The sequence below is a fragment of the Eulemur rufifrons genome, chromosome 8, assembly GCF_041146395.1.
Source record: "Eulemur rufifrons isolate Redbay chromosome 8, OSU_ERuf_1, whole genome shotgun sequence".
Taxonomy (NCBI): domain Eukaryota; kingdom Metazoa; phylum Chordata; class Mammalia; order Primates; family Lemuridae; genus Eulemur; species Eulemur rufifrons.
The window spans coordinates 62,760,276-62,904,454 of record NC_090990.1 but is presented as its reverse complement, the minus strand read 5'-3'; positions in this window follow the sequence as shown (position 1 = coordinate 62,904,454).

The following is a 144,179-nucleotide window of genomic DNA, read 5'->3' as shown; positions in this document are numbered from 1 at the left end:
GGTCATTAAGTTTGCTCATCCATCTAACTCCCAGATACCTATCTGACTCCTTTACCTATTTTGTGCTCTAGAAATATGGTTCTTTGAATATTTCGTTAATTCTCTGCACCTTGCCTCGTCTACAACATATTTTTGCTCTTCCCTTGTCTGTAAAAGCTTCCAGTTCCCTAAAAGCTTCAGTTCTTGGTGTTGGGTCCCCTCTCTGAAATTTAAATGTAGCAGTAAATTTCTTATCACAGTTTTTCTCTTTCTAAAAAGAGGATAAAGTTATTTTTGGCCTCTTAGGATTCTTATGAGATTGTGACATTTAAATGGGCCTTCTGTATTTGTAGATTATTATTTTCAATATCATCATTATTGTCAAAAATAGGTCTTGGTGTCTATTTTATCAATATATTAAAAAATAAAATATAAACAATATTAAAAAGAGTTTTACCTAGGGTGAAGTAACCATGTATTTGTGTTTACCTTGATTTGAAATCATTTTTGGTTAGCTCACCTTTCCTTCCTTTCAAAAAGAAATCTAATGAAAGAATATTAGGGACTCTTACAGAATTGACAGCCACCTGGGAGACGAGTCTTGGGGGAAGAGCAGGAATCAAAGAGGCTCTGATGGGAAGAAGACTCAGACAGCAGGAAGCTCAGCAAATATCCTGAAGTTAATTGGGCCTCTCCCACAACTGCTGTTGCTGCTGCTGTGCTATAATGAATACTTCAAAGGGTACTTGCTTGTCCTATTTTGGTTGGTTCAACTTCAAAAATTCTGGAAGAGAGAACTGTTTGGCTGAGCTCCTCTGGCGTAGAGAACAGGGATATCTGGCTCTGCTGGTCACCTTCAAAAATATAAGTAAAGAACATGTAATTGCTACCAGGAAAGAGTTGTTAAAGATGGGCAATGGGTGCTGGACTAGTAAAAACTTAACAAATGCTACTGTAGACTTTTGGAAGTAAGTACCTTCTTCTCAGTTAAAATTATCAGTCTTTTTCCAAGGTACATATATTTGTGTGTGTATACATATACATATATATCATATATATGTTTAAAAATATATAACATACGTGTGTGTGTGTGTGTATACACACACACACACACACATACTATATATGAGTCGTGGACTTTGAGATTTGAGAGATACGGGTTTAAGTCTTAGTTCTGGCGCTTACTACTACTAAACATTACTCATTGTTGCAATATTTTAATGAATTGCTTCAGGAAAATACTAATACAATATTTGGACAGTATCCAGTAAACATAATGACTATCAATATTATTACTATTTTAATAATATAAATGACACTGGCTGTTTATATCATCCATACTAGCAAAGTTCAGTATACACAATTTATTTTAGATCATAATATTTTAATCCCCAAATTTTATAAAAGAATTCATAACTATTATGAACCCAATATCCTTTCAATGTATATTTGTTTAAATATATAGAATTAATTTTTCATAAATACATTTAAGGTTTTAAGACCCAAATATCTGAAATATTATTCAAAACATTGGTTCAAAGTACAATAGTTCATTTCACCATAGTAACTCCTCTTCCTAATATTGTATTTTTATTTTAATACAGTGTCAGTACTATGAAGTGCTGTTTTCACAATTTCCCCAGCTAAGCAATGTACAGAAAGAGGCACACATTCTTATTAATCAACAAAAGTTTTTGTCAATCTCAGCCCACAAATGTTAAATTGTAGTCTCCTTAACAAGCCACAAAGCCCTTTTTGATATTAAAATATCTTTAATTTCATCATGGACATGTTGCGCAGTCCATTCCTTTAAGCTATTAATCTCATTATGTAACCTCCCTGACCAAGTCACTCACTTTAAAAGGACTTCCCTTTTGCCATCATTGTAAAGACCAAAGGAAAAGAAGATAGCTCTTTCCAAACCTCAAAAGGAAAGAAAGTGATCTGTTCTTTATTACACTTTATTATGTCCTTTAAAAATCTTATCATGTATTAGCAGTAATATTCATGACACTGGAGTACACTTACAATAGTCAGCTCTCATGGTTATCAAAAAGCTTCACTTTAGCATTTAATCAACTCTAAAAGCCATTCATTGCTTTGGATATTCCCAGTGCAATGAACATTATCCATAAGCTTTTTTTTTTTTTTTTTTTTGCATAGAGAAGCAAGATGGCATAGGGGATGGAAAATAGCTCTAGTAGGGACTTAACCGATTTTTAAAAGGGCATTTTAATTTCCATAATAGCTTCTGCAAAGACCCTATTGAGTGTTCATTTAATCTATTGAGTTTAGAAAAAATTTAAAAGCATTGTCTGGCTTTCTGTATTTAGGATTCCTTTTAGGAAATGAGTGAGTATCTTGGTATAGCCTCAAGCAAAGCATCACCCTAAAGCCTGCATTATGTAGTTGTAGCAGATACTTCTTCCTCCTATGGTGGGTATTGAGGCACAGAAAGTTCTGTCAAATCCAACTGTCTTTTCTTTTAATGGTGATAATACCTGCTGTTTTCTCTAATGGAATATTTTCTTAGAATCATATTCATCAAATCTAGGCTACGAGATTGATTTTCTGAAAGAGAGCGAAGCCCTTGAACCTCTACTTTTCACTTATCTCTCAAAATATTATCTCTGAGGTGCTTGAGGGACAGTTAAGCTATTACTATTATCTCATTACTATTACTATATTATTACTACCCTGACATAAGTAGGGACTCAGTCGGTGTTTCTGTAAAAATATAATCTGTTTATCAGCCTGGTGCTAACAATATTGAAGGGAAAGAAATCTCTGCTCTCTAAGAAATTCAATCCAAAATCCATAGTTGTTTTGTCTTTCTATATATTTATCATACATGACCTCTATGATGCATTTGATACTTGATTAAACTGTATTCTTATATCTTTTATTGTCTGTGTTGCCCTCCTAGATTTGTGACCATTCGTTACCTACTTTGCCAATTCAATTTGTTTTTCTGAAATTTGTTTTGTGAATGTTCACCAAGATCACAGTCTCAAAAACAATAAGAAAAGCTTTTCTTTTCTTTCTCTAGACACTTCAATTATTGCTTCTATGTCTGAGCTCTAATCTGACATTTTATTACTATTTTTAACTTTATGCTTGGTATTCCTACAAAAATATCCCGTTAGCACTTCACACAAAATTAAAAATGCACACAATAATTTTTCAGTGTATGTATGATTGTTTCTTTGTTTATATTATAAAATCCTTGAGAGAAGGGGCATTGTCTCTTACTCTGTTTATCCCATTATAATTTCTCATTATTTTTACATTACAGGTGCTGTATAAAAACTCATGATGAATTAAATCACTCATTATAAAGTAAAATTTTGTAGTGTGCTTTGTGTTTTTCTATTATTTGGTTTTACAGTGATCTATGTCAGCATCTTCTGAGAAGAACTAATGCTGATAATGTTAAGAAAAACCAGAGCTGGATAGTAGTTAAAGTGGTAAAAAAGTAAATTTTATTCAGGAATTATTTCAATGAAGGAGAAGAGACCTCAGTATAGAACTGGGCTCTAATTCCAAATACAACAAGGGAAAGTGAGGATTTATAAATAGGAAGCAGGTTGGGGGGGGGTCGTAGTGGATGGCAAATTACCAAGAAGAGTAAGAGGACCATAAGGAAACCATACTTGTTGAAGACTGGTCTGGGTGACCAGATACGGAAGGTGGGGGATATGGAATTTGATGAGATATCGAGGAAATCAGATATAAAAGGTTGGAGATTTTCTCTAAATTGACAGCAGGATTCTAACTAAAACCTGGCAATGCAGACCAGACAAGGAAGGACACTGAAGTCCAAGATCAAAGTGTAGTTGAGAAGAGACCTTAGAGAAGCCTAACTAAAGATTGCTCAAAAGGAAAGAGTCTTTGTCAATAAAAATTAATATATATGTAGCTATCAAATAACTAAAATTCATTACAATGTGCTTGACTGCTTGCTAAGTCATTTGTACATATTATTTTATTCAATGTCACAAGAACTCAGTCAGCTTGGTAATTTTTTTTTTATTATCTATATTAGGGCTGCAGAAATTGAAGCCTAGAGCAATTAAGCCACTTACGCAAGGTCTCACCACTAATAGGGAGCAGAGTGAAGGGTCAAACCCAGGTCTGGCTGACTCCAGAATCTTGCATCCTAGCAACTTGTCAGGGAGACGGAAAGACTTAAGGAAGAAGAGCCCCAGTAGTATGGCGTGACATATACATTGCTGTCAGACCTGAAGAGAATGTGTCAACTGGGATAATAATATTCATGAAACATGGACAAGGTGGGGAACTGAGGATAGATGAAGAGAGGGTTTTCCCCAAGATATTGGCATTGGATATGGTTCAAGTGCTTTGCTTCCACTGGGGGATGGACACCTTAAAAATGGCCATGGCTGCATTCTCTCTAGCACTGTGGGGGGTGGTGGTCACAGTCAAAATTAGTATTATTTAGAAAAATAAGAAAATATGCATAATTTTTACCCATAGGTTTAGGTTTGGAAAGATGAACTCTATATTTTCCCCTTTATGTATTATAGCTTTATATTGTTAAAATTTTGTGTGTCTACAGTCTTTAAATTTACAGAAAACTATTAAAAAATTAATTTGTCATGTGTGTTAATTTTTGCAAATTCAAAGTTTCAATTTTAATGGAATCAATGATAACAAGTTATTTTCTCTTTGACTTATGATTTTGTTACTCTAGATAACTGACAGCAAAAATATCAGGAGTTGGTTCCTACAAAAATGGTAGACTTGCAAATATAAGCCTCATTTAAATTTCTAAATGATTTGGTAGTTGAATTTCCTAAAGTTGTACCTAAAATTGATGAATTTCAGTGTCATCAACAGATGTCCCTGGAACCATTTGCAGCCAAAGGATTGTTTAAAGGACTTTAATAGCTCATTTGTCTAGTTGAAACCCCATCAACTCAACCTTTGAAACTGTATTTTCTTGTCATTATAAAATTTAGTCCATTGTCCTTTAATTTTTAAATGACATATATTTCAAATCAATTAAGGCAGAAAGACCAATTATCTAGTGAATTTGTGACAATCAAAGTGTTTTGAATAGCTAATAACAAAAGATAGCTACAGTACATAGCCAACTGTGTACTGACAAATCAGGTAGAGAAGCCAAAAAGTAGATGTATACGATCTTAATGTAAGTATGTTAGTTCCTAAAGGGCTATTAAGTAAAATGTGTGTGTCTTCTTTCAACAACAGTTCCCAGTGGTTTTTAATAATGAAAGCTTACATTTAAAGGCTTCATCTTTTCTATACCTCTTTGAGGAGTCTGGAAACATTTATAGCTTAAAAATTCTCAGTTACATCTTATTGTTAAACATTTTTATCATTTTTTCTAATCTTCCAACAACTATGATTATGATCCACAATTTATTCTATAATTAAAATTTAAGACTTTTATTTATAAAGCTCACCCTTGGAAAAAAAAAATGGGAGACTTTTTCTCTTCATGTTTCTGTATTATCTATAATGATACATCAGATCCAAATTATAGTCAAGTAAATGCACATAGCTATGCAAAATTTCAGTATGTTCATTGCAATTTTTCAAAAGGCTACAGTCGTAGGATTTTAATACACTTTTAGTTGTCATAGTGTCACTGAAAAGGTGGTTATATTTAGTAAGTTAAGAATAATGGCTTTGCTATCATTCCTGCAAAACAGTTACATGAATGCAAATATGTGGTGAGGAAGAATATTTGTATGTATAAAATACTCCAATTACATCATATAATTTTTAAGTTTTTACTCTATAACAGCATTCTCTTATTTTTATTCATACTAACTTCATTTAACATATTTTATTTAAAAAAAACTTTTTACTTAGAAATTAATTGCCTCATTTAGCATAGAAATAACTAAAGAGTATTCTAGATTTGATTTAACACCACCAAATTGTTTTAATTGAGCTATTTTTCTGAAGAGTAATTTAGATGGAAGTATGTAATGAAATGCCTTGTTGAATAAAAGGCTTTATTCTCCATTTTTAAATATTAAAGTATAATTCAGACATAGGAAAATAAACTTTTTGGCGTACAATTGTGCAAGTTCAATGCATATGGTTGTGTCACCACCACCAAGATAAAGTTTTAGAATATTTTTGTCACACCAAAAAATTTTCCCTGAGTCACTTTGGAGTTAACTTCTATTCTCATCCTCAGCCCCTGACAACATTGATCTGCTATCTGTCCCTAGAGTCTATCCTTTTCCAGATAGTATCATAAATGGAATTATTTAGTATTTAGCATTTGGAATCTGACTTCTTTTATGTTGCCTAATGCACTTTAGAGCCATTCCTGTTGTTGGGTTCTTCTATATTGCTGAGTAGAATTCCATTTTATGGATGTGCTATTGTTTGTGCATCCATTTCTCATTTGAGGGACATTTGGCTTATTTCAAGCTGGATGATTATGAAGAAAGCTGGTCTAAATATTCACATAAAGGTTTCTGTGGGAACATCGGTTTTCCTTTTACTATGGTAAATGCCTAGGAATAGGATTGTTGAGTTATATGGTAACTGTACATTGAATTTTATAACATACTGTCAAACTGTTTCTGAAGTGGCTGAAATTTGTCATTTCATATAAGCAATGTATAAGGAATTCAAAATGCTCTACTTCATTGCCAGCTCTTGGTATCATCAAATAGGTCTGTTGTGGTATCCAGATGTAATTTTAATCTTCATTTCCCTATTGGTAAATGATATTGGGCATCTTTTCATATGCTGATTTGCCATTCTTTTGTAGGTATGTTCAAATGTTTACTTATTTATTTATTCATTTTTTTTCTTGGTAGTTTTCTTATTGAATTTTGGAAAAGTTTTAATATATTCTGGATATATGCTTTATTTTATATGTGCTTTGAACATATTTTATCCAAGTCTGTCACTTTTAATTCTGACAGTGTCTTCCAAAGAACAAATGTCCTTAATTTTGATAAAGTCCAATTTATCCATTTTTTTTCCTTTTCTAATTCATTCCTTTGATGATGTGTTTAAGAAGATCTCAACTAAACTAGGCTTGTAAAGATTTTCTCCTGCATTTTCCTCTAGATGTTTTATAGTTTTATGTATTACATTTAGGTCAATGATCGATTTTGAGATAATTTTGCATATGGTATGAGGCAGGAATAACAATCACTGTTTTGCAAATGGATGTTCATTTTCATCATCGTTTATTGGAAAGACTATCCTTTCTCCATTGACTTGCCATTGTACCTTTGTCAAAGTTAATTGACCATATATGTGTAGCTTTATTTCTAAAATCTCCATTCCATTCCATTGATCTATATATGTTTATCCTTTCTCCAATAACATAGTATCTTTATTTCTTCCACTTTATAATAAGTCCTAATTTCTGGTACTGTGAGTTCTCTAACTCTTCTCTTAGTTTTTGATTATTCTAGCTCCTTTGCATTTTTATATACAATTAAGAATAGTATGTCAATTTCTACAAATAAAACCTGTTCAAATTTTTATTGGAATTGTGTCAAATCTATAAAACAGTCTAAGAATTAACATCTTAAAATATTGAGTCTTCCAATCCATAAATATAATAAATCTCACCATTATTTTAGGTCTTTTTGATTTCTTTAATCAGTATTTTGTAGTTTGCAGAGGATAGATCTTAGACATATTTTCTTAGATTTATTCATAAGTATTTTCTATATTTTCTTCCTGTTGTAAATGGTACTTCTAAATTTGAATTACCAATTGATCATTTCTTTTTTATTGAAGTATAATTTATTTTGTATATTGACTGTATGCTGTAACCTTGCAAAACTCACTATTAACTTTAATATATTTTTTTATTTTGTTTTTGTAAATTATTTTGGAATTTTCTACATAATTTTCTACATAGGAAATCATTCTTTCTAATGTATTTTAATTTCCAATACATTTTGTTTCTTTTTCTTTCTTTCTTGAATTCATATGACGACTGACAGAAGGTTGAATAAGAATGGCAAAGCAAATATCCTTGCTTTGTTTTTGATCTTAGCTCATTCAGCATTAAGTATGATGTCAGTTATAGGTATTTTAGAGATTACCTTTATCGATTTAGAAATCTTTGCTTTTCTTCCTCGTTTACTGAGACATTTTTATCATGAATGGATGCTGAAATTTGTCTAGTGCTTCTTTTTTATTGCCTATATTAAAATGATTATATGATTGTTTTCATCTTTTATCTATTAATATGGTGAATTATCCTGATTGCTTTACTGTGTTAAATGAGTCTTGTGTTCCTGGAGTAAACTATATTCAGTCATAAAGCCTTATTCTTTTTATGTATTATTGGATTCAATTTGCTAGTATTTTGTTAAGAATTTTCCCCTCTACATTCGTGATGGATGTGGGACTTCATCTCCTTTTAATGTCTTTGTCTTTGATATTTTTGTCTTTAATTTCTTTGGTTTAGGTATCAGAGTAATACTGGCCCCATAAAATGAGTGGACAAGTATTAACTCTTCTTTTATATTCTAGAAGAAGTTATGTGGAATTAGGATTATTTTATCTTTAAATGTTTGGTAGAATTTACCTATGAATCTACAAATACATGGCACATGGTACAATATTTGTTTTAGGCGGTCATTTATTAGAACATTACAGTAATTTACAAGAAGAGCCATTTACATTAGAGTCATTTACAAGAAGAAAAAATTATATATTTATCTTTATTATCCCATTTTTTAATATTGTTAATTGATTCATGTAGATACTAGTTTTTGCCTGCTATTATATTTTTTAATGTCTGAAGAACTTCCTTTAAAATTTCTTGTATTTAGATTTGCAGGGAAAGAACTCTGCTTTTCCCTGTATGGAAAAAAAAGTTTTCATTTCTCCATCATTTTTGAAAGATATTTTCACTGGGTATAGAATTCTAACTTGACAATTTTTTTTAGCATTATCAAGATGTTACTACCCTGCATTTTTACTTGCATATTTATGACAAAAAAATACAAATGTTACCTTTGTTCCTCTGTATATAATGTATTATGCTCTCTTGCTATCTTCTTTCTCTTTAGCTTACATTTTCATCTGTTTGTTTTTATATCTTGTTTTTATTTGTTTATTTGCTTGTTTTATTTGTCTTGCTTGGTGTCCTACAAGATTCTTGAAACTATATTCTTATTTTTCATTACTTTTAGAAACTTCTTGTACATTATCATCTTTAAATATTTCTTCTGCTCCATTCTTTCACTCTCCACCTTTTATGGATCCATTTACGTGCATGTTAGACTCATCTTGTCCCGTAGTCCTTGGCCTCTCTACTCTGTTCTGGTTTTTTGTTTGCTTGTTTGTTTGTTTGTTCATTTTTGGTTTTTGTTTTTAAATCTAATTTTTCTTCTGCTCTTTGTGTTTCAGTTTGGGTAATTTCTACTGATGTGTCTTCAGTCCACTGTTTCTTTCCTTGTCTGTGTCATCTGCTGATAAGGCTATCAGAGACATTCTTCACCTCTGTTACTGTGTTTTATCTCTAGCATTTTTGTTATATTCTTTATTATAGTTTACCATCTAAAAATGCATGTTGTTTCCCATTTCCTTTACAGCCTTCGATGTATTAATTATGTTCATTTCAAATTCCATGTCTGATAATTCCAGAAGCTGTGTCATATCTGAATTGGGTTCTGTTGATTGCTCTCTGAAGCATGTATTGTTTTTCTTACTTCTTTATATGTCTCCTAATTTTTGGATGAAATACAGACATTTTATGTAGATTGGTAGAGATAGAAGCAAATAATATTTATGCCCAGAAATGCATACATCCTCTTTTTTCTAAGTCTTTAGTGTCAGAGGTTTAGTAAGGATAGTCAGGAATTGAGATAGGTTTGAACTGTTGTTGCTATGGCTGCCCTCAGTGCACCACAGGCTACAAATGTCTCTTGAATTATCTTGTGTTTAAGTCCAGAACTGATACTCCAGAGGGTTTTCCCATTGTTTGTTCCACCTTTAGCTTTAGGTCTTTCCACTGCACCTATATGTCAGAGAAGATCTCTTCTCACTTTACATTTTTTCAGTATTAGGCTGCTATTACTTGTTACATGACACCGGCTAGGCTGATAGCAGTGAGTGGTGGGGAAAATCTCTGTTGTTCTGGTTCTGGTTCAGCCTCAGTATTAGGCAGACTCTATGTCTCTGATTCTCAGGGATGGAGATCTCTTAGTGATTCTACTCCTCATCCAGCAGTAGGAGAACTGTTATGATGATCTAGGCTTAGAAAGTGTCTTGCCCTTACTTCATACTAGGGGCCAATTTTTCTTTTTCTTTTTCTTTTTTTTTTGGTCTTCTTTCCTTAGCTATAATGATTTTTTTTTATCTATGACCCAAGGAGGACAGTTTTTGGGTTTGTTGTTGTTGTTGTTGTTGCCCTTTCTCTAGAAGCTTTAGGCTTTTGTGCCATGGAAAATGTAAGGCAGAAGGATCCTGGTGGTGATTTATGTCTTTTCCACAGTGTCTCTTTTCTCTTTCTCCAGACATTCATCACAAATGAGGTTTTCTCCAGACACTTGACCTGCAACCAGACTTTTTAAAGAACACAGTAAAGTCTGTGGAAAAGAGCCTTCAAGAAGGTATGAATTCCTCTTGTATCTGAAGCATCCCAAGCTTCTGTACTCACATGTGAACTATCACACGCAGCCTTTAGCCATTTATTTAAAAATTCAACTGAATTCTTCTTACTAGCTTATATGGCATTTGACACTTGTTCTAGCCAACAATTGCTCCCATCCAGTTTCTCCTTAGAGGTACCTGTCTTTCAAGTTTTGGGTTATTTGATTGTCTGAGCTATTTGATGGATTCAGTGAAAGATGTGACCTTAGGCCGGGCGCGGTGGCTCACGCCTGTAATCCTAGCACTCTGGGAGGCCGAGGTGGGCGGATCGTTTGAGCTCAGGAGTTCGAGACCAGCCTGAGCAAGAGCGAGACCCCATCTCTACTAAAAATAGAAAGAAATTATATGGACAGCTAAAAATATATATAGAAAAAATTAGCCGGGCATGGTGGTGCATGCCTGTAGTCCCAGCTACTCGGGAGGCTGAGACAGGAGGATCGCCTGAGCTCAGGAGTTTGAGGTTGCTGTGAGCTAGGCTGACGCCACGGCACTCACTCTAGCCTGGGCAACAGAGTGAGACTCTGTCTCAAAAAAAAAAAAAAAAAAAAAAAGAAAGATGTGACCTTAAAATTAACCAGCATTTTTTTGTTAATATTGTACTGGAAGAAATCTCTTTTTCAGCTTTATACAACCAAGCCAAAGACAGTAGTGGCAATTTAATGAGTTTTATAACATGAGTACTACCTAAGTTACAAACATGCATAAAATAAGGCAAATGTTTCAAGACAATCAGAAGGATTGTATTATTTTAGTTGGTGTGTGTTTCTCTGTGTACATGTGAAGGAGCATATGAGTGTCTGTGTGTAAAATCTAGAGTAAAACATAGAAAATATTTGATGGACTTATGAAGTCAGAAAATAACAATGTGCTTTTATTACAAGACAGGCAGCCCAATGATTTCCTCTCTGACCTAACCAAACTCCTAGTTTACGTACTAGAACAATAATTTCTTATAAACAAAAAAAAAAAAAAAATTGGGGTTTTAGTATAGCAAGCATTGAACACGTATTGTCTATGGGAACAAGAGCTGCTTAGAATTTTAAATAAAAATCACTATTAAAATCCTAATCTCAATATTCATAATATAGCATATACAGATGCTCATCGACTTATGGTAGGGTTACATCTTGAAAATCCCATTATAAATTGAAAGTAGTGGAAGTGTAAAATGTATTTAATACACATAACCTACTGATCATAGCTTAGCCTAGGCTACCTTAAACATGCTCACAATGCTTACATTAGCCTATAGGTGGGCAAGATTATCTAAGATAAAGCCTATTTTATAATAAATTATTGAATAGCTCATGTACTGCATATCATTAGTGTGGGAAAAGATCACAATTCAAAATTTGAAGTTCCTAATGATGGTTTCACATGATCCTAAGGCTGAAAAAATCATTAAGTTGAACCATTTTAAGCTGGGAACCATCTGTACTGATAGGTTTAGAGGGCCTCTGGGTTTTGAATACTATGGCTTTTCCCCTTTTCTTTTTTCAAAAGAAGAACCACTTGGATGTTATGAGAAATGGAATGTAAAATTTCCATTAGAGAAATATTTCTATCAGAGAAATATTTTCCAAGATGGAGCTTTGCTTTAAACACTTAAGAATATTTTTAAAGGCTGCAAAATTAGACAAATTAGTGCATTTTTATCCTAAACATAAAAGATTATATGTTCTGATTATGCTGAAAAAACTGGCAACAGGATTAATTTGGGGCACACATGTTGGACATGCTTTCTTACCATGGGTGGTTCTAATAAAAAATATTTAAATCTGAACCTTCTGTTTTTTTTTTTATTCCAGAAATGGAAATATCAGAAATTAAATAGCTGTGCTCCCTCCCTCATGTTATATAATACAAGATGTGTATAATGGGGTACAGCTTGGATTGGAATTTTGTTTATTAATAAAAACAAAACCTCATTATTTAAAAGAAAAAAATGTATAATAGCATAAAAGAAAGATATGGTACACAATAAAAATTATGGACACTGTGATTAAAAAAAATAAAACCTCTCCTTTTAAAATCTTAAAAAAAAACTTTTTATTGAAGTTTAATAAACACGTAGAAAGCATCATATATCATGAGCATACAGCTTAATGAATTTTCACAGCTAAATACCCTAATTTAGTGTATTTAGCTCTGAGATAAATCAAAAAATAAACCAAAACAAATGGCCCAGATCATTTAATGCCATAGAAACCCCATTCTTTTTACTTCCAGTTACTACCTCTGTGAGAGTAAACTTTTACCCTGACTTCTAACAGCACAGATTTGTTTCACATGCTTTTGTACTGTATATTTATGGAATCTTGTGTCTTCTTTTCTTTCTGACTTCTTTTGTTCAACATTAGATTCATTAGATTTATCTATGTTTTTCTATGTTGTTGAAAATCATCCATTCTCATTGTTGTAGAATGGTATTCCATTGTGTAACTATATTATACTTTATTCACTTATAAGCATTAGCGTAATTGCCATTTGTTGGAGACTATGTATGATAAATGCTGCTATGAGCATTCTGATACATATATTTGGCAGACAACTGCACATTGGTATACCTCTAGGTTATCAACAATATGAGTCTGTCATGGAGACTTATAAAATGGTTTTACCAATTTTTGCTGCCACTAGTAGTTTATAAGAGTCGCAAGAACTTCATGTCCTTGCTAACATATTGCATTTTCCATCATTTTTACTTTAAACATTCTTGTGTATATTTTATGATATCACATTGTGATTTTAATTTGCATTTTCCTGATACATAATTAAGATGATCATCTTTATATGTATTCATTGGTAATTTGGATATCCTCTTTTCTGAAATGCTTGTCCAAATCTTATGCCCGTTTAGATTGGATAAATTATGCTTTTTTTTTTTTTTGACTTATTGAAGAACTTGATATATTCTAGAAATTTGTCCTTAGTCAGTTATATTTACTGAATATCTTCTCTTAGTCTATGAACTTCTTTTCACACTATTAAAGATGACTTCAAAAAAGGAGATGACCAGATAAACATAATTTCTTAATTTAAAATCATCCAATGTATTATTTTTTCTTTTATAATTAACACTTTTAGTGTCCCATTTGAGAAATCTTTTCCTATTTACTTATAAAATTTTCTTCTATTTGTCTCCTTAAAATCTTTATTGATTTACCTTTCACATTTTGATCTGCTATCAATCTTTAATTGATTTTCGTAAGGTATGAAGCAGGAATCCATATACATTTTTTCCCAAATAATGGACCCAGCACCATTTATTGAAAACATCATTTATTCCTCCAAGCACCAGTGTCACCTTTGTCATAAATCAGGTGAACATTTATGTGTGAGTCTATTTCTTGACTCCCTATTCTATTCCAATGGTAAAGTAGTCTATTGTTGCATCAATATTGCATTGTTCAAATCACTACAACTTTATAATAGATATTGATATGTGAAGTTTTCCAGCTATGTTTATTTTCTTCAGGATTGCTTGGCTATTTTTGTCACTTTTCATTTTCATATAGGTGTTAGAATCTGTCCATTTACATACATACACACACACACCCACACACACACAGACACACACCCACTATTTTAATTGAAACTTCACTAAATCTATAAATTAATTTAGGCAGAATTGACATTCTTATAATTTTGAGTTTCCAATACATTGATGTTCTTTATTTAAATCTCTTCTTTAATTTATCTTGTGTTCTTTTCTACTTTTTAATCTATATTATACATCTTCTGTTAGATTTATTTACATATTTGATATATTTTGTTGCTATTTAATTTATATATTTTTAATTTCAATTTCACCTGTACTGGTAATATAAATATAATTTACTTGTGTTTTCACTCTATACACAGCCTCCTGGCTAAAGTTATTAATTCTAAAAATTTATCTTTATACTCTTCTGCATTTTCAATGTAAATAACCATGTTGTCTTCAGATAATGCAAGTTTCATTTCTTTTTCTAAACCTATGCTGTCTCTCTCCTTTTCTCCCATTGACATATTCTACTGGTTAATTATAGAATGAATAAAATGTTGAGTAGAAGAGATGATAATATAAAACCTTGTCTCATTCCCAATCCCAGGAAGAAAAGGCCACAATAATTGAGTGTGATGATTGAATGTATATTTTCTGTAATCTCTCTTTTGCTTAATATTTTTGTTGAATCAGGGCATATTTATTCAGTAGATCCATTAGATCAAAGTTGGAAAGAGGGAAGGAAAAGTAATTCAGGAGAAAATGGACAAAGGAATTATAATAGTTTCTTTCACTAGTCTTTACTCTGCCTTTCTAGAGAATAAAAATATTTAAAGGAAACAAGAAAGCAGAAAAAAAATTCAAATATGAGAGTTCTGGATAGTCATAGATGTCCTCTCAGTACAGTAGTGTTAGGCTGTGTAAAAGAAGATGACAAAAAAGACTTGATTTTATGACTGCCTGATCTCTAAAACATTTTTGAAATGGCATCTATAATGATTGCTAAAAATTACAGTAAAGAAGTTTGATGCACTGTAAAGAGATGCCATATTTTAAATAATCTGTCATAAGGTGAGATCATTCTCTAAATCCCTAATTTTATTTACTATCTCACTTCATTGAGATTGTTACTGAAACTTTAAGGCATGTATTAATATCTTGCGATTTCTATTTATCTTTCCAAGGCTTAAAATAACTATACAGCAACTTAGATACTGTATATTTATTTTAGAAATACAATATTTTTGGCTGTTGTGATAAAATTCATGGATTATATTATGGTATAATCCAAAGATGTATATAAATACTTTCATTAATTCAAAAATATTTATTGAAATATATGTCCAAAATACTGTGATAACCTATGGGAATGCGAAGGTAAAGAAAACATACCAGGTTCCTATTCACATGGACATTACTCTGTATCACAGACATTATAATGTAATCTCAAGATTTTAGCAAAACATCATCACAAAGAATTCATGCAATGGTGTGTGTAAGTATTAATATTTAAATTAGGGAGACAAAACTCCTGGTATATAGCATTTGCCATTTCCCATAGTGTAAGTACTCTCCCAGTAGCCCCTTTCTTGCTACCAATGGCTTAACCACTTGCTCACAAAATTCCTGAAAATTTAAAAATGGTCTCTCTCAAGTCAATATAAGCTGGCCCCAGCACATCACTAGATTTAGCAAGTAACAAAAAGCCACAGTTGAAAACCACTCACTAATTTAGTATGAGGCCTAAGAATAGTGCACAGGATTTTGTCCCTGAACAGTGTTGCAAATTGTATTTTAGAAATGTCAACTAATGGAGCAGGAGGTGGTATGGCAGAACTCACATAAAAAGCTACATTAGATTTTAAGTGATTAATACACCTTTACCCAAATAAAATCTTTCTTCAGAGACTAGATAATATTGAAGATATTTGGGATATATAGTTTCACACCAATTTTCTCATTGATATCATGTCAATTTATTTCATTTATTAGTAAAGCTCCTTTGGCAGAATTTGAATTATGACTCAGCCTTCTGAATTGTAAAACTCTGAAATAGAGCCATGCAGGCCAAAAATATTCTGAAACCAGTTTTATAGTAAGAAATATTTTCTGGCACAACAGGGAAGTATTGAAACAAACAAACACAACTTTTACTTAAAAATTACCTTCTCTCGGTATACTATGTGCCAAGCAATATGACAGGCTCTACCAATAACATAGTGAGGAAGTCAGATATGCCTCCTTTCCACATGTTGTTCTTAGTTTATATTTATATGCAATTGTCTCATAGTGCAATGTCAGTAGAAAACTAGAGTGATAATGGAGATCATAACATGGGTGCCTGACACAATGAAAAAGTGGGGTATGTAACTCAGTTATGTACTTGAAAACTTTTATTCATTTTTTCTTCTAATATATATTGTGGACCTAGTATTTGCTAGGCACAAGGAATATACTGATGAGAAAAATAAATATGGTTCTTGTGGTCATTTATCTAAAGTTTGACTATGCCTTCAAGGCCACTTTGTAGAGACATCTTCTATCACTATTCCCACCCCTTTTTTGTCCCTTGGACTTACTTTTTCTCTCTCTAGAAGTCTGTGGCTGGGTAAAATAAAAATTAAGGCTGAACACTGAATCACAACATCTTAGAGAGTCAAAATGAGAGTCTTAAGAGGGCTATGAATTTATAGAACTTTCCTTGGCCATTTTAGGTACTTATTTCAATCAGATGCAATCTCCTAGATAGTATATATTATTGGATGAGGGAGGAAGGAAAGACCCCATGTCTAGTGCTGATATCTACTGCTACTAACACTCAAGTATTGTTTGAACTCTTGGGCTCTGGATCTCAGAAAGTAGTTGTTTATTCATTTGTTCAATATTTATTGAGTGCCTACTATGTGCTAGTTGCTTGGGATACATCAGTGAACAAGTCAGACAAATATCTCAGTCCTCATTAAACTTATATTCCAGGAAAGGAAGACTGATAATAAACATCATAAGAACATGTACACATACTAAAGAATGATAAATAGCATACATTATGTAATATGGTAGATGATGATAATGGCTATGGAATAAAAAGGAAAAGAACAGAGTAAGGTGGGTAAAGAATGTTAGGAAAGAGGAAGGGATAGAGTGTTAAATAGAGTGGTTAGGGTAAATCTTTTTGAAAAAGAAATTTGAGCCAGGATTTAATTGAGATAAGGAAGTAAACAAAAACGATATCCAGAGAAAGAGTATTCCAGAAAGGGGACAACTAAAGCAATACCCTAAGGCAGAGGTACGTTTGGTATATTCTGGGAATAAGAAGAGAGTAGTGCAGCTGCAGAGGAGTGACTGAGAAGTGGAGTAGAATGAGACGCAGGTGAGTGGCCATGAGGATCCTTGGTGTAGGGCTTGAGGCAACTGTAGAGACTGTGGCTTTACTCTCTGTGAAAGTGGGGGCCACTAGATTTGTTGAGAAAAGCCTTTAGGAAATGAAATGTAAAGTCAAGGAGAAGTCTGCAGTAACCCAAGTAAGAGATGATGGTAGCCCAGACCGGATGATTACAGTAATTGATGAAGGAATTGGATTCTGGATATATTTTGAAAGGAGAGCTAATAGTACTTGTGTTACAGACGTCAGACAAAGAGAGAAGTCAAGGACAACTCTATTTTTTTTTTGTTTTTTACATAAACAACTGTAAAGTTGCCATTAACTCAGAAAAGGAAGACTATAAGTGAAGCAGACTTTGAAAAAAGATTGTTAATAGATGAAACATCAAAGTAGAGGTGTCATGAGTGCAGTTGGATATATAAGTTTGAAAGTTAGAAGATAGATCTGAATTGGTGACACTTTGGGAGTCATTAATATATATTTTTATATGTCATTTAAATCCATTATACTATATAAGATCACTAAGGTAGTGAGTATGGGCAGCAAAGATAAAATACTAAGCTTGGGGAAATTCTGTATTAAGAGATCAGAGAAAAGGTGAAAAAGCAACAAAGAATGCTGAGAGTAATGACCACAGAAAAATTTAAGAAACCAGCATATGAAGTCTCTCGGTACCCACGTTAAAATACTTAAGGATTGTGTAGCCAATATGCCAATTGTTGCTGATAAGACAAAGTGACTGAAATTAAACATTGTATTTAACAAGATGGGTCATTAGTGACCTTTACAGGAATAGCTTCAGACTGAAAGCCAGACTTAAGTGGGCTTAAAGGATAATAGTAGCAGAGTTTCTGGAAATAATATTAAAATCATATGGAGTTTTCCTATAAAAATAAGAAAAGAAATGTAATAGTAATTGGAAGGGGGAGGAAGATGAATAAAGAACTTTTTATGATGGGAAAAATAACAGTATGTCAATCAATTGGAAATAACACAATAAAAAATAAACATTTATGATGTGGAAGAAATGGAGGAGAATAGCTGGAGAGATATTCTTGAGAAGGTGAAAGGCACCTAGTACAGGAGTTCTGGATTATAGAGGAACGTGAAAATTAATCCACCAGTAACAGAATTGGAGGGATATGATGCAGGTACAGATGCTGCTAAATATGCCAATGTGGTGTTGGGAATCTGTGCACATTCTCTTTTGAAAGCTTTAGTTTTCTCAGTGAAATCAAAGTTCATCAGCTGGAAGAGGAAAATGGGGAGAATGTGTGTGGAGTATGAAGATAGAGAAAGGGTTATAAAATAGTACTCATCAAGAATAGTAAAAAAGGTTATGGACTATGTTCTTATAATATGGTTGGTTATAGCCAATGGAAGGCACCAGCAGAAGATGAGGAGAGGATAGAGAGGTCAGAACTTTTAGTCACAAACTGGCTTCTGCCAAGCTGCAGGTGGCACGGATTGTGTTTGTAGCAGGTAGTCCTTTCCTACAGCAACAACACTTTCCAAAATCTAGTAAGTGTTCCTTTCTCTTGCAACTTTAAGCCTAAAGATGGTAACAACTTACCACCCTCTGGTAGCTCTGGAGTGCTTCATGATCCCTTGTTGGTTCACTAAACCAAAAATGGTGTCTACATTAAGCTTTTCTGAATTACCCCATTAGGGTTCATCATCTGTTTTCTGACAAAAGAGTAACTGGTACTAGGGGTAGCCCCAAGAAAGAGACCTTAAAATTAAGATCCTGGGATTCAGTTGTTTACATATTTTGGAAGAACATGTATAACCTTATTGCCAGGGTGAGGATGATAATGGACAAGTGCTGGCATCTCATTTACAAAAAAAGGATAAAGAGCAAAGAAACATGAGAAAGTGCTGACTACCAGAAAGCAAGGCTTTGTGATCAAGTCTCTACAGCATTTAGTAGCTATGATAACAATATGAAGCTACAAGGTTTGAAACTTGAGATAGATCCTCTCAGAGTCCTAAAGAACAGACAAAAAGAAAAAAAGTTCTGATTATTTTGGATGCCAATTGGAGAGTTCAGATGAAAATTTTTTTAAAAAGGCATTTTAAAGGAGTTTCTTATGTCCTATAGACACAGCATCAAGACCAGAGCATGATTATAACCATAGTAGAATCATAGAACTAATTAAATATATAATTTTGCCAGATCTTTATGCTAAGAAAAAGTCCTAGTTGGGAAAGAGTAGAGGATTAAGGCATGAGATGAGCACATTAGAGAAGAAACAAAGTTTAGGAATTTGAATGCCCAAATACACTTAAAACTCTGTTAATGAATACAGCTCCTTTATACGTAAACTGGAATTCCAATTATTCTCAGGACTCACTCTCACCACTCTTTATGTCCTGCAGATCTATAGGAGGAGCTAGATGACAGCATAGTTCTAATGGAGAAATAAAAATACTAATCTGGAAGGAAACAGCCTAACTGCTGAAAGAGTTGTAGGATCTTGCCAATTTGTGTCAGTAAGAGTCTGGAGAGCATGAATGAGAGGGATTCTAAGATTGTTAGATCCAGGAGCATGAAATATAAGACTAGTATGGGTTTAATTTATTTAAATAAATGCAGTCACTCAGCATTCAGGACTTGTGTTCGTTTAAGCACTGGAAGTGAACAGTAATAGTATTCTTGGATGGTGAATTGAAGGCAGACCTATAGTCAGTGAAATTGAGATGCTGGAATTTGCAGGGCATACTCAACAGGAAAGGTGCCTGAAGACTCAGAGAAGGTTGGAATGAATGTATTATGTGCAACCTGCTTAATCAGTCTCTTACTTCAACTCTAGGGAAACCTGAGGGATACACATTTCTCTCAGCCCTCTTAGAAACTGGGGTGATTGTCCTTTTGTAAGTTGAAGAAGAATGTTGTCATGGACTTAAGCACTCCAATTTCCATGGGAGCAGGGAATTCTGAGATCCTAGATTAATAGAGGTGCTTACCTGTTAGCACAAAGATAGGCACGATTACCACAATGCACGTTAGAGAGAGGTCACACTCAGAGTACTCTCCCAAGCAGAAAGACATGGCTAATTGTTCACAGGATCTCTAGGAATAAAATAGGTTAGGGGGCTATTAAGTGCTGTTTGAAATACATAAGTGGGACAATTCTAGGTCTGGTGAGCAGAAAATCTGATTCAAGTTGCTATAGGGGATTTATGGTCTCTTAGTCAAGCTCTAGATATAATCCATTTCACAGAATTCAAAATATTTGTTTATGGGGAAACCCAGGTCTCTTTGAAGAAACACTTTTCATTGCAGCTACAGGTGAATCTTCCTTTATATTTTCTCTCAGAGAGACCAGCAACAATTCACAGGAGTGACAGTGTACAGGAAAATGAAGAAAACTCTGCCCTTGGGTTTTGCAGACACTGGTTTAGACTGATACTAATGCTTAGAGACTTCAGACACACTGGAGATTGGAGTGTGTAGAGGTCAGAAAACAAATGGAATCTTGGCCTAAGTCAAATTTGTGATGATTATTTTCCTAGTATCTCAATAAACAGTGAGGATAAGTCTATTTAATGACTAACAAAATATGTATTATTTCCTTATCTGGTGGAATGTGCACTATTATGGTAGAAATGATCGAGCTGAAGCTATTGGAATATCCCATCACCCTCTAACATACTAAAGGCAATCCTGTATTCCTAGGGAAATTTCAGAGATTACCTTTACCATCAAAGAGTTAAAAAAAAAAAAAAAAGCGGGAATAATGAGTCCCATCACATCCCCATTTAACTCTACTGTTTGGCCAGCGAAACAGCCAGGTAGATGCATCTTGAAACAGGACTGGATATTTGCAAGTTTAAAGAGTAATGGCAAAAATAACTGTAGTTCATTTATGTATCTGACTGAAACAAAGCAGTGTGGCCACGGGCAATAGCATATAGCTTTTGAGGGAGCTTTTTTTTTCTCCTTTAATTTAAATCCCTAAACATAATCAGAAGCCTTTTGCCTTTACATAGCAAGGGGAATAGTACACTTGACAATCTTACCTGAGGATTTTTTTTTCTGACTTCCTGCTTTATATTATAATAGGCCAACGGGATCTTTATTTTTTATTTTTTTGCTATCATACAAAACATCACATTTGGCTATAATATTGATGATATTATACTAACTGAACATATCAGGCAGAAGTAGAAAAAAATATAATTGACTTAGTCATATGACTGGTATAGGATCAGAGATAAATTCCAAACACCACCTGCCAAATCAGTGTTATTTCTGGGTACTCAATGCTCTAGGCCATGTTGAAAGGGCCCCTGAAAAATAAGAGATAAGTTGTGGAGCCATTTGGAGCCCACAAAAAAAGTGACACAGGCTCGATAAAACTCCGGATGTTGAAAATAATATACCTCACATGTAGTTATGCAGATTCAACTCTTTTGTTGTTTAATGTAAAAATCAGTTTTAAATTGAATACAAAGAAATAAAGGTTCTATACCACCTCAAGACTGTAGCACAAGCAGTTCTGCATTTGAACCTCAAACTCAGCAAATCTAATAGTATAAAAAATATCTGTAGCAGATGAAAATACTTGAGTGGATCTTCTGGCAAACTCCAATTGGTGATTTTAGTATAACAGCAACCATTCTTCATATGAAAAGCAGACTTTAGATATCTATTAGGCCATGATAGAGTCTCAAACTTGAACATGGAGCACTGTATTACTGTGTGATGTGAACTTCCCATCAAAATGAATGATATTTAATTCAAAGAATCCAAAAAGTATATGTGCACTACAGCATTTCATGCTGTTTCAAGCAATTATGAAAAGTATCATTGCATAACCAGCTGGCTCAGATTTCTGTGGAATATGTTGTCTTGTCCTGCTGCCTTACTTAAAGGTGACCCTAAAAGGCAATGGTGAAGGAAGAATTTTTCTTATGTTGAAAACCTAATTATCACTCTGATGGTATTAGGAGCTCTTGCTTTGGAGAGGTGCTATGGTTTTAATGTGTACCCTCTAAAATTAAGGTGTTGCCAATATGATAGTATTAAGAGGTGGGGACTTTAAAAGGGGATTAGGCTATATTAATTAATGTGGGTTCCTCCCTCATCAATGAGATTAAGGCCCTTATAAAAGTGGCTTCATGCAGTGTTTGCCTAGCTTACTTGCCTTCGTTTCTGCCTTCCACCATGTGAGAACACAACAAGAAGGCCCTTACCATACACCAGATACTGACATCTAGATCTTCAACTTTCTAGCCTCCAGAACTGTGAGAAATAAATTACTGTTCTTTAAAAATTACCCAGTCTCAGGTATTCTGTTTTAGCAGCACAAAATGAACTAAGACAGATGATGGAGACATGAAGGCTGATGACATTAGTGCCATTATAAAAGAATTCTCAGAAAACTACTGTGTTCCTTTCACCATATGAAGATGCAGAAGACACATCTGTGAGAACCATGTTCTCACCTGACGATGAATCTGCTAGTGTCTTGATCTTGGACTTTCCAGCCTATGGGCAGTAAGAAATAAATCTCTTTTGTTTAAAAGCTACCGAGTCTATAGCATTTTATTATAGTAGATTGAATGAACTAAGACAGTTTGGCTAGACAGCCAGGACTAGAAGAATGGTGACAAAGAGGTTGAAGTAATGGTTATATGAATGAACTTTTCTGAATGGGTAGGATGTGAAGAAATTCCCATGGAAATATTTTCACCAAATGTCTACTACAGGAGAACTTTCAAGAATCCATTTAATATCATCACCCTTCCTCAGAATACCAGTCAGCTTTCTCCTCCTACCCCCTAACCCTGTGCTTGCTCAGGAGGCCCATATACAATGTGGTAAAGATGGTGGCTCTGCATGAGTTCAACAATATAGACGTCTCCTTGCAATGGCTGATCTGATTATCACCACTGCTATTGCCCAATCTGCCAACAGCACAGGTAAATATTGAGCCTATGATATAGAACTGTTTTCTTGGCAGACCAGCCAGCCACCTGGTGGATGTGTGAAGATTTTCCATTAGGAAGGAGACAGAAATTTGTCCTCTTAAGACTGGATATATTTTCATATATAATATACTTCACTTCCAGTAGTATTTAATTATATAGAACATTGCAATGGCCAGGTGAAGGTCAAGTTAAGATAAAAGTTAAAACACAGTGTCCTGTATGTAATGTTAGGGGGCTTTCCTACAGGATGTAGCATATGCATAAAATCAGGGGCCAAGATATGGTGTCTTCTTTCTTCTAGCTAGAATTCACTAGCCTAGGAGTCAATGGGTAGAAGTAGAAATGGGATCTATCTTGCTATTATACCCAATAACTATATTAAGAGGCACTATAATGAATTATGGGAGGCCAAAATTTATATATTGAAGCCCTGCCCCCCAATGTGACTGTATTTCTATATTTGGAGATAGGACTTTTAGGAGGTAAGGTTAGGTGAGTTCATAAGGGTGTGGTCCTAATCTGATAGGATTGGTAGCTTTATAAGAAGAGAAGGAGATCTCTCTTCCTTTTTTTCCACATGCACACACCAAGGAAAGGCCATGTGAGCCCACAGCAAGAAGGCAGCTGTTTGAAAGCCAGGAAGAGAGCCCTCATCAGAACACAATTATGCTGCCACCCTGATCTTGGACTTCCAGTCTCCATAGCTGTGAGAAAATAAATTTCTGTTGTTTAAGCCACTCAGTCTTACAGTATTTAATTATGGCACCTCAAACAAACAAAGACAAGGGGTTTTTGCTTCCTTCCCATAATCTCCTGCTATGTGCACTTAGAAGTCTTAGTGTTCATTGTAGAACACAGTACTTGTTTGATTAAATTGGAAGGTGAGACTGCCCCCTTATCATTTTGGTGCTACAGGCTGCTGAACAATAGGTAGAGAAAGGGTTTATTCTATTGTTAGTGTGGTAGAGCTCAATTATGTGGTGAAAATGGTGTTGTGTCTACACAATATAAGTAAGTAAAACATGGAATTGAAGGGGCTCACTGGGGTGTTTCTTGGTACTTCATTAGTAATAATCAAGTCAATGGAAAAAAGCAAACAATAACAGCAGGACCAGAGAACATTTAGATTATGTGAGAATTAAAAATTTGGTCATCTCATCATAAAAAACCCTGTCCATTTGGGATGCTGGTAGAGAGTAAAAGGAACATAGAATTGGACGAGTAGAAAGACAGGTATGACACCTACTGAGGCTTGCCTTATGGCCAGCTATAGAAACAAAGGCTAGAACAATTAAATACATGTTCTTTATTTTTCTCCCCATTTTTCTTGCTATCTTAGAAAAAGAATAGAAACATTAACTAATGCTTTAAGTTTCAAGTGTGAGTGTTACTGAATTAACGACATATCAACCCGATAGAATAGGTGACAGAACTCTGTGCATTCTTTGTTTGGAGGACGTGAGGAAGAAAGACAGGAGTAGGAGCTGAAGGACAAAGAGGTTGATTCTGTCATTTATCTCCCATTTTCACCTCCAGATCCATTATGCACCCATCCTCCCTTACTGTTGATCCTGAGAGCCTCACCTGTGTTGACTGGGCTCCCATAACCTTTGGATAATGATTTGGGATTGACCAAGGGGAAGCCTTGGCAGGATATCACGGTAGGGGGCAGAGTAAGGTCAGGAGCTTCATCTTGAGTTCCACCACCTCCTATTTCCACTTTTGTAAGTGCCCAGTATCCCACACACTATGCTGTATAAACTCTGTGCCTGTTTATGTAACATCCTCTGTCTGAAATTCCCTTCTTTCTTTTTCGTTGGAAAAGCCTTATTCAGAATAGGTTCAGGTCTAGCCTTTCTAAGAAACATTCCCTGACTCTTCAAGTCACTCTTGCTACTCATATTGGGTACTTTAATTTTATTTTTGTGTATATCAAGGTCATTGTCCTACATATATTATGTTGTAACCACCAGTTTATGAAGCTCTCTCTTCCCCAAGACTGGTGACTGTATTTTATTCATATTTGTGTTCTAAGCTATGAACACAGTACCTGACATTTAGTAGGGCCTCAAAAATACTTGTTAAATCAAATGAGTGATCTGGAGAGGGGGCAGTATGACATCCGGAGATATTGAAAGGCAGATGATTGAAAGTCCTGGTATATAAAAAGAGGTCTCAGGGTGTTGAAATGGTGCTGGTAGGTGCAAGGACAGCTGCATAGTAAAAGATGTTGAAAGCAAATTTCGTGAAGTCTATGTTTTGTCTATAGATAGTTTTAAGTTTCTAATGCAAAAGTTTTGACGCCATGGTGCCTCCAATATATTCATCAGTCAAAGGTAAACTGAACAGAGAAAATGAGACTATGTCTGTAAGAAACAATATCCTAGAAATGCCAATATAGATTCAACACACGTCTCTCAGCTGTGCCTATTCCTAGGTACTTCTGAGCCTGAAGCAAAAATGTTTTTCAAGGCCTACTTCCAGCTCTAAATGCCCTAGCTAAATGCTGAAGGCAGTTTAAAATTGAGCAATTAAGAGCTCAAGAGAAATCCTCATAAACATTTTAAAGACACTTACTGGCTGAGCTGTCCCTGTTTCCGTAAAACTCCTGATCTGACCTGTTCCCACTCTATGCTATCAGTGTGACTCTAGGAATCTACCACATGCATTTTGGGAAGCAAATACAATGAGTTATCTTGATTGATAATTATGTTATGAGTGAAATTTTCATCTATAAATTTGTCTTCTAAAAAATTAAGAGAAAGACATCATTTGTAGGGAAGTTTTTTTCCCCTCAAAAATGGTTTGACTATGATAATCTAATTTAAAAAACTTATGAAAGGGTAGAATTTAGAATAAAATGAAAGAGGACATGTTTCTAAGCAATGTATAACTTAAAACCCAGCATATAGAAGGCATTTAATAAGTATTTGTTGAGTGCATAAATCCTAGATTAAATTTACTGGAATTGAAAATTAATGGGATTATCACTATTAACAGAAACCAGAGGTTTTCCTCTTACACTGTTTTCTCCAAATGATCAGAGAGTCACTGAACATAATTAACTATGAAATTATAGGTCATATGTATGTGCTTCAAGTATTTTTAAGTACTTCCTGAGTAGTACATGCAGGCCTGATGTCTCCTTCAACTAACGTGCTAAATTGGCTTTGATCTTACATTGTTATGTTCTGAAGATTTTTTTCTACATTCTGCTTAGAAGTAAAGGTACTGTTGTGATAAATATGATGAGACATGTTTCTTGGAAAACTTATTAATTTTCCACTTATCTTATTTCAATGGATAATGAGTTATTCATTTTCTTCCATTTTGACAACGACCTACAACCATGTGAGAAAAATATACATGAACACACTTCTGTAGGCACGTGTAACATTTTGTAAAGACAAAACAAAACAAAAAATAACAGCATAAAACTTCAACAAATAAGCATATTCTTCTACTTAAAAAGTTAATGAGCTGCTGTCAACATCATATTGGGCATACTCCAGCCTTACAGATATTGGTAATGTACAATTATATGCAGATGATTGAAATACTGGTTTGTCTGCTTTCTTTTGGGTTTGGATGTTGGTTGTTATTTAAACCTCCAGGTTCCCCTTCCCTCCCCTCTTCTCCCCTCCCCTCCCTCTCCTTTTCTTCCTTTTTTTTCTTTTTCCTTCCTGAGAATTTACGTTGCTACTTTACTTTGCAAAACTAAGAAATAAAATAGCAGATTTTTTTTGAAATATAATAAAAACACTTTGATTTTTATGTTACACAAAGCAATTTGAGATGTGTATTTTATATATTGGTCACCACAAAATGATGTGCATTTTATTTCTCTTTGCAATATCTATACATTTTCACTGAATTCCTGAAAATTATGATATAGGAAAAATATGTTTTTCTTCTGTGTAAAGAAATTAGTTGTTACTCCTTTCTCACATTTTCTCTGTCAAAACCAGAATTTTAAAATTGTCATGCCACAGCAGGTCTGATGATGAAATGGAATAAATGAACTGACAAGTGACGTAGAAGTTTAAATGTGTCCTACATTTGTCTCATTAACCTTTTCCTCTCTATAGTCTAGTTAATTCCTACAGACAGGGTACAAATTTTAAAATAACTTTGTAGTTCAATTTCAGCTTCAAAAGCATTTGTATATTGCCTTGTCAATCGTTACCTGAATTGTTTATTTACTCCTTATTAGGGAGGAAAAGGAATGCAGAAGAAGTAAAGCAAAATAATACATTTTCTAACTCTGTATGGGATGTTTAATTTTTGAATAAGTAAACAACACTTTTCAAAATTTGTGTAAATCAGGACCAGTGTAGACCATCCCTTAAATGTTCTTCTTTTAAAAAAGCATTGCCAATTATGACATAACACTTTCTTATAATTTATATTTTCTTATTTTGAAAATGCTCTTTTAAACTTATGTAGACATAGATACACAGACTTTTATCATGTGCATGCAGATAAAAATAAGCAAAATAAATTGGTTAGGATATTCCTAGAGTGATGCCAGCAGGAGGGCAGACTAGAGGCACCTGGTGCTCACCCCTCCCCACCATGAAAGGACCAAGGCAGTGAATAAAAACATAAAAGTTGACTGGAGTATCAAAGAGAGAGTGTGAGAGTGGAGATGCACCTGTGGTGACTGGAAGCCTAGGAGGGCAGAATGGAGGCACCCAGGCTCTGTAGCCTTGTCTTCCCTGCCTAGATTGGATCTGCCAAGAGTCAGAAGGTACTTCCTGTTGCACGGTAAAGATAAGCAGAAGAACCCACCAGCCCCCATTGCCACCACTTATACTCCTGACTACAGGAGAATTTCACAGTCCTTGCAAGCCTTGAGCCCAGTTTGGAAAACTCCTGGAAATTCACATAGTTGCCTGCCTGCATTGCCCCAGATTAGAGGCACAGAGTGTGCACTCATCACCCCCTACCTGCCCCCTGTGAGCCAAGCTGCTGCAGCATAGTTATGTCTTGAGACCAGAGACACCCCTGGAGTGTACCCTTCTTTGGAAGCCAGTAGCCACTGTATCTCGCCAGCACTGGAGGCATTAAGCCTATACCGGTGGCTGAACACCAAGACTTCAGCAGTGTGGAGTCTGGGCCCAGGATTGGGGGTGACTCTGGTCCTGCACAGTAGGGAAACCAACTCCTGCTGCTCTCACTTACAGCCAGAGGAACAGTCTCACCCAGGGCAAACCCGCCCTTGAGCTGGCCAAACTGTTGCCTGTATTCAGAGCCTGAGAAAGAGTTCCATGAGCCACCCCTGGTGGACACACCATCAGGCTAGCCAAGCAATCATGTGCATGTGCTCCTGGCCAAAGTAACAGCCCTGTAGCTCCAACTCCAGCCACAAACTGGCCAACTCTTTGCACACATGCATCCCTGATCCAAGAAATATCCCAGTGAGCCATCCCCCAGCATAGCTGTGCCACCACTTCTACAAACTTTCTCAGCCTAGGCTACTGAGACATTCATAAAGATCATTATTGTAACTGAAAAAACTGTATCCATCTATTAATAGAACCCAAATCATTGCACCCCACCAAACTGACACCCCAAAACCCATTCATATGAATAAGTTCTTCTGTATGAAATCTACTCCATAAAAGTGGAAGAGGTGACTATTACACTAGATTTGTGGAAATCAATGTAGAGACACACAAACAGGAAAAAGCAATAAAACATGCTATCTCCAAAAGTGCAATAATTAGTAACAGATTATAATCATAAGGAAATACATGGAATGCCAAAAAAGAATTCAAAATAATAACCTTAAGAAAACTCAGTGAAATACAAGAGAATAGAGATAGACAATTCAATGAAATCAGAAAAAATACTTCCTGATTTGAATGTGCAATTCAACAAAGAGAGTATCATAAGAAAGAACCAAACAAAAGTCTTACAGATGAACAATTCAATGAAGGAAATAAAAAATACATTTGAGAGCTTCAAAAACGGACTAGACCAAGCAGAAGAAAGAATTTTTAAACATGAAGGTAGGTCATTTGAAATAACTCAGGAAGACAAAAAGGAAAGAAAGAAAAAGAACAAAGAATAAAAATGAATGAAGAAAGCCTACAAAATTTATGGGATACCATTAAGTGAATAAATATTTGCATTATGGACATTCCATAAGGAAAAGAGCAGGGAAGATGTAGAAAACATATTTAATAATACAATAGCTTGAAACTCCTTCTCAAGTCTTGGGAAATAGATGGACATTCAGGTTCAGAAAGCTCAAAGAACTCCAAATAGATTCAACCCAAACAGGTCCACTCTGAAGCACAAGGAAAGAATTCTAAAAGCAGTGAAAGTGTCAATTCATATATAAGAAAACCCCTATCTGATTAACAGTGGATTTCTCAGCAGAAAGCTCACATGCCAGGAGAGAGAATGGGATGATATATTCAAAGTACTTAAATAAAAAAGACTGTCAGCCAAGATAATTATACTGGACAAAATACATTCTGCAGAAATGAAGGAGAAATAAAATCTTTCACAGAAAAGCAAAAAGTAAGGAAATTCACCACAACTAGACTGGCCTTGCTTACAAGAAATACTCAAGGGAATCTCACATCTGGAAGTGAAAAGACGACAACAAATATCCTGAAAGCATGTGCAACTATAAAACCCACTGGTAGAGCCAATACACAAAGGAGAAATACAAAGAAGTCAAAACTTATACTGCAGAAAATCACTGAACCACAACAGTAAACAATAAAAGAGGAAGTAAGGAAAAAGGATACACAACCAGAAAATAATCAATAAAATGACAGAAGGCAGCTCTAACCTGTCAATAATAACCCTAAATATAAACAAATCAAATTCCCCATTTAAAAGATAAAGACTGGCTGAATAGATTAAAAAAAAAAAAAAAAGAAAAGACCTAACTATATGCTGCCTACAAGAAACTTAGCTCACCTGTAAAGACACATATAGGCTGAAAGTGAAAGGATGAAAAAAGATATTCCATGCAAATGGAAAGCAAAAGCAAGCAGGAGTAGCAAGTATCAGACAAAACAGACTCCAAGTCAAAAGCTGCAAAGAGAGACAAAGAAGGAAATTGTATGATAATAAAATTATTAATTCAATAAGAGAATATAACCATTGTAAATATGTATACAACTGACACCACAGCACACAGATACATAGAACAAATATTATTAGATTTAAAGGAAAAGATAAACCCAAAACAATAATAGTTGATGAGTTCAACATTCCACTCTCAGCATTGGACATATCTTCTAGACAGAAAATCAACAAAGAAACATCAGATTTAAACTGCACCATAGAACAAATGGACCTAATAGACATTTTACCCAACAGCTGCAGAATATGCATTCTTTTCATCAGTGCGTGAAACACTCTTGAGGATTGACCACATGTTGGGACACAAAACACATCTCAAATTTTTTTAAAAATTGAAACCATACCAAATGTCTGACCACAATGAAATAAAACTCAAAATTAATAAGAAGAGGAGCTTCAAAACTGTAAACATACATGGCAATTAAAAAGCCAGCCCAAGAATAACTAATGGGCAAAGGAAGAAGTTAAAATTTAAAAATTTCTTGAAACAAATGAAAATAAAACCACAACATGCCAAAACCAATGGTACACAGCAAAAAGCAGTACTAAGAAGCAAATTTATAGCAATAAATGACTATATAAAAAAACTAGATTTCAAATAAATAACCTCGCCATACATCTCAAGGTACTATGAAAGCAAGAATAAGCCAGACCCAAAATTAGTAGAAGAAAAGAAATAATAAAAATCAGAGCAGGCTGGGCATGGTGGCTCATGCCTGTAATCCTAGCACTCTGGGAGGCCGAGGAGGGTGAATCGTTTGAGCTCAGGAGTTCGAGACCAGCCTGAGCAAGAGTGAGACCCCCATCTCTACTAAAAAATAGAAAGAAATTATCTGGACAACTAAAAATACATAGAAAAAATTAGCCAGGCATGGTGGCACATACTTGTAGTCCTAGCTACTTGGGAGGCTGAAGCAGGAGGATTGCTTGAGCCCAAGAGTTTGAGGTTGCTGTGAGCTAGGCTGATGCCATGGCACTCTAGCCTGGGCAACAAAGTGATAGGATGTCTCAAAAAAAAAAAAAAAAAAAAAAAATCAGAGCAAAAACAAATTGACGTAAGACTAAAAAAAACCTCACAAATCAATAAAACAAAAATTTGGTTTTTTGAAAAGGTAAACAATTTGCAAATCATTATCTAGATTAAATAAGAAAAAAGAGTTAAGGTCCAAATAAATAAAATCAGAAATAAAAAAGACATCACAACAGAAACTATAGAAATGCAAAGGATCATTAGAGACTACCATAAGGCCTAGGCAAAGAATTTATGAGGAAGACCCCAAAGGCAATCACAGCAACAAAAAAAATAAATAAATGGGACCTAATCAACTTAAAAAGCTTCTGCACAGCCAAGGAAACTATCACGAGGATAGACAACCTACAGAATGGGAGAAAATAGTCACATGCTACAGGATCAATAAAGGGCTGATAACTAGAATCTATATAGAACTCAGAAAAATCAGCAAGAAAAAATCAAACAACCCCATCAAAAATTGGGCAAAGGACACGCACCACTTCTTGCAAGAAATAATGTTCAATTTCCCACAAGCTATGAAAAATGCCTTTGACAATTTCATTGCCACTTTCTCTCCAGGCTTCTTTGCTGCTGGCATAAACAAGCTACCATTAAGATGGCAAAACTCTTTCAATAGTTTAGGCGCATGCTTTAATTGTACTGCTTATTTGAGATCTAATAAACTACACTTTTGATTCAAAATCAGACATTTCATATTTAATGATCTAATAAAAAGTTTCTGCACAGCAAAGGAAACAATCAACAGAGCAAACTCCACCCCACAGAATGGGACAAAATATCTGCAAACTATTCATCTGACAGGAGATTAATATCCAGGATATATGAAGAACTCAAACATCTCAACAGTCAAAAGACAATTCAATTAAAAGATAGGCAAATGATCTGAACAGACATTTCTCAAAAGAAGACATAAAAATGGACAGCAAATATATGAAAAAATGCTCAGTATCACTAATAATCAGGTCACTGCAAATCAAAACCACAATGACTTATCATCTCACCCCATCTGGGATGGCTATTATCAAAAAGACGAAAAACAATAAATGTTAGTGAGGATTTAGAGAAAAGGGGAAAATTCAATAGCCACATGTAGAAGACTTCCACACTTTTTCTGGGAATGTGACCTGGTATAGGCACTATGGAGAACAGTCAGGAGGTCCCCCCCAAAATGACAAATAGATCTACCATGTGATTCATCAATCCCATTACTGAGTATTTACCTAAAGGAAAAGAAATCAATGTATTGAAGAGACATCTGCACTCCCTTGTTTATCGCAGCACTTATTCACAACAGCCAAAATATGAACTCAATCAGGGTGCCTAACAACAGATAAATGAAGAAAGAAAATGTGGCATACACAATGAACTAATATTCAGCTACAAAAAAAGAATGAAATCCTCTTATTTGTGGAAACATAGGTGATACTGGAGGACTTTAGGTCAAGTGAAATAAGCCAGTTAAGTGAAATAAGCCAGGAATAGAAAATTAAGCACTTCATGTTCTCCCTCATATATGGAAGCTAGAAGATCTCATGGAAGTAAAAAGTAGAACAGAGGATACTAGAAGCTGGAAAAGGTGGGGGAAGGGATAGAATAGGGAGAGATTTGTGAAAGGATGCAAAATTATTGCTGGATAGGAGGAACAAGTTCCAGTGTTCTATATCACTGTAGGATGACTATAGTTAACAATAATACATAGTTTCAAATAGCTAGAAGGAGGTTATTAAATATTCTCAACACAAATGATAAAAGTTTGAGGTGATGGATATGCTAATTACCCTTATCTGATCACTATACTTATATGTAATGCAACATCACTCTGTAACCCATAAACATATAATTATTATGTCAATTAAAAAAAGAAAATTAAAAACTTTTTTAAAAAAGCCAAGTTACTTTAAGATTCCATGAATTGTAGTTATTTCTAAGGAGAAGCTATATACCAAATATGGGCACAAGATTAAAGAAAAGGTATTCTTAAAATTTCTTTGTTTTCAAAATCTGACACTCATGCATCGCTTACCAACTTTTGTTTTGCCACCTACTATCATTCTTTGTGTGTCTCTTAAAGAGTGCTCTAGTACTATTGCCAGGATTTTCTTCCAAGCTGCTGATCCCCTTTCTGTATGTTTTGATGCATATGCACAAAAAATGACAGCTACCTCATAGTATTCACCTGTTTTACAGTGCTTGCAAGATACATTCTAATCTAAGACATTGAAATATGAAAAAAAAATGTGACTTAGAATCAACGAGATTATAATAATAACACAAGAGTATTTGATCTTTGTTCTGTCCTAAAAAATAAAATAGCCACTGTAGCAAGGTGAGCTCCATTATTCCAACCATCCTGCAATTATTATACGGTATATCCTGAAAAATTTAGAGTTTTAAAAGCTATTCAAAGTCCAAGACAAAAAAGCATGTGACTGAAGTAACTAATATCTGATAGTGGAAGGTTGGGAAAATAAATTGAAATACTCAGATCTTTTTTTTTTAAAGATTTTTTTTGGGGGCTTTTCAAAATCCCACAGGTTATTCTATAATTCTGTGCTACTAGATTTGTAATTCTATAATGTCACTCCAAAATGTCCTACTTGTCTTTACTTTATCAAAATACTAAATTGATCATGCCATAGCTAATTTATCACAATTGCTTAAATAAATGACAATTTATAAATAACATTGTTTAAAACAATAATAAATTATATCCAATTATCATTGAAAACTATAATAATCTCACATATTGTTAAGAATTTTTTAACTTTCATTTTTTAATTCTAAAACATTATTTCTAATAATCCAAAGAAAATTCAGTTGAATTTGGTTTGTCTAACATCAAGTATATCATATACTGTCATAAATATAAAACGTGGCACAATCATTTATCTTAATAAGCAGTTTGTAAGGATCTGGAAAAAACCTCTCCAAAAAAAATTGCCTGAGATCATCATGTTTAATGTTAGATACTTCTACCTAAATTATAAGCAAGTATTCATTTTGTCAAATTTTTTAAATCAAATTTAATTGCATTAGAGGACATCCATGATACTGTGAGACATTATATCGTATCTTCATTTGTGCTATTTCCAAAATGTTTTTTAAAACACACTGTATATCATTAGTAATTAAATTGTTACAATCATAACATCATTTTTCATTTTGCAGAGAAATGAAAATATAAAACATTATTTTATAGTCCAGATTACATAAAATATGATCATACTTCAGACTTTATTCAGGAATAGCTCTCAAATTCTGAAAACCAAAGAAGCAACAAGAAATTGTATGAGGAAAAGAGAAAGACAGAGATAGTGTTCACATTCATGCAAACAGAAAAGGTAAGGATGTGTAGCCTCTGATTCATATTTGAGAAACACTGAAAAATCCCAAGCTTAAAAATTTGTTTTTAAAATGTCAAGTGTCTACCAACAATATGTGACAACTAAAGATCTTTGCTAAGCATTTTCTTGATGAGGTATGGCATTTCAGACTTAAACTTAACTATGAAATGAGGTTAGCTACTCTGTCCAAATTCTTAGCTTTTCTTGAGAAAAGAAGCTTGAAGGCTCCAAGATAAAATGAAAATCATGAAAGCATTTTAAAATTCCTTTATTGGACTGTATTTCCTTTTGAGAGTAGATTAAATGAAAGGGCAATATTTCCATATACAAAATCTAATATGTAATTGTCTTTGTTTTCTTTATGAATAAAAACTGAGCTTCTAGGAAATAAAAACTACATAATCTGCAATATTATGAACAAAATTTTATCTGAGAGCTGATTAACATCACAATATAATTTTAAGGTTGTAAATGATGCTGAATTATATTTAGACAATACACTAAACAGAGGGTTTAAAATTTACATTTCCAAAGAGGTAAAATATTGCTTTGTCAGCTGTTTAAAGTTATTTAGAAAAAGAACCTTTACTCTATCAGCAATTCATTCAAATTAAAAATCTCATAGGAAGCCCCAACATTGGTTTATGCTGTGGCTTAGCTATTTTTCAGGGTTTTTAGTAAAAACAGAAAATATTTGGTCACCCTTCTCAGTATAAATGAGGAGGAGTGGAATTCTCATTTTACAGAGCAGCTACTATAGACTCAATGTTTTTGCTAATAGACTCTCATTTTAATTTTTATCAAGTGGTACATGTCATATACACACAAACCCATACATAACACACACACACACACACACACACACACACGCACACACACACACATATACATGCGTACAGGTATGAAGAATTAAGGTTAGAGAAAGACTTAAGATTACTTCTAAATTGACCTTATTTTAGGAAGATTACTCTGGATTACCCAGTTGGGTCCAATAATCTTATTTCATGGGTCTTTAAAAGTAAAGAGAAAAGCAAAGAGATGAGAGAAAAGGAGGAGGAACAATTTTAAGCGTGAGAGGGACCCACCTCACTATTGCTGGCTTGGATGAAGAAACAGGCCAAAGATTACAGGTGCTCTTTAGAAGCCAATAAAGTCCCTCAGCTGACAGCCAGCAACAAAATGGTGATCTCAGTCCTTTTATGACAAGAAACTGAATTCTGCTAACAACTGGAAGGAGTAAGGAGACGGAACCTACCCTAAAGCCTCCAGAAAGAAACTCAGTCCTGTCCACACCTTGAATTAATATTAGCATATTATTATTTAATATATTAATAGATATGTTATACATAAGCATATTTAATGCATCCTCATAGATATGCATTTTAGAAGTTAAAAATGAATTAAGTAAATTTTAAAGAAACTTTCCCATATTATCATGGAGCCATTAATATAAGTAGTTTTTTTTTTTTTTTTTTTTTTTTACCTCTGTTTGCCTTGTCTATTAAATGAAAATGAATTTAATTTTAACCTAGTAGAGAAGTGGTTGTGTACATTTTTTCCTCCATAATTGTCAACTGTTTCTGAATATAGAATATATACCGTGTTAAATTCAGGAAATTCCAAAGTTTATTTCTTTCCTTTTATAGTGGACTCTTCTCTCTCGCATTATTATGTAAGTTCAGGATGTTTTTACTTTGGCTGCTCTCTATAGCCATGGTTTGATGGACATAGAGAAGACAGTATAAGAGACAAGTTCCTAAACTGCAAGAAACATTATCCCTTCATTTCTGCAATATTTTCTTGTATTCTCTAAGACCACTATATTCATTGTTGTGTTTAAGTATTTCTATAATACATATAATAATGCTCTTTATCATCATCCTTATAGCTACCATAGACCCAAGTTTTACTCAAATATTGAAGTTGTAGTACCATAGTTCTGTCTGAATTGCTTTATCCTTCTATAATAAGTGTTAATTTGGTGGGCTTACCCAATTAGAAAGATATTTCGAATCTATCTGGGCAGAGTAGTTAAATATTTCATTTCATTACTTCTCCAGTAATCTGCCTTTACAGCAAAAGCACTAAAACTCAATTTCAACAAGATATCAACACAACCTTAACATTTCCATTTCATAAATTTTCTATTCAACATCATTTGTGAATTCTCATCTCCTCATCCATTGCCTTGGGCTTGGGACTTGCAACAAAATTGTATGTCTGAAATGTCAAAACAACAACAAAAAAGAAAATCCCTCAAAGAAATGTGGCCACAGCCTTTTTGTTAGATCCTGTTATTTTAAGTTACAGCTTATTCCTATAAACCTAAGTTAAAGATATCTGTCATCTTTCTTACTGCTGTCTTAGCCAGCCACTCAAGGGCACTGTCCATCAAAAGAACACCCTTTGAAAGCTTGCATGGGGTCTGTATTAGCTCCCCAAAGGAGAACAATAGTAATCCATAGTCTAACTGCTCCAGTGAATTTATAATATCTTTTACTGCAGTCCCCCTTTTATATTACATCACTTCAGAGAGTTTTTTTCGCATACTAAGACAGTTACATGATCAGAGCCAAGGACTTTGGAGATAGGGTGGGTGCTACAGTTAGTATGAAGAACAAATAATCCTCTTGTTGATGGAAGCTTTACTTTCCATGTTGCTTAGTTAACATGTAAAGTTAAGTTAGTTTTTTTAGATGTTTAAAAAATCTTAGGTGGTTTTTCTTTTGAAGTAAATGAAATTTCACATTTATAAAGAATAATTTGAATACTCATGTAAAGGACATTTTTCTAGATCATGAACTTTTCTTTAATCAGAGAGTAGCAAAAATAAGAAGCAATGGTGATGTAGCACCTCTTGTATTTTCCTGGATACAGCTGAAACCCATTCTACTAAGTGAAGTATCCCAAGAATGGAAAAATAAGCACCACATGTACTCACCATCAAATTAGTTTCACTGATCATCACCTAAGAGCACATTTAGGAATAACAATAATCGGGTATCAGGCAGATGGGGGGGTGGGTGTATACATAGATAATGAGTGCGATGCGCACCGTGTAGGGGATGGACATGCTTGAAGCTCTGATGGGGGGGAGGGACAAGGGCAATATACATAACCTAAACTTTTGTACCCCCATAATATGCTGAAATAAAAAAAAAATTAAAAAAAGAAAAATAATACCATTTGGAAACTTGGATCTACAGAAAGGAATGAAAAAAATAAAGAACCAATAAATATGTAGATAAATAAGAAAAAAAAGTAGCAAAGGGTAAGTAAATAATATGTTATGAAGTAACTAAACAAACAAACACCAACATATATCATAGGTCCAGAGAAGTTTCAGAATATATAACTATTCTACACCCATCCAGATCTGGGGCTGCTTTGGATAAATGGAGATGTTGCTGATGTGGCTTTAGTCAAACCATATTTAGAAGATTTCCTTAACTGGAAGTATCATGTTTTAAGTTGGTGTTACTATAATGGTATATTACTCTGTATCGTAAAAGAGTTTTGTGAATCTAAGTGCAATGAGTATCAGGTTACATACATTAAATTACTCATTTACTTAACAAATATGTAGTGATTACCAGTAGGACTATGTTGGTGCTAAGTCATGTGATAAGTAAACCATAGGTTCTATCATCAAGGAGCTTTGGGCATAGTTGGAAAAACTGGAAATTGTTAGCCTACAAAGATAAGATTTAGAAAGGGCAAAATACTGAATTCAACATTTAAACTGTTTTCACAGTAAAGCAGTGGTGGTGGTTGGGTATATTGATCTTACAGATAGCAAATGGGGATGAAGTATAATCAATATATAAAAGAAACCTGGAAAAATTACCATTAATTTTAAAAATATTAAGCTAAGCATTGTTTAAGAGTATTTAAATGCTTGAAATTTAGTGTGCCATTTTTTTGGTTTTCTGAAAGCTATAATAGAAGTGACTGATCCAAGAAAAGCATATCTATAATAAAATGGATATAAATCTAGACGTTAGTTTATAGGACAAACAGAAAAAATGAAATTTGTTAAACTAAAGCAAAATATGTATGTAGCAATTAGGGTTTTACAATCAAATTTTTAAATTTAAAAACTTTATTGCCATATACTTGACATTCAATAAACAGCAGATCTGTAAGAGTACAATTTGATGTACTGACATATGTATATACCCATGAAACCATTAACACAATCAAGGTAAGAACCCAATATTTCCTTGTACCTATGTAATCCTTTCATCTAACTCCTTTCACCCTATCCCATCTCTAGGCAACCACTGATCTTCTCCGTACCAATATAGATTTGTCTGCATTTTCTAGGTTTTTATAAAATTGAAATCTGACAGTACGTACTCATTTTTGACAGCTTCTTTAACTCAACATAATTGTTTTGAGAGTCATCCATGTCCTAGTATACATCATCTTCTCATATCTTTTTATTACTGAGAAATATTTCATTGCATAGAAATACCATTTGTATAGGAATATCTCTTTTTGATGGAAATTTGGATTGTTTCTAATTTTGGACTATTACAAATAAAGCTATGAACATTCATTTTTGTATAGAAATACACTTTTATTTCCCTTGGATAATTGCCTAGATGTGAAATGGCTGGATCATCTGATGGATGTAAGTTTACCTATTAAAGAAACTGTGAAACTATTTTCCAAAGCCATTGTGCTATTTTACATTTGCACCAGCTTTATGAGAGTTATAGTTGCTTCACATTCTCATCAACATTTGGTATTACTAGCCTTTAATTTTAGCTATACTAACAATTGTGTAGTACTTTCTAATTGGGCTTTTAATTTGCATTTCCCTAATAATTAATGATGTTGAGTGTCTTCTTATGGACTTGCCATCTGTATATATTTGGTGAAGGGTATATTCAAATATTTTGACCATTTATACTGGGTTGTTTGTTTTCTTATTGTTGAGCATTGAAAGTTCTTTATATATTCTAGAAGTGAGTCTTATATGAGATACATGATTTGAAAGTGTTTTCTCCTAATCAGTGGCTGATCTTTTTATTGTCTCTAATAGTTGCTTTTGAAGTAGTGATGCTTTTAATTTTGATGAACTCTCATTTATTGTGTATTTTTCTGAAATGTACTTTTGATAGCACATCTAAAGAATATTTGCATAACTCAAGGTCAAAGATTCTTCTAAAAGTTTTATGGTTTCAGGCTTTACAATTAGGTCTATGATCCATTTTGATTCAAGTTTTGCATATGATCCAGAGTATTAATCAAAGTTCTTTTTTTTCTTTTTTAACATATGGACATTCAATTCATACAGCAATATTTTTTAAAAGACTATCCTTTCTCCACTGAATTGCTTTTGCACCTGTATACAAAATCAATTTTCTATATATATGTATGTCTGTTTCTAGACATTTTATTACATACCATTGCTCTATTTGCCTGCCTTAGGCCAGTAGTACTTTTAGCTTTATAATGAGACTTAACACCAGGTTGTGGTGGTTCCCCCACTTTGTTTCTCTTTTCACAGTTTGGATTTTTCTAGCTCATTTGAATTTCCAGATGAACATTAGCATCAGCTTGTCAAATTTGACAAAAAAAACCCAAAAACAAACAAATACAAAGCTACTGGAATTTTTCTTGGCATTGCATGCAATTATATTGGGGCAAATTGACATCTTAACAAGATACAGTTATTTGACTCATAAAAACAATATATTCCATTGGTTTAGGCCTTCCTTAATTTCTTTCACTAAAATTTTGAAACTTTCAGTGTTCAGGTCTTGCCATATTTTGTCAGCTTTATAAGTATTTTATAAGTTTTAATACTAATGCAAATGACATTAACATTTTTTGATTATTTCTAGGGTATAGAAAGACAATTGATTTTTATAATGATTTTTTACACTGCAGCCTTCCTAAACTCATTTATTAGTTCTGGTAGCTTTTCTTGCAGAATCTGTTAAATTTTTTGTACGCATAATCATGTCATCTTCAAATAACAAAACTTTTACTTCTTTTCCAGTTTGGATGCATTTTATTTCTTTTTTTTCTCACCATAATGAACAGTGTAAAACCTTCTAAACAATGCTGAATAGATGTGGTAAGACTAGAAGTCCCTATGTTGTTCCCGATCTTAGGGAGGAAGAAATCAGTCTTTTACTGCTAAGTATGATGTAACTGTAGGTTTTTCATTGATGCCTGTTGTCAGGTTTAGAAAGTTCCCCTATATTCCTAATTTTTTGAGAGTTTTTGTCAGGAATATATATTTGATTTTGTCAGATACTTTCTCTCTATTTTTTGAGATGATCATATGGTGCAAAACTTCTGCTTCTGAATATGGTGATTTTTGAATGTTAAATGACTCCTTTATTCCTGGGATAAATCCCACTTGGTTATGATGAATTATTCCTGCAATATATTGCATGTTCTTTGCTAATATTTTGTTGAGAACTTTTCCGTCTTTGTTTATGCAATGCATTGTTTTCTTTTCTTGTAATATACCTATCAGGTTTTGCTATTGGGGTAATGCTGGCCTCATAGAGTAAACTAAAAAGTATTCTATCCCTTCAGTTTTCTGGAATTGATATAATTTGTTAATTTTTTATTTTGTAGAATTTACCAATGAAATCACTGGACCCTAAAGATTTCTTTGTGGGAAGATTGTAACCACATATTCAGTTTCTATGTTAGGTATGTGATTATATTTAGACTGCCTATTTTTCTAAGAGTGTGCTTTGTAAGTAAATTGTATCTTTCAAGAAATCTAAGTTGTCAAATTTACTGACATAAAGTTTTCAAATAATATTCCCTTACTTGCCTTTTAATATCTGTGGAAGCTGTACTAACATCACTTCTTTCAATCCAGACATTAGTATTTTGTGTCTTCTGTCTCTTTTTCTTGGTCAGTCTAGCTGGAGATTTGTCAACTTTTTGATCTTCTCGAAGAACCAGCTTGGTTTCATTGATTTTCTCTATTGTTTTCTGTTGTATTTCTTTGATTTTTCTCTTTGATTTTTTTGTTGTATTTCTTTGATATTTTCCCCTTTCTTCTGCTTACTTTGATTTTAATTTGCTCTTCTTTTTGTAGTTTTTTTTTTTTTTAAGGTAGAATAAGGTTTGAAACATTTATTCTTTCCAATATAGGAATTGAAGGCCATTAATTCATCTCCCCAACCAGGTATTGCTTTATCAGCACCTTTCAAATTTTTGTATATAATATTTTTATTTCTATTCTATTCAAAATATTTTATTCTTCTCTTTGATTTCATTTTTTTTTATTTCACCTTATTATTATGGGGGATACAGAATTTCAGGTTACATACATTGCCCATGTACCGCCTGTCCCCCCAAGTCAAAGCTCCAGGCGTGTCCGTTCCCCAGACAGTGCGCGTTGCACCCATCATGTAGGTATATATCCCTCCCCTCCCCACCCCCCTCCTTTTCCGAGTCAGCGTCTTCAAGCGTGACCATTCCCCAAACGGTGCACAATGCACTCATTATGTAGGCATACACCCATCCCCTCCCCCCACCCCCCACCCCCCACCTCAGTCTGATATCCGATTGGTATCGTTCCCAGATGTGTATTTAGGTGATGATCAGGGAAATCAATTTTCTGGTGAGTACATGTGATTCTTGTTTTTCCACTTAATATAATGGGCTCCAACTCTCTCCAGGAGAACCATAGAGATTGATTTCATTTTTGAACAATGTGTTACATTCCTTTGTATAGATACACTTTTTATCTGACACAATTTTTCTTCTCACTGAAGGACTTACTTCACTTTTCTTGTAGTTTTAGTCTTCTGGTGATGAATTCTTTCACATTTTATATGTTAAAAGTCTTTAGTTTGTCTTATTTTTAAGAGTTTTTTTCCTTGGTATAAAATTCTACACTGATATATTCTTCTTTCCATGTTTTAAAAATATTTCTCTATTTTCTTACTTGAATTATCTTAACAAGAAAATAAATCTTCTGTCATACTTATTTTGGTTCTTGTGTGGGTAATATATCCCTTTTACTTCTCTTTTAAGGTTTTCTCCTCACTGTTTTGACCAATTATATTATAATTTACCTTAGTATAGTTCTCTTCATGTTGTGTGTGTGTGTGTGTGTGTGTGCGTGCACACATATGTGTGCATATGTACTTAAGTTTCCGTGGACTTCTTGGATTTGTGGGCTTTCCAATTTTTCAATCAAATTTGGAATAATTTAGGCCATCATTTCTTTGACCCGATTCTTTCAGAGTTTCGAATTACACATAAGCGGGCTATCTGAAATTGTCCCATAGCTCACTGGCCCTTGTTTCATTGTTTTAATTTTTTTTTTCTCTCTCTGTCCTTCAGTTTGGATAGGTTCTATTGTTACATATTTAAGTATATTCTTTTTCTGGGCAATATTTAATCTGTCATTGTCTTAATGCATTTTGTGTTGCTATAACAGAACACTAGAGACTGGGTAATTTACAAAGGACATTTTTTTTCTCATGGTTCTGGAGGCTGGGAAGTCCAATATCAAGGTGCCAGCATCTGGTGATGGCCTTCTTGATGCATCATTTTATGGTAGAAGGTGGAAGGACAAGAGAGTGTGCACAAGAGGTAGAGGTAAGGAAGTTGAGCTCACTCTTCTTATCAGAAACCCACACCTGTAATAATGGCATTAATCCATCCATTAAGAAGTGACCTAACTACCTTTTGAAGGTCCCACCCCATAGCACCGTTGCATTGGAAATTAAATTTCCAACACATAAGTAGGTAATTCAAACCATAGTAGTCATTACTCTCACTTGGTTTATTTTTCCTTTCAGACATTTTAATTTTTATCTGTAGCAGTTTGATGTAGGTATTTTAAAATACTTTTTATTCTCTACTTAAATTATTTAATATATGAAATACAGTATAATGACTCTTTTAATTTTCTTGTCTGCTAATTCCAACAACTGTGTCTATTCTGGGTCAGATTTGATTGATTGATTTTCTCTTCATCATGGAGTGACATGTTTTTCTGCTTTGCATGTCTGGTAATATTTCACTTAACTCTAGTCATAGTAAATTGTACATTTTTTGGTGCTGAATATTGTTGAATTCATATAAATATTCCTGAATTTTATCTTAGGATAAAATTAAATTGGAAAGTGTTCAGTCCTCTTGTGTCTCACTTTTAAAATTTATTAGATTGAACCAGAGCTCTGTCCCACCTAATGCCTAGGACTAATTATGTCCACTACTAGGTATTCTATGTACACGTTTCTGAGTATTCTACATGATGCCCTGTGAATTACGAGGTTTTCGAGTTTGCCTGTTGGAAACAGGCACTATTTTCAATGCCCTATGTGAGCACTGGACACTGTTACATTTAATTATTTTGGATTTTTTTCCTCCAACCTTGGGTAATTTCTTCACACATGACATAATCAGTATTCTGCTGAGTATAGAAGGGAGATCTTCTGCAATTCTTTGACATTCTCTCTCTCTCTCTGAAGCCGTCTCCTCTTCAGTACTCTCTGCTGTGATCTCTAGCTACCTGTTCTTTCCAGACTCTCAGTTGCATCTGTAGAACCCAGAGAGCCTGCCAGACTTTGCTTGAGTATTTTCTCCCTGTGTCATGACCTGGACATTCTCTTAAGGTAATAAGCTGGGGTATCATAGGCTCACCTGATTTTTTCCCCTTATTTCTCTGGAATTACTATCTTGTATTACCAAACCATAGTTTGATATATTTTTCTTGATTTTTATTTGTTTCAGGCAGGAGAGTCCTTATTACTCTATCTTGGATAGAAGAACAGGTCTGCATTAATTTTATAAACCTCACTATGGATGATTTAATTCTCTTTCATCATAGAATTCACCTGTGTGCTGAATTGTGTTTTCAATTTTCAATTCAAGGGAGAAAATTTTCAAAGCTTTTACCTTTGTTTATGTATAAGTCATTATTATTGAAGATGCTAATGAAGATTGTCATTCTTTAAGATTCTTTAGGAATCCATGAATTGCTCTTCTGTTTTTGTCCCTAGAATCTAGCAGAATGCCTGGAATATATTAATAGTAGATTGATGAATAAGAGAATGTTAAGGAGAAAATGTAGAGTTTGGTGTTGAATTCATATCTGTTATGAAGTGAATGGTTGACTTCCCCCCAAATTTATATGTTGAAGCTCTAACCCCCAGTGTGGCTGTATTTGTAGACTAGGCCTCTAAGGAAGTAAATAAGGTCAAATGGGGTCATAAAGGTGGATCTCTAATCCAATAGAGTTAGTGTCCTTATGGGAAGAGACACTGGAGAGCTTGCTCTTTCTCTCTTTCCACGTGTGCACAAAGAAGAAATCAAGTGAGCACACGAAGAGAAGGCAACTGTTTACCAGGTAGGAAGAGATTCCGCACCAGAAACTAACCATGTTGACACACCGATTTTGAACTTTCAGCCTCCAGAACATTAAGAAAATAAATTTCTGTTGTTTATGTCATCCAACCCACAGTATTTTGTTACAGCAGCTGGAGCAGACTGATATACCATCTAAACTGCACAGATACATTATTTTAGAAAAAAAATACCAATGAGACTCACTTGTTATTAATATTTATAGTCTTTATAAGTCTTTAAAGACTACAACTTATAAAAATGCAATTCTCCAAAACAGAAAGTTTTTATGTGTCCCCTCTAATTGTCATTTCTTATTTCAGTTAAATTACCTTGGAGATAAATATATTGTATTTTTTATTCAAAAGGAATTTTTCATAGAATGACATAAGCTATACCAGAATGGTAGCTTTTTACATAGAGCTCACTTCTAGTTGGTATTCCCAAATTTCTGGAACCCTGTATCAGAAATGATAGGAAAGAGCACAATCATGGATGATAACCAACTGATAGAAGTTTTTATGGCTTTGACTTCAGATGAAGACAGTTTGTTACACACCTCAATTCTATTCAGATTGAGATACTTTAAATTTTTAATCTAACATTAAAAAGGCACATGGGAATGGACACGCTTGAAGTTATGACTGGGGGGGATGGGGATGCGGGGAGGTGATGGGTGTATACCTACATGATGAGTGCAATGTGCACTGTCTGGGGAATGGACAGGCTTGAAGCTCAGGCATGGGCAATATATATATAACCTGAGCTTTTGTACCCCCATTATAAGCTGAAATTAAAAAAAGACACATAGTTTAAGAAAATAAATGTCAGTTATTAAATTGGTGATGTGTGAGCCTGCCTATTTCTTTTGCTTATTTTAAGAAAATCTAAGATGTGTTTTATTTTAAAGAGACCATATGAAATATGTGAACCTTCTGCTGGAGTCTTATTAGAATCCTGGGATTAAAACAAACTTTAAAAAGTACTCCGGCACTTTCTACTATTATTATGGTTAAAATTCATTACTTGAGGAAAGATAACCATTTCTTCTAAACCGATGCCTTTGTGTACAGTTCTTTTGAGTTTACAAAGCACTGAGATTTCACAAAGCCCCATCAAATCAACCTTCACGTCAACTGCCAGATATACATGGCAAGTAACAGCCCATTTTACAAATGAGAGAACTGAAACTGGCAGAGGATAAATGACCCCTCTATGGCAACTCCATTAAGAAGTAGTGAGGTCAGGTTATAACTGAGATCATGCTCAGGTCTTAGGAGTAGGCTATGAATTTCTTAGTAGGTGCTTATGTTCTGGTCAGAATGCTCAACTGATAGTTTGTATAGCTAGGAATCCAGGTTTAAGGTTTAATGTGAAAGAAGCTTATTACTCTCCATCTGACATTAAGAACGTTACCCAAAGTAGATTCAATAATATTTAGAATATTGTATTAAAATCAGAAAGGCAGAATTCTCTTCTCAGAATATTAGAATTATGATCTCACATAGATAGAGGTTTTCCAGAAATAAGATTTTGGCCCTTTATGACAGATGTGATAAAGTTTCAAAAAAGTTTAAGATAGCTTTGAAAATAATAAAAATTGCAGTATTTTGGAGCAACTCTATTTCAGAAAATATTTGGAAAGAAATCCCATTAGCAATGAACAAGTATAACAAATGGTTAGTGATCCAAATAGGAGAAGGTGGAAGGAATAATGAGATATCTCAGAGGAGTCTTCTTTTACTTATTAGATCAAGAAGGATACAGATATAAAATTGGGTTCTTGGCAGGGGAGAAAAAGAGATAAATTCTCTTTAATTCCCATGATGCTATTGTGACACTGGATACTGTTTCTCTATTACAACAAAAAGCAATATATCAAAGCTACATGGTATGTGGTTTGAAGTAGATAGAATTATCTAATGTAGAAAAAAATCTTTAAAAATTCTTATCACTTCTTTTCCCTACTCCCCCTGCCCCATTATATATCTTCATATAATGACAAGTGCTGAGTTACTTAATCGTTTAAATTTCATCTAAGGTAAGAATATAATTCTGGAGCACTAGTTACAAACAAGGGCCATGTTTTAGATGGCATGAAGCAAACACAATGTGGCACTTTATCAATATCAGCCCAAATGGAAGTTTCTCATTTTTCCGTTGATCACTACCATGTTGGAACACTGTCCCGCACATCGTTAACACTAAACAAATGGTAGCGATTATTTTTATTATCTCCTTTTCCTAAATGAGATTTTTGTCAGTTGGACACTTCACACAATTTCTGTAGCTAATCTGCAGTTCCTCAATTTTGTGAAAACTCCAATTTCATGTTCTCTGAAAAATATTCCTTTCAGAACTGGTCCAAGACACTTGGTCACTAGAAAAATGTTGTCATTCTTCTAGGAGCCAAGTGAAAAGATTTGTGACATACTCTAACCATAAAGTTTAGGGACAAATGACAAAAGACTTGCTAGCCTAGAAAGTTTAACTAGCCAAATCTTAAAATCTCTAGCATTATTTCTCTAAATACTTTAGAGCTTTCATTATTCAAATGTATTTACTATTTAGCACAGGCCTTCGTATCACAATGGTAGAAAATACTTGAGATTACATATTTTCTGAAAATAACATCATGTCATTTAAAATAATTCCTCTGAAAAGGAGCTCTCTCTAAGTCATGTAGCATGCACGCAGGAAATGAGGCATCTAGGTTCTCAGTGCACTGCCTGATGGCCTGTTAAGCATTTCCCACATTGATATGGTAGAATATAAAAAAGTGTTCTATGTTCAAATTAATTTGAGATTGGTGTGTTAAACAAAGTAAAACAAGTTTCTATACTCCAGTTTCTTAGAGCCTTGGCTATGCAAACATGTTATAGATCTCCTAATGGGAGCTATAGAATATGCAGTATTTGCCAAACATATTTGCTTGTGGAATCTATTTCTCGGGCACATCAGTAGAATCTCCTCAAAACACAAGTTAAGGATTTACTGTGCTAGCAGTCTAATTTTAGTGAATTTTTGTAAATGAATCATAGCTCAAATATAGGAATATTTTAAACAGCGAATCAATGCCAATAGGGATATAATCAGAGAAAATGCATTTTATTATTTCTTAATTATTAGATTACATTACTAGATCTAAATTGATCTAATAAGTACATATAAATGGTTATATTAATTTTAATTTTTCTTAGAAAGGACATGAAGTTGAAGGTGAGTATTTTACATTATCTAATTATTTGATTACAAAATATAAATTATATTTTGTTACAAGTTTTAAATGGGGTTTTATATATATAAAATATATTTTAGTTGGGAAAGAAAATCTGAGATGCAGAATAAAGAAATAAAAATGACAAATTATAATAGTACAGTAAACATTCACTATGTTTCTTGCTTACTTGTAAAAGTCGTCTAAATGACCAATAGGAATTAAATAAGTATGCTATTCTCCTAAAGAAATGAAAAATTGAATAAAGTATCATAAAATAAAAAAAGGGGTCTTGTAACCTTAGAGTGAACATGTATCAATATGAGGTGGGTTTATTTCATGCAGGATGAAATACAATCCTCATGATAAATTTTCCACTGGAAAAATTAGAATTAAAGGACTGATTTAGTTAGATGTGTGAAAGTTAAAAAGAATTAGAAACATTGGTACTGAAGAATTCATAACGTTATAGTTTGAAAATAAGAACTAATAACAAAAGATTAAGAAATCAGTACTAATTTTAGGAAAAGGAGAATTAAGGTAGACTACCTGCAGATGATTTTAACAACAATGGTAAGAAGCTATGAATATAACCATCACCAACAGTGGAAGAGGAATAAAAATACAGGTTGGGAACATTTTTGTTTTTTTGATAGAAAAGAACACCATGAACTGTTGCTTAATATAAAGCTTATGATATAGGTGGTAATTATTTATTACATTGAAATTATATACTGTCTTTGTTTTTACAAATATGAAGTAATTTATATATATATATATACACACACACACACACACACACACACATATGCAAAAGGAAATTAGGATTTTCCTAAGTGAAGTGCTACTTTAAAATTGTTTAGGGGTCTACACAAGTGAGGATATTTGATAATCTAACTTATGTGCGACTCAACTAATCCAAGTATTTGATGATCTATTTAATAGTAAAAAATTAGATGAACCAGAGAGGAATGTTGTAATAAAGAATAACAACAGTAGCAGTGAACAATTTTAATGTGTTTTGAAGTATTGGGCAATGTAAGTGTAGGTTCAGTATCAGACAAATTTGATTTCTAATCCTACTTTATAACTTATGAGTGGTCAGTAAAAGATAATATAACATTTTTTCTTCAAATATATGCAAACGGTGGACGGTAATACATTTTGGTAGGCTTATTAAATATACTGTAGGTAAAGTATTTGGCCAATAATAATGGTCAGCACTACTTTTTGATAATCTTCTATTTAATTATTTTTACAGATAAGATAACTTGAGACTCAGAAAAAAGATATATACGTACACACATACACACACACACACACACACACACACACAGTGAGAGAAAATGCCTGAGATCTGAATCTAGCTCTCCTGATTTATAATTCAGTTCCCCATCTATTCTACAACAGCTTTTCTCCATTTTCTGTAGTTCATTATAATTTCACATTTCCTTTGTTGAGGATTTATATTTTTATGTATTATATTTATTCATAAATCATGTTTCTAAGCTCATCCATATTTATATGCCTCATTTTATTACAAATATACTTTAAATATCATAGATGTTCCAAAATGTTTATTGAATGAATAAATTAATGGATTAGAAAGGAATGGCTGCAATAATTAAATTTCCTTACAAAGCATCCAAGAATTCACCTAATTCTAGATTTTTCTTTGCTGAATATTACATTTATGTGAGTACAGTATTTAAAACTCATTATGAATACCCCAACTTTACTTTCTGGTAAAACATTACTTAGATATGTCATCATAATGCTAATTTGAACTTTACATTTAATGCTTCTCAATAATTTTATTGCCATTATACTAGTACTAGTTTCCTACAGTACTTGAATGTTAAAACTATTGTGATTATAGAAAAAAAATTAATAAAAAAATCAATTTTACCTTTTTAGCAGAATCTTATGCAATTAGTTAATAAAATTTTGAAAAGTATGCTAAATGACATTTGAAACAAAAATCAAAATAGTTCCTTTATGGACACATAGTGTACATTTGGAAGCTTAATTAGAATAAAGTGTATCATTAAATTGTAATATGCAGATAAGAAAGTCATCTCTGGTTAATAAATTGATTAATATTTTTTACAGGAGTTTGATATCATAATCGGCTCTTATTCTAGAAAAGATAAATTACAAGTTTCAAATGACACTGTTTAAAATACACACAATTAGAATTTTGGAGAACCATTTTAAAGATGAGATAGAAAACAAGAAGTTTGCTTCTGATTTTGTCAAAGTTGCAAAAGCCAAAGAATGGAATCAGGCTAAATAATCTCTCTAACCTACAATCTAAGGCTTGATGAGAAACAGCTGAGTGATGATTACTGTGAAGAAATGACACCAAATGAAATGGAGACATCTGAAAATACTCAAGCTTATACCACAAAATGGTGGCATATGTAAATTCTGTTGAGTCTTTGAAGGCTTATTTATGATTAAGTGCTCAAACAGTACAGTAGCAAATGTTTTCCTCTTCTATAGTCCATGTTGAAATCTTCATGCTAATTAGTATTACGGGCAAATGTCACATATGGATTTAAGTGGAAATTTCTGAAGGATATAAAACACAGAATCTGTATTTGATTGAACATAGTTGAAGAGAAGCACAAGGAAAGAAATCACTCTGTATGGAGATTATTAAGACAAAGTCAATAGCCCTTTGGGGGACCTTATTAAGTTTATTTTTTCCAGGCTCATCTATAGCACCTGGCATTTTTGTGAAACTGCAGTCCTAACAGTATAGAGCCAATCAGCACATATGGGTAAAATATCAAATTTGGGAAACCAGGGAATGTTAAGAGAAATGATTATAACCAAACTTTGACTATGGGAGTCAAGCAATATACACATAATAAGTATTTCCTTTAGCAGCTTTAATTATCCTTTTATATTCCTACTTTTGTGGTTCTTCAATTACAGAAAGTATTTAGCACTTGTTTTGTTTTTAACTACTGCTTTTTATTTTTTGGAAGAAATATTAACTCATGGGAGCTCAGGAAAGGTATTGGAAAAAACTTGGAATCATCAGAATAAATGAGATACTTAATCCATATACAAGGTTATGGTATATTCCATATAAAACTCTATATTAGGAATTATGTGAGTTTGAAAGAAATATAATACAAAGTTTGCAACCATAAAGTGCTTACAATTTGTTGAGTATATAAGATCAAATGAGTCCTTCATCTAACAGCTCTATCCAACAATCTTATGTATTCATTTTGCTTATCCATTCTACTGGCAAGTTCGCTTGGTGTAACATCCAAAGCCATTTCAAATCTTTCCATATCTTTACCAACACTCTAAGTTTCCATCATTCTCTCCAGGACTAATGCAACAACCTTCTAACGCATCTTTGTATCAACTGTCTCCCTTCTCCTTGCTCCCCTTTCCTACCCAATACATCCTCTAAAAACAGCAAGAGAAATTTTCAAGACAAATTCCTCTCCTCCTGAAAATTCATCAATGGCTTTTCACCAAAGTTGGGATAAATCAAGATTTATGGCCGTAGCCTTTATAGCTTTGAACAAATTGGCCTCTCCCTAACTATTCAACTTCACTTCATACTACTTCTACTTTCTCTCATTGTGTATGAACCATATAGGCCTTTTTTCTGATTCTGAATGCAATGTGTTGTTAAGTACTCAAGTATATTTACATTAGCTATAAGTTCTATCTAGAAAGCTATTTTCTTGACTTGTACTTGCATGCCTCCTTCTTACAATATATATGTCAGTTTAAACATATTCTCAGGTATGTTGCATTATTTATATACTGTCATGTAACAAATCATTCATAACTTAGTGACTTAAAACAACATTTATTATATTACAATTTCTGTGGGTCAAGAATGGCTTAATCAGAATAGCTTATTTGAGTATCTCTGGCTGCTCAGGGTTACCCACAATGTTACACTTAAGGTATCAGCCCATGCTACAGTGATCCCAAGTCTTGACTGGGGAAGATCCACTTCCAAGTTCACTTATATGGCTATTGGCAGACTTCAGGTACTTACTGATATTTGCCAGAGACAGTACTTTTTTTTTTTTGGTCACATTGGTCTCTTCATAGGGCTGCTTAAAACATGGCAGCTGGTTTCCTTCAGTGTGAGACAGCAAGAGAGGGAGAAAGTGTGCCTGAAATAAAAACCAACTTGTAACCTAATCTCAGAAGTGAAATCTCATCACTTCTGATGTATTCCATTCATTAGAAACTAGCTAATAAGTCTCATACACACTCAAGTAGATCAACCATCTTAAATCCTGCCAACATCAAGCTGTTGTAAGATCTCCAAAGATTCATGTCCCTGCCACATGCAAAATACATCCAATCCCAAGGTTTCCAAAAGGCTAATTCTACAACAGCAGCCAAAACTGCAGAATTTCATCATTTAAATCAGTTCTAAATGTAAACAAGGCTCCTTAAGAATATCTCCTTAAGTGTAGCTAATTGAATATGGTTCTCCTTGATCTGTAGAACTAAGAAACTAAGGAGACAATATATGCTCCCATTGCCTGCATACATTTAAAATACCATGTTTGACAGGCACAGGATAATCACTAAAAATCATCTTTAAAAATGTGACACAAAGAAGTTACTGTCCCATAGTATTTCTGAAATCCAGTCAGGTAGAAATGTTGGAAGTACCTTGATTAATTTCAAGGCGTGAAAATAATTCTCCAGGTTCTTACCTGTACCCTCTGAGTTCCTGGTTTCACCCTCTGAATACTGTTTCTTTGTCATGAAAGGTAGAATGTGTTTTCAGATGAGTAGCTTCTTTGCCTTACTTCTTGCCTGTAGAATTGTAGGAAGCCAAATGCTTTTTGTGCTAGTACTCTTTCACTCCATGTTAATAGGTTTTCCGTTGATGTAATTCTTTGAAAACTTTATGGGACTTGTGTATATCATGGAGTTTACTCAAAAGCCATACCTGCAGACCTCTTTTAGATAAGTCCTTTTCTACTTATGGGCTCCTTGTATGATGACTGAGGGACAATGCCCTTAAGCTTCCTAGTGACTCTATTTGCTTAACTGAAAGAATCTGTGAGGCACATATATATTCTAAGGGCCTTTTGTGTGACTTAATAGAATTCTGAGACAAAACCTTTGATCTTTCTGAGGTCTTAACAAAAGTTTCATAGTCACACCAGTTAGCTTCATCTTTAGACCACAATTTTCTGGTAGTATCCTGGATTTGATGTTTGCTCAGAAGCCATGTTTTTATTTTCACATCATTTGCTGTGTGGAGAGGCTGAGAATATTCAAAACCATCAAGTCCTGGCTCATATTGGTTTATTAGTTCTCCTCCCTCCCTCTCTCTCTCTCTCTCCCCACCTCCCTCCGCCCCGCTTCTCATCTGCATTTTACTCTAAGTAGCAAGAAGAAACCAGGTGGCATCTTGAGAATTTTGTTTCAAAATCCCCTTAACTATATCACCCAGTTCTTTTGGCATGTTTTCTATATTCCATATAACTTCCCACAGCAGTATTGCTAATATTCTGCCAATACATAACAAGTACCCTCCTTCTCTGAGTTTTCAATAAGATTTTCTTCACTTTTGTGTAAGTCCTCGCCTGCAGCATACTCAAAGTCTAAAATCCTATGAATAGTGTGTTCAAGACATTTTAAACTTCCAGTAAATTCTCTTCAAAGTCCACTGCCCAGTCCAAAGCTACTCTCACATTTTTTATTGTTGTTATGATAAAATTTCAATTCCAGATAGCCAAATATGAATTAGTTATCTACTGTTATATAACACACTTAAAAACACAGCAGCTTAAAACAGCGAACACTTACTATCTGTAGTTTCTGTGTATCGGGAATCCAGGCACAGCTAACTGATGCCTCTGGCTCAGTGCTTCTCGAGACTGCAACTAAGCTATCAGCCAAGACAACAGCCCTCTCAGTACTTGACTAGAGAAGGATCCTCTTATAAGCTCATTCATGTGGCTGTTTGACTTCAGGTCCTCGCTAGTTGTTGGGCAGAGCCTTTAGTTCCTTGCCATGTGTGTGTCTCCATAGTTGGCTCCCTTAAGAGTGAGCATGGCAAAAGAACAAGAGAGGGAGCCCAAGACAGAGCCACAATCTTTTCCTGACTTATCTCACTTCTGTATTCTGTTTAGAAGAAGTGAGTCAATAAGTCCATTTCACATTTGAGGAGGGGAATTATATGAAGGGTGAATATGAGGAACTGGGTATCGGTGAGGGACATCTTAAAGGCTACTCTCTGCAGAGTCAGCTATGGCCACACTCACTGCTGACATCATTCTGTATTCTATGCATAGTACTTTTTATCTGATATTTTTGATTTTTTACTTATGTCTGCACACATTGTCACAAATTAGATTAGAAACACAAGAAAAGTCTTCAAAAATAGACAAGAGCAAGTTAATGGAAAACTTATAAACTATGTCAAGGGGAATGACATGATCAGATGTGCATTTTGAACTTAGAAAAGGAGGGCTAAGATAAAAGCCAAAGTAGCTTGGAGCTACAGGTTACTCATCAAAGATCAGGAAGGTTTGGCATAAAACATGAGAATTAGACCATACTTCATGAATGTGGATATCTATTAATAGATTTTGGAAGGCATAGAGGTTGGAGAAAATTTTAGGTGGAGTAAATAACAGAGATTTGGAGAAAAGAATGTCTAGGAATTGTAAAGAGTTTGACAGAAGCAGGAAGAGTATTGAAAAAGAAGATGTTTAAATATAAAATTGATACATTAATTCTTAATTTAATAAGAAACTGGTATGAATATTTGGAAAAGAGCTGATTAGCCTAGCTGTTATCTTTAAAGCCACGCTGCCAGATTGTCTCTAAATATGGATTGAAACTTTATCTTGGGTTGGAATCCTTTTTAATATTCTCAAGGGCAAAGTTCCAAGGGAGATCCAAGAAACAAAGCACCCTGTAGGGTTTATTCAGTGTGTCTACTTTTAATAAGTGTATCATAGAGAGTTTTGAGAGACTGGGAAAAAAAACCTCTAAAACAAAAAGAGAAGAAAGTAGGTGATTCTGAGTGACTTTAGAGCTGGAAATTCAGCACCTTACAAATATTGGAAAATATGGTCAGATAGTCACTTTGGAAACCACAGAAAAGGAGTAGACCTTTTTGTTTTCTGGCCCACCTAAGTGGAATCCAAGCTATCCACAACATGTTCTCAATAGCTCAACAATTCCCTTAATTTGTTCATATTAAAATCTCAGCACACATTTATTAAGTAGAATTAAGTTGTGCCTCTAGTTTTGTAATGGACATCAATGTGACAGAAACAGTTTGCTGGGTAGTTATGATTTAGTGTGAGATGTAATGTGACATGCAGGATTGATGTTAGTATTTGCGCTGGGTTGCAAAGCCATTTCTCTGTGCCCAATGTATGGAGAAAAGCAGGCCATCTCATATTGTCCCACAGGCTGATATTTAGTCTAGACCACTAGAATAAATAATAGTACTTCACCTTTTCTTCTAGTGGACAACAATTTAACATTATAACAATTCTGCATGGGCAATTGAGGATATTATAAAATGTATGCTTTTATGATAATATCTTACATTGATTCAGACTCAACTGATAATCTTTTGTCTAATCTATAGAGTAAAAAATATTCAAAACAGATTGCTTTGGCAATACTTGTCACCCCATTTTTGTCACTGCATATCAGTTATAACATGATAAAATTCATTCAATTATATAAATTGAATAATATGTGTAATAAGTGAATGAAACATACATCTATTTTTAGTGTGATATTTTTGGACAGAAAATAAAACATTTCATTCAGATCTTAAATATGTTAGTATTTTAAATACTCATTAAAATTTATATGTATACATTTATAACAAGTGTTCCATTGAGGAAAAACATCCTACCTCCCTTTAAGTTTTAGGGACTTAAAAACATTTTCATATCTGCTGCATTTTAAAAATGTTATTTAAGCAGGCTAAAATATTCTAACAAATTATTCACGACTAAGACTCTATGGAAAGTATGGTGCCTAAGATATTAAAAAAAAAATACCCTAAGATATGTGTGTTAAAAATTTGAAGAACAAATAAAAATTTATTATAAAAATGTACTCTTTTTAGACATAGGTGTTTTATAATGATAAGAGGGTTTCTTTTAGTAAAATTATAGAAAATGGTTTTTCCAATATCTTTTTTTTCCAAATACTATTAAAAATGTCTAAAGATTTTTTTCAATGTGACAATTGTCTATACATTAGTTCAGATAGTTTTCCCTAAGCATGACAGCAGGCAAATACGTACTTCAGTAAAGTTCAATCTTACATATATGGCTGTAATTATATCCACATTGGTAGATGCTATGCAACTTGAGAGTTGTCAATATGATCTTTATTATTCTATCTTTGCTAAAATTCAAAGTAATTTTTAAAAAAATTACAGCATATTTGGTCAAGGATATGTCATATGGAATCATAGGTTTGCTTACACTATGTTCTGAATTGTGTAACCATCGTATTGCTCACAGACAATTTTGTTATTGTGTATAGGTTTGTAAACTCAGTTATAATGAATCCAAAAAAATGTCAACCAAAACCACTTTGTGCTGCTTTTCTGTGTAATTCATCTTTTGAATTTCAAATAAAATTCTCTAACATTGTAAAAAATATCACTCAGAGATTTGGACAAAGACCCCAATGGGTCCCATTCCCTCATAGTTAAAGGAATCATCAGTGATCTTTGCTGACACTTCACTCCTCTAGCCTTCTTCCCTCCTAACCACCTGAAAATCCCACTTCATCTGAAATCACCCCTTCACCCCTCTAAATCTTTAGCTGAGGCTCTATCTATTTCTATAACGAAGGATGTGTTGACATGATCTTAACAAAAACTCTGTTGTAGCAAGGGAGAAACTCAGAAGGAAAAAAAATGAATGTCTTTGTTCCAAACAGAACAAACCAGATGGTTTTACAAACTACAGTAGCTAAATAGTATATCATTGATTTCAACGTGAATAATAAAGGTGTTCAGAGACTGTTCTCATAGATGAGGTTTTAGTTTCTGATATCTAGCAATCTGGATGCCACAGTAATAATTACTTCATGTGGGTCACAAACCACTTCAAAGCAAAGAAACAGTATAATGGAAAATACTTTGAAGAACAGTTTATGAAACTGAATAAATGGAACATAAATTCATATTTTATAACATCAAAGATCATGTTTGTTTTTAAAATTACAGTTGCAGTGGACTGAGCACTTCTGTTTTAAATGTGTCCTATCAAATTTATAGTGAGTAGTCCTATTTTGCATTAGCTTCCACCATAATCACTTGTTGGGCTGTCACTCGAGGAAAGTGGAAGGATTTGAAATTACCCACGGAACACATTTTGATAGTTTATATAAAGATGAATCATATTGTTTATTATAAAAATCTTAAGCTAAAAGCTTTAAAGCATTAATTTAATATTGTTTTTCTTCTGGAAACCATTTTTCACACTAGAGTCTGTCCTTATTTGAAATGCTCCTGAAAAAACAACTCTATCATTTTCTTCAAAGAATTTTTTTCAGTGCTTATATTGTCAAGAAAATTAAAGTCTTTCTTGTATTTAACCTGAATTTCATTAGCTTAATCATGCCTCTCACACTCAATGACGGCATGGCCATAGAGATTATTTAAATGAGCAAAGCAGACTAGACATGTTGGGGAATACAGAAATCTAAAAAACACATGTCCCACATAAAGGAAATTCAACTGATTATTAAGAAAAAAACAAACAAACAGGAAATAACCTGAGTTGACTAAACAGAAGTAGTCTGGGAGTTGAGTTCTGGCCCTGGAGATGGGGGATGGGGGAGTGTCACCAGACTTTAACCCCTTATTTATGTGGCAACTATTTATCCTGGATTTTAAAGCAAAGGAAACTATAACTAGCTATTTCTCATTCTTTATACACTTGAAGAAATGTTATATGGCCCATTCTAATGTTTTAATTTAAATATAAGCTGTTGTTTCATCAATTCACTTTTGCTCAGCTCTCTTTTTTTCTCAACTCTCTACCTGGAATTTATCGTATTTATGACCACAGAGAAAAAGTTGCAAGGATTACCTCTATTCTATCCATGTTTTTATTACACGTTGGGTAAAACCGAGGCCTAAAGAGGTTAAAAATGCTTTACTCAATATCCCATAGCCAGGTAGACAAGATTCAGTGTCTTGTAATTCAAGCATAGTTCATGAGTATACATGAAGGATATGGCATTATGTTTCTGGCACATGGCATTATGCTCATTTATCACATTAATTAATATAAATTTCTCTGTCAGTACAGTGCCTTACTTATCGTTTTAATCCTACATTCTACATGAAGCCTGGCTGGTATTTATCAGGTAAACTACAAATAAATTTTGATTGAATTTGAATTTTGTTTTAATAAATGACACTTACAAAAAATTCAGAAAAGCTTTTGGCAAAAATGAATTCTTTGAGATTGAAATTATGCTATTAGGCATAAATTGTGATTTCTACAATGTAGCTCAAACTGAAGTTAGCTCAATTTTTCTTCCTTTTTTACAGCAGCTTTTGTTTAAACATGCAGGAGATAAAAGATGCTCTCAAAACATCTGTGAATGCTTGTATTTTCATTGGGAAAGTAGGATGGTCTGAGTTGATATTATCTCTTGGTGTTCAGAATAGCAGAAAGGTCTTAAAGAGAAAATGAACACATTTATCCTAGGTTACATGGGCCCATTCACCCCAACAGATGCTTCAGAGACCTTTATAATGACCTAGGGAAGCTTGTAAGTGGAGGTAAATATAAGTCAATGTTTACAGAAGTAGGGTTTAAACAGTGAAATCAAATCATTATTTAATCGCAAGAGCACAAAACAATATTTAAACAAGTGTTCAAGTTCTGATTCTGTCTTGTGCCTCAGTTTCCTTACTTATCTGAAAAAAACAGCAATAATAACAGAACCTATCAATGTTAGGCAGAATTCTAAGAATGATCCCTGATGACCCTTATCCTTGTATAATCTTTCCTTTTGGAGTCTAAGACTGTGATGGGACATCACTCCTATGCTTATGTTAAAAGGAAGATTATTTGGAGAGGCTTAATCTATTCACATAAATGCAGAGAGTTTTCTCCAGCTGGTGGCAGAAGAGGAAGTCAGAGATTCCAAGCATGAGGGGAATTTGATGCACCATTGCTGGTTGGAAGATGGAGGAAGACACATGTCAAGGAATGTAATAGGTGAGAGAATCCCCCAGCTGACAGCCTGCAAGCAAAGGGATATCTCAATCCTATGAGCACAAAGAACTGAATTAGGCCAAACCCGAATGTTCCTGGAAGTGGATTCTTCCCCTGAGTCTTTAGATAACAGCCTAGTTTCACTGATAATTGTTTTGGCCTTGTGATGCCCTAAGCAGAGAATCCAGTTGAACCAGCCCAGACTTCTGATCTTCAGAACTGTAAGTTGGTAAATTGGTATTATTTTAAGCCACTAAATTTGTTATGCAGCAATAGGAAATTAATATACTTTCTCATAGGGTTGATATGTGGATAGAATAGAATATCTATAAAGTTCTTGATATCTTTAACTTCTTGTCAAGTTGTAAGCACTTAGCAAATGATAGCTAGTTTGTTGTTGTTAGATATGTGATGCTGAGCAAAACCATAGACTCTGGAAACCTCAGACTTCTATCTTTAAGAAGATAATAGGCCTAGTCCACACAATTCTTGACTATTAAGTGATAATGCATAAATATTTAGATGCCTACACAGATTCATGTGCTTGTATAGTCCTCAAAGGATGTGATTTTCCTAATTTTACAGTAGTGAAAGTTTACAATAGTATAAACAGTGAAAATTTAGGCCGGGCGTGGTGGCTCACGCCTGTAATCCTAGCACTCTGGGAGGCCGAGGCGGGTGGATCGCTCAAGGTCAGGAGTTCGAGACCAGCCTGAGCAAGAGCGAGACCCCGTCTCTACTAAAAATAGAAAGAAATTATATGGACAACTAAAATATATATATGGAAAAAATTAGCCGGGTATGGTGGCGCATGCCTGTAGTCCCAGCTACTCGGGAGGCTGAGGCAGTAGGATTGCTTGAGTTCAGGAGTTTGAGGTTGCTGTGAGCTAGGCTGACGCCACGGCACTCACTCTAGCCAGGGCAACAAAGCGACACTCTGTCTCAAAAAAAAAAAAAAAAAAAAAACAGTGAAAATTTAACTTAAGAACCAAGACCTGGACCTGAAAAATGGGTTGGCTTTATGTAAGAGGGAAAAATAAGGAAAAAGACTTGAGATGTGGGGGACCAGTTAAATCATAGGCCCAAAAGTAAAATGGGCATCTTTTTAAATCCCACTGCCAGGGAAGAGAATGGCTGGATTAGACCAAAGGTTTCCTTTACTATCATTATTGTTTACCACAGGCCTTCTAGGAGATTGTAATATACTGATAAGTATGGTTAATCTTCGATTATGAAAATGGAGGTATTTGTGAACCCTATTTGATTATGAGTCTCTCTCTCTCTCTCTTAAAATCATCTCATTAGTTTTGTTCATTCATTTGGCAATTTTTTTTTTTTTTTTAAATCTGTGATATTCTAGGTACTAGGCCAGGGCTGGAGATACAAATTCATGCAAGATCCATATAATTCTAGCCCTATTTTTAGCACTGAGGAGAAATAAACCAGGTGGTCTCTCTAGTTCTTTTGAGCTCTTCAAGTCTAAATTAGTGTTCTTCTTGTTTTAAGACTGCATGTTCAGCTTGCTCTCTATCTAAAGCTTTTAGCAGAATTAAAATGTTTAATTAAGGTGATACTTCTTCCAAATACCTATGCCACTTAGTGGCAGTAATGGAGATAAAGACTACTTTTTCTGGCTTCAGAAAGCTTTCCTCAGTGATCATATCCATGTAGAATACCTCAGTATTCTGAATTGAATATAAATAATGAATTTTCCACTCAACATTGTCTGTGGATTTCCTAGTAACACAACTGCAAGTGGGTATCTTTTCGTCTCTGTGGCTGAAAAAAACACAAATCTCTGCTATCAGTTTCAGTTTCTAGAAGTAATGCCAATCAAAAAGAAACAGATATTTCTCTCCTGTTCGGTTTTAAATTTATCATTTCTGAGCTTTATCATTAAAGAGTTCATTGGAGAAAAATGATTTTCCTTGAAAGGTGAGCATACATTCTGAACTAATAATTGTTCCTAAGCGCTCCTAGAAAAAAAAAATTAGCTCTTTATTTTGACTTTTTAATCAAAGTCCTTTTACATTTCCCATTTATATATATTTGTGCCATAATATACTATAAAACTTAAAGTCTTACTTCCAGAAAGGTACTAAATAGAGGAAGTAATTTTTGGACAAAAGAATAATTAAAATAACTTCTAACTTGGTTTCTATTTCTATGTGACTATTCATAATCTCTTACAGACATAAAGTTGTGTGGATGGTAGGATATCTAAATTGTGTATTATGGCTTCTTCATTTCAGAGATATTTCACCATAATAATAACATTTGTGGTACTTTGAATTGCAATTGGATAATAGCTTTTCTTTGAAAAATTTGAAAGGATATTGTTAAACATGTTACTATTAGGATACTTCTAGGATTAAACAAGTTAAACGAATAAATATCTCAACTCTAGAAAATTCCTCATTGACACTCATTTATTTAATAATTTTGATTGGAAAAAATATTTTTTGAATTGTTTGTTAAAGCAAATTTTATTAAAAACAAATTTATAGTGAAAGAAAGTTCTCTTGTTTCCCTTCTCATAAGAACATTAATCCTATCTTATTGGGGCCCAATTCTTGGGACCTCATTTAACCTTAAGTACCTTCTTATAGGCCCTATCTACAAATATAATTTTTGAGTGACAAACTTTGCAAATAAAACTAAAGATTTTTATTACAGTCTGTGATTTACATCTATACTTATCAACCACTGATCACAAGGAGGACACTTGGTGACATTCAATGAGGAATACAGAAACAAGATTCTGACTATCTGATTAGAAAACGAAAGCTTCTAAGCTTCTAAACATTAAGATACTAACTAAGACTAAAGGTGATAGGTGCTTAGTTACACCAACAGGAAGGTAAAGTGAGGGGAAATATTTAGAAAAACATGGTCACATTTTTGAGATGAGTCTTAAAGGGGTCAGAATATTAATCATAAAATGTGTTGTTAAGGTAATATATTATTTGATACACTTGATAGAAATCAAATACATATCAATTCGTAGGCTCTTTTCCTTGGTTTTTCTTTTTTTTTTTTTTTTTGTTGTTGTTGTTGTTGAGACAGTGTCTCACTCTGTCACCCTGGGTAGAGTGCTGCGGCATCATTGTAGCTCACTGCAACCTCCAACTCCTGGGCTCTAAGCGATCCTTCTGCCTCAGCTTTCCAGGTAGCTGTGACTACAGGCATATGCCACATTGCTGGGCCAGTTTTCTTTCTTTCTTTTTGGTAGAGACAGGGTCTCAGTCTTGTTCAGCTTAGTCTCGGACTCCTGAGCTCAAGCAATCCTCTCTCCTCAGCCTCCCAGAGTGCTAGGATTACAGGCATGAGCCACTGCACCTGGCCTATAGGCTCTTTTAAAGCTGAAATTTTCATTAAAATTGTTGTAGACCATGTTATATTCCATGACTTGGAATGTATCTTCAGACTCGATTGATTCTTGTCTGTGGTATGTCTTTGGATTCTATTCATTGATGTCCATTCCCTTTGCCAACTGTCTATATCAGACTCAGCCCACCTGGAATATGAAAGTTTTCTGTTGAGTTTCCTTAACCTTGCATGTCAAGTCAATAAAAACTATATAATAACAGTGCTTAAATTGTGACTTTTGCATTATAAAAGCTTGACTTTATTCCCTGAATATATCATTAGTTCGTTCTGTGATATTGGGCAAATTACTTAGTATTTCTGCAAATTGAGGGTTAAAGATATTATTACTACTTCATGTGATTATGAATATCAAGTGCCATAATGCAAGTTGAATGCTTTGTGCCTGGCATGTAATAACCATGATTTATTCAGTATTATTACTGTATCATACATAAATGAGAACATATGAAACACATTTGAGTATAAGAGTAGAACAGTCAGTGCTGTGCTTTGGAATATCTGATCACAGTATCCTAAATAGATTGGTATAAAGAGGCCTAGTTGTGATCCCAATAATCAAGTTCCAGGCAAAAGGTAATTTTCTCAGCTAGGGCTGCCACACGGAACACCATAGAATAGGTGGCTTAAACAGCAGACATTTAGTTTCTCCTAGTTCTGGAAGCTAAAGTCTGAGATCAAAATACCAACCTGGTTGGTTTCTGGTGAAGCCTCTCTTCCTGGCTTGTGGGTGGCCACCACCATCTCCCTGTGTGTTCACATGATCTCTTCTGTGTGCACACACAGGGGTGGTGTCTCTTTTTTGTTATATAAGAACGTTAATCCTACTGTCTCAGGATGCTACTCCTATGACCTCGTTTAACCTTAATTACCTCCTATAGGCCCTATGTCCACATGTAATCTCATTGGCAGTTAGGTTTTCAACATTACAAATGCTGGGGGGATACAATTCAGTCAGTAGCATTAATGAAGACCTGAAATAGAGTAATGGCTCTAGGAATGAGATGAGAAGATAAATGGAATATGTGACTCAATTCTGTTAAAGATGGGCAGAATTTGACACCTATTTGGCAAAGATGACTTCAAGCTTCTAACACAGGTGCATGGAAGAGAATGATACACTAACAGAAATTAAAAAGGAAACAGAACAAATTAGAAAGGAAAAGATGTAGAAAGTGATGATCCTAGTTCTAAATTTCTAGAAGTCAGTTGAAAATTCAGTCACTGTTTCTTGTATGCACTGATCCCTAACCATGAGCATTCTAATGGGGCCTTAAAAATAGGCTTGTCCTCACGGAAGTCCTAGTGTAGCAAAGTGTTAGACTAGATCCCAATGGAAAGGCTAGGGCTGGAGTCTGGGGACTCACACACGTTAAGGTGTTAGTAGAAATTATAAGTTTGTCAAAGAACAAAGAATTAGGGTGAACTATGGGATAATGATCTGTTTGTTTCAAATATTATAATCCACAGTAATTTTTGCTACATAAAATGTGTGTGTATGTATATGTGAAACTTTTTAAAATATATATTTTTGTCTAAGAAAAAATTGAAAGCAACTGTATTTGGAAGTCAATATTGACATTTCATCCCCAGTAAAATGAAACAAAAATCAATACTCATAATTAACATTCATTTATAAAGGGTGATGACTATCACACACTTCGCATATGTTGCACGTTTTGTGACTTGATTATCTGGTTAAGCAATAATCTGGTAAATATTCTGCCACCTCCTTCTTTACAGATACTGTACATGTTCTTTGTCTTTTATCCATTAAGTTAAAATTCACTAAACTTTTGCTATCAATTTGAAACAAAATAAAGTTCTCCGGTAGGATCCCAGAAAGTCTTTATTAGTACTTTGTGCTAAGTGGTATTCAAAGCAGTTCACGAACACTTTTGGTTTTACTTAGCTTTCCAATAAAAATTTTTTGTGACCCTGGGTTAAAATGGGAGGTAAGTTGGGATTTTACAGCAAAGGGCACAGAGAGCTCAGGGAGAACAGGTCATAAATTTTGTTTAAATTAAACTTGTCAATGGGAAGAGGATGGGAGCCAGTTTATACAGCTGCAATAGACACTGTGAGAAAGTCTCTAGCAACTTAATAAACACACTGTCCTCATACACAGTTTAATGGAAATTGGAATATAGTTAAAAAGCATTCCTTCCCTCATTCTCTTCTTAAAGTGAATGGATCAATGGAAGAAAATAAGAACACATCACCATTCATGTGTCTGTGAGAATTTTCTTTTTTTGTCACAAAGAAAAAACAATCTTCCTTGCCATCCTCGTAATGCACACAATAAAAAGATATTAAGCATATGTTGTTTTGCTCAATGCTCTATAACTGAGGAGTTTTGACAGTTTAATGATTTTATTAATGACTTTATTTTGTACTAACTTAAAAATTTATGATTTTCATTTTAATAGGTTTTTCTGGATACAAAGAATATTGTTAACAGGAAATTCAAGCAAAACCTTTGGGAAAATTAAAATTTTTCCAGATATCTTGCCCATAAATTGGCACAACCATTTAAAAAGTGTCTCAATACTATTTTTTGTGTTTGTATATTTCAAATAAATGAGAGGATTTACTGATAATTTAAAAATACATACATTCCACACTGAAAGATACAAGATCCTATTACTCTGAATACTGTAGATCTGTGCTGTTCAATACAGTAATTGCTAGTAATATATGGCTATTGAAGTATAAAACATAAAGTATAAAATATAAAATAACCTTTTTAAAAATTAAAAATTGAGGTCCTCATTTGTACTAGCTACATTTCATGTTCACACAAGTCACATATTTCTAGTGGCTACCACATGGGACCACATAGAATTTATAAAACATTTTCATCATCACTTTCTTCATCACAGAGAGTTATATTGAACAGTTCTATGATTATGTTAACGTTATTTTCAATACCTACTCTCCATAAGTCGACTGCCTAATGGGGGGAGCTGGTATTGACTAATTAAAATATTTATGAAAATTTCCTTTAAGATAGACTAGATGCTAGAAATATAGCAGCAGATGAGAAAGGTAATCTGCTATCACTGAGCTCACAGCTCTCAAAATTAACATTTTTCTAAACATTAGACTATTCTAGGAATTATTTCTTCATTAGAATTCTTTATGGCACTTTAGTTCTAATTTTATTAAAATGGGTTTGTGGCTAGGACTCTCTATGTAGCCACATTAGTCTGTTAAGGGTGTTCCTCTAAACATAACAAAAAAGCAAGTACCCAGATGATTATCAAGCTACAATTCTGTTTCCAAAGAGTTTTATAAAATTTTTCTATAAGCCGTTATATGAAACCAAGAAGGAAGATGAAATGATTCACACGTTGTGGCCAGCTGGGCACTCTGTACTCTGCATCCTGTTTATTATGCCACTGAGTATTGGATGACTGCAGAATTCCAAATAATTGAGGACAGAGGAGTTGCTGTGAAGTAAACTCCAACTGAGTAGACAGAAGAAATGTTAACATGCTGCAACACAACTATGCACAGTCCCAAATTTGACAGCAGTAGACGGATTCACCTGGCAGGTAACAAGACAACATCAGGTGGCTCTGTTTGAGGTAAGGCTCCATGCAGTCAGAGAGATGAAGAGACTAAGCCACAGAATGTGACGAGTCTTAAATACGAGTGTCTGGCTAAGCTTCTATTTGTTGGCACAAGGATTACCTGTCACACCTGGGGATTTTAGTTCCACCTTTACATATGCATTATGATACTGTCAATGACATTTAGAGACAACTTATGAACACTTGAAAGAGAGTGCACTTAATTAACGGTTTGATAGAATCATTTTCCTTGTCCTTTAATAAAAGTTATTTTACAGATTGTGGAAATAATGTGAAACCTTATAAAGGGTCACAATCAAGTTTTGATTCTACTCATTTGCTTCTTTTTATTTCATTAGGGTCCATGCGTGAATTAAATTTGCACAATTATCTGAATCTTCTAATGATTCCAGAAATGCTCTACCCACAGAGAACTATGAACCATCCGTGAATGCCCTGTGCTGTTTACATTTCCATGCACCTACCTGCAGTCCAATTCTGGAATGTTATTTACCCAGTTGATATTTTTTATTTATCCTTCATGAGCAAACTCAAGTACCAATTTGTCTTTCATTCCAAAAATGTTTATTGGCTATTCATTATGTTCCAAGAACATTTCTAGGCTCAGGCAAACAGCAGTGAAAGCATTAATAAGAATCAAGTCCTCTCCTAATGTAGCTCGATGTCTTAGGAAGAGGCAGTAAAAGTACAAAATAAGTATATAATATTAAAGGCAAGGCTGTGTTACATGAGGAAAACTAATGCAGGATAGAGAATGTGAAAAGGTTATCTTAGGTGGTCAGGGATGCATCTCTGAGGAGGGGACACTTCAGAAAATGCCTGAATGGAATAAGGAGGTGAGCCATATGGCATCTGTGAGCAGAGGATGCCTGACAAAGGGAACAGCAGAAGTCAAGCCTCCAAGTGAGCACAAAAAGCCAAGAGCAGTAAAAGGTGGAAGTGGTGAGGAGGACGGCCATGAGGGATGGATGTGGGCATTGAGGCAGACGCCAGGTGATGCAGGGCATTGTAGGGCCACGGTGCTGAGTTTCACTTTGTGTAACTGAAAGCCATTGGAAACTTTGAGAAGGGAAGTCACAAGATCTGTTCTAAGGTTTTGAAACATCACTTGGTTACCAAGTAAGGGACAGATGAAAGGGTTAGTAATAGAAGCAGGGAGAACAGCTGGCAGGTTATTGAAATAGGTAGGTGAAGAATGATGGAGGATTAAACTAAAATGAGAGCAGTAGGCATTGTGAAAAGGAATCAAGTTCAAGATAAATTTGAAAGTCAGAGGCTACAGTATTGGTTGAATGTGACATGTGAGAAAAAGAAAATATCAAAGAAAAACTTTTGAATTTCGGGCCTGAGAAACCAGGCAAATGTGGCCAACTAAGGAAGAAACAGGTTATGTGTGTATGTGTTTGAGGGGAGGTGTCATATATTAAAAGTTATGTTTTAACCATGAAAAGCTTGAGATACAGACTAGGCATACTGGTAGAAATGTCAAGTTGATAGTTGGATACACACATTTGGAGGTTGAGAGTTACCAATGTACTGATGACCCTGAAAAACCAAGGGATGGACTGAGATTACCTTGGGAGAGAGCACAGAGAAAAGGGGAGTTTCAAAGATTATATCCTTGGACCTCATATCATATAGAAATTGGCAAGAAAAGGAGCTGACACACAAGTACAGAAGTAATTACTTCCTCCTTTGAACTACAAAGGAAAAATAGGTTTATTATAGTGGTCAGCCACATTGCACTGTGGTTATTTTACTTTTATTATTCATATTTCCCTATCAGGTTTCTTAATTATTTATTTTTATGTAAGAAATGTCCCTCCCTTGAGCTTATCACGAAGTAAACACTCATAAATATGTGTGCAATAAATATACACCTGGGTAAATTTTTTGTGACTTGGCCCAAAATATTGAAATTTTATTATGAGAAAAAAATAGTACAAAGCAACACTTAAACCTACTAATATTATTGGAAGGTAATGATAATGTATTCCTCTGTAAATCAAATATTTTATTTCTCTTCTCTAAATTTCCTGTACTTGATAGAGACACTTCAACTATCTTTCAATTTGTTTTTGCCTCATTGATTCCATGTTTATAATTCCTTCATATGCTGTTACTTATTATTTTCCTTAGAGACCAAGCTCCTTTTCCATCATCAAGGTGATTTCTATCACTGACCCTGATAGAAATGCACCCATTCCAAATGCAGAACAGTTTCCATGAGGACTCACAGTCACAGTCTATTGGTTCAATGAGTCATCATCCCTGAAGTTATGCACAACGTATATGACTAAATGCTGTACATACGGAGTCTACAGGCTCTCTGGTAGCACACCTATGCCTGCAGGCAGGTATCTGCAGATGATTGGCTTCAGGTGTTTGCCTGCAGGAGCTCATTGCAAGTCAATGCAAATGAGGCCATTTTCCCCAGTAGAAGACATTAACCCGCAGGAACCTTGTAGGCACAGGTGTATTTTGGGACCATAACAGTGTACTTCTTAAACATATGTATAACATTATGCATTAATCATAAATACTAGGTCAACAGAGTGAGGAGTACTCAATAAAGTAGGTGAAAGAGGAGATGTGGCAATAAGTGAGATGGGACAGTTGGAGAACTGTTTTTGTATACCTCCCTGCATCATATGCTTCATGTCTGCTACCATTCTTTCTCTCATTCTGCCATGGTTGCAAGAGACAGTAATTTAAACAAAATCTAAAGGCATGTTGACAGAAAATATGAGAGAACCAAATGAAACGTATTTGGAATTCTATTGTGTTTTAAATACATGAAATTTATTAAATTTAAGTTAAGCCACATAGGGTTCAAAAGCATTTTTCTATTTCTGAATTATATGAAGTATTTAATGCTAAAGTTTAATAATTCTACAAGGTCACATTGAGCTACATAGATGGGTAGTAATTGAAAGGATGATCTTTATTTTCTGCTTTTTATGGTTGTTAGCACTTTTAGGCATTTTATCGGTGAACGCATGAAATAAATTCACATTCTTCTTTAATTAACCACCTCATGGTGATCTTTCCTTAACCAGGAATCTCTTCAATGTTTTCGTAGTTTGCACTTCTCCATTACAAACGTGCTGAAATGTTGCCTTAGGAACCAACCATTTCACTTACATAAGTGCTTTTTCTCCCTCTTCACTTACATTATGACTTTCCTCAAACTAAGAAATGTATTCTCTATTTTTCACACATCTTCTCATCCCTGCCTCCACAATGTGCATTTTTACTGAATCAAATTATATAGCAATTTTTTTGAATAAGCTTTTTTTTAATGTATAATGGAGTTGAATGTATATGGTATTATTGGGATTCAAGACAGTATTTAGGCGGATAGAAAGGAAGTTTCAATGCTTTATGCATATCACGCAGCATTCAAATTAAAACATATATTTGACATTTGCAGGGGATTTAGTTCTGCTATCATCTCATATGCAGGTGGATGCTTAATAAATAATTTTTGGTTATGAGCCAAGAATGTGCTGTATATAGGGTTTAAGCATATGCTTCATAATATTAGTCATAAAACATATGTTTAAAAACATTTTCGTCCAAGCCTGGGACATATTGCCTCTATCCTTTACTGAACATCTCCTCCATAAAGGCCTCCTCATCTTGAAATAAAAACATTTTAAAATCTGGGAACATTCCCCTGCTCCAGCTCTTCTTCCTGCTTGCCAAGAGTGCGACCTTCAAAACTCTAAATCTCATAGTGCACGCCTTGCTTAAAAACTTTTAAAGTCTGTAACATGGCACCCAAGACCCTTCACACATTTACAGTCTGATCCTAATATGCTTTTCCTGTCTTGTTTTTCACTAGGTTCCTACCCACCCTATTACACAGCTATATTGTTCACTGTTCTCTGAATACATCATGAAGTTCATAGCTCCATGCTCTTTTTAGTACAATTTAATCAGCCTGGAATGTATTTTCCAACCTTCTCTGCATGGTAGGCTCAACTCAAACTCTAACTCCCTTTTAAAAAGTTTACTTATCTGAGGGTTCCTCCTAGATTTCCTGACTCTCCTCTTCCTTGTCTCATTTTGTCTCTCAGCTCACTGTTCCAAGTTGGTGACTCTCTTATTTGTGCACTCACACTCTCCATGGCTTATATTTATTGAGTGTGGGATACAGCACAGGCAACGGGAGTGACCATGGTTAAGTGACATTCTTTAGGAGATTGGTCACATCTATTTACCTCATTCTGGATACTCCATTTTATTTATTATCTTTTTGGTAAATAGCTCTTAAATTTCAGAAACAATGCGTTTTTGTAGAAAGAATTTTACCATTCATGTTGTACATGATAAAAATATGTAGAGAAAGTAGAAAATTCTTCAGTTTCCTTAGTTTACTTCCTAGTTCAGAAGTAAACATTTTAAACAGTTTAATGTACATTCTGTCAGAGCTCTTTTTGCTACACATACTTTCAGATCTAGAAAGCCAGCTAGAATTATTTAGAAAAATTGTGTATTTTTAATATGCAGCTTGATCTTATCTAATTGTGATCCTCTTTGTATAATACATCAGAACAGCCAGATCTACCTTATGCCTTTATAGCTTATCTCATACTTTATACCCTAAACCTTTAATATCTATATAAGTGTGCTATAAACTACTTATTTATTGTTTTTTATTGATACTTAGGCTGTTTTCAGTTTTTATTATAGCCAAAAATGCTTCAGTGTATTTCCTTGGATCTGTGTTTTTCCCCATTTGGGACACCGAAAATTAGAGTCCACCTTGTTTAGCTCTCTATCCATACAATAATGAAGGTCATTAATAAGTGTAAAAAACAGATTGATTAATCACATACTATGAAATATAAATTGTACATATGACCTATTATTTGAAGCATGATTATACACAGCAAATTATAAATATTGAGTAGCATAGTTCTCATTCTATTTTCCAAATTCCCTTCACTTTAACCTTTGAAACTCTTAGCCTATGTGACTAAATAAACTGTCTTTAATCTGATCTGATCAGGAGTAATAACTTTTCCTTAACAATCAACAGTCTACAATCATCCCCTTTTCAAAAAATTCCATGAGGTACTTGTCTCACACCTATCTAAACTGGAATAATCTGTTTATTTTCTTTAAGATTTTGGTTCTTATTACTAATTAAAGATTATCCCCAGTTCCTGCATTACTACTGTCAGGGGTTGACTGCAGAGTTGCCAGTCACTGTATATAACAAGAGTTACCTTCCTTTAATATATTGAAAAATGCTTGCTGTTAACCATTTTCAGGGCTCTGAGGTGTTCTGCTTTGTTTTTTAGCTGTCTCTGAACAGTTGTATCTTTGGGTAGACAGCTACTTTTAATTTCTTTTTTGCTGCTATTTACTACTTTTCAGGCAGAGAAATTAGTGCTCTTTTTCAGAGGAAAGAACTCCCAGAATGGGGATACTCCCATTAAGCAGGTCCTTGTGAAGAAGTGCTTTTCTACACCTCTCTGGCCACAGCAGCCTCTACTTTAACTATTTAACCATTTCTTACCACCATATTGTAGGTTTTAATATGACATGTCAGATTATATTTTGTGTATGTGTACACGTCTTTCTCCCCAGTAGGAATATGAGCTACTTGTAGAAAGGGCAAATTTGTGGTTGTTACCGTGTCCTGGGCAGAATACGTGACTCAAATTAGTTGTACAATCACTCTTTGATGAAACAATTAATGTATTCATGAATGAATAAAGTTAGTTTTTATTAAAGATGGAATTTAGACACAGTACATTTTCATTTCATTCAAAGACATTTATCAGATTGATTCAGTTGAAATTGTATTTGGAAAGAGAGAAGTAACCGTAGCTCAGAATTTGTATTCTCAAATACAATGTTTAAAATTCTTCATAAGAGTGTGAACAACCTCTTCTTTGGGTGTAGCTTTTTAAAAATAATAGGGAGAGGAGAAAGCTCTGGAAAAGCTCTTCCTATGAAGTAATGAAAATCTAAGGGCCATTTTTGAACCTCTTTTACCCAAGCAAAATCTTTCTGGAATTAAAAAAAGATGTGCATGAAAAAATTAGTTACAGGCAAATTAATATTGGGGAGAAATAATGCTTATTTGGAAAAAGACTTTTTATGCTTATACTTTGACTTGAGAAACAATTTTCCTTCATCATAATTAGAGCTTATTCTTTATAGTTATATTCTTCATTTTTACCTTAGAAGATAAATTAGAAGGCAGCTAGAAGGGGCAATCTACAATTTCGTCAAAACCAACTGTTCATAAATGTTCTCTATGAATAGGTTGACCATCTGATGATAGAATGAATATATAATGGAGGCAGAAAACCATGAGGGCTGTTCAAACCCTTCATTTTCATTTATGTTGGTTGCCTCGGCCATACTTCTGCAAATAATTGTATTTTTCAGTAGGAACAATTTGACTGTCATTGCTTCTAACAACTTTCTTTAAATGCACTCTTTGAAAAATATGGCTGAAAATGATTTCTAAAACCTCATATACAGTGCCTTACCCTCAGAGCCTGAATGTACCGTTGCCTCTCTTGAATGGGAGTAGGAACTAGCAAATGAAGTTTCTCCTGAATTCAGCCTCCTTTGTAAACTTAGGAGTAATGTTGTGCTTTCTAGAATTTACTGCTGATCACCAGTAGTAGTTTGTACTGCATATAAATTCTGTACATAGCCACTGACATTTGTAAAATATTCTCTGATCACTTTGTGCATTTTAACATTTTCTATTAAATATATGTGACTATTTCTCTGGTTTTGTACAGTCATTAATTAACTTACTCACACAATCCTCTCTTGGAGTATACTTTCTCAATCTCATTTTTTAGGCAAGTAAACTGTAGAAATGGAAACAACAACCTCCAAATCACTTAGGTAGCAAATAATAGATGTAAGTTTCTATTAATATTTATGATTTATTTATCCAAATAACTAATAATATTTTTAATTTTGCATTATTTCCCCACCATGCTAATTGTGAGTAAAATGCAGTCAGAATCTTCCATGTCTGCTTAAAGATATGTAGCCTACTAAAGTTCATAATACTACATAGTATACACTTGGCATTTTATATTGATGTGTATATTTACAGTGTTTCCCTTCCCCACCTACTTCCATACTGGAAAATGAGCAAATGCAGGAATATAAGTACTACAGAGTATTATGTATAAAAATATCTAAATAACACATTGGGATAATACCAAATATTTTTCATCTTTAACATAGCATTTTATCAGTGTGCAGGAATCTTCAAAATAGAAGGCAGCTATATATCTTTACTGAAGCATTTTTTTTCCTGACTAAAAGAATTCACCTGGAAGTCCTGAAACCCCATGGAATTATATCATACTGGCACTAGACGTCCAGTTGTCAATTTTAGTTGACATATTAATCCATCTCTCCCTTGGCTATGCTTTGGTAAGTCAACTGCATTGTATTAGTAAGAAGGTTAGTGGATGGAATTGGATAACAACTTTAAAAAAGGAAGAGTGTGGGGAAAATGCATAAATTCATATCTGTCTTAGCATTGAAGTAGAAATGTCTAAATAAATCCATGAGTTAGCTGTCAGTCCATATGGACTAAAATCAGAAAGCTGCAATTTCCAAAGACACTAGCTAAATGAATTAAGTAAATATAATATTCAAAAAATCTGGAAATTCAGGAGGAACTTGTTTCTCATGAGCAGACATTTCATATCTATGCACAGTCTTAAGCATGACATCAAAACAATGATAAGAATCCTTTGCATCTTAAATCATTAGGGTGGCCAATCTGAAACTGTTCAGTAGTTCTAAGCTAACCCCAAACTCCACTTGTTGTTTACAATTAAATATCATTTGAAAATCTAATTCCTAGTAAATTATTTTGTGCTGGTTGATGATGTATTTCCAGAGGGCTAACACTTTTCAGATCATTATTAATTCAACACATATTTATTAATTCTAATCAAGAATTTAATAGTGCTTTCACTACTACTGCCTTTCTAACTCCCTGAAGAGATGCATTGTGTGGATTTATCAAATTAGTGCATTTTTATGACTTGTTCAATCTGAGGTGATAGAATACTGAAATTATAATTTTAATGTAAGAAAATTATTAAAATGATAAATATTTTTTCTACATTTCCAGTCTTCTGATATTTTGGGAAAAAAAAATTAAAGGAAGCTTTCTTCTTCTTCTTCTTCCCTCCAGGAAACCTTAAAATATTTGGCCAAGTTAAAATGATAATTAAAGTTTCACAAAATTTTTTATCTTGTGGTCAGAAATGAATCTGGGACAAACATGAAAAGATGTAAGAACAGGAGAACTTGGCACACTAGTATGGTTGGAACTTACAAATATAATTGCTCCCCATAAAGGTACTTTAAAATTATCTTTTATACTTGGGATCTGAGTTTCATATGAGTATTTTATATTCAGATGATAGAAAACAACTTATGATAATTATACCTAATTAGAAGACATTTAGCCATTTTAATTTATGAGTGGATTTTCCTGGATGATATGTATAGAATTTCTTTATATGTCTGTAAATATATTTTTTAAAAATAAATAAAAAAACAGAAGTAGTCAGATTTCAATTATAAGCTATATTTATCACCATGTAATAATATCCCTTCTCATTTGTTTCAATCTCAAATGTCATTTCCAATCTCTAAAGTTTTTTATAAAGTTGTTAGTAACATAACATCTGGAATTTAGGCATAGAAAGAAGAGGAAATATTGAGAGTAAATGGAATGGAATGTCTCTCCAAACCATGTCCACTAAAAACGCACATTATATTGCTCGAATTCTAAGAATTCTGCCTTGAATTAAATGTTATGGTCCAATAAAATCATTGATAAGTTCTGGGATAAAGTTTTAAAAATAGCAGGCTTATTCTTGTAGTATCTGAAAATTCTATGTTTGCAGATATAGAGTTTGTGGATTTTGATGTGACAGGAAAAGCTTTTCAGCAACACAGTAATGGTGGATGGAAATAGACTAGTTCATAAATAGGCAGTTCTTCAAGTCTGGGGAGAGGGTGGTTAGAGCCAACCTGGGACAATCGAGTATCTCTTAAAGACATAGCTGCAAAATTAATGTGGTCTTAGAAGTGGTTGCCATAGCCTGTATTACTATCAACCCATATCTTTGAGGACAATATTATTTTATAGTGAGCAAATAATTCACAATTTAGTTAGATTAAAAAGGGAAATGCATAATTTCTTGCACTCGAAGGAGAATTTTTAAAAGCCGTGTTGGTAAATTCTTTGTGTCTATGTGCAGGAATATAATAGTCCCTTGCTTGAGATAAAGCATTAACATCAATCCAAATTAGTATGGAAAGTCTAATTTTCAACAGGAATTGTGGATAGTTTTAGATCATCATAAAGATTAGCCCATATTGAACACTGTGCCTGAGGCATCTACTGGGATTACCTTGGATGCTTATAATAGCTGTGTCCTAACTTCTCAATAAAGAGTGTTTTGCACTACATTAATTTTTAAAATATGTCTAATCCAAAATAAAATTCTACTCAGCTTTTTTGTTCCTTTCAGCATATAACTTTAAATCATTTCTTAGAGATGATTAGCAGCTTGATTTCCAATTTCAAATATTCACAGAAATCAAATTCCTTCTTGTTGAACTATGAATTTTGCATAAGCATATGCATTTAATTTGTTAGAACTTTTTCCTGCTGCTAGAACATATTTAGTAGAATTTTGGTTTTGTTCACTAGGTTAATGTTAATGTTGGTTTGATTTTTTTGTTTGTCTCAACTACTGGTACCTCATGATGGGACTATTAACACCAGTATCAAGATATATTAATATAATGTTTGCTATAGCCACAGACAATGCTTTTCTTAAAGGTAAAATTAGTAAAAGAATTCCAGTTTGGAGAGGGGTGGCCATCCAAAAATGACACAAAAGTAAAATAAAGTGAGTTCTATTGAACACTTATTGCACATAATATACAAAATTTTAAATATTTTGTTTTTCTATATCCATACTTTATTCCTTGGGTATGAAATGAAAGTAGGTCCCATGCAGTTAGGAAGGCAAGTCAAGTGATTATAAAAGTGAATCAGTTTTAAAATTTTTAGGATACCCAGTGCTGGTCATACTTGTGGAATCCCAATCCACCAAGACAAAACGACTATGCACCAATGGTCATTGCTTCCTATGCTACTTATTTCAGAATACTTCACTGTTTTATTTGGGTTTGCTTTGCATATTTTACCCTTTCTACTCTCAGTATGTAGGTTATCTGAGCTCTGTTCAGTTACAGACCTAATTTATAAATCAACTCCATAAAGACAAAATCATTGCTAAGTAATGATTTTAATAATTACCTGTGAGCTTAATACAAACTAGGTAACTCTTGGTTTATAAAACCTGAGTTTAAATTAAATTCATATTGGGGTCTCAGACAAAATGGCTGACCAGAGACTCCAGCTGCCAGATTGTCTCAGAAAGAAAATGTTTTAGATGAAAAAGGAAAGACAAACAAATTTTCAAAAGCATATTAATATATCGGGTGTAATTCCAAGGGAATAGTTCCAGAACCTACCAGAGATTCCATGGGAAGAAGTTGCAGAGCAGAACAAGAAGGAGCAAGATATCAGCAGAGATCTACCCTTGAGAGGCTTGGATTTCAAGAAAAAGGGTAGGAGGAGTAGTTTGTTTCTCCCCATGCCTCATATCTCTGGCAGTCAGCAGGCCCCCGAGCTATTGGAGAGCCTTTCTATCCTCACAAGCCCAAAAGCTGCTGCCACCAGTGAACTGGGAGCTTCTTGAGGACAAAGCACCAGGCTGTCAGACCCCTTGGGGTTGCAGACTCCAGCTGAGACAGTAGGACAATATTGTTTCTCTACCCACCATGTGCCTTTATCCTCCCCAGGGGGCTTCAGCCCCTCAGTTTTCATCTCACTGGTTTCCACACAAACATTTCCCAACTCCCCAACTCCAGCCTAAGCTGTGGGAGCCACAGGGGCCAATGGGCCCTGGGGGGATCTGCATGACCCAGGAGCCTGTTCATTCCAGGGAGGCTACATTCTGGAGAGAGGGACGGAGACAAACAGAGATGACTGGCTTTCTTCCATTCAGACTCTTTTCTTCCCCTTCCCCTCACCCACCCATGGCTGTTGAGGGAGATAATTGAGCCCAGACTGGCAGGAACTGCTCTTCCCCTCTGTTGGTGCATCCACCACACTAGGACTTCCACAGAGAGTGGGGTTCAAACCTTTATTCTTAAAAACGTGCAGAGGATTAACGGGTGCTTGGACTGTAAGCTCCCTGAATCACATTACCAGACTTCAAACTATACTGCAAGACTATAGTAACTCAAACAGCATGGTATTGGCACAATAATAGAGACCCAGACCAATGAAAAAGAACAGAGAACTCAGATATGAAACCAACCACATACAGCCAACTGATATTTGACAAAGCAGACAACAATATACACTGGGGATAAGAAGCCCAATTTAATAAATGGTGCTGGGAAAATTGAATAGCCACATGCAGAAGAATGAAACAGGATCCATATATATTGCCACTCACAAAAATTAATTCAAGATGGATAAAAGACTTAAATGTAAGGCATGAAACCATATAATTCTAGAAGAAAATGTTGAAAAAACTCTTCTAGATATCAGCCTAGGCAAACAATTTATGAAGAAGACCCAAATGGCAATCACAGCAACAACAAAAATAAATTAATGGCATTTGGTTAAATTAAAAAACTTCTGCACAGCTAAGGAAATAATCAACAGAACAAATAATCTACAGAATGGGAGAAAATATTCACAAGCTATACATCTGATAAAGGGCTAATAATCAGAATCTGCAAAGAACTCAAACAAATTTGCAAGAATAAACAACTCCATTAAAATGTGGGCACAAGACATGAACAGAAACTTTACAAAAGAAGATAGAGAAATATGCAATAAACATATGAAAAAATACTCAACATCACTAATAAGGAAAATGCGAATTAAAACTGCAATGAGATACCACCTTACCCCAGTTAGAATGGCAATCCTACTACTGAGTTTTTCTCCAAAGGAAAAGAAGTCTTTTTATCAAAAAGACACCTGAACTCGAATCTTTATTGCAGCAGTATTCACAATTGCAAAGATATGGAATCAACCTAAGTGCCCATCAACTCATGAGTGGATTAACAAAATGTGGTATGTGTATACCATGGAGTACTCAGCCATAAAAAAGGATGAATATATGCCTTTTGCAACAATTTGGATGGAACTAGAGACCCTTATCCTACGTATCTAAAGATTGGGAAAAACAAGAACCACATGTACCCGCTATTTAATTGTAACTAACCAATGAGCACACATGTGCACAGAGGGAGCTAAAACTCAGTAGAAATGAAGTAGAAGAGAGTGTGTAGGAAGAGATGGGTGAAAACCTACCTAACGGGTACAGTGAACACTATCTGGGTGATGGTCACACTTATTGCCCTGAATCAAGCTTACAAAAGTGATCCATGTTACCCAAAACATTTGTACCTCATAATAGTTTGAAATAAAAAAATGCAAAAATAAATTCATATTGGTTCACAAAGGATGTTCTATGAGGTTTTTGTCTTTGAGCAACTTCAGCATAGCAATTAAATTAGCACAAAAATTAAAAGGAAGAAACATTTTCATAAAGCCATCAATCAAACTAAAAACTAGCTTTCATTATGTTTTTAAAATCAAATTGTATGCTAGCTAATTTTCTTTATTCTTATTTATTCAATGACTATATAATCAAATCCAGCCCTGTTTATTATGCCATTAATTATTTATAAATGAATACTGTTATGGTAACCTTTTTGCAACATCCAACTAAAATGTCTAAGAAGAGATGTATTCAGGGACTAAATTGACAGAGATTGTAAAGGTATTGCTGAATCAGCTAAACATGCCATACTGGTTAAAGTAAGCAGTTAGTTTTCATACACACAAAAATCTAGTTTTTTTTTCCCAACTTACTGTCAGTTTTTTAAAATGGCATGTTAAACTGCTGCTTCTGCTCTTTCATAAAATGTTTCTATGATAATGATTGGGTACTGTCAATTAAAATCATGCAGAAAAGGGTTTACCTATGAAGGAAAGCTATGTAGTTATACTGATTAGTACTTCACATTTTAAAGACTTACATTATCATATATGTTTAAAGATTTGCCTCTGACCCATTATGATTGTAATGAATGCATCCGGGACTATATAGAAAGATAGCTTCCTGGCTATTTTGGCCTCTTTGACTTAGATGAGCAGGCTAAGCTAAACTTTGTTTATCAAACTGGGTTTCAGTGTACCTTCAAAGTACATACTATTTCTTACTAATTCCCACTGACTTCCTTGCCAACTTTTCTTCCAAGTTCTTTCTCTTTCAGTTCCAGTTCTTAGGCAAATTCTAAATATCCTCCTTTGTCTGGTTATTTCCATCTCCATGATTTTCATCTCTTCTTTATCCCCCCAAATTTTCAAAGTTATATTTTACACATTAAGTCATTCAGCAAATCAGGTACACATGCAATGAAATCTACCCTGCTCTTCATTGTTCCTGCCTATGAAGGAAATGTCAAATTTAGTAATAGACATGAAACTTGCCAAGTTTTCTATCAGGACTTTTATTGCTATGCTTAACATTTAATACTGCATCTAAAGTTTCTGACATTTTTGTTCCATTTATTTCAAAAAGTCTATATTAATTTTGTTTCCTTGTAGCAAATTTGACTGCTCTATCACATCTTTAACCAATATAAAAATTATAATATCTTTAAAGTTAGAGAAACCATGACTGTTTGAGGCATGTCAAAACTGTAGTACACAGTAATAGGTGTCCAATTAAGATTTAGTTACATCAGATGTATATTTTATTATAATTTTATGGTTTAAATGTCCTTTCTAAAATACTAAAAATTATGTACATCAGAGTTTATTAAAAACTGGAAAAAGTGGAAAACATACATGGAAACAGAAAAATAATCACTCATAATAAACTACTAATAGTACCAATTTATGAAATTCTTTTCAGTCTTTCCTTTATGGGGTTGTTTTTTGTTTTTTGTTTTTTTTTTTTGAGACAGAGTCTCACTCTGTTGCCCAGGCTAGAATGAGTGCCGTGGCGTCAGCCTAGCTCACAGCAACCTCAAACTCCTGAGCTCAAGCGATCCTCCTGTCTCAGCCTCCCGAGTAGCTGGGACTACAGGCATGCACCACCATGCCCGGCTAATTTTTTCTATATATATATTTTTAGCTGTCCATATCATTTCTTTCTATTTTGTTTTTTTTTTTTAGTAGAGATGGGGTCTCGCTTTTGCTCAGGCGGGTCTCAAACTCCTGAGCTCAAACGATCCGCCCACCTCGGCCTCCCAGAGTGCTAGGATTACAGGCGTGAGCCACCGCGCCCGGCCTGTTTTTTTTTTTTTTTTTTTTTATATCATTTGGTATTCCTGAATATGAAAGTTAGTATCCTGCCTTTAATTTTTTTCTATTAAATATAGTTTCATATCACAAACACCTCACATTCTGTACACACATTTTGTGTAGTAGTTAGAACTTAGACTCTGGGGCCTATTTGACTAGACTTTACTCCTGGTTTTGCTCCTCTTAGCTGTATAACATTGTGCAAGTATACATAAGCTCTGTGAACCTCTGTTCTCTCATCAACACCATGAAGATAATTATAGGGCTGTGATGGTTAATTTCATGTGTCAACTTGAAAGATGTTTTTGGATGAGACTAGCATTTAAATCCCTGAACTTTGAGTAAGCAAGCAGATTGCCCTTCATAATGTGGGTAGGCCTTATCTAATTAGTTGAAGACCTAAATAGAAAGATAGGCTACCCCAGGCAAGAGGAAATCAGCAGAATATCTTTGATGCAACTGCAATATCAGTTCTCCAGCATCTTCACCCTGCTCCCCATTACTGCAGATTTTGGACTTGTCAGCCTTCATAATCGTGTAAGTCAACTTTTCATAGTAAATCTGTCTGTGTTTGTATGTTTGTGTGTATGTGTGTATCCTAATGGTTCTGTTTCTCTGGAGAAGTCTGACAAATTCAAGTGCCTACTTGAGTTGTAGAAATTAAATTAATAATAAATATAAGGTACTACATTTCTGTCATATAATTAGTGCTATATAAACTACTATCCCTTATAAATATTTTATAACCATTTAATATTCCATCATAAGTTATAAATGAAAAGTTATTAATGCTTTTAATAATGTTTAACAAAGTATATTTATTTTTTAAACTATAAATAATGCTGCAATGAACATCTTTTGAAAGCATCTTTTTTTCTCCCTCTAAATTTCTTGTTATTTTCTTTAGGAAAGATTTATAGATGTGGAGTTAATGGAACAATAGGAGCAATTATTTAAATTCTCCTGCTAAAATTTGGCAAATTAATTTTCATAAATGTCACCACATTATTCTCCAGTAATCTGTGAAGGAGCCACGCTCACTGCATTCATGTCACAGGCTGTCTTTTTAAAGTAATGTTCTTTTGTGTCTCTGTATTGACATAAATGTGCTACTTAGATTTGGAGAGGGTTTTCAAGAGATGACTATGCATTAACGTGTCATACGCAGTGTACATTGTGCTAGTCCTGCATCTGGAAGTTCTGTGGTAAACCTGTGTTACTTTTCAGTCTATAAAAATACTTTTGATATCTTGTTTGCCCTTACATGTTTATTCATATGAATAAAGAAGGCACATTTCTACATCAGAGCTACTTCAACATATGTTTGGCAGCAGTTTTGCCCGAACACCCATTATACAACTACGCAGGTAATGGTTAATGATGCTGCATACGTGGCAAACTTCTACTTTTCCCTGAAGATTCATGTGCTACATAAACTATTAGTTGACTTTCCTAAACACTTTGCTCACGATTCTCTTATTGTATTGTATGTGTGTGTGTGTATTTTAATGTTTTATGGTAGGTCAGGTTCCTGTGATCTAACCTCCAGCTTCTGCCAGAAAGTGAATTCCTCAAAGGCAGATATGAGATCATGTGTATTTTACATTAAAATATGATAATGAAAATTAAAAATATTCAGGTGTTTGTAAGTATATATGGACTAACATTATCAATTTTCTTTTTTACCCTTAGCATGCACTGAAACATGCTGATGGGTGAATTCATTGTTTCAAGGATTATCTGATGGATTGGCAGGCATTTGAAATGAAGGAAAGATTAAGGCCTCTAAACGAATGCCCTGACCTCAGGAAAGAATGGCTAAATAGATTTTTTTGCTTACTTTACTCTTCTGATTTTTATCTTCCAGGGTTTTAGAGACTATCATTTCTCAGAGCATTAGAACAAAGTAAGAGAAAAAAAAAAATCTAACAAGAAGTATAGACAAATAGATAAATTGGAGATTTCTAAAAATTAACTTGGGGCTAATTTCTTTAGTTTTAGCATGTAAAGTATCTTTCTAGAGGTAAGTTGCAGCTAATGGATTACCATATTCCCCGAAGTTTTTTTTTTGCTCTCTGTAAACCTTCATACACAAACCCATGTTTTAATGTGGCCTTATAGCCCTAAGCCAGAGGATACTGGGTTTAGAAATTTTTAATATTTAGCAGATTTTTTTTCACAGACAATGAGGCAAAACGTTCCAAAGTTGAATTCACTCTTTTAAACAAAAACAAATTTAACAACTTAAACAACAACAAAAACTGTGGAGAAGGCTGCTATGTAGGGAAGCTGCTGGATAATAATTGCTGTACCATAAAGCCAAGGCAGGAGGACAAAATGTAGCAAGATACAGTTACATACATGGAAGAAAGGGAGTTGGCTGTGAATATCTTGGAAATTAATTTACCTTAGTGAATATTATATTCACTGGTCTGGCTCCCATAATGCCAAGAACAGTATCAGGCTTTCCGATTTCTCAGTAAATTTGAATTTAATCACAGTAATATTAAACAAATTTGATTAAGTAAAGATTCTATGTAGTTTTTTCTACTATATTGTTCATAACATATATCATTGTTTTCATTAGGAAACATGTCATTGTGAATAATAATATAATAGCTAACATTATTTTAGTGTTTTCTAAGGATAAGCCACAATATTAAGTATTTTATGTAGATTATTTTTGTAATTGTGCCTTCCAATAACCCTATGAGGTAGATTGTTACAATAGAGATAAGAAAATTGTGGTTAACCCAAGTAGTCAACCTGGGGTATAAAAAATATGCAGTAGAAGCTAGCAAAAGTTATTTAAAATGATCCTGTGAAAATACAAAAATATATGTTTAGGATAAAAGTCAACCTTCAGTGTTGAGAAGTATTACTTCTTTCTGCATTTTTTCTCATAGAACACTGTCTCAAGTTCAAATTTTCTTCCACTTTACTTGTACGTGTTGACTTGATCTGCCCAAATTAGAAAAGAATGATATTTATATGGTCCCTGGAGTTGCTAGGTTGATGGTCCCCTTGGTGCATGAATAACTATTTCATGGCACCGCCCAGGCCAAAATAGATACCTGTTTCATTTATTAAGTAATTAAGTACAAATAACTTAAACATTTGGGGAAAAAGAGAAATTAAATGAAAAAGTATTACTTTATTTTATCTTAAATAACTACAATTACACACACATGGGATGCCTATGCCTACTGAATACTGCACACTCAAACAGTATAATCTGATTGGATACCACCATCTTAATTTCCTGTTACACATATTTTTTTGCAGACAACTTGCTTTTTATCATAGAAATTGCCAAAATTCCAGCGTTGCAAAGATATGACATCACTGAAAATAATGTAACACAATCTAATGTTGAAATTTTGAACTACCTCAAGCTAGTAGTTTGCATGGTATTTGACGGATATTGAGTAGAGGAATATTTCAAAATTTAAAAATACCTCACAGTGGTTCTATGAGTTTCTCATAGTGCCCCAGGCCACTTTAGCACGAAGTTTGGAAACCATGTGGCTATATTTATGTGTGAGCCTTCCTCTCCCATATTGGCAAAGAATGTTCAAGAATTGACATTTTTATGTAGATACTTTCAACTATGGCTGAGAGAAAAAAAGTCATTAACTTTTGACTCTATCACAAATTTCTAACTCTCAGTTTTCTTATTTGAAATTAAAAGAGAAATGGAGGAAGTAATACTGACCTGTATGGGTTATTATAAGTTCTCAATTAAGTAGTAGATCCATTCTTATCCCTTCCATCTGACGCTAATAGCCATAAAACCAAGGGCAATCACTTTGCCTCTCTGGCCTCAAATATCCTCTTGAATGAAATGAGAGGAATGAGATAAGTATTCTCTGAGAAATAGTACAACTATTTAGTGCTGTGATAATTATTCCCTTGCTCCACTTCTTTTGCTATAAAGCAAGATTATTGGTCAAAAGTAATAATGTGTGGATATATTAGAGTGAAGGAGGTGGTCAGTAAACTTATGAATGTTGTTTGCAGAATCACTGTGGGCAGGGAAGACAAATCTGTATGCAGAATAAAGGTGTATTCCAATGTGAGCAAATTACTACTTATTCTATTAACAAAGTAGTGCAACATAAGTGACATTTTATCAGGCAGTATGTGGTTTTTCCCAATTATGGTGCTTTTTTGGAGACTTGGCATTACTTTGGGAGTAAACAGGGAACTGAAGCTATGAAATATAACATTTATTCCAGATGTCCATGTGGCTAGCTAAAAATTAAGAATACTATTACTGGGGAGAAATGGATGTCAGAAAGCAGCTTGTAGGTTCTGCCACAACACCAAATCCAATGATGCAGATGTGAGTGTAATCTCAGTTTAAATTCAAGTTATTTTAATAATAGATAGAATTGAAATTGGTAAAGCATTATAAATTAAAGACTTAAATATCTTTATTGAACAATGGTGCTAGGTCATTTCAAACACTATCTCATTGTATTTTCGCAGTAATCCGAAGGATTTATTTTAACATAGGTATTTAAATATTTGCTTTTATATAGGTATTTAAAAGACTAAGCAATTTTAAAGATTTTTTCTAGGATCAGAGAGTTAGAACTAGAAGACAAGCCCAGTGCTTTTCAAACTCTACAACTGCTTCTTAGGCAGAGATACTGCTTGACTTATGTGGTTGGATTGAGTAGCTAAAATTGTTTGAAAGTTTGCATTTTACTAGGTACTATATTGGCACGTTATATATTTTCTCATTTAATCTTATTGATCATATTAAATAGATACTGTTATAATCATCTCCATTTTGTAGTTGAAGAAACTGAGGTTGGCAGGCGAGGTGGCTTAACCTATAATCCTAGCACTCTGGGAGGCTGAGGCGGCAGGATCGCCTGAGGTCAGGAGTTTGAAACCAGCCTATGCAAGAGTGAGACCCCATCTCAACTAAAAAAAAAAAAAAAAAAAAAATAGAAAAAATTAGCCAGGCTTGGTGGCGAATGCCTGTAATCCCAGCTACTTATGAGGCTGAGGCAGGAGGATCGCTGGAGCCCAGGAGTTTGAGGTTGCTGTGAGATAGGCTGACGCCACAGCACTCTAGCTCAGGTGACAGAGTGAGACTATGTCTAATAAAAAAAGAAATAAAATAAAAGGAAGAAATTGAGGTTTACAGAGTTTAAAAATTTTACCCAAGATCACATAGCTAATATGCAAGGTTCATCCTAAGGCCGTAGGCCACCGGGGCACATGCTGCTAAATACACACAACTCTGCCTTTGGAAGTAAGATAGGATGGGGACAGTAACAACATAAAAATTGGAATGACTTGTTTTAAGAGTTAGGAAAATGTAAATCAGGAATATGACTATAAAGAAATACCTATTTGTACATAAAGTGTTGTATATATAGTATAAAGATGGTCTAAACAAAAATTTAATGTAATTTATAGCCTACAAAAATATTGAAGCATGGATTTCAATAAATCCTTTTTAAATATAGTTTCAATGAAAATGAGCATAACACATCGTGTGTATTGTCATCCTAAAGAGGGAAGGTATTCATTCACCTTTACAGAAATATGTCTCTATAAACTCTTCTTTTTAATAGCCAATTTATGACCTAGATTTATGCTTGGCAAACAATTGAGAATTGGCATTAAATCAGACATTTGTGTTTAGACTTAAAATTTTTAAAAATAATTCCACATCATTCTATGAAATAAACCTCTAAATATCCTAACATATTTTAGGGATTTTTAAAAGATCACGAAAAGCTTCAATTATCTTATTGTACTCTAAATGTAGAATGTAGAATAGACTCATGTGCAACACAGATCAGAGCAAACATTTCATCAGAAAAAAAAGTCAGTGAAGCAGCATTCTAAGAAGAGTAAAATGCTTAGTTTCCATGGAATGTGTTTGACAGTAAGATTTTTAAAAGATCTGAAAGGCTGACCTTTTTCCTCCCCAAACTAAGTAGACTTTTTTTTAAATGAGCACATCTGGTTTATGTTCCTAAACCTCTGGACTTTAAAAGCTTTGTTCCCAATTCACACAAAATACCATTCAGGATTGCTTGACATGGTGACCCTTCTCTGTAGGTGGTTAGGCGAATGAGGTGATTAAATAGATTCAGGAATTTAACATACACATAGCAAGTTAACATTTGCATCCTGAAATGATTAGTAAACAGTACTGTTCATTGGCATATTTTAAGCAATTTTACTTTTTGAAGTTCTAATTATAAAATATTATTGTTTTACAAAAAGCTGATTTGTCTTTCTTATAAATAATTATACTGGTGCTATTATCCAGTAATGTAGAACAAAGCACATACTGTTAAAAACCGAAGGGTTTTATTTTTGTTTGTTGTGTTTTGTTTTATTTCAAAGTACTAATGCTCTTACTACCAAAACAAGCCACTGAGAGGGTGGTCAGGTTGGATCCATAAATCTCGATGACCATTCAACATTTAACCAATTCCTTGGTACTCAATTGAGTTAAACATTAAATGGTGCACTGGCGAGGAAGATTTTATTTCTATGAGGCCCACTAATAAAATACTCAGAGTTATTTGTGTAGAATGTAATTCCTTCTGACTTTGCCTTCCATTTGCCTTGAGGACATACCAGTTTAAAAGTGTTCAGCACACTACACCACACATCACAGGTAATCTGCCTAATTAAATCCTGTAAGGATGTTCTAAGTAAAATGCTGAAGAGCTCCCATAACCTCTGCTTCACCCTCCCCATGCACCACAGCTTCTGAGATTGAGAAACCCCAGCCATTAACTCAAGTGTTTACACTTGAAGCTCAAATTCTACTTTGCTAGAATGGCTCATTTCACATTTTACAAATCTGTTTTCTCATTTATAGGCAGAAAGTAATTTGTCAATTTTTTTATAATACTCAACTTGTTCTGATAGGGAATGATCTAACTTATAACTGCAATTCATACTGAAAAAAATCACACTGTGACTAGGACTGCTATATGCAGAGATCTAATAAGATTTACATCCATATTTTGAGTGTATTCATTTGGTATATTTCAATGAATTATTAATTATAACCAACAATAAAATATTATTTTGCTCAGATGCACAGCAATAAGAACGATGCCCAAGAGAAATTTATCTGACAGCTCAAAACAAAATGGCCAAAACTCACTCATAGGTTACTCATCCAACACAGCATGACACATATTTGCCCATCAAAAGCACTCAGTGTGTGTTTCTCTCAGCTTGTCAATGTTTTGTCAAGAGAATAAAAGCCAAACTTTAGCATTCAGATAAAGAAACTTCAATTTAATGATTAAAAATAAAATATGATAGATGAATAATAAGTTTTTGGAAAGTTTCTCAGTTATACCAGAAATTGATAGCAATCACTTTTATTCAACTAGCATCAATATGGCTGGAATCATTACCCTAAATAACCTGCATATTGTATCCTATTTGATCTATTTCATTGACACAAAAATTCTCACTATCTTTTATTGTACTCCCTTATAATCATCCTTTCCATTGTATTCAGTAAAATCCCAAGAGATAAACCTCATGCTAATCACTGATTCATCTTTTTTCTTTTATTGCACACCTTGGGCGAATTGGCAAATCAGTCCTACTTATTCATTCAACACCCATCTTTCAAGTTTGCTCCTTTTTTTTATCCTTAGGTAGACTGTTTCAGACTGGCCTTTTGTCAGCATTTTTTCCTCAACTGTGCAAATAACTCAGTAATAAACCCACCAGTCTGTCACCTAGCAGCTGCCTTAGAGATATTTTAGAGATGTCATCTAGGGCACTGGCTAGTTACTGGTAGGCCTCTTTAGGCTACTTCAGTTGAGTTACCAGTGTTTAGTGACTACTCACTAGTTTCTCAGTCCCAGCAAGAAGTTAGTCATAAACACCTAGAGATGATGAGGTCCATGAAGGGCAGATGTTAGCTAAACATACATATATCTGACTTTAGATCCAAATAATTGGAGATAGAAGAGTGTGGTAGCTAGGAACACAAACTTCGTGGTCCAGTAGAGCTAGGTTTAATTTCCTGATGTGCAAAGACCTTGGAGAAGTTACTTAATTCTTGTTTCTCAGTTTCTTCATCTGAAATCATGATAATTAGTATGCAAATTTATTCAAAAGACTGAGAAGATGCTTGTACAATGTTCACAATGCCAGATGCATAGACGGTGCTAAAAAAGGGTAGCTATTATAATTAATTTAACTCTTAAAAGTCTAAAATTGACCTTTTGTGTCAAAATAGTTTTCTCTTGCCATTGCTTAGACTATATCTTCCATTATTCCATATTTCAATTTGCACAAGTCATTCATAATCTTCAGCCTGTATTGCAAAATAGGTGCGCTGGATTTTCCACTTCTCTCCAACTGCTACATTTAATCTTGCTCATCCCTCTCATTTCAATCACCTTTTATAAAGGCCTTAGGACAGAAGTCAGAGGTTGCCAATTAATGATGGGATTTTTTATATTAATTTTTAAAAATTATTTGCCATTTTTTAAAAAATAAGAGTTTTCATATAGAACTCTCTATTTTTATCTTCTCTTAAAAAATCTCAAGTTTGGTACTATTGGCCCACATTAGCTCATGGCAAAAATCAATGTGGCCTGAAAAATGACTTCCCTCTATTAGCAGATTATCCAACACAACTCAACCTGCGTCCCACATATCTGTCACCTGTGTACCCCACAGAGGCATTTAACTTTGTGTTCTCTGCCTCAGAACCCTGTCTTAAGGCTAAATTACAAGTCTGAAATGCTTTTACATTAGTTTTATTTTTTTCTGTTTTCCTCCTTATTTTGAAAACATAATTTGGCATTACTTAACTGAGTCCTGTTTGGACATGAAACTCTTAACAATTATTCTCTCTTAATTTAATTTCCCATTAAGTATTTTTGTTTTAACCTCAATATCTAATACATACATAGTCTTAGCTTTTAAAATTCAATTCAAATCAATAGACATTAATTAACTGCCAGCTATATGAAAGATGATGTGATTTGAAGAAAGACAAATACAATACAAGCCCTAGTCAAAATGAGAAGAAAGGCAAGTTTGAAGTAAAATTCCAATAGAAGGCTAAATATACTGTGATATGATAGTGATGGAAGAAGAACGCTAGAAGCACAAAGGAAAAACCTCATGAGGACATGGGAGAAGGCACCTGGAAACAGTGACATCTGAACCAAGCCTCAGAAAGTGGCATTAATTTGGTCACAGTATTGCTATTCAGGCAGTAAAGAAGAAGTGCAAAGGGGATAGCTGGATAAAAGTATATAAAGGTACACATGCAAGATATGCTTGCTATTTTAGAAATCAACATGGGTCATCACATCTTGAAGTGGGTGGGGGATAGTGGAAGAAAATTATGTTAAGAAAAATGACAACCTGAATGGCCATGTACTTGACTGCCAGGCTAAAGTATAAGGACTTCATTTGGAAGGCATTAGGTAATCACTGAAGAAGGTTTCTGAAAAAAATTATCAAGTGACATGAGTTTCATTCTACTTTGCCATAATAAGATTTCACATAAGGTACCAATGAACAGGAGGATGAAGTTACTTGAGTCTTTCTTGGTATAAATGTCTACTGATTTAGAGACAAATGTACACCAGCCAATGTTGAAAAGACTGGCATTCTTCTCCAGCTACAAGAAACTGAAAAAGGCAAAAATGTTGGCGTGTCAGTCACTGGCATAATAATTGAATGTTGATTTTCAGATTTGTTCTATAGTTTGCAAGATTTGTAATGAAAATCTATTCTCCTTAATGGACATTAATGGATATAAATGGATTTAAATGCCAGTCTTTCTGTGCCCCACAAAAATGACTATGGTTCTTCAATAAACCCTTTCCAAACCTGATCACTTGTCTTCCATTTTTACTTGTATTATAACAAAGTGTATTATATCAGATAATTATCTGAGTCTTAATTCATCCTATTTACAAAATTTTCCAAATGTGACATTAATATGCATCATCTTTATTGTGTTAAAACCGTTTCCTTTTTCAAGATCACAGAAATTATTATTCATATATTTTTATCTCCCTTTAAAGATATTTTGGCATTGATATTAACATTTTCAGGATCAACATTATTAATGAATGTTGTACCAAAAATAAACAGACTTTATAAATTTCAAGGTTATAAGAGATGTTTTCTAACTTGCTATGAACAAATAATATTAGACAAAGTGGGTTTTTTTTGCTTTTTTATTATAATAAAAAGACTAAAGAGGAAAAATGGGGAAGTGAGACATTATAAAAGTGGTTCATATTTGTAGCTCCAGATGTCTTATTATCTTTGACTTATGTCAATTTTTTACTTATGTCAGAATGTAAAATAATTTTTATTTTAAATACTTTTTTAATTACTTGAAAAATAATTACATGTTGTTGGTATCTTTGTTTAGTGTCATCCTCATAATCCATGTGGTTGTTCTGCCTCACATGCGAGCTTATTTTTTTTTTATTTATTTATTTTTTTATTTCATCTTGTTATGGGGGATACAGAATTGCAGGTTACATACGTTGCTCCTGTACCGCCTTTCCCCCAAAGTCAGAGCTCCAGGCGTGTCTGTTCCCCAGGTAGTGCGCATTGCACCCATCATGTAGGTATATATCCCTCCCTTCCCCACCCCCCCTTCCCGAGTCAGCACCTTCAAGCGTTACCAATCCCCAAATGGTGCGCAATGCACTCATTGTGTAGGCATACCCCCATCCCCTCCCCCACCCCCCACCTCAGTCTGATATCCAATTGGTGTCATTCCCAGATTTGTATTTAGGTGATAATCAGGGAAACCAATTTTCTGGTGAGTACATGTGATGCTTGTTTTTCCATTCTTGGGATACTTCGCTTAATATAATGGGTTCCAACTCTCTCCAGGAGAACCATAGAGATGTCGTATCTTCATCATTCCTTATAGCTGAGTAATATTCCATGGTATACATATACCACAGCTTACTAATCCAATCATGTATTGATGGGCATTTGGGTTGTTTCCACATCTTTGCTATTGTGAATTGTGCTGCTATAAACATTCGGGTACATGTGTCTTTGTTAAAGAATGACCTTTTTACCTTTGGGTATATGCCCAGTAATGGGATTGCTGGGTCAAATGGAAGGTCTACTTGAATCTGTTTAAGATACCTCCATAATGCTTTCCACAGGGATTGCACTAGTTTACAGTCCCACCAGCAGTGTATTAGTGTTCCTGTCTCTCCACAGCCATGCCAACATGTGTTGTTTTGGGTTTTTTTGATAAAGGCCATTCTCATTGGAGTTAAGTGATATCTCATTGTGGTTTTGATTTGCATTTTTCTTTTCTTTTTTTTTTTTTTTGAGACAGAGTCTCACTTTGTTGCCCAGGCTAGAGTGAGTGCCGTGGCATCAGCCTAGCTCACAGCAACCTCAAACTCCTGAGCTCAAGGGATCCTCCTGTCTCAGCCTCCCGAGTAGCTGGGATTACAGGCATGCGCCACCATGCCCGGCTAATTTTTTCTATATATATTTTTAGCTGTCCATATAATTTCTTTCTATTTTTAGTAGAGATGGGGTCTCGCTCTTGCTCAGGCTGGTCTCGAACTCCTGAGCTCAAACGATCCGCCCACCTCGGCCTCCCAGAGTGCTAGGATTACAGGCGTGAGCCACCGCGCCCGGCCTGCATTTTTCTGATGATTAGGGATGTTGAGCATTTTTTCATATGTTTGTTAGCCATTCTTATATCTTCTTTCGAGAAGTTTCTATTCATGTCATTTGCCCACTTTTTGATAGGGTTGTTTGATTTTTTCTTGCTGATTTTCCTGAGTTCTAAATAGATTCTTGTTATCAGTCCTTTATCTGATGTGTAGTATGCAAAAATTTTTTCCCATTCTGTAGGTGGTCTGTTTATTCTCTTGACTGTTTCTTTGGCTATGCAGAAGCTTTTTAATTTAATCATGTCCCATTCATTAATTTTTGTTGCTGCTGTGATTGCCTTGGGGGTCTTCTTCATAAATTCTTTACCTAGGCCAATGTCTGTAAGAGTCTTTCCTACATTTTCTTCTAGAATTCTGATTGTATCACGCCTAAGGTTTAAGTCTGTTATCCACCGTGATTTGATTTTTGTGAGAGGTGAAAGCTGTGGGTCCTGTTTCAGTCTTCTACAAGTGGCTAACCAATTCTCCCAGCACCATTTATTGAATAGGGATTCTTGTCCCCAGAGTATATTCTTTCCCACTTTGTCAAAAATTAGGTGACTATATGAGGATGGTTCTATATTTGGATTGCCATCTTGAAATCCACTGCGAAACCGCGGGGGACCCAGCCGGGCGGGCGTGAAGGGGCGGAGTGAGCTTATTTTTATCATAAATCCTCATGATTGAGATTTTCAAGAGCCCCACCTTATAGCAATATTTTGTGAGAAAAAGGTGTGATGATTTCTTTATAGTTCAAAATATTGAGATATTTGGTCCTTTCATCCTTACTCCCACTGTTGACCAACCATGGTTAACGCAAACTTCATCCACAAGAAAATCTATGACATAGTTAAAGCTATTAGATTTACGGGAAGAGTCAACTCTTCTAAATTTTATTATAAATCAGAATGTGTCAATAATTAGTATCACCCATTCATTGCTCAGCTATTCTTCATCCCCAAAAAGCCTGTGTTTATTTTCTTTCCGTATGCCATAAAACATATGTGTACCCCAGGACATAATGAAATATTTTTATGTGTAAAGGTAGTCATAATTCTGCTAATATGCACTATCTTTGGCTTGTAGACTTGTAGCAAGTCACTTTTTAACATATATTAACCTAATATTACAGTGTTTAAATATTATAAACATTTTGACTCAGACCTCTATTAGAATATTAACTTCAGGGGAAAGAGTCATAATCTGTCTTGTTCACTACTAAATCTTTGGCATTTTAACTGGCTTTCTTTGACACCACCCCACCAGAAGCAGTAGGTGGGTTGCCTCCTTTCTTCCCTGTGTGTGTAAATGTCCTTAGTTATCCTCCAGTAATACTTGACACCTTTTATGACACCACACTGGAGAATGGATTGGAGTATCTCACTGCAGACTGAAGAGGGTGGAAATCGCAGCTCACCATTCAGTCTTTGCTGCTGCAGGTGAGGGTGGGGCCATATTTTTTCTGTAGTGTTTGACTGGAGTAGAGTGTGATAAAAATTTTTATCTTTCTAGGCTGCCCATTTCTCAGTCATTTGGTTGGAGAGAGCACACTTTTCTTGGTGGTGTTTTTTTTTTGTTTGTTTGTTTGTTTGGGATTTTCTTCAGTCTAAAGTCATTGGTGTTTCTGGGTTGCCAGCTTCCTCTGCTATAAGTCTGGGATACATGAAGCAAAAGGAAACCAGAGCAAACTCACCACTGTGGTGTTCTATGGGTCCCAAGATTCTTAGCCAATCTGCCTTCTTTTCTCCACTTCCTAGAGTCTTTTTTATGTTTGTTTTATATTTTGAGTTGGGTTTTGAGTTATACTTAGAGAGCAAGAAATAGTAAAACTTGTATCTACTCCATCTTCTAAACACTTGGGAACTATACAACACACTTCTAAACAATCCATGGGTCAAAGAGGAAATCTTGATTAAAGAAAATACACTAAGACATGAATAAACCTACCTGAGTAACTGACAGGGCAATGGATAAGAATTGTCTCAATGACATCTGAAGCTACCAATACCTGACAAACAGACTACGTGTAGGTTTATAATCAAGAGATACTAGTGCTGAGAAAAACCACTGAAAGCTGCCCCTGTCTTACAGTCATTGCCAAGACGTGAGGACTGATGCAAATTATAGCCAACAGAAAACACCATGGAGAATTGCAAATTCAAGACATAATGGAAGGGAACATAATAATTTATCTCTTAAAGAAAGTACTCATTGTCTACCATAGTCACAGTAGGGTAGCTAGTATAGGTTTGTTTTGAGGGGGTATGTTTTTTGACTGAAGAAAAAGAATATAATCTCAGCAGTGTTGCAGGCTCAGTGTTAAAGATAACACTTGATAGTGTTGAAGGCCTAGAATTTATTCAGTGTACTAACTTCCAACCCATTGAATTGAGTATACAGTTAATACTGAATTTGCACTTAATCAAGGATACATAAAATAGGCATTCTTTTTATACCTACACAATCCTTTAATAAATTTTATATTAAAATGTTTTTTGTTTTGTGTATTTCACAGTTTATTTTTTGCTTTAATGTTAATTCATGAATGTTAGGGTCACCTTACAATGCATAGATTGTTACACAATGGGATTTCTTTCTCAACTGATACACCTTTGAAATTCCTTTCCTATGGATTTGCATACTGCAAAGGAGCCCACTATGCTTTAGGTTCCAGAAATGTCCTGAACTGCTTCTGAGGAAAATGATCTTGCCCAAAGTCCTGCAGCATTGAAACAATTCTAGTCAGCTCTTTGCATGCTTTCTGCACCAGATCTCTGCATCCCCAGTCATGCTGTTTGGACCAAAAATAGAGGTTGATTAACTATAATAGGAAATTTGATGGTTCATGACTTCAAAACCAGCAGGAGATAAGGCTTAATTGCTTGAGAATATAATTTTCTGGCTGATATAGTAACAGAAAATTGTCAATCTACTAAGCTGCTATAGGATTTCAAAAACCATTTCTGTGTCCCAGTGACACTATTCACTATTCAACTTCTCTGTCTGAGCAGGCCCTAAGCTCCAGAGCCGATGGCCAGAGAAGTGCAATGATTATTTGAATCACTGCAGTTTCAGGACATAGAAAAGAAAAGTTTCTGTCTTTTCTCCCAGTCTATAGTTTCTTCCATGCAACTAAATAGATAAGTAAGGCAAATGGAATTATAATGACATCAACTATAAACGTATTGACCTGTTCAAAGTCAGGCATCAAAGCAAGACTTTTATTATATCTCAATGTGTTTTCAATGTGTATGTTTAGACTTATATTTATCCAAAACTCAAAACTATGCCATTGTTTCCCCCATTTCACTACATCTATCTTTTCTCTTAGTACCTCTCTTGAGAAGGTCAATAACATCTTTGGGTGGTCCACATTGCTGATTACTTCCATACCAAAATTAGACTTGTGCATAGTTTATACATGACATCACAGTGTAGGGTGCGAAGTGGTGTCCTGGATCATCTTGTTTGGCACATGCCTGTAGGGTACTTTCTTAATGCTATCCCTAAAGCGACTTGATTTTATTTTCAAATATGTGCAACTCATATCATACTGTTTATGTACATAAGTAGGTTTTTACTTTCTATTGTATGTTATAGAGATCAATTGAAATTAAAACAAATTTTTTTTTCTTTCATTTCTTTGTGATATTAGTTCTATTTCAGTTTTATGCTTGTTTTATCTTCAAAAGGTCATCTACTTATTTCTCTAATGCTATTTAGATCTGAACATACTACTATAAGGTATTACCAACTTTGTTTCCTATTAGTGTGATTAAAGAGTCCATACAATGTAAGTAAAAGCAGTGTGCATGGTATGGAAGGCAAATAGAAGGCCATTGGTTAGTCTCCTTTCTAACCAGATATCCTGTTGCAGGATCCCTCAGTATAGAAATTCTGGAGATTTTTGGAATAAAACTCCATTACTTGAGGCAACCTAGGAAAGGGTTTTGTTTCTTGCACCCAAAATTGCTTAACACAGTAGTCCCCAACCTTTTTGGAACCAGGGACCGTTTTCATGGAAGACAATATTTCCACGGACAGGTGGGGGATGGTTTCAGGATGATTCAAGCACATCACATTTATTGTGCAGTCCAATCTCTCTGCTAATGATATTTTATACTTGCAGCCACTCCCCAGAACTAGCATTACTGCCTCAGCTTCACCTCAGATCATCAGTCATTAGATTTTCATAAGGAACATACCACCTAGGTCCCTTGCATGTGCAGTTTACAATAGGGTCCATGCTCCCATGATAATCTTTTTTTTTCTTTTTTCAGCATATTGTGGGGGTACAAAAGTTAGGTTACGTATATTGCCCTTGCCCCAACCCCCGAGTCACAGCTTCAAACGTGTCCATCCCCTAGACAGTGTGCATCGCACTCATTATGTATGTATACACCTATCCCCTCCTCCCACCCACATCTGCCCGACACCCATCCCATGATAATCTAATGCCACCACTGATCTGACAGGAGGCAGAGCTTATGCAGTGATGCAAGCGATGGGGAGCAGCTGTAAATACAGATGAAGCTTCTGTCACTGACCTGCCTCTCACCTCCTGCTGTGCAGCCTGTTTCCTAACAGGCCACGGACCTGTGCTGGTCAGCAGTCTGGGGGTTGGGGATTGCAGGCTTAATGCATGCAATTCTTGATTCCATAAAAATACACTCATCTTTTCCTGCTATGACTTTACTGTTCTCTTTATGGCACTTACAGATTTGCTGTGGAATATCCTAGTAGTAAAATTCTTCCTTAAATCACTGATAATACCTGTGTTTTATAAGTCTAATATTAATGTTTGCCTTTAAAAATTCTAGTACTTAGCTGATGCTAGAAATAATTCATGTTGTTTCTAACATTTTCAAAATAATCATCTAAACATTTCGTATAACCTATGTTTTAAATTCTCAAAATATTGATTCTCTAAATATGACCGGGTAATATTTTGGGGTATTAACTTATGTTTAATTTTTCTGCCTGCATTTTTTCCTTTTCCCTTCATTCTATAAGATAGTTAGCTTTGTGCTTCAGTGCCTCAGAAGAGGTATGTGGTGAATATGAATGAAGTAGTAACCTATAAAATGTCTTAGAATTTGTCTTCTAGTAATTTTATTGTATCAAAAAGAGATCTTAGAAGAAGCAGGAAGGAAAAAAAAAGAGAGTTCTCTTAGGCATAAAAGACATTCCCTTGGCTATCAAGAGGAGAGAAGTACACATACCCTGGAATGAGAGGGACTGGGATCCTATTTTCTATCAGTGTCCTGGTGGAGGCAGTGAGACCTTAAAGAGATAAACTCCAAAAGTCATCTAAGGATATGGCAACAGAGACACCAATGATCCTATCTTGCATGTTATCATCATATCCCAAAGGACACAGTATGAAGTCAACAAGTTTCCCAGATCTAATGGATAAGCACAGATAGGCAAATGAAATATCTCTGCAGTCAAGTTTGTAGACTGTTGACTGATGAACAGAGAGACTGCTTCACCCCACTCAGTTGCTCTGATGTTGTGTAAGAACCAAGAATCTTGAATATATTCCCAAGATGAGGATTGAATAGAATTTCAAACAATAATTAAGATTAATTTTATTCCAATTTAATGAGATGTAGACTAGATAGCAGAAGTCAAGTTGCTTTAGAAAATAAAGAAAATGTATTTTCCACGTACCTTAGTGTGTGAAATGAAATTTTTACTTCTTATGCAAATTATCAGGAACTAGTCATGTTCACTCCATAAAATATGACTCTATTTGATAATATGTTATACTATTTGAATTTTTGTATATTATTTGACCATATTTTTGAGGGAAATAGTAGGAGGCATTTAACAGAGTATTCGTATTTTATCTTTTATCCAGGTTCACGGGGAGATTGCCATTTTAAAGATGAAAAATTTATATCTTATTGAAGACAAGGTATTGTTTTGTTACACAGTATGTGTTGGTGCCAAACCTAGAATTTAGACTTAAAGTCATAAATTATAGAAAAATTATACCGTAAGAAATTTATGCTTAGAGTGTCTAAAGATTTCAAGGAGCATCTTAGATTCTACAGTCTTTCCTTCATTTCAAAGCTTCAACAGTTTATATTCTCTTATGTTCTTTTCCTCTCATGAGACCAAATGCTTCAGAGAAATGACCTTCTAATGTGGTAAATTGAGATCTAACTACTAATTACTAATTGTTATTGCAATTCTTGACCTGCTCGCTAGAGCTGGAAATCAAATCCCAGTCTCTGGAGTGTAACCAGATCTAATAGGCACCTCTGAGTTGATGCAGAGAGAGCATATTAGCAATTGAGTGACTCTTAAAGTGTTACCTTAATGAACAGAATTGGATGTAATGTGTTTTGAAGCTCAAACTAGGTGAATGCACTTTCCTTTAAACTGACAGTAGTTAAGTATAAAATTTCTCTATTCCTTTATTTAGAGTAAAGAAGCACATTAGTGAAAAAAGTATAAGAAAGTTCCACATTGGTACATTTTTAATAGCTTCAAGCTGTTAACAGTTACATTGTCTCTAGGTATGGGGTGGCACATGTTATGGTTAACTGATTAGTATAGAGGCTCTTGACATACAGACATTTTTCTGTTACTGGTATCAGCCCTGAAAATGTATTTCCAAGCAATTAAGCCTTAACTCCTGCTGGTTTGGAAGCCATGAACCTTCAAATTCCCATTCAAATTATTCAACACCTACCATGGATAGAAAAAAAAAATACAACTTCATTAGTAAAAGCCACAAAGAAATCTATTGATAAGTTTTTAAAGTTTCTTTAACATGGGAAAAATGCAAAAATGTTCAGATTGTAAATTAGCCACACAACTCTAAAATGACCTCACTTTCTTTTTTCATAACCCTAAGGATTTATTTTATGAGGTCTTAGGTTTAACAACATACTTCAAGAAGAATGTTAACAGCAAAATAAATAAGTGAAAGGTTATATGTAGGGGAGCAGGGAGAAAGACAGGGCAAAGGAAGCAGGATTATTACTAAATTGTGTCGTTTCAACTTTTTTTTTTTTTTTCAAATGCTTATCTGAACTAACTATCCACTTGGCAATTACAAAATCAGGATAACTGGATTTTGGACAAGTAGATAAACCAATTGCCAACAGATTCCCATGATGTTTATGGACAATGTCTTCTCACCTCTCACTCTCACAGAAGTTTCTTAATACCTGTGGAACCATTTATACATGAATCTGTTTTCTTATCTCTAAAAGGAATAGAGCAGGAAGGTGTTCGGAGGTAGGGATGGAGAGGCGTTCTCATCAGCAATAGTTCTGCATAATATTGGGAGATACTATATGTATGTACCTATGTTTTATTCTAGAAGTTTGTATTATAGTTTTCAGTGCCTTAGGAAATCAACTTGTTACAATATCTCATAAGCAGAATTGCCCCTACAAAGGTAGCATTATGCTTTCAAAACATCTAATAATGCTGTGAACTAGACTTCACAACATGTTAGTGGGAACTGAAGTGTTTTACTTTATCAAACTATTTAAGGTGGAAGGCTCTTTCAGTGCTTTCCCTTATATTTTCTGTTCATATTATACTTCTTGATAGTAGTTTGCTATTTTCATTTTATATGTAAACTCAAAAAGTTCTTATTTTTAAAGGAAACAAATTATCATTATAATGTAGAGCTCTGCATAGGTAGGTGACCTAACAATCATTTTTTAAAGCTCTGCAGTAAACTTACTAGGTGATCTAGGGCCATTTTGTCAAATATTCTTGCATTTAGTTTTAACTTTGAACTTTCAGTTGTTAGTCTTTTATTCTCACAAAAATGAAACGTTATGTTTTTAACTCTTCAGATGAAAGTTGTTACCTATACAATATCAAATTATCTTGAGAACTTCCAAATTTTTAATGGGTAGATCTTTCAAGGGTGAGAAAAGAAAATGATTCAAGCAGCAGGTCTATGATTATTCCAACTACAACATTGGAATAATTTCTGGAGAAGTATTAAGAAATTTCTGTTTTAAGTGTGTTTTCTCAATTGACTACCAGGAATTATATTATGAAATTAGCATGGAGACAGTCCTCACTAGTGAGTTAATTAATTATTATTGGGGTTGATCATAGCAGATTTAAAAAGTAGCCAAGTTTTGTCATCTGTTGCTTTTATCCATGTTCTTTTAAATGTTTTATGAAACTCTTTGTTAAAACCTACCAAAGATCTTCTGTAGAATTTAACATCCAAAAGAAGGGACTCTCCAGGACCTTAGTATCTCCTCAGGGAGATTAAAAAAGTACACTAAATTTTAAGTAACAGCCCACTATAAATTAAAATGTAAGTGCCAAATGAGCAGTGAGGACAGTAAAGACTTAGAAGTAGGAGAACTCATTTATACATCAGCTGTTAAGGTGAAACTTAACAGAGGAAATGGGATTTGAGTTGTGTGTTGGATGATGAATGTAATTGACCTGAAAATGACTAATTCTAAGTGTGTGGGGTAGAAGTAAGGAGAAAAGAAATTATTTGAGATACGTTTTTATTCTAGTAACGAACAAGTGGTTCATGGAAGCATGATTATGGAAGTCATTGAATATCAGTTTAAAGTGTTTGCTTTCTTTTTTTATAGATAAAAAAGGAGTATTTGGCCAGGCGCGGTGGCTCACGCCTGTAATCCTAGCACTCTGGGAGGCCGAGGTGGGCGGATCGTTTGAGCTCAGAAGTTCGAGACCAGCCTGAGCAAGAGCGAGACCCCATCTCTACTAAAAATAGAAAGAAATTATATGGACAGCTAAAAATACATATATAGAAAAAAAATTAGCCGGGCATGGTGGCGCATGCCTGTAGTCCCAGCTACTCGGGAGGCTGAGACAGGAGGATCGCTTGAGCTCAGGAGTTTGAGGTTGCTGTGAGCTAGGCTAACGCCACGGCACTCACTCTAGCCCGGGCAACAGAGTGAGACTCTGTCTCAAAAAAAAAAAAAAAAAGGAGTATCTAATTATTCTGAACCTGGTCAATGACACGACAAATATTTTGCCTCACATGATTAATCTCCCAGAGGACATATTTTGAAGGGGAGACTATGAAAGTAGGAAAGTCTATGAAAGTAATCTAGATATGAAGAATAAGGTAAGAACTAGAACAATGGAAGACAGAATGGAAAAGAGGAGATATTTGGAAGAGGACTTATCTGAGAACAGTCTACAAGACTTTGTTATTAATTTTACAGACGTTAGAAAAACTAGCTAACAAGATTTTAAGTTTATGATTATTGCAAGTGGGGGAACAGTAATACCCTTAGAGATATAGAGACATTGTATATAATAGGGTATTATGTTAAAATTGAGGTTTCAGCTAAGTATGAAAATAAAATAGATAATATATACATTATCAATGAATCTCATACATATAATGATAAATGACAGAAGTCAGACTCAAAAGAGTATCTACTTGTATCACTCTATTTACATGAAGATCAAAACCAGGAAAAAATAATAAGCGATGATGTCAGTCAAAATATGGAATATCCTTCATGAATGCTGACTGAAGGGGCAAGAGAAAGCTTTCTGAGGTGCGGCAAATGTGCAGTGTGATCTGGGTTGTGATACATAGGTATATACTTAGTTAAAAATTTAACAAGCTGCATTCTTAAAGTTTGTGCATTTTACTTACCTGAGTATTCAGGCAAAATATATAGAAATATATATTATAAAGACTATCAGGAAATTAATTAAAATGTGTTATTTTCTGAATATTGTGACATTTGACACATTTGCCATCATTTGAACTTGCTAAATTTACAATTTGTGATTTCCTTCCGCTTCTTAATAAAATATTCACTTAGGACCTAAATTTTAAAAGATGTATAATAGATACAGAATTTTAAAGAAAAGTGCCAAACTCCGTTTACAGACATTTAAAGAAAATCTGTGAAAAGAAAATCTATGCAGACATTCAAAGCCAATATCTGACTCTTGGATCTTCCAGCTACAACAAGGGTATAGAAAGGAAGGATATGTAGATGATAAAAACATTTTTGAAAATATGAGTTATACAGAGCTATTGCCATTCTATGAATCTCTGTTCATCATCCTGAGTATGTAGGCTTGAGGATGCTACCTCCTTTCTGCACACTTAATTAGAAAATTGCCAAATAGCACGAACGGTCATTATGCTGAAGAGGATGTACAGTTGGTGCTATAGTCTGAATGTCTGTGTCACCCCAAAATGCATATGTTGAAATCCTAGCCTGCAAGGTTATGGCAAGGTGACAGCAGAGCCCTCATGAATGGGATTAATGCACTTTTTATAAAAGAAGTCTGAGAGAAACCCTTTGCCCCCTTCTCCTATGTGAGGACACAGTGAGAAGACACCATCTGTTAACCAGATAATAAGCCGTCACCACACATAAAATCTGCAGGTGTCGTGATCTTGAGGTTCTCAGCCTTCAGGACTGTGAGAAATAAAATTCTGTTATTTATAAGCTGTCTAGATTAGGGTTTTTTGTTATAGCAGCCTGAACAGACCAAGGTAGTTGGCTAATAAGCACATGAAAAGATGTTCAACATTGTTAACCATTAAGTTAGAGCAAAGTAAAACCAGAATGAGATATTACTACACATCTTTTAGAAAGGTAAAGGAAAACACGAAACCATGAATGATCCCAAGAAAGAGCAACTAGTAAGAGTGTTGTATAATTCCTACTAGAAGAGTGTGTCAATGGCATCAACTGTATGCAATGCTGCCTAGGGGTCAAGTGACATAAGAACTGAGAATTAACTGGTGGGTGTGAATTGCTTCTGTGTCATACTGCCCAGCAATGCTCCAACACACAACTGCACTGTGCAGTCATCTAAACATACAGTGCAGCAGGTAAAATCTCTAGAAACATGAGATTTTGAGAGGTGGAAACTGTGGTGCTCCAGTATCCCTAGAGATGCAACTTAATAACTGACTCTCTGGGGGGAAAATGCTCTAATATGTAACATTCACTGATTTTCTTAGTGTATTCTTTCACCATGACCTATTTCAAGCTACCAAGATGATGTCATGGAACATGGAGTTGGGAAGAGATATGCATTGGCTTCCGCATACCAACCCCAGCCCACTGTAGAAAGATGTGAAATCATTAGTTGTTGGGTATGTTGGAAAATGTAGGATATTAGTTTAAGCAAAAGTCCAAGGTAATACTCTCCCGAGGTCCTTTAAGTGGTAAGTATATGTCAAACCTATTGACCGATATTTCCTTTTCATTATGTGACAAACATTATCCCTGTTAACTTGTGTGTCCCCAGATGTGATAGTAAAAAATGCTCCACTCCTTTCCCAAATTATGGCAAACTTTCATTTGTGGTCTCTCTCTGTCTCTGTCTCTTCCTCTCTCTCTCTCTCTCTCTCTGTGTATTCAAATTAGTTTGGAACCATTATTGTAAGTTGCTGGGATGTATACCTGCAGGAATAAAAATGTTTTATGTTGGTGAGACTTTTTTTTTTTTAACCAGTTTTACTATGGTTTTTTAAAAAAGCAATACTCCACCATCATAACCATAGCAATAAAAATAGGAGAATAAGAGAGTACAAATAGAAACCCTTTTATTTTAGGAAGGTTATCATGAAGTTCTCTTTGGAATCTCAGAGAGAAATAATCTATAAGGAAAATTTCACAACTTTTTTGTATAGGTCATGTCCCTTTTGGAAAGTGATCGCAATGTTACAAAGCATCACACAGAAAAGCTTTAAAAAATTAACAAAATCAAAAAGTGTTGCACAAGCGTTTTTGTATATTGTGCTTGGTTTTTACACATTCCTTGGAAAAGCCCAATAGTCCCAATCATTCTTGATCTTCTTTGGAAAAGTTAAAGCAAATAATTGGGTTATGCAGTAGAGGAAGTATGACTTAGATATCCTTGACTCTAGTATCTAAAACTATCTCAGGTTACAGTTTGTGGAAAGAAGTATTCATCTAGTTTCTAAAGTGGCTTAATCATGAAAAAAATAGTGTGATTGGTAAAGCAGTGATTTACTTTCAATTTTAAACATCCAAAGCAAATATATATATATATATAAATATTATTTCAGATTATTTTCAAAGTTCTACTATAACCTAAGTTTTATATTTGTCTATATAGAGAGAATACTTTACCATACACTAAGTAGTTCCCCCCCAAAAAATAAATGAAAACTTTCTGTAAGACTATATGATATGAAATGAATACATACCCATTCACTCACTCATAGTCCTCATACTCATAGTATTTCCAATATTTATTCCAACAATAATTCAATTTAAACATTTCATTAACAAGAGCTAACTTTGCTATTCCCAATTTAGGACATAAAATATTTTGTCACAAAATTGATTATTTCTTGCTCCTTACATTTACATATGGTGCTGAGAAGTTTCTGAGCTTCCTGGAATTTCTATTAAGAATATTAGATATTCCAGTAAAATTTCAAAATGCTAAAGCTTCTGATAATAAAGCAAGCTCAAGTTAAAAAAGGTATCAGCCTGAAACATTTGAAAATTTCCATTTGGTTCATAATGCTTTGTTTTCAAGGGTCTTGTACACACTGTCTTTTTCTGTGAATATTTTAATTTCCTTTGTTTTTTCAAATTGACTGAATAACCAAATTTCCCTAATAGGCTTTAGTGAGAAATAGCTAATGAAATAAGACAGTACAGGGCTATGCCACTGCTTAATAGAAATATTTTTCTTATTAAACCATCTATATTGAATTCTCTTTAATGTTCATGTGTACTTGCCTCATTCTGTCAAACTACTTCACACTGCTCTCATTATTTCTCAGAGCAACCCTATGAGATTTTAAAGTGGCAACCATTACAATTTTATTTCAGTAATGGGAGAAACTGAGGCAAAGATAGTATAAGTTCATCACACAGCATGTCAGTGGCAGGCCTGAGAACAGAAACAACGTCTTTAATTTTCCTGCCAAAAGTATAGTCTAGAAAACTGAAGAAATTGCTTTGCTTCCAAAAAAAGAAAGGAGTTGGGGGAAAAAAAATCATATGGTAGTTCTAGGTGTTGTGAGGCCTAATTAGTGTTTCTGAAAAATATCTATGAGGTTTATTCATTGCTAAGAATACATTTATTATTTAACAACTTTATAGAAATTTTTGAATGCTTAGATGTAGAACAATGGCAAAACAATTATGAGAGAAAAGCACATCTAGAATGAATACATTATCTTGAGTTACTTAACTAACTTTATGCTTCAATCCATAAATTATCACTTTATAAAATAATTATAGTATTTTCCCCAACCCATCTCAAACACACACACACACACACACACACACACCTTCCCCCCAATCCCTTTGCCCCCAAATCATGGTACCTGTCAGCAGTAAAGACTTTAAAATAAAAATTAAATTATTAATTATGTTTATCAACACTTATCAGATAGTAATGGAAAAGCTTAATATAGTTTCTATTTAAGTGAAAAATATAATCTTTGAATTGTAAAGTTTAGATTTGACAATATTTCTACAGATTAATCTTGAGTAAGGATATGTTAATAAAGCATTATTGGCTGTTTACTTAATAGAAGTCACCTTGCTCTCCCAGGCATTTAGTAATACACAGATGATAAAAGAGTTCCCTAAAAACCTTTCTTCAGAGAGTAATTGCCTATGTTTCCCACATTTTCTGGAGCAGAAAGCTGAAAATCCTCAGAATTGATAAGTGTAGGGACTGCAGTAACATATTGCGGAAACTTCGGCAATAAATGTATGCAAGCCTTTCCAATTTCATTCTACTTCTTTATTTATGCAAAACTCAATATCATTTCTTCAAAACATCCTGGTTTAATTTCCTCCCATTTGTAAAGCAGTTATACTTTGTTTAATCAATATCACTGAAGCATTGTTACCCTCTTACTCTAGTTTTTTTGTTATGAACTCTGGCTTTGGTGTATCAATAATTATGTAATGTTATTCAATATTTTATTATCTATGAAAATTGAAATATGATAGAATACATTATTTTTAGTTGAACTTTTTATATTCTTCATACAAATAGTGGTTGCATTTCCTGAGTTTTTGTGGTATTATCAGATATGACATCTTTCTGAAATTTAACAATCTCTTTTAATTAACTGTCTTACTTGTTTAATAATTAGGACTAATTTGCACTTACATAATTCACATTTTGAGAAAATTCAACATATAATAAATTGAAATTTAATTTGTACTTACAAGAAGTTTTCTTTCTTTCTTAATAATACAAACTTGTGTCCCTAGCCTTACCTGTGACATTATAGAGATTGTTCAATATTCAGGCAGGTGGTTTTACTCAATTACCTTCTAAGTCTCTTTTAAACCTGATATTCTCTGATACCTTGATGCTATATGTAGAAAAATAATCCAGGTATCTTTTATATATCCCCCTAGTTAGTTTTATGTACTAATATTACTCAAACTCAAACTCCTTGGAAGATCTGAAATTTAGTCAAGTTTTCTTTTCGCACGTTATGCTGAAATTTAACAACAAACATAATATGTCACACACATAATATATGTTAAATAGAAAGAATGCTACAGGCAGTGAACAGTTCTGGCAAGCCTCAGCCTGGCAGCCATTTACACTAGTTTCTTTGATGAGTCACCCTTAATACATTAGACATCACTGCCCCAAACACAATGAATGAAATCTGTAGCTTTCAACCAGGGCTTGCATTTTTGCTTGCTGAAAGCAAACAAAGTTTCACCAAAGGAACTGAATTTAGCTTCTTTTACTGGTGTTTGCCATCTTCTTTTAAATTTTTATTTCCATTGTTTTAAAATGCTGTATAAATATCTGATCCAAATCTTTATTTCACTGACTCTTTTTCATGCCACAGTCATTTTTTATTGTGATTTTTAAAAAGCATCGCGAGATCTACCCTCTTAGCAAATTTTTAAGGGTATAGTACAGTATTGTTAACTATAAGGATAATAGATCTCCAGAACTTATTTATCTCGCATGACTAAGTCTGAGTTTCTGAGAATACATTGGCTTTATTAAAATAAAAGAATCAGAAAGTAGTATTTTTATAAGTAAATGTTTGAGTCTGCTTTAGTATCAACACTGTTTATTGTGTTGATAAAATATCTGAATGTAGGTGTTTCACTGGACTTTAAAGACAAGGATAATGGAAAAATAGAATGCACATATTGTTGATATGTGTATAAGGGTAAATTTGTTAAGGAAAAAATATAGAAGGAAAGAAAAGAAGCTTTTTGGGAAATGCCTTAATTTAGGGAGCAAAACATCTCTTTTTCTCATCTTTTGATGGAGACATAGTCTCATAAAACCGTTTACACTGTAAATGAGAGGAAAGTTATATTTACAAGTGACATGACATTCTGCTGGTCAAGTTCAGTGAGATTTCACTAGAAGATATAGTCAATCTTTAGCCATGGAAACTAAATTTAATAATGGAACTGCTTTGGTGTGAGGGATATTCCACAATTTTTTTTTAATGAAGAAATTAAACAATTGACTTGGATTTGAAACAAATTTCAACCATCATAAAAATTAGTAGAATCAAAACTATAAATGAATCTGTGTTTGGAAACTTGATGAGCACTATTAAATGAGGCAGCAGTTGGGGGGTAGTGGGCTACTTAGCAGTTACAGCATAATACATTACTCAGCAATCTTATGTCTTTTTATCTAGAGCTAGTCATGGGAAAGTCAGTTTCGCCAATAATAAGGCTATTTGGCACTCAGAGCGAATAGTCCAAGACCAATTGCAGAGATTGTTTCTGCTAATTTAATCAACATACATTCCCTAATTAATCACTTCCTGTATTCCAAATACTCTTATAGACAATAAGCAGTAATTCTCAAACTTTTATTGGTGGGAAATCATTTGCGTAACTTCTTGAAATTTCAATTATAATATAAATGTTATTCTTCTGATCCAGAAATTTTGATTTATAAACCAGAATGGTACCCATAATTCTACATTTTTAATGTTCATACCTGGTTGATTCTGATATAGGTTATCTATGGAAGGCACTGACTTAAGAACATGAAGGCAAATAAGTCTCAGACTCTGCCTGGAGTACCTAGTATGGAGAACACACATGCAAACCAGTAGGCGTTACAGAATGTGATTCTATAGAAATATGTATGTAGAAGTATGTGAATAGTATGAGTATAAATATATACAATGTATAACAGGAGGTACAATTTAGGAAGACATTACCAATTATATTCAGTGTTATCCCAGAAGTGATTCTTGTATTTGTCTTTTACATATATATCCATATTGATGGTCAAGGTGAAAGATATCTAAACAAAGTAAGCTGCATGACCAGGAACAAGAAAATATAAAATAATATAGTATAGTCACTAAAAACCTATTGCAGATTTTTAATTTGGGTTGGAGTGAAAGATGAACTATGTCATTATAAGAAGTTTGGATTCATTTTGTATGCAACGGAGACAATTGAAGTATTAGAATCAACGTAGTGATCTTATCAGGGCTGTATTTCCAAAAGCTGATTGGAAAAAGAGTGGACAAAAGTGCTCTGGAGGCCAAGGAATGGGCTTGGCCAAGTGGTGAGGAAATCTAGACAAGAAGCCATTGTGGTTTGAAAATATTTGGATGCCATGACTCAATTTTTGCTGATAACCAATATAAGGTTATAAGAACGTCTATGCCTGCAAAAAGATAAAACAACAAATAATTTGCTTTAGGTCTTTTGATTAGAAAAATGCTTTTCAAACTTATTTATACATTTGTTTTCAAGTAACAACTTTGTTTCAATAAAACCTCACACAAAACCTTAAAAATTAAACGAGGGGACAGTTGTAACCACTCTGCTTCCAGTAGGTCTGCTGGGAGACAGAGAAAATATTCCTTCCCCATGGACTTCTCTTTTCATCTCTTATCCTGACATGGCTCTTTTGAAAACTCCAGGAAATCTTAGGGTTGTGAAACAGTTTGAAAACCACTAGATTAGAGCATACTGTAGGTATTTTAAGATTTTATTATTTAGATCATAAATTAAGATGACCACAGCAAAATTATTTTAAGAATGGAAACTTAAAAATGCGTGTAAAAGAAACCTGTTTTACAAATATATAATATATAAATCAATATATATATTTATATACACACATACATATGATGTAACATACAAGGTTGATAACAGAGGTAGGGTATTATTGACAGTTTTTAGGGAATGTAGACATTACAACTTTTAAGTCAACTCATTTTTACATTTAAAAATGGACCAAATTGTGAATAAAATATTCTGTGTATTTCCATGTCTTTATTGTATTTAATAAATATGGATTCCACTAGCTCCAATCTTAGAAACAAATCACTGTGATTTTCTTTTAAGCCTCAGACTTTTTCGTCTTTCTGTGTAATACTTTACAATAATAGCCTAATCATTCTCAACTCCTTTGGTATTTATTGCAAAGACATTAATTCTGATGGGCTCATTTAGTATTAATGTGGATGTCATAAGTACTTCAGTAGGAATAGGATTTCTACAGGAATTCAACATTAATTAGCCAGGTCATTACTTCGAAACGTTACTCTTTCCTTTCAGAACAACTACACTTCAGCATACTCCTTCCTGCAAAGTACATCAAGGCTCTTTCTGTTAGAAGGGGCACTTCTAAGTACTTGAGTCTATTGAGAGAAAGTTGTAGAAGTGAGCAGGATACAATAGACAAGGTGTGGCAATTACTAGACAACTGATCAATAGAAAGCTGATGTTTTAATTGAGCCTCTGTGGTCTCTACAATAGCTTGAATTGAATAAGGGACTTGATTGCACTTTAAATTTCTCTGGAGCATAAAGAAACAATAGCATTAAATAAAAGGTACAAATAAGTCCTTAAATTTTTCATGGAAAGCTTAAAAAAAAAAAAAAAAAACACCACACACACATCCAAAACCATAGCAATTGGCATATTAATCAGGGACTATCTTGGACTAGAAATACTTGTATATTTATAACTGAAGGCAGTTTTTAATGCTAAAAATGTGGTTTTGAATTTTGTGGTGCTCATCTGAAGAAATAATAATTTCTTGTGTTATTTTGATATTGTTGCATTGTTCTAGCATGCTTTTCAGTGTATATGCATAGTTATTTTTATGTGCATCCAGAGTGCCAAGGTCAGCTTATTATTCGTTAAAATAACCAGGAAGTTTAAGTGTTTTAACTATAGTACTGGGATCTCTACCGTATCACATATCTTTATACAAAGGATTGACTCTATAAAATGAAAAATTATTTTAGATTCAAATAAATGGAAGCGTGAATTCATTCTTTCCCCCAGTGACTTCTCAGTAACTCATTCTCTAAGCATTATGGCATTGCAGAAAATGCCATTTATCCTGAGTTTTATTCAGAGCTAGGGCCACTATTTCACTGACCCCCTAAGAATGACACTTAGAGTCCTAACTTAACTGTAGGGATTACAGATTTAGTTTCAAAATAATCTCAGGTATTCTCTTTGTAAAATCATTGGCATCAGGCCTAATTTCAAGTTTTCTGTGAGTTACCAATGACCATGATTATGGGAACTCATCCGTTCTAACAAGTGGTAGTTATTCCTTTTATGCTACAAAAATATCAAAACAAATGTCTAAATAAACTGAAGGAAATTTTTAAACTTCCTAGCAAATTTCTTAGTGGATAAACTATTATTTGCTTCATATTTGTCTGTCTACTTTACTTCTCCAATTGAAAGCTTAATAGGCATCTCAAATGAATATGGCCCAAACTAAACTTATAATTTTCCTTACCCCAACCAAACTAGTTCCATTCCAGTTTTTTTTCTGTCTCATAAAGTAGCACCTCCATTTACAAAGCTGTACTCTTATTCATACCACACTTTCAATCTATCATCAGATACTGAAAGGAGTAGTGGATGGCAAGAGATTAACACCAAACCTGACAATAAGTAAAACATTCAGATCAGTTTTTAAAACTCATGTAATTAAAGCCTTTAAATGTTTGTTGAAGCAGCAAGTATAAGCTAGCTAAATTTCTGAACAAGGATGAGCTACTTCAACTATCAGGGCTTAGCCAAGGGAGAGGGCTACAAAACTAGTTTCGAAATTATGTGTGGCAAGGTGAAGTGGAATGATAAAGGGTGTAATACTGAGAAATCAGAAGGCCTTTTGCTAGTTCTATACTGCTTGTAGGACAAAGTTGGAAAACTGAAAGGGCCTTGGGCACTTGGCTAATTTTCACACAGGATGTTTGCCAAAATCTGAGACTGCAGGGGCTAAAGAGTCAGGCTGAAAATGTCCAAAAGTCAGAAAAATGTGTCCTAAAGTCTCATGCTATTTAAGAAACAAATACCTGCCACGGAGAGGTGGCCTTCTAAATAAAACAGGCAACTAATTAAAGCCCTAGGAGGGAGTGATGAATTGAAACTAAGATCAGTAGCCACTTCTTATTAGGGCGCTTACAACATCTGGTGCAACTAAGGATAAATATCCAGGCTTGGCTCTAACAGAAGGCCTTTCGGGAGAGAGAAACTAAATGATTTGGCATTCACACAAGGCTAGAGTGACGTTGAAATGACTTGTCTCCCTGTGATTACTTCTGCAAGTTTTGAGGTTGCATGAGGAAGGAAGATGAAGAGCTGGGCCTAATGCCTCTGAAAGATAGAACTGAGTCATTTGGGATTAAGAAGCCAAAGACTCAAAAGGCCCACAGTTACAAAGTCCATAGGGTTGAGGTCTAGGAAAAGAATATAAACTAGGGTTAGGCTGAGTTTTGTGCAATCTGAAGCCCAAGTCCAACCAAGTTCATTCACTCATTAGATTGCGGGAAGAGGGCCTTTACCCTATATGCCCTACTAAAGAGAAAAGCAACTCACTGTAGTAAAAGAAAACATTATCTGGAAGATCTACATCCTTATTATACACAATGTATGAGATTTAATCAAAATTAGTGGACAGCCAAGTTTATATTATAACTTACTATTATAATAGAAACAAATAGAATAGAAACCAAGTAAACAATAGAAATAATAAACAAATCCAATAGATTTTCCTTTAAAAAGATTAATAAAATTGATGAAATGCAAGCAAGATTAAATAAAAAAGAGAGAAAATATAAATTTCCAATATCAGAAGTGAAAAAGGGATATCACTTTAGATTCTGTAGACATTAAAAAGATAATGAGAATATATTATGGGCAACTTTATATTTTTAGATATTCAGAAGATATTATGAACTAATTTATTAATATAAATTTGATAATTTGTATAAAATGGACAAATTCTTTGAAAGTACATCTTACTAACAGTCAAAATAATAAAAACACATTTGAATAGTTTAATGTCTATTAAAATTTTTTCACTTGTTAGTAAAAATCTTCCCATAAAGATTGCAGAACCAGAGATTTTCATCAATAAATTCTTTCAAAAGTTTAAGAAATAAATGAACATCTTGACACAAATTTTTCTGGGCAATAGAAAATGAGCACAAAATTTCTCAACTTGTATTATGAGACAAACACAAGGCCATTATAAAAGCATTATAAGAATAAAAAATTACAGATGAGCCACACTCATGCAAAATTCTAAACAAAATATTAGCAAAATGAATCCAGTAATATATAAAAAGGAAGATACATAAAACCAGGTAGAGGTAAATTACGCTAAGAATACAGAGTGGTTTAATATTTAAATGTAATCAATGTAATTAACCACATTAATGGAATAAAAGAGAAAATAATTGGTTATTTAGATAAAGCATTTGATAAAATTTAAAAATTATTTATGAAAATAACTCTTACCAAACTATAGGTTGGTGCAAAACTAATTGCGGTTTCAGACCATGAATTTTAAATCATTATAATTACACTCAGACACATCTTTATCAATCAAAATAGGAACCATTATAATCAACACATTTTTGCCAATGAGAAATAAGTTTGTTTATTCCTGTAGCGTAAAAATCCATGCTTTGGAATTCCACAAACTCCTGAAAAGAATTTTCTGCATCCTGCTGATTGTGGAAGCATTTTCCCTCCAAAAAGTTGTCAAGATGCTTAAAGAAGTGGTAGTTGGTTGGCAAGAGGTCAGGTGAATATGGCGGATGAGGCAAAACTTTGTAGCCCAATTCATTCAACTTTTGAAGCCATAGTTATGCGATGTGTGGTTGGACATGGTTATGAAGAATTGGGCCCTTTCTGTTGATCAATGTCTGCTGCAGATGTTGCAGTTTTCAGTGCATGTCATTGATTTGCTGAGCATATTTCTCAGATGTAATGGTTTCTCTAGGATTGAGAAAGCTGTAGTGGATCAGACCGGCATCAGACCACCAAACAGTGACCATGAGCTTTTTGTGGTGCAAGTTTGGCTTTGGGAAGTGTTTTGGAGCCTCTTCTTGGTCCAACCACTGAGCTGGTCATCACCAGTTGTCATATAAAATCCACTTTTTGTCACACAATCTGATCAAGATATGGTTCTTTGTTGTTGCATATAGTAGGAGAAGATGACGCTTCAAAACAAATTTTTTTTTTTTTATTTTTAGTCAGCTCATGAGGCATCCATTTATCGAGCTTTTTAACCTTTCCAATTTGCTTCAAATGCCAAATGACTGTAACATGGTTGACTGTTGAGTTCTTCAGCAACTTCTTGTGTAGTTGTAAGAGGATCAGCTTCAATGATTGCTCTCAGTTTGTCATTGTCAACTTCCGATGGTTGACCACTGCACTCCTCATCTTCAAGGTTCTTGTCTCCTTTGTAAAACTTCTTGAACCACCACTGCACTGTACATTCGTTAGCAGTTCCTGGGCCCAATATGTTGTTTATGTTGGGAGTTGTCTCCACTGCTTTATGACCCATTTTGAACTGGAATAAGAAAATTGCTTGAGTTTGCTTTTTGTCCAACATCACTTCCATAGTCTAAAATAAATATAAAATAAACATCAAATAATAAGTCATAAGCAAAAAAATATAAAGCAAGAAGTACACATTAAAATGATCTATAACATAACCACATTTATTTAAGAATGTATTTCAATATCAAATGGAAAATTTAAAAAATGCTAAACCTGCAATTACTCTTGCACCAACCTAATGGAACAGAATGGAACTTGTTAACCTGATAAAAGTTATATACATATACCCACAGCAATTATCTCTCTTAATAAATGTTTCCCTCCGATCTCTATATTTGCTGTCACCACTCCTACTCAACATTATACCCATAGTCTGAGCTAGTGCAATTAGTTAAGAAAAGGAAATAAAAAACGTAAAGCTTTCAAGGGGAAAATATTATCATTTTCTACAGATGATCTTGTTGTATGTGTATGTCTTAGTCTTTTGCTGCAATAATGAAATACTATGTGCCTGATAATTTATAATGGACAGATATTTATTGGTTGACAGTTCTGGGGGCTGAGAAGTCCAATATCAAAATACCAGCATCTGGTAAGTGCCTTCTTGTTTTGTCATCCCATAGTGAAAAAGCTAAAGGGCAAACAGAGGGCAAGAGAAAGAAAGAGAGAGAAAGAGGGGGCTGAACTCATCTTTTCATGAGGAAACCACTCCTGTGATAAGAAACTCTACTCTCACAATTATAGCATTAATTCATTCATGAGGGCAGTGCCCACATGACCTAAACTACTCTTAAACCTCTTAATAATGTTACAATGGCAATTAAATTTCCACATAGTTTGGGAGGGAACATTCAAACCATAGCATTTCACCACTGGCCCCCCAAAAGTCACATCTTTCTCATGTACAAAGTGCATTAATTCCATCCTAACAGCCCCAAAAGTCATAACTCATTCCAGCACTAACTCAAAAGTCCAAAGTCCAAAGTCTCATCTAAATCAGATATGAGTGACACTCAAAGCACAATCCATCTTGAGGCAAATTCCCCTTCATCTGTAAGTCTGTGAAATCCAAATAAGTTATCTACTTCCAAAATACAGTGTTGGGACAGACATAGAATAGACATACCCATTCAAAAAGGGAACAACCAGAAACATAACAGGTTCCAACTAAGTACAAAAGCTAACAGGGCAAACATTAAATTTAAGACTCCAAAATAATCTTTGACTCCATGTGCCACCTTTTAGACACACTGGAGTGGGTAATGGGCCCACAGGGCCTTGAACAGTTCCACCCCCATGGCTTTGCTGGGCTCAGCTGATGCAGTATCTCCCACAGATTGGCATCTTGTGCCTACTGCTCTTCCAGGCAGGGGGAACATACTGGTATCTCTATATTTGGTTATGGGAGGGATCTGGGCGTAGCACCACCCCTTGGCTCCACTAGGAATTACTCTAATGGGAACTCTTTGCAGTGGCTCCCTCCCTATGACAGGTTTCCACCTGGATCCCCAGGCTGTTCAATACAGTCTTTGAAATCTAGGTCAGCAGTCCCCAACCTTTTTGGCACCGGGGACAGTTTTCATGGAAGACAATTTTTCCACAGACCAGGGACGGGGGAGATGGTTCCAGGATGATTCAAGCACATTACATTTATTGTGCACGTTATTTCTATTATTATTACATTGTAATATATAATGAAATAATTATACAACTCAGCATAGGTTAGAAACCCCTGATGTAAGTGGAATCTGCCATGGCTACACAGCCCATGCTTTCTGCACACCTGCAGAATTAACACCACCTGGATGCCGCCAAGGATCCAGAGCAGCAGCACGAGCAGCACCTGAGCCCACTTGAGCCATGGCTGGGGTGGTCCAGGGGTTCTATGCTGGGATACAGGGAGCAGAGACTCAGCCTTGAGCTCTTTCTGACCTCAAGGACTTAACAATCTGAGCCTGTGATGGAGGAACAGCCTTGAAGATCTCTGAAATGCTTTCAAGGTTACTCTCTCATTGTTTTGATCTGCACTAACCTCCTTATAGATAGTTACCATGCTACACCATTGACGTTCTCTTTCAAACATTTTTTTTTTTTTTTTAATTCTTTACATGGCCAGGCTGAAAATGTTCCAAATGTTTCTGTTTCCATTTTAGTTATAAATTTTGTATTTAAATAATTTATGTCTTTTTTCATTTTACTATATGCAGATAAAAGAGCCATACTGTTCCTTCAATATTTTGATTCAATTTTTTTCTACCAGATATCCTAGTTAATTGCTCTTAAATTCTTACTTTCATAAAACCCTAGGGCATGGGCACTATTCAACCAAGTTATCTGTCACTTTATAACAAGGGTGGCCTTTCCTCCAGTTTCCAATGAGATATTCTTCATTTCTATCTGATACCTCATCAGAATGGCTTTTACTGTCTATATTTCTACCAACATTCTCATCACAACCACTTAAGTAACCTCAGAGAAGTTCCATAATTTCCTTACAGTTCTTCTTATTTTCTGAGCCCTCAACAGAATCATCCTTAACGCTTCGTTCATAGCAATACAGGTTTTTCTGGCCTGCTTCTCCAAACTCTTCCAGGCTATGCCCATTACCCAGTTCCAAAGTCACCTCCACGTTTTCACATATGTATTTTAGCAACATCCCACTTCTCTGATACTAATTTTCTATTTTAGACCTTTGGTGGTGCTATAAGAAACTACTATAGGCTGGATAATTTATAATGAATAGAAATTTATTGGCTGACAGTTCAAAAGGACAGAAAGTTCAATATTAAGGTGTAGCATCTAGCAAGGACATCCTTGCAGCACTGTTCTGTGATGGAAGAGCTGAAGAGCAAAGAGAGGGTGAGAGAGAAAAAGAGCAAAAAGGGTCCCAAACTCATACTCTAATTAAAAAAACCCACTTCTTTGATGGTGAATGATGTTAATCCATTCACAAGGGTGTTACCCCCAAGATTCAAACATCTCTTAAAGATCTCACCTCTTAATACTGTTATGACAATTATTTATATATTTATTCATTTTTTTGCTGCATGATTTTTGTTGTGATTTTTTAATTGTAAAATATTAAGGGGGCACAAATGTTTTGTTAAATGGATAAGTTTTATAATGCTTAAATTGGGGCTTGTAGTATGCCCATCACCTGAATAGTGTTCATTGTACCCAATAGGTAAGTTTTTAACCCTCCTTCCTTCCCCCTTTCTTGATTTACAATAAATTTTATATCTCTCTGTGCCCATGTGTGCCCATCAATTAGTTCTCAATTATTAGAGAGTACATGTGGTATTTGTTTTTCCATTCCTGAGATATTTCACTTAGGATAATGGTTTCCATTTCCATCCGAGTTTCTGCCAAAGATATTATTTCATTCCTTTTTATGGCTGAGTAGTACTCCATGGTATATGTGTCTGTGTATATATAAATATATATCTCACATATTTTTAATCCATTCTTGAATTGATGGCACTTAGGTTGATTCCATATCTGTGATATTGTGAAATGTGCTGCAATGAACATTCGGGTGCAGATGTTTTTTTGATAAAATGACTTCTTTTCCTTTGGGTAGATACCCAGTAGGGGGATTGCTGGATCAAATGATAGGTCTACATTTATTTCTTTGAGGAATCTCCATTCTGTTTTCCATAGAGGTTCTACTAATTTGCAGTCCCACCAGCGTGTATAAGTGTTCCTTTATCTCTGCATCTGTGCCAGAATTTATTGATTTTTGACCTTTAATAATGGCCATTCTGACAGAAAAGGGTCTCTCACTGTGGTTTTAAATTACATTTCCCTGATGATTAGTTATGTTGAGCATTTCTTCACGTTTGTTGGCCATTTGTCTATCTTCTTTTGGAAAACTTCTGTTTATGTCTTTTGCCCACTTTTCCGTGGGGATGTTTGTTTTTTTCTTGCTGATTTGTTTGAGATTTTTTTTGTAGATACTGGATATTAGCCTTTTATCAAATGTATGGTTTGTGAATATTTTCTCCCATTCTGTAGGTTGTCTATTTACTCTGTTGATTATTTCCTTTGCTGTACAGAAAGTTTTGTAATTCAATCAAATCCCATTTATTTACATATGTTGTTGCTGTATTTGCCTTTGGAGTTTTAGTCATAAATTATTTGCCTTGGCTGATGTCTGGGAGAGTTTTTCCTATGTTTTCTTCTAAAATTTTTATGGTTTCATGCCTCATATTTAAGTCCTTTATCTATCTTGAATTAATTTTTGTATATGGTGAGAGACAGGGGTCCTGTTTTATACTACTGTATGTGGCTATTCAGTTTTCCCAGCACCACTTATTGAATAGGGAGGGCTTCCTTTCCCCGGTGAACATTTTGGTCTGCTTTGTCAAAGATCAATTGGTTTTAGGTAGATGATTTTTTTTATCTGGGTTCACTATTCTGTTCTATTGGTCTATGTCTCTACTTTTACACCAGTACCATGCTATTTTGGTTACTGTAGCCTTGTAGTATAGTTTGAAGTCATGTAATATGATGCCTCCAGATTTGTTCTTTTTGCTTAAGATTGCTTTGGCTATTCAAGCTCCTTTCTGGTTCTAAATGAAGAGTAGAGTTATTTTCTATAGATCTATGAAATATGACTTGGTATTTTGATGGGGATTGCGTTGAATCTGTAACTCATTTTAGACAGTTTGGACATTTTAACAATGTTGATTCTACCAATCCATGAGCATGATATGTTTTTGGATTTGTGCCATCTATGATTTCTTTCATCAGTGTTTTGTAGTTCTCTTTGTAGAGATCTTTCACCCCCTTGGTTAAGTATATTCCTAAGTCTTTTATTTTCTTTGTAGCAATTGTGAATGGTATTGAGTCTTTGATTTGACTCTCTGGTTGACTGTTATTGGTATACAGAAACACTACTGATTTGTGTACATTGATTTTGTAACCTGAGACTTTGCTGAATTTATTTATCAATTCTAGGAGTCTTTTGGTGGAGTCTTTAGGATTTCCTACATACAAAATCATATTGTCTGTGAAAAGGGATAGTTTGATTTTATCCCTGGGATAAATCCCTGATAACACTGGAATACTGGATGCAAACTCTACCCCTCCCAGGGTGGAATCTTCACGTGTGCCTTCTCCCAATAGCACAACGCTATGCCAGCCATGACAAACCACTGTTGTTTTCCTTTGTTTCCAGGGCCCTCCAGGCATCTAAACTGTGCCTGTTTGGTCAGGGCTTTTCATGAGGTGAGACAAAAACTAGTCCCTAGGGCAGTGCTCCAAAAGGCCGGGAGGTTGGGCACATGCTCCACTTTCCCTTTTCCTCTGATGGAGTAGACACTGGCAGAGCATTCTCTCTCAGCAGTGAGCTGTGTCGGCTTGGGAGAGGGGCTGGGAGGGATAAGGGAAAATTGTTCTTTCCCATTTCAATGCAGTTGTTCTCAGCTTTGTACTTGCCTAGGGTGCTGCAGCTTCTTAACTGGATTCTGGAATTCTCACAGAGGTATTTTGGTTCATATGTTGTTGTTGAATAAATATTTCTGTGAGAGAACAAGGGCTGGAATGTTTTACTTTGTCATCTTCCTGATGTCACTTTTCAATTTTATGTTGTTTTAAGACACTTTGTTAGTGGTACTTTCTTACAGCAGCAATAGGAAATTAATACATGGAATTTTAAAAATACTAGATAGGCAGGCATGACAAACATTTACAATTAATAAGAAGTATGGAATCAATTAAAAAATTGAAAAATACATCACTAGGACAAATAGAGAATCCAAAAACAAATTATATATGGTCACATGATGTATGAGAAAGGAACCACTGCACTGCAGTGGGCAAAAGAATGATCTTTTCAATAAATTGTGCAGGATAAGTTACATATTGATATGGAAAATTTTTTGACCCCTACCTCATATTATACACAAAAATTAATTCTGGATATATTTCAGATATAAACGGGAAAGGTAAAACAGCTAAAGTTGTAGAAAAAAAAATTGGAAAGCATTTTTGTGATAGAAAAAGCAAATATTTCTTAATCAAGATGTGAAATTGCTAACTATGATTGATGATTGATAAATGAGACTACTTTAAAATTGGAAATCTCTGTTCATTAAAGCACATCTTGAAAAAATGAAGAGGCAACTCACTGAATGAGAGAAAGCATTATCAATGCATATATACAACAAAGGACAAATAATGTTTTAAATTGGTGTGAATCAATAAGAAAAAAAGCAGCCAACACATTTTTAAAATGTGAAAATATTTGAACAAGACACTTCACAAAAAAGGCTACACAAAAGGCCAATAAATATATACAAAGTTACTCCACATTAGTAGTCTTCAGGTAAACACAAATTAAAATCAGAATGTGATAGTACACTTCTACAACAATGGTTAAAATATAAAAGATGAAAAATACCAAATATAGGCGAGGATTTGTAAACTCAGACAGTGCTAGTGGGGTATGAAATATTGTAGCCACTTAAGACAGCTATTTGGCAGTATGTATTAAAACTGAACATACATCTACCTTATGACTCAACAATTCCACCCCATGGTATATGCTCCACAAAATTGCATTCATATGTTCTCCATAGACATGTATTAGAACCTTCATGCCAGCACTCTTTCCAGCAAATGCTTTTTTCCCTTAACCCTGAGGGTGGTACGTCCTAGATAAGAAGTTCTGCTTACTGTGAGATTCAGCATTAATAAAAGTTGAAGAAGACCAGTAGCCAAACATGATGGATATAATATAAGAAAGATATAAATCTTTGTGCCATAAGTCATTGATATTTGGAGTTGTTACCATAGCCTAATCTAACAAATATATTCTCAATAATGGTAGTAGCAATATTACTATTTATCGTTATTATAATTATAATATATTGGGAGTATTTGAAATCACAAATAGTCTAAAAGCAAAGTAGTAAATGGTGTTTTCACTAAGTGAAAAAGCTGATTGGTTTACTGGGACAATTGACAATTTAGTGGAAAATGTCTGCTAGAGGAAATTATTGAATGCTTGGAATATATGTGACCTTAGTTAAATTCAGTCTTTGGTTGTAATTTCTTGTTAAATTTAAAGTGAAAATCAAATCCAAATGTAATCTTAAATATTGTGATAGAGTGCACACCTGGAAAACTCATTGACTCTCATAATGTGTTTTTCTTTTATAGAGTTTCATATTTGTATTTTCAGGTGTTGCTAAAATAAGTTTTATTATAAAATTTTAGTAAATGGAAATGACAGGGATTAATACTGCTTAGTGACATCTCTTTATATAAAGTGTCTTTAGTGGTTGGTGTATAGGAAAAAAACATTTGTTCAATTATATATTATAAATACTATTAACGTTGCTTATTTGTTGAATTATTTAACTAAGTTTTACAAATACTATAAAATTTTTAAGACAAATTCCAATATCTCTAGATATGACCAATGAGTTCTTGATGAGAGAACTAATCTTAATTTACTACTAATCTAAAATTAGAAAAGAGGAAAATCACAGAACAAGAATTTTTAAATGGCAGAAAATGATTCATCAGAGCATATCATAAAACTAGAAATTAATAACTCAAGTGTAAACAAAACAACTCAATCACTTTAAATTTTAAAAATGCTTTTAAATAATTATTGGTTAAATAGAAAAATCACAAAGTTTCAAATATAGAATAGTTGGACAACAATAAAATTATAAGAAACTCACTTATCTTAAAAGGTTTCTAATACGTATTATCTAGGGAGGTAAAGTCATAAATTATTAGTGTAAAACTTGCCACATTATGCATTCCAGTTTCTATGCAATTTCACCTGCATTTGTCTTTTCATTCTGTGGACTTCTCCATAGACTTTTCACATTTGGAACTGTTTAAGAAGCCAGAATGTTAATGGGATTAGCTTGTTAAATATTACAATGTTATTTTTGTATAGAATTGTGCTGGATTGCCATTCATGACCTCTTTCTCAAAAATTTTTGTGAACTGAAAAAGCATTAAGGAATTTCATTTCTTGAGGAACTGGATGATGCTGGTTTAAGAAAACACATGCTATATAATTTTCATATCAAATAACACATCTTTATGCACTTTGAATATCTCTCTGTTTAATGAAATGAATAATATTTTCTCAAATTATCTGAAATAAGCCTGTAATTCCTTTTCCCTTTAATTGGTAAGGTCAATCCATTTCACAGTCAACATTAATGGAGAAACAGCAAAATAGAAAAGATAGAGAAAGAAACACTATGCAGAATTATGGTTCATGTTACTTTTTAACTAAATGAGAACTCCATTGTGCTGTTCCCTGAACATGCCTCTTCCCAACTCCTCTCAGATTTGGGCAAAGGGGAGGAATGTTGACTTAACTGAAAACCGCTGTTGGCCCACACTTAGTGCTTCTCTTTTCTGAAAAAAAAAGTCTTGAAGACAGTAAGACTGTACTCCATGGTCATCATCAGCAATAAGTAGTGTATGACATGATGAGAATATTAGCAAAATGTAGAATTTCTTTAAACCAATTTTCTATAAATAGTCATAAAGGTATTATGTTTATGTGGTATCTTCATTAATGGATATTATTTTAATTGTTTTATGAATTAGATTTTAAAACTTAAAATCACCTATCTCACAAATGAAATATGAATAATTAAACCTAATTAAGAGTAATTTCAAGGATTACTGTATCTGGCTTTTTAAAAAGTTTAAAAGAGTACTGGAACAGTTACACAAATTCTTATGGGACAAATGATGGCATTCTGGGAGATTAATAACCATTGTCTACTTCTTTAAGGCCGTGCAAAAATGACACTTAGAAAGCATTTTCTGATCTCTGCAGAGAAGCATATGCTAAGTGTTTGGGCAATACCTGTCTGCCCATCTGTCTCTGCAAAATGACATCTTTAGGGGCCTTGGCTTGCTCCAGAAAGCCCACTGTTAAGCTGCTGAATGCTCAGCTGAGAGTGTTTGTTGGGCTGTTGACCTAAAATCCATTTATCAAAACAACTCCCTGAAGAATTGTCATTTCATATATTTAGTTGTTATACATTTTTGAAATTACAGGTAATAACAAAGACTGTTGTAACCAACATCTGGATATCTACCATACAGAATTAACAAATGCTAACATATGATGTTTTCGCTGCAAACTTAGTAAATTTTAGAAAAAGACTTATAAAAGTAAAGGACTTTAAAAAATTCTCTCCCTTTTTCTATTTCCCATGCAAATTTCTACCACAGATAAAACTCTAATATAAATTCACTGGGTATACTTTTTGCCAATGTTTTAATTTCACTATGTATCTATTATCCAGGAATAAAATATAACGTTGCTAAATGAGTACTTAACTTTTTCACAAATGCTATTATACTAGATTATCTAGGACAGATCTATGAACAAATATCTTGTCTAATGAGTGGATCTTTGTGACATACATAAGAAACTACAAGATTCTTGAAAATTTTATAACAGCAGGAGCACAGCCAACTTGGACTGAAAGGGATAGACAAAATATGAAATAAAAGGTATTGAATTCCCCAAATTCTAGTGGCAAGAAAAAGGTTGATAAAACTATTCAGCTGCTAAGATTTGCTAATTTTTGTGAAAAAAACAAACAAACAAAAAACAGGTAATTCTGAGGGCAGATCCTTAAATCCAGAGGGCAGAGATACAAACTATAGAGGATTATTCTTAGGCCTTAAAACCTAATGGAATTTGTGTGGCCGGATTTCAAAATTGCTGTAGGCTAATGACTCCATCTTTTCTTCTGTTCTCTTCTTTTTTGACTCAGATTTTTTCTAAAATTTTATCCTATGCCTCTCCCACCATTAGATTTTGGCAGCATGTAGCATGTTTCTTCAGTTTCATGGGTCCACAGATGGACAGGGATTGTGCCTAATAATGGATTATAATGAAACTCATCCATACCTAATTTAGATGACTTAGATGATGAGATTTTGGGCTTTTGAGATGATGAAATTTCATTGAGATTTTTGGACATGTAGTTCATGCTATACTGGCTTGAGATTTTTGAGATGTTGGGATGGGGTAATTATATTTGGGGTGGACATGAATCTTTGAAGGCCAGAGGTTGAACTGCGGTAGGCCAGAATAATGGCCCCCCGAGATGCCTATGGAACCTGTGAATATGTTATCATACATAGCAAAAGCGATTTTGCAGCTGTGATTAAGGTTATAGACTTTTGAGATTGGGAGTTTATCCTTGATCATTCAGGTAGGCATAATCTAATCATGTGAGTCCTTAAACTTGAAATATCTTTCCTGGCTGCAGTCAGAGAGATACAGCGATAGAGGGCAGAAGAGTGAATGTAATGTAGTAATGTGAGAAGTATTCAATACTCTTTTGCTGAGTCTGAAATGTGGAAGCTACGTTCAAGGACCAGAGAGAGGCTGCTAATCACTCAGGCTGATATGCAGCAGGGAATTGGATACCTCAGTCCTACAACCACATGGAACTGAATTTTCCCACTGCCTGAATGAGCAAGGAGAATATTCCCCCCTAGAACCTAAAGAAAGGAAGATACCTTAACACCATGTTAATCTTAGCTTGATGAGATCTATGCCAGATTCCTCACCCAAAGACCTATAACATAATTAATTTATCTTATTTAAGCACCTCACTTTGTGGTACTTTATTATGGCAGCATAGAAAAACAATATAATATAGCTAACCCAGAATTATATTTCAGATCTATGTTTATATTCACAGATTCAATTTATTCATTTTAATTACTATATTATATTTTCAAATACATATATACCACACTCCATCCATTTCTGTCTTGATGTTTATTTATATTGTTCCCAGTTTCTTTCTATAACAAACTATGAAGGAATAAACATTTTTCTATATGTTTGCTAGCTAGCACTCAAAGCAAATGTTTTACAGAACCTGTACAGAAATAGGAGTATAAGGTCCTTAATTATGCACATTTTAAACTTTATTAGATATATTCAATGCATGCTAGAGTGGTTATACCAATTTTAATTCATGATCATTTCTGATATGCTTGATCCTCCTCAGTATTTTCTTGCTTTTTGCTGGATTAACATAGTTTTAATATCCCCCACTCTGCACTATCAAACTTTAGAAGTTTGGCATTTTATTTCTAGTGTTTTAGTGGTTACATTTAAATTTGAACATGCATAATTAATTTAACAACATCTCTTTCTTTTTGTTCTAACTTCTTTTTGGATAATACAAGGACATTAGCTCACTTGAAATCTCCCTCTCTCTTCTCATTTCCCCTGTAATTTAATTTTAGTTTCATTTTGTTTTTAAGCATCCCATTGGTCATTATCAAAAATTTTTTAGTAACTTATTTACATATACCAGTATTGTAATAATTTCTTTGTCAATCACTACTTCTTGCATGAAATTGCTTTCTTTTGAATTCAATTGCCTTTTTCTGGAAGTACATCCTTTAGTAGTTCTCTAAAAGATGGTCTGTGAATAGTTCATTTGAAATTTACATTTCTTTTACCTCAGTACTTTAAAGTTATCTACCATCTTCTGACTTTTATTTTTCCAAATGAGAGATTCAGTATAATTCTAATTATTGTTTTCTATAAGAAATCTTTCTTATCTTTTGGAATATTTTAAAGGTTTTTTCTGTCTTGCAAGTTCACCTTTATTTATTAATAAGTAGAATGTTTTTAAAACATTTAATTATGATCAGAACTTGATAAGCTTCTTTAGTATGAGAATTGATGGTATTTAACTCTGAAAAGAAATAGTCCTTTATCATCCTCATCACTTCAAACTCTACCATTTTTTCTACTTTTTCCTTCTGAAATACCTATTAATATGTGGGATCTTCTCAATATACATAACATGTTCAATTTACCTTCTATATTTTGCATGTTTTTATTTCTCCACATCACATACTAGGTAATTTTCTCAGATCTATATTTAAATTATTTAATCTTCTTAGCTGCTCTATTAAATTCAATGCTTTAATTATATTCAGTTCTTATTTTTAAATGTAATTTATTACTTAAATTTTTTATTTTTATGGTTTCTTTTTGATTATTTATTACATTTTCATATGCTTTTTTTTTTTTTTTTTTTCATACTGATCTTATGCTTTCCATTCCTTCCTTTTTTCCTTCGGTAATTTTAGACCACTTCTCTTAATGCATTTTTGTCAAGCCTAGTTCATTTTCTCTTGTGGTTTATGAAATTTCTGTATAAGTTCATTTGCAGTGGTATTTGTTTTCTATCAAGTCCTTTGTTGTGAAATTGCCCCTCTGAGATATGTTTTTAGGTGTCCTGTCCAGGGCCCTGTGACTTTCACTGGTTCCAAACTAGATTTTAATTTGACTTTGGGTTTCTGCATCATGCTTGCAGAGTAATGTATAACCTACACATGCATAAAAGCATACTTAATTTTTATAATTTTTCTCACCAGTCCTTAGGTGGGTAGAAAATTTCCTTACCGTTTCTGAAGTCTTATATCTAGAGCCTTATGTCTGGAATGGCCTGAACCCATTCCAGAGTTAAATGTTAAATCCCAGACTCATCATTAAAGTTTATATCTGATTCAAGTATCACTGTGATCCCTCAGATTCATTCTCTATTTGTTCTTCTAATTTTGAGTTTCCTTTTTATTTATGGCACTTGGTAGTTTCCTTTCTTTAATTTAAATTTAGCTATGTATTTAATTCATTATTTTTATATGTTGGAGTTGAGTTGAGTCTTTCTGCATCAGATTGGCCTACCATGTTCCTTACCTTGAAGAAATATCTTTAACTCAGTATCAGTGATAAAATATAGTAAGTCACCAATTGTGAGTTGATTTTTCCTATTAATATTATCATTTCCATGCTTTTCCCATATAAAATATGATAAAATAGAGGAGAAAATGTATTTTTTAAAATAGCATGCTATTTTTCCACCCATTTCGAATTGTTTATTTAGTAAAGAAGCTGATTGTAGCATTTCATCACCCTGAATTGCTGGTGCTCAAATAGACATCTGTGCCACATGACGGCAAACCCAGGTGTTGGTACCACTGCAGGTATTCCTTAAAGGTGATAGAGTTTGTTGATCTGGAATGCATTCAACTGTTCCCACATAGAACATCTCATGTGAATGATCGTGGGGAAGAAATGAGGACTAGCTTCAGACATAAAGATAAAATTTATGGAAGAAAAGGAGAGTGGAACAAATGACTTTAAATAGGAATTTAATTCGTGTGTACTATTTGCCTATTGTGCCTATTGCAGAACTTCCAACAGTTTCTTCCCAGCTAGTTTGTAGTTTTCTTAGGGAATATTTACATGCATCATTGAGCTGGATGGCAAAATGAATCGGTAGCATTTTCTTCTGTTCCTCTTTGGACATGCTGTGGTGATATCTTCTTGTGCCGCCAGTGTTGAAATCATCAAGGCCCACTAACGGCACGAGAATAAGACCATGCAGAATATGTCCTCTCTCTTTTCCACTATTCTAGATTTAGCTTCCAGCTAAGCCTGTTAAGTCTCTTCTGCACTCTAACTCACTGCAGCAATATTCTCAAATACAAAACCTTACAACAACGGCAGGAATAATTTACTAACATTTAAGAACTTAGTATGTGTCCGGCATATAAGTACATTACTTGTATTATTGCATCCAAATATGTCTATAATATAGGTGCTATTGCTATCTGTTTTTCCATATGAGAAATGGTAAATTAGGAAATTTTGAAAAACTTTTCCAAAATTTTTCTGCCAGTCGGTAACAAATCTTAGATTGAAAATAAAATTGCTAGGAAGCAGAACTTGAGCTTGCTTTTTTTTTTTTTTTTTTTTAATTTCATCTTATTGTTATGGGGGATACAGAATTGCAGGTTACATACCGTGCCCATGTACCGCCTTTCCCCCCAAGTCAGAGCTCCAGGCATGTCTGTTCCCCAGATAGTGCGCGTTGCACTCATCATGTAGGTATATATCCCTCCCTTCCCCACCCCCCCTTCCCGAGTCAGCACCTTCAAGTGTTATCATTCCCCAAACAGTGCGCAATGCACTCATTGTGTAGGCATACACCCATCCCCTCCCCCACCCCCCAGCTCAGTCTGATATCCGATTGGTGTCGTTCCCAGATTTGTATTTAGGTGATAATCAGGGAAACCAATTTTCTGGTGAGTACATATGATGCTTGTTTTTCCATTCTTGGGATACTTCACTTAATATAATGGGTTCCAACTCTCTCCAGGAGAACCATAGAGATGTCGTATCTTCATTATTCCTTATAGCTGAGTAATATTCCATGGTATACATATACCACAGCTTACTAATCCAGTCATGTATTGATGGGCATTTGGGTTGTTTCCACATCTTTGCTATTGTGAATTGAAAGGAAAAAAGGTCATTCTGTAACAAAGACACATGTACCCGAATGTTTATAGAGCTTGAGCTCTTAAACAATGTGATACACATATTTTAAAAACCTGTTTATTGAAAACTTAATTGTGAGTGTCACTGTGCTAATGCTTTATATACTGCATTTATTCCTCTTAAATAGTAAACAAAAAATAGGTACTATTATTATATTCCTAATTTAGAAATTGTATTATGCCTCAGAGACATTAACTTACTCATGTTCACATTCTGTAAGTAGCAAAGATTGATTCAAATCAAAATCTGTCAGGAGTTTTCAGTCTTCACCATTGTTCTGTTACATATTCTCCTAATTACCTTGAATTCTTAATGACTTGTCGTATTTTAAATAAATTTTGTGCTTTATCATTTATGTTTTGTTTCATGCTCTTCCTCCAAGCTCAAAGCTGAGAGATAAGGGTTGGTGCTATATTTAGATATATTTTGTTATTTTGATCTTCTTTACCTCCACTTACATTTAATCTTTGAACTAAAATTTTTTTCCTTGATAAATTTTCTAAAGAATAAATCTACCTCAGAAATTAATGTAAATGGGTTCCAACTGTGCTGAACATAAAAATCCAGGATGACCACAGTTTAGAATCCATCTTGGAACTCTAGGAAAAGGTAATACAAAGTTCTGCTTTTGAGCATAATATTTGAGCCAAAAACCCCAGAAGTTAGGCATGTGCATTAGGAGATCTTGTAACATCATAGCAAAAGTGTCAAAAGATGCTATCTTTTTCTTTAGAAAAGGAAAAGAAACTAATGTCCATCCTAATTGCCATTTTGTATGACAGCTAAAACTATCATGTAGTCTGTATGTTTTTTATTTCAGTTGACTTTAACTATTTCTAATAAGAAATTGAGAGAATCTAACTTATTTTCTATGATTTTACATAGGCATAATTAAATAGTAAAGAATTAACTGATAATTTGAAGAAGTGTTGCTGATTTGAAATGAATTTTGTTATTGATGCTATTTTTGCCTCTATCAATAGATATGTTGTCCAAAGTATGCAAAAGAAGTTTGCTAAGTCAAAAATATTCTCAGTAGTATGAACTCAAAAGTATTTCTCAAATGTAATTAAAACCAAGTAATAGTTCAAGATTTTTTTGATCCACTACTCTACAATATAGCAATGAAAAATCCCTGGAGGAAGTTATAAATGTTTCCAACAAACAAAATGAAGAGAAACATTAGTCAGTTTCAAGCCTCATTTATTCAATGATGGGTGGTAACAATGTCATAAATCACTGACTACCTTTTCAATCATATAATATTTTGTGCCATGGGCCTTTCAATAATGTTTTTTGTTTAACCAACATGGAAATACTTGAAAAATAAGGATCTTTAAGAGCCCAAGAACATGGAATATGAACAATACATTTGAGTAATGAAGAGTTCTAAATAAATAATCCAAGGCAGTCAGGGGCCTGAAGTTTATAAATGTCTTATATTAACCATATTTGATGAAACCATCTTTACAAAGAAAAATTTGTATGAGAGAAATGCATATTTAGTAATGATTATAAAATATTTGCTGCAGTGCTTTATGAGACAATTTCAGTATTTCCAAAATGAAATACACCTTCATTTTGACTAAACAATGTAGCACTGTTGCTTAGCTAATTAACTACATATGCTTTACATCATATCTTAAGGATCTGTTCTAATATTTAGGATGGAAAAAAGACATTTTAATGGAGGTGCAAGATTATGAACAATGGCTTATACTTCATACTTAAACCATGTAATGAGAGAACATATTTTGAATTGTATATCCCTATTTAAATGCCAGAGTTGAAATTGTAAATTATATGCAATTTATTTAAAGCTTATATTCATTTCTCATTTCAAAATGCCACTTCTTTTTATTAATGAGAAACAATGTTTTAAAGCCAAAGTCATTGCTAACAGAAAATTGTGTGTCTGGAAAAATCATAAATAACTCTAAGCACTTTATATGTTAAATCTACTAGAAATGCAAAATAATTACATACAAATACTGTTTAAGACACATGTAATGTTTGAATAGTGCTATTGATACTTGAAAACTTCAAAACAACTTTGTAAAAATTCTACATCATTTTGTGCCTCAGTATTGTATAACTTAAAATAACATTTGCATTTCAAAATGGAGCTATTGAAAATATAGCAACACATTCCCATATTTTTCAGCTAAAAATTAAACATATTATGACCATATCTACATCTGTATAAAAATTTTAAGAACTGTAAATTCTTCCTATATTTCCCTCTGTCTCTTCCTTATGTAATCTTTGGGGATATTTTTCCCACTTTCAATAGTAGAGACTCTCATTTTCTTACTGCTACTGTTGCACAGAATATATTCTCCAAGTGTGGGGTCTCCAAGTGCAGAAAAGGATAAAATTTGGTTCCTTTGAAGAAGTTACAAAAGTAATATCTTTCATAGAAAAAGGAGATTTTAGACTTTTTGAATGTCTTTGGCAAAGGCTATTGCAATGAGTTTCATACTTTGGTAACATTGAATTCAGAGAATAAATGACTGTGCTTTTGTATAAAATGTTCACTTATCCTTTTCTACTGTCTTCTGAGGATGAAGTGAAAAAAAGAAATGCTTTAAAGACTAAACCTCTCTGTGTTTTGTTGAATGTAGATACATCTTTTTTGTTGTTGTTGTTCTTCCATATTTTAAAAGAAAAAATTTGGACAAATTAAATTTAGCAGAATTTATTTGAGCAAAGAAACGATTCATGAATTGGGCAGCACCCTCGGCCAGTAAATGTTCAGAGAGCTCAGCCCAGCAACTGGGTCAGGTAATATTTAAAGAAAGAAAAATGAAGTGATATACAGAAAGAGTCTGAGGTTATAGCTCAGCATTTGCCTTATTTGGACATGTCTGAACAGTTTGCTGCCTGTGATTGGCTACAAGCTTGGCTGCTATGATTGGCTGAGACTTGGCTACTTGTTACAAGGTATACTCTCAAGTTAGTTTGCAATTTGCTTACATATTAAGTTACAGTTCTCTAAGGATGCAGCTTTTGGTCAATTTTCATTTAATTTAACATATATAGTCAACTCTCTGTGTCTATAGATTCAACCAACTACAGGTCAAAAATATTTAAAAAAAAAACAATTCAACAACAAAAAATAACGCAAATGAAAATACAGTGTAACAACCATATAGTATCTACATTAGCATTTGCATTAGGTATTATGAGTAATTTAGAGATGATTTAAAGTATATGGGAGATATGCATAGATTACATGCAAATTCTGTGGCATTTGATATAAGGGAGTTGAGCATACTCAGATTTTGGTATCCTGGGGTCCTGGAATCAATTCTTTATGGATACCAAGGGACAACCTAAAAATACAGGTTGCTTAAATAATGTTTTAAATATTTATTTTTTGAAATTATCATAAAGTTTAAAAAGTTTTTTTAAAGATATTTTACATAAAGTTCACTCTTTATATAAGAAACCACTTGAATTTGCCCAATGCAGTAGAAAATATAAATTGACAGACAAATAATTACTATGTTACAAAGCAAAATATTTTATATGACACTTTATTATTTTTTATTAGACTTGTAAAACATATTACTGCTAATCTAAATGAATGTTTAAAAGTAATCAATCAAGGAAGAAATTCAATTAAGGTTTTAATTTGAAACATAAAACGTAGCTGCCTTATAGTATGTATTCATTTTAGTAGTGAGTATTCCAGAAACTGAAAGGAAAATATAAAAACAAAAAAATCTAATAAAAATTGCTTTTGCTACATGTCTACTCATGTAGTTGATAAGTTAGAAAATAGAGTTGACAATGTAATTTTTACCTAGTTATCATTATACCACCATTAACATCATTGTCATTCAAAGCAAAGACAATTCCTTTTTGTGAATTTATTCAGTTATTATGTATAAGAGAAATGGTCAAGTGCCTTTGAAAGTAGATAATTTTAAGTCCAAATTTCTGCTTTGCCTCTTGAAGTATTTGTGTGAGTTGGAGCACTCTACTTTTCATTTTACTTTGAGTAAGATGGTTAAAACATACCCTAATACTAAATGAGCAATAAGTATGTATTATCTATGATTATTACCTTGATTATTTAATTTTTAATAATAATATATTTTTTCCTTAAATAACTTTATAAGATAATTACTATAATTGTCTCCTTTTTATAAATAACAAAACTATTAAAAATTGTCTTATGTGACATATCTAGAAAGAAGGTAGGAATATAAACACAGGCAGTCTGATTCCAGAGCCTAAGCTACATACCTGTAGCTGCGTAAATGTAAAAATAACAATGCTAATTTATCTCTCTTAGTGAACAGTAAGCCCACGTAAGATAGTATTCATGACTGAAAAATGGGTTATTATCAATAAATATCTCTTTGATGAACAACTTCTTGCAAAGCATATTGTGTACTCAACTGCAATGGAAACAGAATTCTATGTATGTTTATACAATTCTAGCTGATTGAAATGAAGCAAATTTGATTAAAACAAAATAAAATTAATCAAAACTAAAATAAATTTTAAAAACTAATCTGATTAAAATATTTTTTGAGATAAAAATGCCCAGGGTTCCAATAGTAGTATTCCTTTTTGTAAAAGAATTTAGATATAAATAAATATATTAAACCAAAGAAAAGCAGAGGCAACTGGAGTGAAATAAATCCCCTATCACCATCTGTACAACCAATCCAGCAAAAATCCCCATCATATAATAAATAATAATTATTTTAGCCTGAGTTTTAGAGAAAACCAAATAAAGGGATAAGAATCAGGGACATTCACTCTCAGAAATGGTTGCAATCTAGTCCTATGGAAAGATTAAAGCAAAACAAACCAAAACAAAATGAAACAAACAAACAAAAAAAAACAACAAAATTTGAGGGCAAACCTATTGGTTAACATTCTGCTAGAGAAAGAACAGAAGCCTAACTGAGATTAAGTTAGTTATAGACAAGAGATAAAATACTGGATTGCCCATGGCAAATTCTTGGAAGGGACTTGTTCACATGAATTGGGAATATAGCATTAAGGCACAAAAGGCTGTATCTTATTGGCCCATTAATACATGCCTAAGGTATATTCTGTGGCAGAAAGCCGCAGGCTCTTACCAGGAATATTTTTAAATGGAATCATTTCACAGGACCAAAGAAATAATATCATTAGCTACTTATTTTCTGAGCCAAAATATATCTGAAAAATAAAATAAATTTCAATTTATTTTATCGAAAATCTCTCTAATTGATTGAAGTAACACCTCCCTACATACACAATTAATCCCTAAGGAGTAAATCTAGTTTGATTAAGAAAGATGCTGTCCTGAGACTCAGTAAAAAATATCTTCCTATTATGAATATGTATTAAATGGCAATTTTACAGAAAAGTTATTAATAGGGATCTAATTGTACTCAATTAAAAATACTTTTATTTGTAAAGTCACATGGGATGTTTAAGTAAAGATCAGAAAAAAATAGTGAAGAAAATAAACACAGGTTGATAGAGAAGGAAAAAGAAAAGATAACTATAAGACCTTAGTGTCAGCATAAAATAAATGATACAATACAACACCTCATAAAATATGGTTGATGTTTATACCATTGGCTAATGGTAAAATCTAATTTATCTAATTGCATTCCAAAAGTATTGGTGATTATAGAGTAATCAATCCATGTATTTGTTGGATTGCCTAGTGCATGAAATCAAAGACTGTTTTGAACCCAATGACATTCTGTCCTAAATATTTTGACTAAGTTCTGTAGTTCTCTGCCTAATATTCTAGATGCTTCTTCAACAGTCTCAAGAGCAATTTAAGTACTCAAAACATCTTTCTTGTCACAGAGCATTGGTGGATCTTGTTTAACCTGGCTCCATGTGATGATCACTACTTATAAAGTTCAGAATGAATGCAGATACAGACAGCTAATTTAGTCAGACCCCAATACAAAGTTGATTAATGGAATAAAAACAAGACATACACAAGAAATAGGGAGGGAGGGGGACAAAGAGATTTTGAGAGGGAGAGAAAGAGAAAAAAAGCCATAGCCAAAAGTGCTGTCAGCTGAAAAGAGGAGGGAGAGATCATATACATAATAAATAGCTACATGAATCCACCACATGCTTGCAGTCCATCTCCCATTTTTATGTGCTAGAGTTCATTAACATACAGCTGCAATCAGTGTACTGAATGCTCTAGCTACAGATACGTTTTTGTTTGAGAAAGTTCCAATTTCAGTGCCTTTTCCTGGAAGAAATACTCAGTGGCAACCTCACCCAAACTCAATTTAGTCAATCATCATTATGAAACATCCTCAAATACATTAGGGTAAGAATTAGAGAGTTTCAAATGAGCTCTCACCCATCTTCTCCCTCTGACAAATATTACAACATACCAACACAAAAATTCATGCACATTTTATTGCATACTGCATATCCTTCTAGGCTAAGAGATTCTAGATCAACTTACATTTGAAACTCTGTACTTAATAATTTTTTAGGAAGTTTTTTTCACCCTATAATGAAATATAAAGCTCTTTATTTCTATTAAACATATTTCCTTCTTTATCATTATTCAATTACAAAGACTCACTATTCTACAATCTCTGTATGCTTAGTATCCTTACCATTGTAATAATTATAACAGCAACAGTGATGATGACAATACCTATATTAGTTTTCTACTGCTGTTATAACAAATCCCCACAAACTTAATGGCTTAAAACAACACACATTATAGTTCTGGAGGTCAGATGTCCTAAAATCAAGGTGTCAGCAGGGCTGCATTTCTTCGGGAGGCTTTAGAGGAGAATTTATAATATTTCCTTGCCTTTTCTAGCTCCTACAGGCCACCTTCATTCCTTGGCTTGTGGTCTCTTCCTCAATCTCCAAAGGCAGCAGCTTAGCATTTTTAAATTTCTCTTTTTAGTACTGATTTTTGCTCTCCTACTTCCCTCTTTCACATATAAGGGCATTTGTGATTGTATTGGGCCCACATAGTCCATAATAATGTCCTCATCGCAAGGTCAACTGCTTAGCAACATTAATTCCATCTGTGACATTAAATCCTTTTTGCTGTATAACTTCCACGTTCACAAGTTCTGGAGATGAGGATATAAACATCTTTGGAGACCATTATTTTGCCTACCACCACATATAACACGTATTGAGCAATTATTACATACCAGGCACCGTGCTAAGAAATTTGCTACTGTCTTGTTTTATTCATTTTTGTTCTGCGCAACTAATTCTTTAACATTTTCAAAGATGAATAGTTTTTGTATCTTCAGTTGCTTCTTTGCTGTCTTTGACTTTTTTCTAAACTTTCCATGCCTTACCCTCTGGTATAATTACGTTTGACAGGATTTTCTAACTGCTGTATGAATGGTGGCCAAAATACTCAACACAAAGTAAGTACACCACACCTATTTTTTGAATGTGTAAGAATAATAGCAAATATTTATTGACCATTTGCTATCATTATTTTTACTACTTCATATAAATTATCTTAATCTACTCTACTACCTTCTGGTTATATTTCTATACATGAGTGTTCATGTTCTTCCCAAATTCGTATGTTGAAATTTTAACCTCCAGTGTGATGTGATGTTATTAGGAGGTAGGACCTTTGACAGGTGACTAGGTCATGATAGTGGAGCCCTTATGAATGAGGTTATTGCCCTTATAAATGAGACCCCAGAAAGTCCCCTAACTCCTTCTACCACATGAGGACAATGGCCACACAGCAAGACAATGGCCATCTATAAACCAGGAAGAAAGCCCTCACCAGACATCAAATCTGCTAGCACATTGATTTTGGATTTCCCAGCCTCCAAAACCATGAGAAATAAATTCCTATTCTTTGTAAGCCATCTAGCCTAGGGTAATCTGTCATAATAATCTGAATTAAAATAAGTACTTAATAGTAAGTACTACCATTATCAGCTTTTACAGCTATATAAACTGAAGAAAAATTGATTATATAATCTACCCAGAGTCACAAAGCTAGTAAGGGATGAAAGGTCAGATTCAAATTCAGGCAGTCTTGCACCAGAGAGAATTCTTGACATGAACTAAAGCTGCTTTTCTCCTTTAGCACGAATGTTAGTATATTTTAGACTTCCCTTTATTTTATGATATTCCTGGCCACAATAACCTTTCATGCTATGAAGATAATAATTTATGTAATTGTTCCACATTGTATGTTAAAATTGTTTAATTGATCTTTCTTGTCTCTTAAACCATAAACCTAAAGTTACATATCCTACATACATGCGTTAGTGGAGAATGTAGGCTTCTCCAAGCCAGAGGCTCAGCACCTTGGACGCTGAGTGAAAGACCCTTTTGCCACCTCTACGTGTGCATATATATGCACACACTTACCATATACCAATATAAGTAAGAAAGTCAGAACTTCTTTGACTTCAGTAAATCTAGGTCATGCCCATGATTTTTGCCATCACCTAGTAAAGTTCAGTGCCAGCTGGATACACAGCAAGGTAACTCCCCATAAGCTCTTTGACACACTCATCATCTGGTTGGAGATGAAGACAAAAATATAAATAATGCCAAAGAAACCATTAAGGGAGATTAACTTATTATCATTCACTCTTTCTTACTATAATAAATGCTAAAATGCTTTCTCTTCTTTCATAAGGTAAAAGCCATGAGGCAAGTATAGAGTAGCAGAGTTCAGAAAACAGAGACACCACTCAATACTTCAAATCCCTGACAGTTTCACAAAAGAAGTGGCATTTGAAGTTAATCTTAGATGACTTTTGCTATTTTGATTACTAGAGGGAAAGCTATGAAAATTCTACAAAAGTAAAAAAAAAAAGGGGGAGGGACTTATCTTTGAGAAATGGTTAATAATCCTTTGTGGATGCAACACAGATTATGTGAAGGGTCAAAGTTGGAAATAAAGGCACAATCAGTATTGATGACAGATTGTGGAAACCTTAAACACCAGGTAAGATGACTTTGGTTTCCGTCTCTAGGCAATGAGGAGCCATTGAGAGGTTTTAAGTAGGTGAGTGACATGATTAGAGATGTATTTTGGTGAAATTCATTTAGCAGAAGTAGGTAGAATGTATTGAATGAATTGTGTTTGTAAGATTGTGAAGACATCTGAGAGACTTAACACAGACACGTGCTACATTCATTCGTTAATTGTTCCTTCTGTTTAGAAGACTCCAGATCATCACGTGACTGGCCTCCTAACTAGATTCTAATTTTTGCTCAATTGTCAACTCCTCAGAGGTGACAGACAGGTGTTCCTAATACCTGTCTTCTTCTCAGAACACACTTCCTCACTCTCTTACTTTGCTTTATTCTTCTTCATAGCATTTTGTCTTCCAGGCTATGAGGGGAAACCTGTGAGGACAGTGACTTTGTCTCTCTTGTTCATCCCTTTAACCCTAGCCTAAAAGACTTCCTGGCTCATAGGAAGCCATGTATTGTTATTAAAATGAATGCATTAAGACAAAGAATCCACATCAAGGCAATAGTGCTATTAACAGAAAACAGAACACCAAGAATACCTATTATGTACCTTAAAAGTATAAAAAATATTTCACAATTCCTACCTGCCATCATTAAACCTAAAAAATTACAGGAGATCTACACAAGTATATTCAAATGTATTTGAAGATAATTTCAGAATTTACTAACACCTAGCTCCCAAACTAATTTGATCCTTACACATTTCCACTTTGATTCACCAACCTTGAATTTTTTTAATTCCTTGTTCCCAAATTCAATCTATCATCCTCATTCTCATTTGGCATTCATTCTGACTCTTATTTGTCATTTGGACCTAAGAGGGCATGATGAGAGTCTCCTGCTCTAAATTCTGCTCTTCCTCAGAAACCTACATCTCTTTTTAATCTTTGATGCCCCTGCAAAGGTAGGGGTAATTTGAATTGAAACTTAAGAACTGTCAATCTTCAAATTCAATGAAGTGCCCAGTGGTACTGGTGTCATTTTTATCTCTATTTAAAATTTCAATATTCAGTCCACATTCAACAATTATTTAATTATTATTTACCATAAGTAGAATATGGCCAACATAGTTTTGAGATGAAAATGTGCCTTTCACATGTAACTCAGATAAAAACTACTATCACCCATTTAGATTTTAGGGGCTTGGTTGATTTAAATTTAAAAAATAAAAGTCCATATCAGAAACCAGGAAGTTCAACTATATTGTATGAAGACCCACATGTTGAAGGGTTCATGTTTATATACAATGACAATATAAACTTAATGCATTCAAAACATGTAATATATATTGCTTTTCAGTTTTTTGTTGTCACTATGGAAAAACTGGGAGCATTTTCTTTTTATTTTCTAGTGTAGTTTTAAAGCATGCCCTTAGCTACATATAATGATCTAAATTGCACACTTATCCTCATAACTTTATTTCATTCATGGTCTTAAATCACAAGAGCTCTTTGAACTTTAAGAAAATAAATGCAAGCCATTAGATTTATAAAATGCACTTATTTTGATATAATAATAAAATAAAATGATTGTTAGTCAACTACCATGTTGGTTTCCATGATACATGTTAGGATTAGAAAAATAAAAGGAAAAGAATTATTTAGGTAGGGAATATTGATTGATATGATAAATCATAATGCAACTTATTTTCTATTTCTTAAAATTACATTCACTCTAGTTTTGAGGTTCCAGTGCTGTGCTGCTAATGGCCTGTGTTATCTGAGAAACTTATTAAACAATGAGGAAATTTGATCTAAGGAAATTAGTGTCATTCTGTATATTTTGCAAACCCAAAAATAAGAGCTAAGAAAGGATTTAAGCAATAAGCCCAGATATTACAGTATTCATTTTTTTGCTCTTTAGAAATATCTATGTATAAAAAGTCAAGAAAGTTTTTATTTATAATAGGCTTTCTTTCTCATGAACAACTAAACCTTAAGGAATCATTTCATTATTGGGCAATTATTTATTTTGAGATCTTTCCAACACTTCAAGAGTAAAAAGGGTGATGTGTTCCTGACTTACACATTTTGATAAAATATGAACTTAAGAACCTATCTGCATAGTTACAAGCTTTTAAAACATTTCCTTAGTAAAATATTTTTAATTGGATTTTTTAATATTTTGGATATATCTCAATGTAGTGCTGCCTTTCAGTTAATGTAGTTACACAGCTATCAATTCTCTTACTAATACCTGGGTTAGCATGATTTATTAAAGGAATCAATTAGTTCTAGTCGCTAGCTCATTACTGTTATATGTAGGAGCCTAGAAAAGAATGAGAGAAAAAAATAATCATTTCATTTTCTATATAAAGAAAACTAACGATGACATTTTACTGAAATTATTTGTCTTTCATCCTTCCTGGACTATAAGATTCTTGACAGCAATATTCTTTTTTCAGCTTTTTCTCCAGTGCATAGCACAGAGCATGACATATAAAAGTTACATATTAAATAATATTTGAACAGACCTGGTAACCACAACTCATAGAAAAATTGTTTGAAAGTAATGGAAAAGTTTACTACAAAGGAGAAAAAAAATCTAAGTGTGTTTCATGATGTTCTTTGTTTAAAGTTCAGTTATCAAAATCCATAATATTATCATTATCATTAAGTCTGTGGGTTCCATATCATCGAATTCCTATTTTGCAAATGAGAAAACTGAGGTTTAAAGAGTTTATGTAATTTTCCCAAATTTATAAAGCTAGTAAGTAGATTCTAATGAGCCTGGGATATATACTGAGGACTACCTTCAAAGTGCAAACTCTTAACTACTACTATACAGCCTCTATTGTCACGTAGATGAGCAACTAAAGAAAGCTTGACCTGCGTTCAATGTACTGAATGAGAAACCACCCAGTGCCTCTGTGTGTGCTAGCATGAAATCATCTTTTCTTCTACCGGATTGCTAGGTGAGTTTCTTTATTGAGTTGTTTTTGGTCTGTTTTTCATATGGTGTAAACTCCTCAAGAGTAAGAAAATTGTCTGTCTTTTTTGTGACTGTGTGTTGTCCCTAGAAGTAGACTAAATTTTAGTATTATACTAAAATTGTACCTAGTAATAACAAAGTAAATCTTTATTGAATAAATGAATGTGCAGCAATACAAGAAATAACACTGTGTCAGTAATGATTAATATAAGTTCATCGTTAAGTTGTAACAGAAATACTATTAATGTTATAATAGTAATATAATTTTATAATAATATTACAATATTATCAGCTATTGGCCTATGATCAAGTATAATATTACAATGTAGTTAGAACAGAGAGCCAATATAAAAATTATTTTTAATACTCTGAGCATCTTTAATATTTAAAAGGCCAAATAAATGCTTGTGGCTTAGTTATGGAGTAGTTTTCTGTGGTATAAGGGAGTCAAGGATTGCAGAAGTCAAATAGTTCAGGTTCAAAATCAAGTCAGATATATATTTGTTGTGTGACTTTTTTAAAATCATTTAAAAAATCATTATTGCCCATCTGTAAGTGGCAATAATGATAGTATCTGACTCTTAGATTTTTTGTGAAACTAATAGATTTTTAGAAAATAAAGCCTTTAACTCAGCGCTTAGCATATAATAACCACTTTAAAAAATTTATTACTATTTGAAAATAAGCTCTAGCTTTTAATTACATCCACTTACTTTATAAATTCTGCATCAAAAAACAAAAGACAATTTACATATTCAGTAACATGCTTTTAACCTTCTTTAGAGCTTAAAGGAGTTTTTATTTTGTTTTTATTTCTGAAGGAGTGATCGCAAGTTTTTGGTTCATTCTTATCAGGCAATGCTAAATAACTAAATGTAAACTGCTTCATTTATAGCTTCTAATTTTAGTAGTAGTAATATGCATGAATAATTGCATCAAACTGCTAATCCAAGTAATAGAAAGCAACATTATTATAGTCAGTTTTAAACCATGTTTATTATACCTTATTTTGCTGAGACTTTCCTTCTGTCTCATGAAGACCTGGACAGAATATATAATACCTGTGCTACGTTATGTAGCATACCAAAGGAAACTTTGAAAAAGGGAAAGTAAATAAAACTACTGCTTTAGACCATTTGTTTAATGTATTAAATTTATCAAAACTATCTGACCAAGATTAATTCTAACTACAGTAACTCAAGGTATTAGCACACATGATTTGTTTGTTTCAAGGATCTAGAAATGAGTTAACAATATTAGTGGGTTAAGTATATTTATTCACTAAATAATTTTTATCAGTTAATGAAGAAAAAAAGGTATTGACTTTGTGTATCAATATTGATTTACTAATTACATCATACTCAAATTTCAAAACTGTTTTTGTTAATTTTTTTTTTAGATTTAAAATAGCTTTATTAGGGTATAACCAGCATACAATAAACAATACATAATTAAAAACATGATTTGACAAGTTTTGACTAAACACCCATAAAAACACCACCACAATCAAGACAATAACATCCACCCATGTTCAAACTTTTCTCCTGCCTCTGTGTAATACTTCCCTTCAGCCCCTCACCCTGCCCCGACCTCTCCTCCTTCACCCACCCCCTTGCCATCTCCAGGCAACCTCTGGTTTGTTTTTTGTCACTATAGATAAATTTACATTTTCTAGAATTACATATAAGTGGAATCCTACAGTATGTAATCTTTTTTGTTGAGCTACTTTCACTTAACATAACATAACTATTTCACGATTCATCATATTGTTGCATGTATTAATGGTTCATTTCTTTTTATTGCAGAGTAGTATTCCATTGTATAGATACACCACAATTTGTTTATCCATTCACTGCCTAATGGACATGTTTTTTCCCCAGGGTTTGGCTATTGCAAAGAAAGTTGCCATGAATATTCATATATACATTTTGTATGAACATATGTTTTCATTTCTCTTGGGTAAATGGTGATTAGTGAAATCACTGGGTCAAATGGTAGGTGCATGTTGAATTCAAGAAACTGATTCAAGAAACTGACAGCTTTATGTGACCAACAAGACTGTGTGAAAATTCCAGTTTCTCTACATCCTGCTAACACTTGGATGGGCAGGCTTTCAAAACTGTTTTTGTTAATTTTTTATACAAAGACTTTTTTCACAGTCTTTTTTTAATTATATAGTTCTCAATGTGTTCAAACTGGTAATGAGAAAGGAAAAAATAGATTGTACTAATTCATTGCCACCATCACTGCTAATCATTCTCTGATATTTATGTAGAACTTGCCAATGGTCCAATGAATGCTTCAAAGGATTCAATAACTGTTGAAGTCTAAATTGTTACATATCATTAGAAAAGATTTGGAAAGATTTGTATTATCAAATATATTTGGTAATTTTAGTTTTTCTATAGTCACACTATCAGTTCATTTGGAGATCTAGAGGTCTTAATCATCTTTATCACATTCTTGTCAATAGGAGAAAAAAAAAAGAAAGCAAGCTTCAGAAATCTTTGTTCCTATGTATTTCTGCCAATCAAGGTAATCCAGGAGATAAATGCAACAATAAGAAAAGACCCTATTCTTTGTTCACCACTAATTCATCACACTTTTCACAGCTGGATTTCAATTGAAGCAACACAGATTTGACCTTTAAGTCTTAGCTGGGCTGCATTTGATCCTGTCTCCCACAGGTCTAACTTCATTGAATTTCGGTACTTCCATTGCCCTTTTTCCATAATTTGACTTTGATTTATCTTTTAGCTATCAGCAGTCAACATTAACACTCTAAGCCATAGGTGTGAAAATCAAGTGCTGAACATTATCAGGTCCATAATCATACATATCTCTTCAATACCATTCTATTTAACTGTGAGGCAAAAATGCAATTTGATTTTATTGGTTTAACAACAGAACAAATTTGCACAATTAGTTAGCTCTTGTTGTAACTACTTTATCTGCCTTGAGATTTTGAGACTGAGGTACATTTACAGGCAGAAAAATAAAGTCATTAGTGAGTTCAAAATATAGCAATGGTTCAGGGGCAATATTTGAGTATTCCTGGTTTCACATAAAACATTATTTTAAATATATTTCTTTGTTTTTGCCCTCCAACAGACACTTGGTACATTCTAAAACTGCACTGAAAGTTAATTCAGAGAGGTTTACTGAACAATAAAAACTTAAATCCTTCAGGACCATTTTTTTCCTAACAATTGTTTCTTTTAAACTGGTATAAACCTACCTGACCCTCCAGTAATTTTTTACTTCTAACCAACTG